Genomic DNA, 144,179 nt, shown 5'->3' with positions numbered 1-144,179 from the left:
TTTGTCCATACATATGTATAACACACATTGGAAATATAAGCTTCTAAATACTCCACCCTTGTTGTTAGCCAAATGGCCTCTGCCAGACACACTGAGAATGAGTTTCTGAACCATTGCAACATAACAGTATTTCTGTGCTTTCAATGCTTCTTAGGAAGAATCGCAGATTCTTGTACCCGGCAGGCCACAACTGCTCCTGGTTAATACTTATTTCTGAATACTACGTTGTTTCTCCTACCTGTTTGAAGTTTGGCAAAGCAATTCAGTTTGAATTGCTGAACAGTTGGAGATGCAGAGCTCTGCAGCAGTTCCAAGCATTCAGATGAGGCATTCAGCTTTGCTTTTCACATTGGAAGATAACTGCTTATTGTTCCTGCAATGTGGGTATTAGTGAGTAGAGCTTTGAGGCAATCACTCAGTTCACCCTGCTGAGTAATTTGAAGCTTGCCATATACATTGTGTTGAGAAATTGAGAACAAGACTTCCGTTTTTTGTTTTTTTTTAATTTAATTTAATTTAATTTGTGAACATACTGTACAGAGGGGTTACAATTACATGGGCAGGATAATGCGTACATTTCTTACCAAGCATTGCAGCCTCCTCCTTTGTTTACCCTTCGCCTCCCTTCCCAGCCTCCCCCCTCCCCCCCAATCCCAATCCTTCTCCTCCTCCCCCCTTCCTCCACCCCCCCCCCCCCGCACCGACGTTGTAAAGCTCGTTTTGGACATGACAACTTGTACTTCTCATTGTTGCAACAGGTCCACCTGTATCCTTAAACAACTGGTTTTTCCCCATCTCCTCCACAAGTTATACTGACATCAAATATAGTGAAAGCAGGGGTTATACTGTGGGGGAGGGACATACAAAGCAACAAAGAGATGATCTTATAAATGCATTAGAAACACATGCATGAAAGAAAAAAACATTAAAATACATACATTCATTTTCCTGACATCACATTATCTGACCTTTTCCGCTTGACTCATACATATACTAGATATTGCAAATAAGGGAAACCATGGGACCTATGTTTCTTTGGGCCTGGCTTACTTCACTTCATATAATTTTTTCCAAGTTTTTCCATTTCCTAACAAATGGGGCAATGTCATTCTTCCTGATGGAGGCAAAGACTTCCGTTTTTTTTGACAAGACCTACGTCCATACACATGTATGGATGCTGCCATGATATATCGGCTTCTAAATCATCCATCGATGTTGTTAGCCAAATGACCTCTGTCAGACACACTGAGAATGAGTTTCTGGGCCATTACAACATAACAGCATTTCTATGCTTTCAATACCTCTTAGGAAGAATTTCAGATTCTTGGACCCGGTAGGCCACAGGTTCTCCCAATTAATATCTGCTTTCGAATTCTACGTGTTTTCTCCTACATGCTTGAAGTTTTGAAAGCAACTCAGTTTGGGTTGCTGAACAATTGGAGTTGCAGAGCTCTGCAGTAGTTACAAACATTTGGATGAGGCATTCAGGTTTTCTTTTCTCATCAGACAATACATGCTTCTTGGTTCCTACAACTTGTCTATTGGTGAGTAGAGGTTTTAGGCATTCACTCATTTCAACCGGCTGAGTAATTTGAACCTGGCCTTTATTCACTGTGTTGAATATTTGAGAACAAGACTTCTGTTTTCTTTCACCAACCTATGTCCATACATATGTATGGATGTGGACTGGAAATATCAGTTTCTAAATCCTCTGCATTGTTGTTAGCCAAATGATCTCTGCTGGACACACTGAGTATCTGAGCTATCTAAACATAACAGCATCTCTCTGCTTTCAATGCTTCTAAGGAAGATTTACAGATTCTTGGACCCTATAGGCCCACAGGTGCTCCCAGTTAATATCTGTTTCTGAATTCTAGGTAGTTTCTTCTACTCGCACAAAGTTTGGCAAAGCAATTCATTTTGAATTGCTGAACAGTGGAGTTGCAGAGTTCTGCAACCGTTGCAAGTGTTCAGATGGAACATTCAGGTTTGCTCTTCACCATAGCAGGATACAAGCTTATTTGGAATATCTGCTTCTTGTTCCAACAACGTGGATGCTGGTGAGTAGAGCTATTAAAAATAAACTCATTTTGGGGCTGGGAAGGTGGCTCAGTGGTAGAGTGCTTGCCTTGCATGCATGAGGCCCTGGGTTCGATTCCTCAGCACCACATACGCAAAAAGAAAAAAGCCAGAAGTGGTACTGTGGCTCAAGTGGTAGAGTGCTAGCCTTGAGCTGAAGAGCTGAGGGACAGTGTCCAGGCCCGGAGTTCAGACCTCATGACCGGACCCAAATACAAATAAAAAAAACTCATTTCAAACTGCAGAGTAAGTTGAACCTTGACTTATTGCACTGTGTTGAGGATTTGAGAACAAGACTTCTGTTTTCTTTCACGGACCTATGTCCATATGGACTGGAAATATCAGCTTCTAAATCCTTCACCCTTCTTGTTAGCTATAACCTCTGCCGGACACACAGAATGTTTCTGAGCAATCACAACATAACAGCATTTCTCTGCTTTCAATACTTCTTAGGAAGAATTGTAGATTCTTGAACCTGGTAGGCCACAGGTGCTCATGGTTAATATCTGCTTCTGAATACTATGGCATTTCTTCTAAAAGCTTGAAGTTTGGCAAAGCAACTCAGATTGAATTGCTGAACAGTTGGAGTTTCAGAGCTCTGCAGTGGTTGCAAGTGTTCAGACAAGGCATTCAGGTTTGCTTTCCCCACTGGACAATTCATGCTTATTGGGAATATCTGCTTATGGTTCCCACAACTTGTGTATTGGTGAGTAAAGCTTTTAGGCATTCACTGAGTTCATTATAATGAGTAATTGAACCTAGTCTTATTGCACAGTGTTGAAGATTTGAGAACAAGACTTCCATTTTCTTAGATGCGAACTTTGTCCATACATATGTAAAAACACCAACTGGAAATATAAGCTTGTATATAATTCAAGGTTGGTGTTAGCCAAATGACCTCTGCCAGGCACACTGAGAATGTGTTTCTGAGCAATGGCATCATAACTACATTTCCCTGCTTTCAATGCTTCTTCAGAAGAATACCAGATTCTTGGAAAGGCCCACACATGCTCCCATTTAATATCTGCTTCTGAATTCTATGTGGTTTCTTCTACACGTTTGAAGTTTGGCAAAGCAATTCAGTTTTAATTGCTGAACACTTGGAGTTGCAGAACTCTGCAGCCATTCCTAGCGTTTGGATGAGGCATTCAATTTTGCTTTTCTCCTTATGATGCTTTCTGGAAATATCTGCTTCTCTTTCCTGGAAGGTGGGTATTCATGAGGAGAGTTTTAGGCATTCACTGAGTTCATCTTGTTGAGTAATTGAACCTCAACTCATTTCACAGTGTGGAAGATTTGAGAACAAGAGTTCCATTTTCTTTGACACAACCTATATCCATACATATGTTTGGACAAGGACTGGAAATAGCAGCTTCTAAATACTCACCGGTTGTTGTTAGCCTAATGACCTCTGCTGGCACACTGAGAATGTGTTTCTAAGCCCTGTCAACATAACATCATTTCCCCGATTACAATGCTTATTAGGAAGAAATCCAGATTCTTGGACATTGTAGGTCAACAGGTGCTCCCGCTTAATATCTGCTTCTGAATTCTTTGTGGTTTCTCCTATATGCTTAATGGTTAATATCTGCTTCTGAAAACTATGGCATTTCTTCTAAAAGTTTGAAGTTTGGCAAAGCAATTCAGTTTGAGTTGCTGAACAATTTGAGTTGCAGAGCTCTGCAGTGGTTACAAGCATTCAGACGAGGCATTCAGGTTTGCTTTTCCCCATGGGACAATACATGCTTATTGGGAATATATGCTTTTGGTTCCTAAAATTTGTCTATTGGTGAATAGAGCTTTTACGCATTCACTCATTTCACCCTGGTGAGTAATGTGAACCTTGCTTTATATCACTGTGCTTAAGAATTGAGAGTAAGAATTCAGTTTTCTTTCACTGACATATGTCCATACACATGTACGGTTATGGACTGGAAATATCAGCTTCTAAATCCTCCACCGTTGTTGTTAGATGAATGACCTCTGCTGAGCACATATGTCCATACACATGTATGGTTATGGACTGGAAATAACAGCTTCTAAATCCTCCACTGTTGTTGTTAGATGAATGACCTCTGCCGGGCACAGTGAGAATGAGCTTCTGAGCCATTGCAGCATAACAGCATTTCTCTCTTTCAATGCTTCTTAGGAATAATTGCAGATTCTTGGACCCGGTAGGCCACAGGTACTCATGGTTGATATCTACTTGTGAATAGTAAGGCATTTATTCTACAGGTTTGAAGTTCGGCAAAGCAATTCAGTTTGAATTGCTGAATAGTTGGAGTTGCAGAGCTCTGCAGACATTCCAAGCATTTAGACGAGGCATGCAGTTTTGTTTTTCCCCATAGGACAATATCTGTTTATTGAAAACATCTGCTTCTTGTTCCTGAAACATGGATATTGCTGAGTAGATTTTAGGCATTCACTCAGTTCACCTTGCAGAATAAGTTGAACTTCGCCTTATTGCAGAGGTTGAAGATTTGAAAACAATACTTCCATTATCTTTGTTGTGGCCTATGTCCATACAAATGTATGGACAAGTACTGGAAATATTAGCTTGTAAATACTCCACGGTTGGGGTTATCAAATGACCTTGCTGGGCACACTGAGAATTAGTTTCTGAACCATGGCATCATAACAGCATTTCTATGCTTTCAATGGTTCTTAGGAAGAATGGCAAATTCTTTGACACGGTTATTCCCACAAGTGCTCCCTGTTAATATCTGCTTCTGAATTCTATGTGGTTTCTCCTACATGCTTGAAGTTTGGCAAAGCAACTCAGTTTGGATTGCTGAACAATTGCAGTTGTAGAGCTCTGCAGGGGTGGCAAGCATTCAGATGAGGCATTCAGGCTTGCTTTTCCCCATAGGACAATGCATGCTTTTGGGAATATCTGCTTCTTGTTCCAACAACATGGCTATTGGTGAGTAGAGCTTTTAGGAATGAACTCAGAGTAAGTTGAACCTCAACTTATTGCACTGTGTTGAAGATTTGAGAACAAGATTTCCTTTTTTTTTTCACCGAATTTGTCCATATATAATTATGGATGTGGACAGGAAATATCAGCTTCTAAATCCTCCACCCTTGTTGTTAGCCTAATGACCTCTGCTGGACACACTGAGGATGAGCTTCAGAGCCATCACAACATAACAGCATTTCTCTGCTTTCAATACTTCTTAGGAAGAATTGCAGATTCTTGGACCCAGTAGGACACAGGTGCTCTCGATTAGTATCTACTTCTGAATACTGTGAGATTTCTTCTATACATTTGAAGTTTGGCAAAACAATTCAATTTGAATTACTGAACAGTTGGAGTTGCAGAGCTCTACAGCAGTTCCAAGCATTCAGACGAGGCATTCAGGTTTGCTTTCCCCCATAGGACAATACCTGCTTATTGGAAATATCTGCTTCTCATTCCTGCAACGTGGGTATTCGTGAGTAGTGTTTTTAGGCATTCACTCATTTCAACCTGCTGAGTAATTTGAAACTTGCCTTATTGCACTGTGTAGAAGATTTGAGAATAAGACTTCCGTTTTCTTTGACACAGCCTATAACAATACATATGTGTGTACAAGGACTGGAAATAAGAGCTTCTAAATCATCCAGCATTGTTTTTAGCCTAATGATCTCTGCCGGACACACTGAGAATGAGTTTCTTAGCCAGCCAAACATAACAGCATTTCTCTGCTTTCAATGCTTCTTAGGAAGAATTCCAGATTTTTGGGCAAGGTAAGCCCACAGATGCTCCCGGTTAATATCTGCTTCTGAATTCTACATGCTTTCTTCTACACGTTTGAAGTTTAGCCAAGCAATTCAATTTGAATTGCTGAACAATTGGAATTGCAGAACTCTGCAGCAATTGCAAGCATTCAAATGAGTTTTACTTTTCCCCATAGGATGATAACTGCTTATTAGAAACATCTGCTTTTGGTTCCTGCAACGTGGGTATTGCTGAGTAGAGTTTTTAGGCCTTCACTAAGCTCACCCTGCTGACTAAGTTGAACCTTGTCTTATTGCACAGGGTTCAAGATTTGAAAACAACACTTGCATTTTCTTTGATGTGACCTTTGTCCATACATATGTAAAGATGCCGACTGGATATATAAGCTTGTATACAATTCAAGGTTGGGGTTAGCCAAATGACCTCTACCTGGCACAATGAGAATGTGTTTCTGAGCAATGGCAACATAACAGCAATTCCCTTCTTTCAATCTTCTTGAGAAGAATTCCAGATTCTTGGACAGGGTAGGCCCACAGGTGCTCCCAGTTAATATTGGCTTCTGAATTCCATGTGGTTTGTTCTACCCACTTGAAGTTTGGCAAAGCAACTCAGTTTGAGTTGCTGAAAAATTGGAATTGCAAAGCTCTTCATTGGTTGTAAGCTTTTGGGCAAAGATATTCAAGTTTGCTTTCCCCCGTAGGACAATATATGCTTATTTGGAATATCCTCTTCTGTTTCCTACAACTTGTCTATTGGTGAGTAAAGCTTTTAGGCATTCACTCATTTTAACCTGCTGAGTAATTTGATCCTCACCTTATTACACTGTCGTGGAAATTTGAGAACAAAATTTCCATTTTCTTTGACATGACCTATGTCCATACACATGAATGGACTTGGACTTTAAATATCATCTTCTAAATATTCCCCTATTGTTGTTAGCCAAATAACCTCTGCCAGCCAAACTGAGAATGAGTTTCTGAGCCATCCCAACATAACAGCATTTCTCTGATTTCAGTGCTTCTTAGGAACACTGGCAGATTCTTCAACTGATAGTCTCAAAGTTACTCCTGCTTAATATCTACTTCTGAATACTATGGCCTTTCTTCTATACGTTAGAAGTTTGGCAAAGCAATTCAGTTTGAATTGCTGATCAGTTGGAGTTGCAGAACTCTGCAGCTGTTCCAAGCATTCAGACAAGGCATTCAATTTTGCTTTTCCCCATGGGACGATACCTGCTCATTGGAAACATCTGCTTCTCTTTCCTGCAAGGTGAGTATTTGTGAGTAGAGTTTTAGAGTTTTAGAGTTCATCTTGTTGAGTGATTGAACCTCATCTTATTGCACAGTGTGGAAGATTTGAGAACAAGACTTCCATTTTCTTTGACCTATGTCCATACACATGTTTGGACAAGGGCTGGAAATATTAGCTTCTAAATAGTCCCTGGCTGTTTTTAGCCAAATGACCTTTGCCTGGCACACTGAGAATGTGTTTGTGAGTCATGGCAACATAACATTGTTTCCCAGATTTCAATGCTTATTATGAAGAAAACCAGATTCTTGGATGCTGTAGGTCCACAGGTGCTCCCGGTTAATATCTACTTCTGAATAGTACATCATTTCTTCTACACGTTTGAAGTTTGGCAAAGCAATTCAGTTTGAATTGCTGAACAGATGGAGTAGCAGAGCTCTGCAACAGTTGAAAGCTTTCAGATGAGACATTCAGTTCTAATTTACCCCATAGGATGATACCTACTTATTGGAAACATCTGCTTCTTTCTGCAATGTGGGTATTAGTGAGTAGAGCATTTAGACATACACTGAGTTCCTCGTATTGAACCTCGTCTTATTGCACAGTGTTGAAGATTTGAGAACAAGACGTCTGTTTTCTTTGAAGTGACCTATGTCCATACATATGTATGGACACAGTCTGGAAATATCAGCTTCTAAATATTCCAAAGTTGGGTTTAGCCAAATGACCTCTGCAGGGCACACTGAGAATGTATTTCTCAACCATGGCAATATAACAGCATTTCTCTGCTTTCAGTGCTTTTTAGGAAGAATTCCAGGTTCTTGGACTCAGTAGGCCCACATGTGCTCTCGGTTAACATCTGCTTTACAATTCTACTTAGTTTTTTCTACCCACTTGAAGTTTGGCAAAGCAACTCAGTTTGGATTGCTGAACAATTGGAGTTGCCGAGCTCTGCAGTGGTTGCAAGCATTCAGACGAGGCATTCAGGCTTGCTTTTCCCCATAAGCAATACATGCTTATTGGGAATATCTGCTTTTAGTTCCTACAACATGGCTATTGGAGAGTAGAGCTTTCAGGAATTAACTCATTTTCAACCTCTGTGTAAGTTGAACCTGGACTTATTGCACTGTGTTAAAGATTTGAGAACAAAATTTCCGTTTTTTTTCATTGACCTATTGGAAATATCAGCTTCTAAATCCTCCTCCGTTGTTGTTAGCCCAATGACCTCTGCCAGACACAATAAGGATGAGATTCTGAGCCATCACAACATAGCAGCATTTCTCTGCTTTTAATACTTCTTAGGAAAATTTGCTGATTCTTGCACCTGGTAGTCCATGGGTGCTCTCGATTAATATCTATTTCTGAATACTATGATATTTCCTCTATACATTTGAAGTTTGGCAGAGCAATTCAGTTTGTATTGCTGAACAGTTGGAGTTGCAGAGCTCTACAGCAGTTGCAAGCGTTCAGAGGAGGCATTCAGTTTTGCTTTTCCCCATAGGACAATACCTGCTTATTGGAAATATTTGCTTCTCGTTCCTGCAAAGTGGGTATTCCTGAGTAGTATTTTTAGGCATTCACTCATTTCAACTTGCTGAGTAATTTGAACCTCGCCTTCTTACACTGTGTTGAAGTTTTGAGAATAAGACTTCTGTTTTCTTTGACATGAACTATATCAATCCATATGTACGTACAAGGACTGGAAATATCAGCTTCTAAATCATCCACCGTTGTTTTTAGCCTAATGACCTCTGCTGGACACACTGAGAATGAGTTTCTGGGCCATCGCAATGTAACAACTTTTCTCTGCTTTCAATGCTTCTTAGAAAAAATTGCAGATTCTTGGACACGTTACACCCATAAGTGCTACTGGTAAATATCTACTTCTGAATATTATGATGTTTCTTTTACATGTTTGAGTTTTGACAAAACAATTCAGTTTGAATTGCTGAACAATTAGAGTTGCAGAGCTCTGCAATGGTTACAAGCATTCAGACGAAGCATTCAGTTTTGCGTTTCCCCATAGATTGATACCTGCTTATTGGAAACATCTGCTTCTTGTTCCTTCATTGTGGGTATTCGTGAGTAGAGTTTTAGGCGTTCACTGAGTCCATTCTGTTGAGTAATTGAGTCTCTTCTTATTGCCCAGTATTGAAGATTTGAAAGCAAGATTTCCGTTTTCTTTGATGCAACCTATGTCCATACATCTGTATGAACATCAACTGGAAATATCAGCTTCTAAACAGTCTCTCGTTGGGGATAGCCAATTGATCTCTGCCGGGCACACTGAGAATGTGTTTCTGAGCCATGGGAACATAAGGGCATTCTCTGCTTTCAATACTTCTTAGGAAGAATTGCAGATTCCTGGACCCTATGGGCCCCATGTGCTCCTGGGTAATATCTACTTCTGAATACCATGGCGTTTCTTCTAGATGTTTCAAGTTTGGCAAATTCATTCAGTTTGAATTGCTGAACAGTTGGAGTTGCAGAGCTCTGCAGATGTTCCAAACATTCAGATGAGCATTCAGTTCTGCTTTACCCCATAGGACAATACATGCTTATTGGAAACATCTGCTTCTTATTCCTGCAACGTAGGTATTGCTGAGTAGAGCTTTTAAGCATTCACTGAGTTCCATCTTGCTGAGTAATTGAACCTCATCTTATTGCACAGTGTTGAAGATTTTAGAAAAAGACTTCCATTTTCTTTGACGGGACCTATGTCCATACATATGTATGGATGCCAACTGGAAATATAAACTTTTAAATACTCCATGTTTGGCGTTAGCTAAATGACCTCTGCCTGGCACACTGATGTCGGTTTTCTGAACCATGACTATCTAACAGCATTTCTCTGCTTTCAATTGTTCTTAGGAAAAATGGCAAATTCTTGGACATGTTAGGCTCACAGGTATTCTCAGTTAATATCTGCTTCTGAATTCTACGTGGTTTCTCATACACCCTTCAAGTTTGGCAAAGCAACTTAGTTTGAGTTGCTGAACAATTGGAGTTGCAGAGTTCTACAGCTGTTGCAAGCTTTCAGATGAGGCATTCACTTTTGTTTTTCACCATAGGAGGATACCTGCTTATTGGAAACATCTGCTTCTCCTTCTTGCAACGTGGGTATTGCTGAGTAGAGCTTTTAGGCACTCAGTTCACCCTGCTGTAAGTTGAACCTTGCCTTATTGCACAGCATTGAAGATTTGAAAACAACACTTGCATTTTCTTTGATGCGACCTATACTGGAAATATCAGCTTGTAAATACTCCTCAGTTGGGGTTAGCCAAATGACCTCTGCTGGGCACACTGAGATTGTGTTTCTGAACTATGGGAACATACAACCATTTCCCTGATTTCAATAGTTTTAGGATGAATGGCAGAGTCTTGGAAGGGGTAGGCCCACAGTGCTCTGGGATAATATCTGCTTCTGAATTCAAATGTTTTCTACTACACGCTTGAAGTTTGGCAAAGCAAACCAGTGTGAGTTGCTGAACAATTGGAGTTGCAGAGCTCTGCAGCAGTTGCAAGCGTTCAGATGAGGCATTCAGTTTTGTTTTTCCCGTAGGACCACACATGCTTAATAGGAAGATCCGCTTCTGGTTCTTTACAAGTGGTATATTGGTGAGTAGAGCTTTTAGGTATTAACTCATTTCAACATGCTGAGTCATTTCAACCTCGACTTACTACACTGTGTTGAAGATTTGAGAACAAGACTGCCATTTTTTTATAAGACCTATATCCATACATATGAATGAATACCGATTGGAAATATCAGTGTCTAAACAGTCCTCAGTTGGTGTTAGCCAAATGACCTCTACCGGGCACACTGAGAACGTGTTTTTGAACCATGGCAATATAACAGCATTTCTCTGCTTTCAATGCTTCTTAGGAAGGATGGAAGATTCTTGGAACTGGTAGACAACAGGTGGTCTGGGTTAATATCTGCTTCTGAATTCCAGGTTGTTTCTTCTACATGCTCAAAGTTTGGCAAATCAGTTCAGTTTGAATTGCAGAATGATTGGAGTTGCCGAGCTCTCCATTGTGAGTGTTCAGAGAAGACATTTGCATGTGCTCTTCACTATAGGAAGATTCATGTTTATTGGGAATACCTGCTTCTTATTCCTACAAAATTGCTGTTGGTGAGTAGAGCTTTTAGGAATTAACTCATTTCAAACTGCAGAATAAGTTGAACCTCAACCTATTGCACTGTGTTGAATATTTGAGAACAAGACTTCCATTTTCTTTCACTGACCTACGTTCATACATACGTATGGATCAGACTGGAAATATCAGCTTCTAAATCCTCCACCATTGTTGTTAGCCGAATGACCTCTGCCGGACATACTGAGAATGAGTTTCTGAGCCATTGCAACATAACACTATTTCTCTGCTTTCAATACTTCTTAGGAAGAATTGCAAATTCTTGGACCCAGTAGGCCACAGGTGCTCCAGGTTAATATGTACCTCTGAATACTAAGGCGTTTCTTCTACATGTTTGAAGTTTGGCAAAACAATTCAGATTGAATTGCTGAACAGTTGGAGTTGCAGAGCTCTGCAGTGGTTCCAAGCATTCAGAAGAGGCATTCAATTTTGCTTTTCCCCATAGGATGATACCTGTTTATTGGAAACATCTACTTCTTGTTCCTGCAACATGGATATACATGCTTTGAGGCATTCACTGAGTTCATCCTGTTGAGAAATTGAACCTTGTCTTACTGCACAGTGTTGAAGATTTGAGAACAAGGCTTCTGTTTTCTTTCACACCACTTATGTCCATACATATGTATGGATGCCAACTGGAAGTATCAGCTTCTAAATAGGCCCAGGTTGGTGTTAGGCAATTGACCTCTGCCGGGTACACTAAGAATGTGTTTCTGAACCATAGCAATATAACAGGATTTCTCTGCTTTCAATGCTTCTTAGGAAAAATTCCAGATTCTTGAAACTGGTAGGCCCACAGGTGCTCCCAGTTACTATCTACTTCTGAATTCTACATGGTTTCTCCTACCCACTTGAAGTTTGGCCAAAGCAACTCAGTTTGAGTTGCTGAACAATTGGAGTTTCAGAACTCTCCAGTGGTTGCAAGAGTTTAGACGAAGCATTCATGTGAGCTTTTCCCCTTAGAACAATACATGCTTACTATGAATATCTGCTTCTGGTTCCTACAACTTGTCTATTGGTGAGTAGAGCTTTTAGGTATTCACTCATTTCAATTTGCTGAGTAATTTGAACCTCACTTTATTACACTGTATTGAAGATTTGAGAACAAGACTTCTGTTTTCTTTGATGTGACCTATGTCCATACATATGAATGGATGCTGACTGGAAATATCAGCTTCTAAATATTCCACCTTTACTGTTAGCCAAATGACCTCTGCTGAATGAATTTCTGAGCCATCTCAACATAACAGTATTTCTCTGTGTTCGGTGTTTGTTATGAAGAATTTCAGATTCTTGGACTGGATAGGCCCACAGGTGATTCCGTTTAATGTCTACATCTTAATACTAAGGCATTTCTTCTACAAGTTTGAAGTTTGCAAAGAAATTAAGTTGAATTGCTGAGCAGTTGGAGTTGCTGAGCTCTGCAGTGATTCCAAGTATTTAGATGAGGCTTCAGTTTTGCTTTTCCCCATCAGATGATACCTGCTTATTGAGAAAATCTGCTTCTGGTTCCTGCAACGTGGGTATTCATGAGTAGAGTTTTAGGCCTTTACTGAGTTCACCCTCTTGAGTAATTTGACCTCATCTTATTGCACAGTGTTAAAGGTTTGAGAACAAGACTTTTGTTTTTTTTGATGCTACATATGTCCATACATATGTATGGACGCTGACTGGAAATAACAGCTTCTATATAGTCCCAAGTTGTTGTTAGCCAAATGACCTCTGCCATCACTCTGAGAATAAGTTTCTGAACCATGACAATATAGTAGCATTTCTGTGCTTTCAATGCTTCTTAAGAAGAATTCCAGATTCTTGGACCCGGTAGGCACACAGGTGCTCCCGGTTAATATCTGCTTCTGAATTTTACATACTTCACGTTTGGCAAAGCAAATCAGTTTGAGGTGCTGAACAGTTGGAGTTGCAGAGCTCTGAAGTGGTTCCAAGTATTCAGATGAGGCATTCAGGTTTGCTTTTCCCCATAGGACAATATATGCTTATTGGGAATAATATATGCTTATCCGATTCTTGTTCCTAGAACGTAGATTTTGGGGAGTAAAGCTTTTAGGATTTAACTCATTTCAAACTAGGAATTAAGTTGAACCTTGACTTATTGCATTGTGTTGAAAATTTGAGAACAAGATTTCCATTTTCTTTGATGTGACCTATGTCCCTACATATGTATGGATTCGGACTGGAAATACGAGCTTGTAAATCCTTCACTGATGTTGTTAGCTGAATGACCTCTGCCGGACACACTGAGGATGCCATTCTGATCCATAGCAACATAACAGCATTTCTCTGCTTTCAATGCTTCTTAGGAAGAATTGTAGATTCTTGGAACAGGTAGGCCACAGGTGCTCATGTTTAATATCTACTTCTGAATATTATGGAGTTTCTTCTACACATTTGATATTTGGCAGAGCAATTCAGTTTGAATTACTAAACAGTTGGAGTTGCAGAGCTCTGCAGTGGTTCCAAGCATTTAAACTAGGCTTCAGTTTTGCTTTTTCCCATAGGACGATACCTACTTATTGGAAATATCTGCTTTGGGTTCCTAAAACTTGTCTATTGGTGAGTAGACCTTTTAGCCCTTCATTCATTTGAACCTGCTGAGTAATTTGAACCTTGCCTTATTACACTGTGTTGAAGATTTGAGAACAAGATTTCTATTTGCTTCCATGTGACCTATGTGCTTACATACGAACAGACGCCAAATGGAAATATCAGCTTCTATATATTCCAACGTTGTTGTTTGCCAAAGGACCTCCGACAGGCACATTGAGAATGAGTTTCTGAGCCATGGCAACCTGACAGCATTTATCTGCTTTCAATGTTTCTGAGGAAGAATTGCAGATTCTTGGACCTGATAGTCCCACAGGTGCTCCCCGTTAATATCTGCTTCTGAAATACACGCTCAAAGTCTGGGAAAACAACTCAGTTTGAATTGCTGAACAGTTGGTGTTGGAGAGCTCTGCAGCCTTTGCAAGTATTCAGAGGACACATTCAGGTGTGTTCTTTGCTATAGGACAATACATGCTCATTGGGAATATCTGCTTCTTGTTCCTACAATGAGGCAGTTGGTGAGTAGAGCTTTTAAGAATTAACTCATTTCAAACTGTGAAGTTCAACCTTGGCTTATTGCATTGTGTTGAATATTTGAGAAGACTTCCATTTTCTTTTACTGACCTATGTCCATACATATGTACAGACAAGGACTGGAAATATCAGTCTCTAAATCCTCCACCATTGTTGTTAGCTGAATGACCTCTGCTGGACACACTGAGAGTATGTTTCTGAGCCATTGCAACATAACAGCATTTCTCTGCTTTCAATATTTCCTTTGAAGTATTGCAGATTCTTGGACTCTGTAGGCCACAGGTGATCCCCGTTAATATCTACTTCTGAATACTACTTCTACACATTTGAAGTTAGTCAAAGCAATTCAGCTTGAATTGCTGAGCAGTTGGAGTTACAGAGCTCTGTAGCAGTTCCAAGCATTCAGATGAGGCATTCAGTTTTCCTTTTTCCCAATGGACGATACATGCTTAATGGAAAAATCTGATTTTCGTTCCTGCAATGTGGGTATTCGTGAGTATAGCTTTTAGGCATTCACACATTTCAACATGCTGTACTCAACTCATGTTGAACCTGGTCTTATTACACTGTGTTGAAGATTTGAAAACAAAACTTCCATTTCCTTTGATGCGACCAATGTCCATACAAATGAATGCACACTGACTGGAAATATCAGCTTCTAAGTAGTCCCAGTTGGAGTTAGCCAAATTAGCTCTGCTGGGCACACTTATAATGTGTTTCTAAGCCATGGGAACATAACAGCATTTCTCTGCTTTCAATGCTTATTAGGAAGAAATCCAGATTATTGTACATGGTATGCTCACAGGTGGTCCTGGTTAATACTGCTTCTGAATTCTACTTGGTTTCTTCTACCACTTAAAGTTTAGCAAAGCAATTCAACTTGAATTGCTGAACAATTGGAGTTGCAGAACTCTGCAGAGATTGCAAGTGTTCAGCTGAGGCATTCAGTTTTGCTTTTCCCCATAGGAGGATTCCTGCTTATTGTAAATATCTGCTTCTTGTTCCTGCAAGATGGGCATTCGTGAATAGAGCTTTTAGGCCTTTACTCATTTCCCCCTGCTCAGTAAGGTGAACCTTGCCTTATTGCACAAATTTGAATATTTGAAAACAACACTTCTGTTTTCTTTGAGGCGACCTATGTCCATACATATGTATGGACAATGACTGGAAATATCAGCTTCTAAATACTCCAAGGTTGGGGTTAGCCAAATGACCTCTGCCGGATGCACTGAGAATGTGTTTCTGAACCATGGCAACATAATAGTATTTCTCTGCTTTCATTGGTTCTTAGGAAGAATGGAAGATTTTTGGACACTGTAGGTCCAAAGGTGCTCCTGGTTAATATATGCTTCTGAATTCTACACCCTTGAAGTTTGGCAAAGCCACACAGCTTAAGTAGCTGAACAATTGGCATTGCAGAGCCCTGCAGTGGTTGCAAGAGTTCAGATGAGGCATTCAGTTTTGCGTTTCCCCATAGGAGGCTAACTGCCTATTGGAAACATCTGCTTCTCGTTCCTGCAAGGTGGGTATTCATGAGTAGAGCTTTTAGGCATTCACTCATTTCACCCTGCTGAGTCATTTGAACCTCATCTTAACACTGTGTTGAAGATTTGAGAAAAAAACTTCCATTTTCTTTCACCGACCCATGTCCATACATATGAATGGACACCAACTAGAAATATCAGCTTCTAAATATTCCACTGTTGTTGTTAGCCGAATGACCGCTTCCAGACACACTGAGAATAAGTTTCTGAGCCATCTCAACAGAATAGCACCTCTCTAATTTCAAAATGCTTCTTAGGAAGATTTGCAGACACTTGGACCCAATAGGCTCACAGGTGATCCTGGATAATATCTACTTCTGAATACTACAGTGTTTCTTTTAAATGTTTGAAGTTTGGTGAAACAATTCTGCTTGAATTGCTGAACAATTGAAGTTTCAGAACTCTGCAGCGGTTCCAAGCATTCAGATGAAGCATTTAGTTTTGCTTTTCCCCAAAGGATGAAACCTGCTTATTGGAAACATCTGCTTCTCGTTCCTGAAACATGGGGTTCGTGAATAGAGCTTTGAGGCATTCACTGAGTTCACCCTGCTGAGTAAGTTGAACCTTGCCTTATTGTACAGGGTTGAAGATTTGAAAACCACACTTCTGTTTTTTTTGACTCTACCTGTATCAATACATATGTATGGTCAAGGACTGGAAATATCAGCTCCTAAATACTCCACAGTTGGGGTTAGCCAAATGACCTCTCCCGGGCACACTGAATATGTATTTCTGAACCATGGCAACATAGCAGCATTTATCTGCTTTCAATGGTTCTTAGGAAGAATGGCAGATTCTTGCAACCCTGAGGCCCATTGGTTAATATCTGCTTCTGAATTCTAACTTGTTTCTCCTACACGCTTGACATTTGGCAAAGCAATTCTGAGTTGCTGAACAATTGGAGTTGCAGCACTCTGCAGCAGTTGCAAGTATTTAGATGAGGCATTGCTTTTCCACATAGAAAGATACCTGTTTATTGGGAACATGTGCTTCTCGTTCCTACAACATGGGTGTTCATGAGTAGAGCTTATAGGCATTCATTCAGTTCACCCTCCTGAGTAAGTTTAACTTGGCCTTATTGCACAGGGTTGAAGATTTGAAAACAACACTTCTGTTTTCTTATTTTTTTGTTTATACATATGTATGGATACTGACTGGAAATATCAGCTTCTAAATATTCCAAGGTTGGGTGGGCCAAATGACTTCTGCTAGGTACACTGAGAATGTGTTTCTGAGTCATGGCAACATAAAATCATTTCCCTTCTTTCCATGCTTCTTAGGAAGAATCCCAGATTCTTGGACCCTAAAGGCCCACAGGTGTTCCCGGTTAATATCTACTTCTGAATTCTAACTTGTTTCTCCTACACTCTTGAAGTTTGGAAAAACAACTCTGTTTGGGTTGAGAACAATTGGAGCTGCAGAGCTCTGCCCCTGATGCAAGCATTCAGAAGAGGCATTCAAGTTTGCTTTTCCCTGTAGGACAAGACATGCTTATTGGGAATATCCACTTCTAGTTCTTACAAGTTGTCCATTGGTGAGGAGAGCTTTTAGGCATTCACTGACCTCAACCTGCTGAGTAATTTGAACCTTGCCTTAGTACCCTTTGTTGAGAATAAATCTTCTGTTTTCTTTGTCATGACCTATATTCCTACATATGAATGGACGCTGACTGGAAATATCAGTTTCTAAATATTCCACCGTTGTTGTTAGCTGAATGATCTCTGATGGGCACACTGAGAATGTGTTTCTGAGCCATGGCAACATAACAACATTTCCATGCTTACAATGCTCATTAGGAAAAATTCCAGATTCTTGGACCCGGTAGGCCCACAGGTGTTCCCAGTTAATATCTGCTTCTGAATTCTTCATGGTTTCTTCTACCCATTTGAAGTTTGGCAAAGGAATTGAATTTGAAATGAACAACAATTGGAGTTGCAGAGCTCTGCAGCAGATGCAAATGTTCAGATGAGACATTCAGTTTTGCTTTTTTCCATAGGAGGATACCTGCATATTGGAAACGTCTGCTTCTCGTTCCTGCAGAAGTGGATATTTGTGAGTAGAGCTTTTAGGCATTCATTCAGTTCACCCTTCTGAGTAAGTTGAACCTTGCCTTATTGCTTTATTGAAGATTTGAAAACAACACTTCCGTTTTCTTTAATGCGACCTATGTCCATATACGTATGGACAATACAGGAAATATCAGCCTCTAAATACTCCATGGTTGAGGTTAGCCAAATGACCTCTGCCAGGCACACTGAAAATGTGTTTCTGAGCCATGGCAACATAACAGCATTTCCCTGTTGACAATGCTTATTAGGAAGAAATCCAGACTCTTAGAACTGGTAGGTACACAGTGGTCCTGGTTAATATCTGCTTCTGTATTCTATGTGGTTTATTATACCCACTTGAAGTTTGGCAAGGCAATTGAAATTGAATTACTAAACAATTGGCATTGGAGAGCTCTACAGCAGTTCCAAGCATTCAGATGAGGCATTCAGTTTTGCTTTTCCCTATAGGGGGATACCTGCTTAGTGGAAACATCTGTTTCTCATTGCTGCAAAGTGGATATTCGTGAGTTCAGCTTTTAGCAATTTACTCATTTCACCCTGCTGAGTAAGTTGAACCTTGCCTATTACACAGGGTTGATTTTTTAAAAAGCATTCTGTTTTCTTTGTCACGACCAATGTCCATACATATGTATGGACAAATACTGGAAATATAGGCTTCTAAATAGTCCACAGTTGGGCTTAGCCAAATGACCTCTTCCGGGCACACTGAGAATGTGTTTCTGAACCATGGCAACATAGCAGCATTTCTCTGCTTTCAATTGTTATTAGGAAGAATGGCAGATTCTTGGACTCAGTAGGCCTACACTTGTTCCTGGTTAATATCTGCTTCTGAATTCTTCATGGTTTCTTCTACACACTTGATTTGGCAAAGCAATTCAATTTGAAATGAAGAACAATTGGAGTTGCAGAGCTCTGCAGCCATTGCAAGCATTCAGATGAGGCATTCAGTTTTGCTTTTACCCATAGGACAATACCTGCTTATTAGAATCATTTGTTTCTTATTCCTGCAATGCGGATATTTGTGAGTAGAGCTCTTAGGCATTCACTCAGTTCACCCTTCTGAGTAAGTTGAACCTCACCTTATTGCACAAGGTTACACATTTGAAAACAACACTTCAGTTTACTTTGAGGCGACCTATGTCCATACATATTTATGGACAATGACTGGAAATATCAGCTGCTAAGTACTCCACGGTTGGGGTTTACCAAATGACCTCTGATGGGCACACTGAGAATGTGTTTGTGAACCATAGCAACATAATAACATTTCTCTGCTTTCAATGGTTTTTAGGAAGAATGGCAGATTCTTGGACATGGTAGGCCCACAGTTGCTTCCGGCCAATATCTGCTTCAGAATTCTACCTGTGTTCTCCTTGAAGTTTGGAAAGCAACTCATTTTGAACTGCTGAACAATTGGAGTTGCATTGCTCTGCAGCTATTGCAAGCATTCAGATGAGGCATTCAGGTTTGCTTGTTCCATTGGAGGATACCTGCTTATTGGAAACATCTGCTTCTCATTCCTGCAACGTGGGTATTAGTGAGAAGAGCTTTTAAGCATTCACTCCATTCACCCTGCTGAGTAAGTTGAACCTCCCCTTATTGCACAGGGTTGAAGATTTGAAAACAAAACTTCCATTTACTTTGACACGAGCCATGTCCATACACATGTATGGAAGCTGATTGGAAATATCAGCTTCTAAATACTCCAAGGTTGGGGTTAGCCAAATGACCTCTGCCAGGAACACTGATAATGTGTTTTGGAGCCATGGCAACATAACAGCATTTCCCTGCTTACAATGCTTATTAGGAAGAAATCCAGTTTCTTGGGCCCAGTAGGACCACAGTTGCTCCCTGTTAATATCTGCTTCTGAATTCTATATGGTTTCTCCTACACCCTTGACGTTTTGCAAAGCAACTGAGTTTGCATTGCTGAACAATTGGAATTGCATTGCTCTGCACAGTTGCAAGCATTCAGATGAGGCATTCAGTTATGTATTTCACCATCCGAGGACACTTGCTTATTGGAAACATCTGCTTCTCAGTAATTCAACGTGGTTAATCGTGAGTAGAGCTTTTAGGCATTCACTCAGTTTACCATGCTGCATAAGCTGAATCTCACCTTATTGCACAGGGTTGAAAATTTGAAAAGAACATTTCTGTTTTCTTTGACACAACTTATGTCCATACATAGGTATGGACAAGGACTGGAAATATCATCTTCTAAATAGTCCTCAGTTGGAGTTAGCCAAATGACCTCTGCTGGCCACACTGAGAATGAGTTTCTGAGCCATGGCAACATGACAGCATTTCTCTGCTTTCAATGCTTCTTAGGAAGAATTGCAGATTCTTGGACCTGATAGGCCCACAAGTGTTCCTGGTTAGTATCTGCTTCTGAATTCCAGGTGTTTTCTTCTACACACTCAAAGGTTGTCAATGCAATTCAGTTTAAATTGCTGAACAATTGGAGTTGCAGAGCTCTGCAGCCGTTGCAAGTGTTCAGATGAGACATTCAGGTTTACGCTTTGTCATAGGACGATACATGCTTATTGGGAATATTCCCTTCGACTTCCTACAACGTGGCTGTTGTTGAGCAGAGCTTTTAGGAATTAACTCATTTCAAACTGTGCAGTAAGTTGAATCTCACTTTATTGCACTGTGTTGAAGTTTTGATAACAAGAGTACCACTTGCTTTCAATGACCTATGTTCATACCTATGTATGGACTGGAATATCAGCTTCTAAATCCTCCATCGTTGTTGTTAGCCGAATGACCTCTGCTGGACACACTGAGAATGAATTTCTTAGCCATCACAACATAACAGCATTTCTCTCCTTTCAATACTTCTTAGGAAGAATTGTAGATTCTTGGAGCCAGTATGCCACAGGTGCTCATGGTTAATATCTATTTCTGAATACTATGACATTTCTTCTACATATTTGAAGTTTGGCAAGCCAATTCAGTTTGAATTGCTGAACAGTTGGGGTTGCATTGCTCTGCAACAGTTCCAAGCATTCAGACTAGGTGTTCAGTTTTGCTTTTCCCCATAGGAAGATACATGCTTATTGGAATCATCTACTTCTCATTCCTGCAATGTGGGTATAGCTGAGTAGAGCTTTTAGGTATTCACTGAGATTGTCCTGTTGAGTAATTGAAACTCGTCTTATTGCACAGTGTTGAAGATTTTAAAACACTTCTGTTTTCTATGTGCATGGATATGTATGGACAAGCACTGGAAATATCAGCTTCTAAATAGTACCCTGTTGAGGTTAGTCAAATATCCTCTGCTGGGCACACTGACAATGAGTTTCTGAACCATGACAACATGACAGCATTTCTCTGCTTTCAATGCTTCATAGGAAGAATTGCAGATTCATCTACTGGATAGGCCCACAGGTGCTCCCTGTTAATATCTACTTCTAATTCTAGGTGGTTTTATTTTACAAGCTCAAAGATTGGCAAAGCAACTCAGTTTGAGTTGCTGAAGAAGTGAAGTTGCAGAGCTCTGCAGAGGTTATAATCATTCAGAAAAGGCATCCAGGTTTGCTTTTCCCCATAGGACAATGCATGTTTATTGGGAATACCTGCTTCTTGTTCCTACAAGGTGGCTGTTGGTGAGTAGGGCTTTCAGGAATTAACTCAGTTTAAACTGGGGAGTAAGTTGAACCTTGACTTATTGCACTGTGTTGAAGATTTGAGAACAAGACTTCAGTTTTCTTTGACTCAACCTATGTCCATACATATGTATGGACAAGGACTGGAAATGTCAGCTTCTAAATCCTCCACCGTTGTTAGCCGAATGACCTCAGCTGGACACACTGAGAATGAGTTTCTGAGCCAGCACAGTATAACAGCATTTCTTTGATTTCAGTACTTCTTATGAAGAATTCCAGATTTTTAGACCCAGAAGGCTCACATTTACTCTTGGTTAATATCTGCTTCTAAATTCTACGTGGTTTCTCCTACACTCTTGAAGTTTGGTAACTCAGTTTGAGTTGCTGAACAATTGGAGTTGTAGAGCTCTTCAGGGTTTGCATGCGTTCAGATGAGGCATTGAGTTTTGCTTTTCCCCATTGGAAACTACATATTGGAAATGTCAGCTTCTTGTTCCTTTGGTGAGTAGATCTTTTGGGAATTATGTCATTTCAAACTGTGGAGTAAGTTGAACCTTAACTTATTCCACCCTGTTGAAGATTTGAGAACAATAATTCCTTTTCTTTCACCAACCTATGTTCGTTCATACATATGTATGGATGTGGACTGGAAATACCAGCTTCTAAATCCTCCACTATTGTTATTAGCTGAATGACCTCTGCTGATTACACTGACAATGAATTTCTGAGCCATTGTAACATAACAGAATTTCTCTGCTTTCAATGGTTCTTGGAAAGAAAGGCAGATACTTAGACCCGATAGACCCTCAGGTGCTCTTGGTTAATATCTGCTTCTGAATTCTATGTGGTTTCTCCTACAAGCTTTGGCAAAGCAACTCAGTTTGAGTTGCTGAATAATTGTAGTTGCAGAGCTATGCAGCAGTTGCAAGCATTCAGAAGAGGCATTTGGTTTTGCTTTTCCCCATTGGAGGATACCTTCTAATCGGAAACATCTGCTTCTCGTTCCAGTAATGTGGGTATTTGTGAGTAGAGCTTTTAGACATTCAATCAGTTCACCCTGTTGAGTAAGTTGAAGCTTGCCTTATTGCACAGGGTTGAAGATTTAAAACAACACTTCCGTTTTCTTTGACTCCACCTATGTCCATACATATGTATGGACAAGGATTGGAAATATCAGCCTCTAAATACTCCACGGTTTGGTTTAGCCTAATGACCTCTGCCAGGCACACTGAGAATTTGTTTCTGAACAATTGCAACATAACAGGATTTCTCTGCTTTCGATGGTTCTTAGGAAGAATGGCAGATTCTTGGACACAGTAGGCCCATTCGGTGCTCCCGGTTAATATTTACTTCTGAATTATAGGTGGTTATTCCTATACCCTTGAAGTTTGACAAAGCAACTCAGTTTGAGTTGATGAACAATTTGAGTTGCAGAGCTCTGCAGCGGTTGCAAGGGCTTAGACAAAGCATTCAGGTTTGCTTTTCCCCAGAAGACAATACCTCCTTATTGGAAACATTTCACCATTGTGCATCTTGGGTATTCGTGAGTTGAGATTTTAGGTATTCACTGAGTTCATCCTGTTGAGTTATTGAACCTTGTCTTCTTGCACAGTGCTGAAGATTTCAGAACAAGACTCCCAGTTTCATTGACTCAACCTATGTCCATACATATGTATGGAAGACAAATGGAAATATCAGCTTCTAAATACTCCATGGTTTGTGTTAGCCAAATGACCTCTACCAGGCACACTGAGATTGTGATTCTGAGCCATGGCAATGTAACAGCATTTCCCTGCTTACAATGCTTATTAGGAAGGAATCCAGACTCTTAGACCCAGTAGACCTACAGATGGTCCCGGTTAATATCTGCTTCTGAATTCTAGGTGGTGTTTTCTACCCACTTGAAGTTTGGCAAAGCAATTCAATTTGAATTGCTGAACAATTGGAGTTGCAGAGCTCTGCAGTGGATGTAAGCATTCAGATTAGGCATTCAGTTTTGCTTTTCCCCATAGGAGGATACTTGTTTATTGGAAACATCTGCTTCTCCTTCCTGCAACGTGGGTATTTGTGGGTAGAGGTTTTAGGCATTCACTCAGTTCACCCTGCTGTAAGTTGAACCTTGCCTTATTGCACAGGGTTGGAGATCTAAAAACAACACTTCCGTTTTCTTTGACATGACCTATGTCCATACACATGTATGGACATAGTGCTGAAGATTTCAGAACAAGACTTCCAGTTTCATTGACTCAACCTATGTCCATACATATGTATGGAAGACAAATGGAAATATCAGCTTCTAAATACTCCATGGTTTGTGTTAGCCAAATGACACATGTATGGACATGGACTGGAAATATCAGCCTCTAAATACTCCACGGTTGTTGTTAGCCTAATTACCTCTGCCGGGCACACTGAGAATAAAATTTCTGAACCATGGCAACATAACAGCATTTCTCTGCTTTCAATGGTTGTTATGAAGAATGGAAGATTCTTGGAAGTGGTAGGCCCACAGGTACTCCCAGTTAATATCTACTTCTGAACACTATGGCGTTTCTTCTATACGTTTAAAGTTTGGCAAAGCAATTCAGTTTGAATTGCTGAACAGTTGAGGTTAAAGAGCTCTGCAGCTATTCCAAGCATTCAGATGAGAGATTTAGTTTTGCTTTTCCCCATAGGACGATACCTGCTTATTGCTGAATAGAGCTTTTAGGAATTCACTCAGTTCACCCTGCTGAGTAAGTTGAACCTTGTCTTACGGCACAGGGTGAAGATTAGAAAACAACACATCCCCTTTCTTTGACGCTACCTATACTCATTCATATGTATGGACAAGAACTGGAAATATCAGCTTCTAAATACTTACAGATGGGGTTAGCCAAATGACCTCTGCCAGGCCGACTGAGAATGTGTTTCTGAACCATGGCAACATGACAACATTTCTCTGCTTTCAATGGTTCCTAGGACGAATTTTAGATTCCACCATTGTTGTTAGCCAAATGACTTCAGCTGGGAACACTGTTTCTGAGCCATGGAAACCTAACAGCATTTCCCAGCTTACAATGCTTATTATGAAGAAATCCAGACTTTTAGACCCAGTAGGCCCACATGTGGTCCCACTTAATATCTACTTCTGAATTCTACGTGGTTTCTTCTACCCACCTGAAGTTTGGCAAAGCAATTCAATTTGAATTGCTGAACAATTGGAGTTACAGAGCTCTCCAGCGGTTACAAGCATTCAGATGTGGCATTCAGTTTTGCTTTTCCCCTTAGGAGGATACCCACTTATTGGAAACATCTGCTTCGGGTTCTTGCAACATGAGTATTCGTGAGTAGAGCTCTTAAGCATTCACTTAATTCACCCTGTTGAGAAAGTTGAACCTTGCCGTATTGCACAGGGTTGAAGATTTGAAAACAACCCTTCCGATTTCTTTGAGGTGACTAATGTACATACATTTTTATGGACAAGGACTGGAAATATCAACCTCTAAATACTCAATGTTCAAGATTAGCCTAATTACCACTGAAGAGCACATTGAGAATGAGGTTCTGAAGCATGGCAACATAACATAATCTCTCTGCCTTCAATGGTTCTTAGGAACAATGGCAGATTCATGGACACAGTAGGCACATAAGTGCTCCCGGTAAATATCTACTTCTGAATACTATGGCTTTTCTTCTAAATGTTTGAAGTTTGGCAAAGAAATTCAGTTTGAATTGCTGAACAGCTGGAGTTGCAGAACTCTGCAGCTGTTCTAAGCATTCAGATGAGGCATTCAGTGTTGTTTTTCCTCATAGGATGAAACCAGCTTATTGGAAACATCTGCTTCTCGTTCCTGCAATGTGGGTATACATGAGTAGAGCTTTTAGGCATTCACTGAGTTTATCCTGTTGAGTAAGTGAACCTTGTTTTTTTGCACAGTGTTGAATATTTGAGAACAAGACTTTCATTTCCTTTGACTGGTCCTGTATCCATACATATGTATGAACGTAGAATGGAAATATCAGCTTCTAAATACTCCAAGGTTGTGGTTAGCCAAATGACCTCTGTGGGCACACTGAGAATGTGTTTCTGAGCCAAGGCAACATAACAGCATTTCCCTGTGTACAATGCTTATTAGGAGACTATCCACACATTAAGACCAAGAAGGCCCACAGGTGCTCCCAGTTAATATCTGCTTCTGAATTCTATGTGATTTCTTCTACCCACTTGAAGTTTGCAAAGCAATTCAATTTGAATTGCTGAACAATTGGAGTTGCACAGCTCTGCAGAGGTTGCAAGAATGCAAATGAGGCATTCAGTTTTGTTTTTCCCCAAAGGAGGATATCAGCTTATTGGAAACATCTGTTTCTCATTTCCGCAATGTGGGTATCTGTGAGTAGAGGTTTTAGGCTTTCACTCCGTTCACCCTGTTTAGTAAGGTGAACCTTGCCTTATTGCACAGGGTTGAAGATTTGAAAACAACACTTGCATTTTCTTTGATGGGACCTATGTCCATACATATGTATTGAAAGGGACTGGAGAAATCAGCTTCTAAATAGTCCACAGTTGGGTTTAGCCAAATGACCTCTGCAGAGCAAACTGAAAGTGCATGTCTGAACCATGGCAACATAACATAACTGCATTTCAATGCTTTCAATGGTTCTTAGGAAGCATGACAAAATCTTGGACCTGATAGGCTCAAGATACTCCCAGTAAATATCTGCTTCAGAATTCTAGGTGGTTTCTTCTAAAGACTCAAAGTTTGACAAAGCAATTCAGTTTGAATTTCTGAACAGTTGGAGTTGCAGAGCTCTGCAGCCATTCAAGAGTTCAGACATGACATTCAGGTTTGCAGTTTGCCATAGGACAATACAGGCTGATTGGGAATATCTGCTTCTGTTTCCTACAACATGGCTGTTGGTGAGTTGAACTTTTAGGAATTAACTCATTTCAAACTGTGGACTAAGTTGAAGCTCGACTTATATTGTGTCAAAGATTTGCTTTTTTTTTGTTTTTTGTTTTTTTTGGCCGGTCGTGGGGCCTGAACTCTGGGTCTGGGCACTGTCCCTCAGTGCTTCAGCTCAAGGCTAGTAGGCTAGTACTCTAGCCACAGTGCCACTTCCGTTTTTTTTCTGTTTATGTGGTGCTGAGGAATCAAACTCACGCATGCAAGGCAAGCACTCTACCACTGAGCCACCTTCCCAGCCCCTATGTGTCAAAGATTTGCAAACAAGACTTCTGTCTTCTTTCACTGACCTATGTCCATACATATGTAAAGACACAGACTGAAAATATTAGCTTCTAAACCCTGCAACATTGTTAGCCAAATGACCTCTGCCGGGCACACTGAGAATATGTTTCTGAACCATGGCAACATAACAGTGTTTCTCTGCTTTCAATGGTTCTTAGGAAGAATTGCAGAAACTAGGACCCTATGTGCCCACAGGTGTCCCCCGTTAATAACTGCTTCTGAATTCTAGGTGGTTTCTTCTACACGCTCAAAGTTTGGCAAATCTATTCAGTTTGAATTGCTGAACAGTTTGAGTTGCACAGCTCTGCAGCAGTTGCAAGCATTTGCATTCAGGTTTGCTTTTCCCCATAGGACAATACATACTTATTGGGTATATCTGCTTCTGTATCCTACAACTTGTATATTGGTGAGTAGAGCTCATAGGCATTCTCTCATTTCAATAGGCTGAATAATTTGAACCTGGCCTTATTACACTGTGTTGAAGATTTGAGAACAAGACTTCCATGATTTGACAACCTATGTCCATGCATATGTGTGCACAAGGACAGGAAATATCAGCTTCTAAATCCTCCACCATTGTTTTTAGCCTAATGACCTGTGACGGGCACACTGAGAATGAGTGTCTGAGCCTTGACAACATAACAGCATTTCCCTGCTTACAATGCTTATTGGGAAGAATCTAGAGTCTTGGACCAGGTAAGCCCACAGGTGGCCAGGTTAATATCTGCTTCTGAATTCTACATGGTTTACTCTAACCACTTGAAGTTTGGCAAAGCAATTCAATTTGAATTGCTAAACAATTGGAGTTGCAAAGCTCTGCAGCAATTGCAAGCATTCAGATGAGGCATTCAGCTTTGCCTTTGCCCGTAAAATGGTAACTGCTTATTGGAAACATGTGCTTCTTGTGCCTGAAAGGTGAGTGTTGATGAGTAGAGTTTTTAGGCATTCACTGAGTTAATCCTGTTGAGTAAGTGAACCTCGTCTTAGTTCATGTGTTGAAGATTTGAGAACAATACTTCCCTTTGCTTTAACTGTGTATTCGTGAGTATAGCTTTAGTCATTCACTGAGTTCATTCTGTTGCGTAACTGAACTTTACCTTATCACATTGGATTGAAGATTTGAAAACAACACGTCCTTTTTTTTTTTGATGCAACCTACGTCCATACATATGTATGGACAAGGACTGGAAATATCAGCCTCGAAATATTCCATGGTTAGCCAAATAACATCTGCCGGGCACACTGAGAATGCATTTCTGAACCATGCCAACATAGTAACATTTCTCTGCTTTCAATACTTCTTAGTGAGAATTGCAGTTTCTTGTACCCTGTAGGCCACAGGTGCTCCTGGTTTATATTTACTTCTGAATACTAGGGCGTTTTTCTAGGCTTGAAGTTTGGCAAAGCAATTCATTTTGAATTGCTGAATTATTGGAGTTGCAAAGCTCTGCAGCAGTTGCAAGTGTTCAGATGAGGCATTCAGTTTTGCTTTTCCTCATAGGAGGATACCTGCTTATTGGAAACATTTGCTTCTAGTTTCTGCAACATGGATATTTTGAGTAGAGCTTTTAGGCATTCACTTAGTTCACCCTGCTGAGTAAGTTGAACCTCGCCTTATTGCATGGGGTTGAAGATTTGAAAACAAAACTTCTGTTTTCTTTGATGTGACCTATGTAAATACATACATATAGGCAAAGCCTGGAAATATCAGCTTCTAAATACTCCATGGTTGTGGTTAGCCAAATGACTTCTGCCAGGGATCTAAGAATAAGACTCTGAACCATGGCAACATCACAGCATTTCTCTGCTTTCAATGATTCTTAGGAAGAATGGCAAATTCTTGGGTGCAATTGGCCCACAGGTGCTCCTGGTCAATATCTGCTTCTGAATTCTACGTGGTTTCTCCTACAGGTTTGAAGTTTGGCAAACCAACTCAGTTTGAGTTGCTAAAAAATTGGAGTTGCAGAGCTCTGCGGTGGTAGCAAATGATCAGATGAGGCATTCAGTTTTGTTTTTCCCAATAGGAGGATAGCTGCTTATTCAGCATTTCTCTGCTTTCAATGCTTCTTAGGAAGTATTCCAGATTCTTGGAGCCGGTAGGACCACAGTTGATTCGGTTAATACCTGGTTTCTTCTACCCTCTTGAAGATTAGCAAAGCAATTCAATTTGAATTGCTGAACACTTATAGTTGTAGAGCTCTCTCTTGGTTGAAAACATTCCAATGATGCATTCAGTTTTGCTTTTCCCCATGTGAGGATACATGCATATTGGAAACATCTGCTTCTTGTTCCTGCAATGTAGGTATTAATGAGTAGAGTTTTTAGGCATTCATTCAGTTCAACCTGCTGAGTAAGTTGAACCTCGCTTTGGTACATAGCGTTAAGGATTTGAAAACAACACTTCCATTTTCTTTGGCGCGACCTTTGTCCGTACATATATGGATGTCCATTGGAAATATCACCCTCTAAATACTCCACGGTTGGGGTTAGCCTAATGACCTCTGCCGGACACCCTGAGAATGAGTTTCTGAACCATAGCAACATAATAGCGTATCTCTGCTTTCAATGGTTCATAGGAAGAATGGCAGATTCTTGGATGCAGTAGGCTGTCGCTACCGCCTCGACCAGCAAGGAAGACGCGACACCGAACTCTTCTCTCTGCAGTTTATTCAGGACCTTTGAGTAATCTTCTGACCCCAACCCCGGGGAAAATTCCCCACAGCCTTAAGTACCCGCTGGGTAGCCAACCCTGATACGCCACGTGGGATCCACCAATAGGCTCAGGTGCGCGGAAGCAAGCCAGATTCTTTGCCTTAGCCATATAAGGAGTTGTTTACCACAGAGAGCACTCGCCATCGGGAAGGCGGAGGGCGGAAGCCGGCGCCATCTTCCAGGTGCGGCCTCTCACAGCTCTCTACAGTTCCCCCTTTTTTGTTTAAAGAACACAGATGAGAACAGAGGTCTGATCCCTGTTGTGCAATGCAAGGACTGCATACAAGCCTTCTCCCAGAGGGCGCCTTCTCTAGGGATGACTCAGCCTGTCCATTGATTCGTTTTTCACAAGGACGGGAAAAGGCCAATCGAACCCGTGTGCAATCAAACATGCTCTCCTCGAGGGCAAAACTCATGCCTCTCGACTGCAGTACTTTGGCTTTGCAATCTGTGTTCATTGTTTTAGGGTGGCAAGCCACGCTTGGGGGGACTGACCTGCTCCAATGGCTGTAAAGGCTTGGATAATCATGGCTGCACTGCGATGCTGAGAACCTCTAATTTGGCAAATGCACCACAGACATACCAAGGAGGCTAATACCAGGAGGCCTGTCAGGGCTCCCAAACCCGCCCACTCCTTGAGATGATTCATAGCAGCGGAGATCCATGAAGATAACCCCTCCGCCAATCCGGCATCCACTCGGGTCGAGTTCACCATGACGATGGCAACCCTGAGCTGTTCCATCAGGCTGTCAAACTCCCCAGTTCAATTACCTAAAAGATAACTAGACAACTGTTTAGACAAATTTGCAGCGTTTTTTGAATAGGTTTTTTCCTGGGCCTGAACTCTGGTCCTGGGCGCTGTCCCTCAGCTCTTCAGCTCAAGGTGAGTGCTCTACCACTTGAGCTACAGCACCACTTCCGGCTTTTTTCTTATGTGGTGCTGAGGAATCGAACCCAGGGTCTCAGGCATGTAAGGCAAGCGCTCTGCCACTGAGCCAACTTCCCAGCCCCTTCCAAGCAGCATATCTCTGTCCCAAGCTGGGTTTCCCACAGCCTGACTGGCTGCAGCCTCTTCACTTCCAATCTAAATACTGACCTGGGCTCAAACAAGCTCGTGCGAGCCCACTCCAATCACCGGGTGTCATGCAGTGTCTGTTTAGGGCCTCCACCTGGGCCACAGTAAAGGAGGCCGTGATTCCGTATGTCCGCACAGACTCAGCTAAAGATTTTATCACCTTAAAATCTAAGGGTTCATGATACTGCTGTCCTTGTGGATCCTGAAATATTGGACAGGCTAGATGTAACTCGGTTCTGACCACTTTCCACACGCCTGGGCTGAAAGAACAGCCGGGGCTGCCACTTCTGGGGTCCTCTGCATAAAGCGGAGGGGCCGAAGGTGTGGCGCGGTGCACGGAGGGCGTGCATTCATCTTTATCTGGGTCCTCTCTCTCCTTCTCTTTCCTCCTCTTTCTTATCTTTGTTTTTTCTATTTGTTCTATGAGTGATTGTAGTTCCTCTGAGTCTGTAGACTCAGAGGTCTCTAGTTCGGCAAGATCAGGGTATAACCCCCCCCCCCTGCTCTCCTCCTTTTCGCTCTCTGCCCTTTCTGATCTTTCTTCCTGCAGCATTTCTAGGGCGGCCTGACCATTCTCTACCGCCTCACTGCAACGCTGGTCCTCGAGACAGCCTCTTATCAGTTTCCATATTGGTCTCACTCCGCTCTTAAGCGTTCCTTGTTCAGAGGCAAAATCTAGGTCCCTCCCTAGTTTCTCCCAAGAGGCCACCGTGAGGCTTCCGGAGACAGCGAACCACGGGGCAACGATGTCACATTCATTCAGAAATCTCTCTAAAGTACTCTTTTTTATTTTTAACTTTTTTGAGTGCAGTAGCTCATTGAGAGCCAAAAAAATTGGGTGTGAAGACGAAGCGCCCATGTTTTAAACATTTAAAGCTGGTAAACAAACTTTTACTTTTACTTTTGGCTACTCTATTGACTAGCTCCGGGTTCTCGCTCTCTCTTTATCTACAGAGAAGAGCAAAAATCCTCCCCCACCTTGCTCTTGTCGCGGATTCCCCTTTCACCTGGGGACTTATCCCCCGCTCTTGTCAAGGATTCCCCTTTTACCTGGGGACTTACCCCCCCCCCCCTGCTCTTGTCGCGGATTCCCCTTTTACCTGGGGACTTACCCCTGCTCTTGTCGCGGATTCCCCTTTTACCTGGGAACTTACCGGTGTACCACAGAGAGTTCTGAGTCCTCGTTGGGGTTATGGCTGAGTTCCCCGTACGGGCCACCACGTGTCGCTACCACCTCGACCAGCAAAGAAGACGCGACACCGAACTCTTCTCTCTGCAGTTTATTCAGGACCTTTGAGTAATCTTCTGACCCCAACCCCGGGGAAAATTCCCCACAGCCTTAAGTACCCGCTGGGTAGCCAACCCTGATACGCCACGTGGGATCCACCAATAGGCTCAGGTGCGCAGAAGCAAGCCAGATTCTTTGCCTTAGCCATATAAGGAGTTGTTTACCACAGAGAGCACTCGCCATCGGGAAGGCGGAGGGCGGAAGCCGGCGCCATCTTCCAGGTGCGACCTCTCACAGCTCTCTACAGTAGGCCAACAGGTGCTCCTGGTTAATATCTGTTCTGAATTCTACATTGTGTCTCCTACACCCTTGAAGTTTTGCAAAGTTGCTGAACAATTGGAGTTGGGGAGCTCTCCAGTGGTTGCAAGCTTTCAGAGGAGGAATTCAGGTTTGTTTTTCCCCAAAGGACAATAGAAGCTTGTTGGGAATACCTGCTTCTGGTTCCTACAAATGGTCTATTGGTGAGTAGAGCTTTTAGGTATTCACTCATTTCAACCTGATGAGTAATTGGAACCTCACCTTATTACACTGTGTTCAAGATTTGAGAACAAGACTTCCGTTTTCTTTGACTCAACCTATGTCCATACATATGAAAGGGTGCTGAATGGAAATATCAGCTTCTAAATATTCCACGGTTGTTGTTAGCAGAATGTCTTCTGCCAGACATACTTAGAATGTGTTTCTGAGCCATGGCAACATGACAGCATTTCTCTACTTTCAATGCTACTTAAGAAGAATTGCAGATTATTGGACCAATAGACCCAAAGATGTTCTGAGTTAACAACATCTTCTGAATTCTAGGTTGTTTCTTCTACATGCTCAAAGTTTGGCAAAGCAATTAAGTCTGAATTGCTGAACAGCTGGGGTTGCAGAGCTGTGCAGCCAATCAAGTGTTCAGAAGAGACATTCAGGATTGCTCTTTGCCATAGGATGATACATGCTTATTGGGAATATGCAGTTTTTATTCCTACAACATGGTTGTTGGTGAGTAGAGATTTTAGGAATTAACTCATTCCAAACTGTGTATTAAGTTGAACATTGCCTTATTACACTGTGTTGAAGATTTGAAAACAAGACTTCCATTTTCTTTGACAGGACATATATCCATACATATAAATGGATGCCTACTCGTTATATCAGTTTCTAAATATTCTACTGCTGTTGTTAGCTGAATGACCTCTCAGGGCACACTGAGAATGAGTTTCTGAGCCATGGCAACATGACAGCATTTATCTGCTTTCAATGCTTCTTAGGAAGAATTTTAGATACTTGGACCCGATAGGCCCAAAGGTGTCCCTGGTAAATATCTACTTGAAAATAGTTCGGCGTTTCTTCTACACATTTGAAGCTTGACAAAGCAATTCAGTTTAAATTGCTGCACAGTTGGAGTTGCAGAGCTCTGCAGCACTTCCACACATTCAGACAAGGCATTCAGTTTTGCTTTTCCCCATAGGAGGATACCTGCTTATTGGAAACATCTGCTTCTCATTCCTGCAACGTGGGTATTCGTGAGTAGTGTTTTTAGGCGTTCACTCATTTCAACCTGCTGAGTAACTTGAAACTTGCCTTATGACATTGTGTTGAAGATTTGAGAATAAGACTTCCATTTTCTTTGACGCGACCTATGTCCATACATATATATGGACAAGGACTGGAAATATCAGCTTCTAAATACTCGATGGTTGGGGTTACCAAAAGACCTCTGCCAGGGCACACTGAGAATGATTTTCTCAATTATGAAACATAACAGCATTTTTCTGCTTTCAGTGGTTCTTAGGAAGAATGGCAGATTCTTTGACGCGAGGCCCACAGGAGCTCCCAGTTAATATCTGCTTCTGAATTCTACTTGGTTTCTCCTACACTCTTGAAGTTTGGCAAAGCAACTCAGTTCAAGTTGCTGAAAAATTGGTGCTGCAGAGTTTGCAGCATTTGCAAGTGTTCAGATGAGACATTCAATTTTTCTTTTCCCCATGGGACAATACCTGCATATTGGAAACATCTGCTTCTCCTTCCTGCAATGTGGGTATTCGTGAGTAGAGCTTTTGGGAATTCACTCAGTTCACCCTGATGAGTAAGTTGAACCTCTCCTTATTCCACGGGGTGGAAGATTTGAGAACAACACGTCCGTTTTCTTTGATGCGTCCTATGTCCATATATATCTATGGACAAAGACTGGAAATATCAGCTTCTAAATATTCCAAGGTTGGGATTAGCCAAATGACCTCTTCCAAGAACACTGAAAATATGTTTCTGAACCATGACACCATGACACGATTTCCCTACTTTCAATGATTCTTAGGAAGAATTCCAGATTCTTAGACCCGATAGTCTCACAGGTGCTCCCGGTTAATATCTGCTTCTCAACTCTAAGTGGCTTCTTCTATGTGCTCAAAGGTTGGCACAGATATTCAGCTTCAATTGCTGAACAGCTGGAGTTGCAGAGCTCTGCAGCCATTGAAAGTGTTCAGACGAGACATTCAGTTTTGCTCTTTGCCATAGGACGATATATGCTTATTGGGAATGCCTACTTTTTGTTCCTACAATATGGCTGTTGGTGAGTAGAGCTTTTAGGAATTAACTCACTTCAAACTGCAGCATAAGTTGAACCTTGACTTATTGCACTGTGTTGAAGATTTAATAAGACTTCCATTTTCTTTTACTGACCTATATCCATACATATGTATGGACATCCATTGGAAATATCAGCCTGTAAATACTCCATGGTTGAGGTTAGCCAAATGTCCTCTGCCGGGCACACTGAGAATGAGTTTCTGAACCATGGCAACATAACAGCATTTCTCTGCTTTCAATGGTTCTTAGGAAGAATGGCAGATTCTTGGACTAGTTAGGCCCTCAGGTGCTCCTGGTTAATATCTGCTTCTGAATTCTAGTTGCTTCCTTCTACACGTTCAGAGTTTGGCAAAGCAGTTCAGTTGGAATTGTTAAACAGTTGGTGTTGGAGAGCTCTGCAGCCATTGCAAGTGTTCAGACGATAAATTCAGGTGTGTTTTTCGCCATAGGAAGATATGTGCTCATTGGGAATCTCTGATTCGTGTTCCTACAATGTGGCTGTTGTTAAGTAGAGCTTTTAAGAATTAACTCATTTCAAACTGCTGTTGATCCTTGACTTGTTGCACTGTGTTGAAGATTTGAGAACAAGACTTCCATTTTCTTTCACTGACATATATCCATATGTATGTATGGAAGCAGACTGGAAATATCAGCTTCTAAATCCTACACCGTTGATGTTAGCCGAATGACCTCTGCTGGACACAGTGGGAATGAGTTTCTGAGTCATGACAACATAACAGCATTTCTCTGCTTTCAATACTTCTTAGGAAGAATTGCAGATTCTTGGACCCGGTAGGCCACAGGTGCTCCTGGTTAATATCTACTTCTGAATACTACAGCATTTCTTCTACACGTTTGAACTTAGGTAATACAATTCAGTTTGAATTGCTGAACAGTTGGAGTTGCAGAGCTCTGCAGCAGTTGGAAGCATTCAGATGAGGCATTCAGTTTTGCTTTTCCCCATAGGAGGATACCTGCTTATTGGAAACATCTGCTTCTCATTCCTGCAACTTGGACATTCGTGAGTAGTGCTTTTAGAAACTAACTGAGTCCATCCTGTTGAGAAATTGTATCTCGTCTTATTGCACAGTATTGAAGATTTGAGAACAAGACTTCCATTTTCTTTGATGCGACCTATGTCCATACATATGTATGGACAAGGACTGGAAATACCAGCTTCTAAATACTCCATGGTTGGGGTTAGCCAAATGACCTCGGATGGGAACACTGAGATTGTTTTTGTAAATCATGGCAACATAACATTATTTCTCTGCTTTCAATGGTTCTTAGGAAGAATGGCAGATTTTTTTTAAATAAGTTTTTTTTACTGTGAAAATACCAGATAGAGGGGTTACAATTACATGAACAAGTTAACAAGTACATTTCTTATCAAGCATTGTTGCCTCCTTCTTTATTTTCCCCCTACAATCCCTGCCATCCCATCTTCATATCTACACACACTCCCCCTCCCCCAGCCAAAGTTGTAAAGTTAGTTTTTCAAAATAGCATTTTGTATATCTCATTGTTGCAATAGGTCCACCTGTACCTCTATTCAAACAATTTCTTTTTTTCCATTCCCCTCCCCAAATTACACCAATCTCAAATACAGTGAAAATGGGGATTATACTGTGGGGGAGGGACATACAAAGCAACAAATCAATCACCTTACAAATATGTTAGAAACAATAGAACGAAAGAAAAAACCACTTGTGTCCTTATCATGGGGTTGATTTCCATCATCTTTTCTGACCTTTTCTGCTTGTCTCAGACATATACTGGTTATTGTAAATAAGGGAAATCGTGGGACCTATGTTTCTTTGGGCCTGGCTTACTTCACTTAACATATTTTTTTTTCCAAGTCTTTCCATTCCCTAACAAATAGGGCAATGTCATTCTTTCTGATGGAGGCATGGAATTCCATTGTGTATATATACCACATTTCTTGAAAGAATGGCAGATTCTTGGATACAGTAGGCTCAGGTACTCCCGGTTTATATCAGCTTCTGAATTCTATGTGGTTTCTCCTACATTCTTGGAGTTTGGTAAAGTAACTCAGTTTGAGTTGCTGAACAATTGGAGTTGCAGAGGTCTGCAGCAGTTGCAAGCTATCAGACAAGACATTCAGGTTGCTTTTCCCCATAGGACAATACATTCTTATTGGGAATATCTGCTTCTAGTTTCTACAACTTGTCTATTGGTGAGTAAACCTTTTAGGAATTCACTCATCTATACCTACTGAGGAATTTGAACTTTGTCTTATTGTACTGTGTTGAAGATTTGAGAATAAGATTTCCATTTTCTTTGACATGACCTATGTCAATAACTATGAATGGACACCAACTGGAAATATCAGCATCTAAATATTCCACCATTGTTGTTAGCAGAATGACCTCTGCCGGGCACACTGAGAATGAATTTTTTTTTTTTTGAGAATGAATTTCTGAGCCATGGCAGCATGACAGCATTTCTCTTCTTTCAATGCTTCTTAGGAAGAATTGCAGATTATTGGACCAATAGGCCCAAAGGTGCTCCCAGTTAACAACATCTTCTGAATTCTAGGTTTTTTATTCTACATGCTAAAAGTTTGGCAAAGCAATTCAGTTTGAATTGCTGAACAGTTGGAGTTGCAGAGCTATGCAGCAGTTCCAAGCATTCAGACCAGGCATTCAGTTTTGCTTTTCCCCATAGGAGGATACCTGCTTATTGGAAATATCTGCTTCTCATTCCTGCAATGAAGGAATTCCTGAGAAGAGCTTTTAGGCATTCACTCAGTTCATCCTGGTCAGTAAGTGAACCTTGTCTTATTGCACAGTGTTGAAGATTTGAGAACAAGACTTCTGTTTTCTTTGATGAGGCCTATGTCCATACAAAAGTATAGTTGCTGACTGAAAATACCAGTTTCTAAATAGCCCCAGGTTGGGGTTAGCCAAATGAACTCTGCCAGGCACACTGAGAATGTGTTTCTGAGCCATGGCAATATAACAGCATTTCTCTGCTTTCAATGCTTCTTAGGAAGAATTCCAGATTCTTGGACTTGGTAGGCCCAGGTTAATATCTGCTCACGGTTAATATCTGCCTCTGAATTCTACATGGTTTCTTCTACCCACTTGAAGTTTGGCAAAGCAACTCAGTTTGAGTTGCTGAACAATTGGAGTTTCAGAGTTCTGCAGCGGTTGCAAGCATTTAGATGAGTCATTCAGTTTTGTTTTTCCCCATGGGAAGATACCTGCTTATTGGAAACATCTACTTCTCTGTCCTACAACTTGGGTATTCGTGAGTAAAGCTTATAGGCATTAAGCCTGCTGAGTAAGTTGAACCTTGCCTTATTGCACAGGGTTGAATATTTGAAAACAACACTTCTGTTTTCTTTGACGCGACCTATGTCCATACATATGTTTGACTGTGCATTGGAAATATCAGCTTCTAAATCCTCCACCGTTGTTGTTAGCCAAATGACCTCTGCAGGACACACTGAGAATAAGTTTCTGAGCCATTGCAACATAACAGTATTTCTTTGCTTTCAATGCTTCTTAGGAAGAATTGCAGATTCTTGGTAGCAATAGGCCCACAGGTGTTCCCGATAAATATGGACTTCTCAATACTATGATGTTTCTTCTACTTGTTTGAAATTTGACAAAGCAATTCAGTTTGAATTGCTGAACAGTTGGAGTTGCAGAGCTCTGCAGCATTTCCAAGCATTAAATCAGCATTCAGTTTTGCTTTTTGCATAAGAAGATACCTGATTATAGGAAACCTCTGCTTCTTGTTCCTGCAATATGGATATTCGTGAGTAGAGCTTTTAGCCATTCACTCAGTTCACCCTGCTGAGTAATTTGAACTTTACCTTATTACACTGTGTTGAAGAATTGAGAAGACTTCTGTTTTCTTTCATGGACCTATGTCCATTCCTATGCATGGATGTGGACTGGAAATATCAGCTTCTAAGTCCTCCACTGTTGTTGTTAGCCAAATGACCTCTGCCAGACATACTGAGAATGAGTTTGAGCCCTCACAACATAACAGCATTTTTCTGCTTTTAATACTTCTTAGGAAGAATTTCAGATTCTTGAACCCAGTAAGCCACAAATACTCCTGGTTAATATCTGCTTTTGAATTCTGCGTGGTTTCTCCAACATGCTTGAAGTTTTGCAAAATAACTCAGTTTGGGTTGCTGAACAATTGGAGTTGCCAAGCTCTGCAGCAGTTGCAAACATTCAGATGAGGCATTCAAGTTTTCTTTTCCCATAAGACAATATATGCTTATTGGCAATATCTGCTTCTTGTGTCTACAACTTGTCTATTGGTGCATAGAGCTTTTAGGCATTCACCCATTTCAACATGATGAGCAATTGGAACCTTGCTTAATTCACTGTGTTGAAGATTTGTGAACAAGCCTTCTGTTTTTTTTTCACCGACATTTGTCCATACATATGTATGGACTTGGACTGGAAATATCAGCTTCTAAACCCTCCATCCTTGTTGTTAGCTGAATGAACTCTGCAGGACAAACTAAGGATGAGTTTCTGAGCCATTGCAATATAACAGCATTTCTCTGCTTTCAATATTTCTTAGGAAGAATTGCAAGTTCTTGGACCCAGTAGTCCACAGGTGCTCTCAATTAATGTCTAGTTCTGAATACTATGATGTTTCTTCTATGTTTGAAGTTTGGCAAAGAAATTCAGTTTGAATTGCTGAACATTTGGAGTTGCAGAGCTCTGCAGTGGTTTTAAGCATTCAAAGGAGGCATTCAGTTTTGCATTTCCCCATAGGATGATACCTGCTTATTGGAAATATCTACTTCTCGTTCCTGCAACGTGGGTATTCGAGAGTAGTGTTTTCAGGCATTCATTCATTTCAACCTGCTGAGTAATGTGAACCTCACCTTATTACACTTTGCTGAAGATTTGAGAATAAGACTTTCGTTTTCTTTGATGTGACCTATATCTATTCATATGTATGGACAGGGACTGGAAATATCAGCTTCTAAATCCTCCACCATTGTTTTTAGTCTAATGACCTCTGACGAACACACTGAGAATGAGTTTCTGAGCCATCCCAACATAACAGCATTTTTCTGTTTTCAATGCTTCATATAAAGAATTGCAGATTCTTGGATTGGTTAGTCCCACAGGTGCTCCTGGTAATATCTACTTCTGAATACTATGATGTTTCTTCTACACATTTGAAATTTGGCAAAGCAAGTCATTTTGAATTGCTGAACAATTGGAGTTGGAGAGCTCTGCAACGGTTGTAAGCATTCAGAAGAGGCATTAAGTTTTACTATTCCCTCCTAGAACATTAACTGCTTATTGGAAACATCTGCTTCTCGCTCTTGCAGTGTGGATTTTCATGAGTAGAGTTTTGGCATTCACTGAGTTCATCTTGTTGTAATTGAACCTCGTCTTATTGCAGTGTTGAAGTTTTGAGAAAAAAAACTTCCATTTTCTTTGATGTGACCTATGTCCATACATAAGAATGATGCCTACTGGAAATACCAGCTTCTAAACATTCCACCCTTGTTGTTACCCGAATGACCTCTGCTGGGCCTAAGAATGCATTTCGGAGCCATGGTAACCTGACAACATTTCCCTGCTTTCAATGCTTCTTAGGAACAACTGCAGATTCTTGGACCTGATAGGCCCACAGGTGCTCCCTGTTAATATGTGCTTCTGAATTCTAGGTGGTTTCTTTTACATGTGCAAAGTTTGGCAAATCAATTCACTACGAATTGCTGAACAGTTGGGGTTGCAGAGCTCTGCATCCGATGCAAGTGTGCAGACGAGACACAGATTTGCTCTTCACCATAGGACAATACAGGCTTATTGGAAATATCCACTTCTTGTTCCTACAACATGGCTGTTGGTGAGCAGAGCTTTTAGGAATTAACTCATTTCAAACTGCAGAGAAAGTTGAATCTCGACTTATTGCATCGTGTTGACAATTTGTGAACAAGACTTCCATTTTCTTTCAAGACCTATGTCCATACCTATGTATAGACACAGACTGTAAATATCAGCTTCTAAATCCTCCATGGTTGTTGTTAGCCAAATGACCTCTGCAGGACACACTGAGAATGAGTTTCTGAGCCATGCCAACATGACAGCCTTACTTAGCTTTCAATAGTTCTTAGGAAGAATTGAAATTTCCTGGACTATATAGGCCCACAGGTGCTACTGGTGAGTAGCTGCTTCTGAATTCTATGTGTTTTCTTCTACCCACTTGAAGTTTAGCAAAACAATTCAGTTTGAATTGCTGAACAGTTGGAGTTGCACACCTTTGCAGCTGTTCCAAGCATTCACACGAGGCATTCAGTTTTGCTTTTCCTCATAGGACAATACTTGCTTATTATAAACATCTGCTTCTGGATCCTGCTACGTGGATATTGCTGAGTAGAGGTTTTAGGCATTCACTGAGCTCATCCTGTTGAGTAATTGAACCTTGTCTTATTGCAGAGTATTGAAGAATTGAGAACAAGACTTCCATTTTCTTTGACTTGATGTGTGTCCATAAATATGTATTGACAAGAACTGGAAATATCAGCTTCTAAAAACTCCACAGTTTGGATTAGCCAAATGACCTCTGCGGGGCACATGGAGAATGTGTTTCTAAACCATGGCAACATAACAGCATTTCTCTGTTTTCAATGGTTCTTAGGAAGAAAGGCAGATTCTTAACCTTATAGGCCCACGGTGCTAATGGTAAATATCTTCTAATGAACTGTATGTGGTTTCTCCTACATGCATGAAGTTTCGCCTAGCAACTCAGTTTGAGTTGCTGAAAAGTTGGAGTTGCAGAGCTCTGCGAGGTTGCAAGCGTTCAGATGAGGCATTCAGTTTTGTTTTCCCCAGTAGAGGACACATGTTTATTGGAAACATCTGCTTCACGTTCCTGCAATGTGAGTATTGGTGAGTAGAGCTTTTAGCCATTCACTCACTTCACGCTGCTGAGTAAGTTGAAACTCACCTTATTGCAAAAGGTTGAAGATTTGAAAACAACACTTCCCTTGTCTTTGATTCGATCTATGTCCATACATATGAATGGACGATGACTGGAAAGATCAGCTTCTAAATATTCCACCATTGTTAGCTGAATGTCCTCTCCTGGGCACACTGTGATTGAGTTTCTGAGCCATGGCAACCTGACAGCATTTCTGTGTTTTCAATGTTTCTTAGGAAGAATTGCAGTCTTGGACCCAATAGACCCACAGGTGCTACTGGTAAATATCTGCTTCTGAATTCTAGGTGGTTTCTTCTACATGCCCAAAGTTTGGCAAAGTAATTCAGTTTGAATTGCTGAACAGTTGGAGTTGCAGAGCTCTGAAGCTGTTTAATTGTTCAGACGAAACATTCAGATTTGCTCTTCACGGTGGGACGAATATCTGCTTCTTATTCCTACAACGTGGCTGTTGGTGAGTAGAGCTTTCAGGAATTAACTCATTTCAAACTAGGGAGTAAGTTGACCCCCATTTATTGCACTGTGTTGAAGATTTGAGAAGACTTCCATTTTCTTTCAATGACCTATATCCATACATATGTATGGACGTGGACTGGAAATATCAGCTTCTAAATCCTCCACTGTTGTTGTTAGTGGAATGACCTCTGCCAGACACACTGAGAATGCATTTCAGAGCCATCTCAACATAACAGCATTTCTCTGCTTCTTAGGAAGAATTGTAGATTCTTGGACCTGATAGGATCACAGGTGCTCCCCGTTAATATCTACTTCTGAATACTAAGACATTTCTTCTAAACATTTCAAGTTTTGCAAAGCAATTCAGTTTGAATTGATGAACAATTTGAGTTGCAGACTTCTGTAGTGGTTGCAAGCATTCAGATAAGTCATTCAGTTTGACTTTTACCCATAGGAGGATATCTGCTTATTGGAAACATCTGCTTCTCGTTCCTGCAAGGGTATATATTTTTTTAATTTAATTTTATTTTATTTGTGAACATACTGTACAGAGGGGTTACAATTACATGGGCAGGATAATTCGCACATTTCTTACCAAGCATTGCAGCCTCCTCCTTTGTTTACCCTTCACCTCCCTTCCCAGCGTCCCCCCTCCTCCCCCAATCCCAATCCTTCTCCTTCTACCCCTTCCCCCCCCCCCCACCGACGTTGTAAAGCTCGTTTTGGACATGACAACTTGTACTTCTCATTGTTGCAACAGGTCCACCTGTATCCTTAAACAACTGGTTTTTCCCCATCTCCTCCACAAGTTATACTGACATCAAATATAGTGAAAGCAAGGGTTATACTGTGGGGGAGGGACATACAAAGCAACAAAGAGATAATCTTATAAATGCGTTAGAAACACATGCATGAAAGGAAAAAACATTAAAATACATATTTAAGGGTTCATTTTCCTGACTTTCACATTATCTGACCTTTTCCGCTTGACTCATACATATACTAGATATTGCAAATAAGGGAAACCATGGGACCTATGTTTCTTTGGGCCTGGCTTACTTCACTTAATTTAATTTTTTCCAAGTTTTTCCATTTCCTAACAAATGGGGCAATGTCATTCTTTCTGATGGAGGCATAGAATTCCATTGTGTATATATACCACATTTTCTTGATCCATTCATCTACTGAGGGGCATCTGGGTTGGTTCCATATCTTAGCTATGGTAAATAATGCTGCAATAAACATAGTTGTGCTGGTAGCTTTAGTGTGGTCTTGTTTGTAAACATTTGGGTAAATGCCCAAAAGTGGGATTGCTGGGTCATAGGGGAGTTCTATGTGAAGTCTTTTGAGGAACCTCCATACTGCTTTCCAAGGTGGTTGAACAAGTTTACATTCCCACCAACAATGAAGTAAGGTTCCTTTCTGTCCACATCCCCTCCAGCATCTGTTGTTGTTAGAGTTCTTGCTTTTCCCCCAAGGACAATACATGATTATTGGGATTATCTGCTTCTCCTTCTTACAAATTGTCTATTCTTGAGTAGAGCTTTTAGGCATTCACTCACTTCAACCTACTGAGTAATTTGAACCTGGCCTTACTACACTGTGTTGAAGATTTGAGATCAAGACTTTCATTTTCTTTGACACGACCTATGTCCATATATATAAATGGACGTTGACTGGAAATATCAGCTTCTAAATATTCCACTGTCATTGTTAGCTGAATTATACCTGCCGGACACATTGAGAATGAGTTTCTGAGCCACGGCAATGTGACAGCATTTCTCTGATTGCAATGCTTCTTAGGAAGAATTGCAGGTCCTTGCACCAGATAGGCTCAAAGGTGCTCTTCCCGGTTAATATCTTCTTCTGAATTTTAGTTGGTTTATTCTACATTCTCAAAGTTTGGCAAAGCAAGTCAACTTGAATTTCTCAACAGTTGGAGTTGTGGAACTCTGCAGCCCTTGCAAGGGTTCAGAGGAGAAATTCAAGTTTTCTCTTCCCATTATGTTGATACATGCTTATTGGAAATATCTGCTTCTCCTTCCTATAACCTGTGTATTGGTGATTAGAGCTTTTACCCATTTACTCACTTCAACCTGAGGAGTAAATTGAACCTTGCCTTATTGCACTGCATTCAAGATTTGAGAACAAGAGTTCCGTTTTCTTTGAGGTGATTTTTGTCTATACATTTATAAGGACGACAACTGGATATATCAGCTTCTAAATACTCCACCCTTGTTAGCCAAATGACCTCTGCCAGGCACACTCAGAATGAGTTTCTGAGCCATCGCAACATAACAGCATTTCACTGCTTTCCTTGCTTTTTAGGAAAAGTTCCAGATTCTTTTTTACCCAGTGAATCTACACTTGCTCCGGTTTAATATCTGCTTCTGAATTTTTACGTGGTTGCTTCTGCAGGCTTGAAGTTTGAATTGCTGAATAACTGCAGTTGCAGAGCTCTCCAGCAGTTGCAAGCGTTCAGACGAGGCATTCAGGTTTGATTTTCCCATAGGGCGATACATGCTTATTGGTTATATCGCTTCTCGTTCCTACAATGTGGGTATTGGTGAGTAGAGCTTTTAGGCCTTCACTCAATGCAACCTGCAGAGTAAGTTGAGCCTTGTCTTATTGCTCTGTGTTGAAGATTTGAGAACAAGACTTCCATTTTCCTGGATGGGTCCTATGTCCATACATTTGTATGGACGCCGACTGGAAATATCAGCTTCTAAATACTCCACCGTTGTTGTTAGCCAAATTACCTCTGCCAGGCATACTCAGAATGAGTTTCTAAGCCATCACATCATGACAGCATTTCACTGCTTTCAATACTTTTTAGGGAAAGTTCCAGATTCTTGGACGTGGTAAGCTCAAAGGTGCTCCTGGTTAATATCTGCTTCTGAATTCAATGTGGTTGCTTCTGCATGGTTGAAGTCTGGCAAGGTAACTCAGTTTGAGTTGCTTAACAATTGCAGATGCAGAGCTCTCCAGTGATTGCAAGCATGCAGACGAGGCATTCAGGTTTGCTTTTCCCCATAGGACAATACATGCTTATTGGGAATATTGGCTTCTCCTTCCTCCAATCTGTGTATTGATGAGTAGAGGTATTAAGAATTCACTCAGTTCATCCTGTGGAGTAAGTTGAACCTCACTTTATTACACTGTAATGAAGATTTGAGAACAAGACTTCTGTTTTCCTGGAAGTGACCTATGTCCATACAATTGTATGGAGGCCCTCTGGAAATATCAGCTTCTAAATACTCCACAGTTGTTAGGAAATGACCTCTGCCGGGCACACTCAGAATGAGTTTCTGAGCCCTCAAAACGTAATAGCATTTCACTGCTTTGAATGCTTCTTAGGAAGACTTCCAGATTCTTGGACCTGGTAATCCCACCGGTGCTGCCTGTTAATACCTACTTCTGAATTATACATGGATGCTTCTGCAGGCTTGAAGTTTGGCAAAGCAACTCAGTTTGAATTGCTGAACAATTGCACTTGCAAAGTACTGTAGTGGTTGCAAGTGTTCAGACAAGACATTCAGTTTTGTTTTTCCCCATAGGGTGATACATACTTATTGGGAATATACCCTTCCCTTCTCAATCCAACACCCTGTGTATTGGTGAGTAGAGGTTTTACGCATTCACTTAGTTCAACCTGCTGAGTAAGTTCAACCTCCCCTTATTGCATAGGGTTGAAGATTTGAAAACAACACTTCCATTTTCGTTGATGTGACCTATGTACATACATATGTATGGAGGGCTGGAAATATCAGCTTCTAAATACTCCATGGTTGAAGTTAGCCAAATGACCTCACTGGGCACACTGAGAATGTGTTTCTGAAACATGTCTACATAACAGCTTTTCTCTGCTTTCAATGGTTATTAGAAAGAATGGCAGATTCTTGGACGTGGAAGGCCCACAAGTGTTCCGGATAACATCTGCTTCTGAATTCTATGTGTTTTTTTCTACATGTTTGTAGTTTCGCAAAGCAATTCTATTTGAATTAATGAAGAAGTGGATTTGCCCAGCCCTGCAGCAGTTGCAAGCATTCAGATGAGGCATTCAGTTTTGCTTTTCCCAATAGGAGGATACCTGCTTATTGGAAACATCTTCTTCATTCCTGCAACGTGGATATTCCTCAGTAGAGCTTTTAGGCATTCATTCAGTTCACCCTGCTGAGTAAGTTGAACCTTGCCTTATTGCACAGGGTTGAAGATTTGAGAACAACACTCCCGATTTTTTTAAGCAACCAATGCCCATACATATGTATGGACTAAGACTGGAAATTTCAGATTCTAAATACTCCACGGTTGGGATTAGCCAAATGACTTCTGGGGGATACACTGAGAATGTGTCTCTGAACTATGGCAACATAACAAGATTTCTCTGCTTTCAATGGTTCTTAGGAAGCATGACAGATCCTTTAACGCAGTAAACCCACAGGTGTTCCTGGTTAATATCTGCTTCTGCATTTTATGTGGTTTCTTCCACACACTTGAAGTTTGGCAAAGCAACTCAGTTTGATTTCCTGAACAATTGCATTTGCAGAGCTCTGCAGTGGTTGCAAGCATTCAGATGAGGCATTCACTTTTGGTTTTCCCCATAAGACAATACAAGCTTATTGGGAATATCCAATTCTGGTTCCTACATATTGTCTATAGGTGAGTAGAGCTTTTAGGCATTCATTCATTTCAACCTCTTGAATAATTTCAACCTCTTCTTATTACACTGTGTTGAAGATTTGAGAACAAGAAGTCCACTTTCTTTGATCTGGCCTCTGTCCATACATATGAATGTATGCAGACTGGAAATATCAGCTTCTAAATATTCCACCATTGTTGTTAGCCAAATGACCTCTGTTGGGCACACTGAGAATAAGTTTCTGAGCCATGGCAACATGACAGCATTTCCCTGCTTTCAATGCTTCTTAGGAAGAACTGTAGATTCTTGGAACAGGTAGGCCACAGGTGTTCCCGGTTAATATCTACTTCTGAATACTAAGGGGTTTCTTCTACACGTTTGAAGTTTGGCAAAGAAATTCAGTTTGAATTGCTGAACAGTTGGTGTTGCAAAGCTCTCTAGTGGTTACAAGCGTTCAGATGAGGCATTCAGTTTTGTTATTCCCCATAGGAGGATACCTGCTTATTGGACATCTGCTTCTCATTGCTGCAAAGTGGGTATTTGTGAGTAGAGCTTTTAGGCATTCACTCAGTTCACCCTGCTAAGTTGAACCTATTCTTATTGCACAGGGTTGAAGATTTGAAAACAGCACTAATGTTTTCTGTAATAGTTCCTATATCCATACACATGTATGGACAAAGACTGTAAATATCAGCTTCTAAATACTCCGCAGTTGGGCTTAGCCAAATGACCTCTGCTGGGCACACTGAGAATGTGCCCAAGGCAATATGACAGCATTTATCTACTTTTAATGGTTCTTAGGAAGAAGGGCAGATTCTTGGATGGGATAGGCCCACAAGTGTTCCCGGATAATATCAGTTTCTGAATTCTATGTGGTTTCTTCTACCCACTCGATGTTTGGCAAAGAAACTCAGTTTGAATGGCTGAACAATTGCATTTGCAGAGCACTGCAGTGTTTGCAAGTGTTCAGATGAGGCATTCAGGTTTGCTTTTCCCCATGGGACAATACAAGCTTATTGGGAATATCCGCTTCTGGTTCCTACATCTTGTCTATTGGTGAGTAGAGCTTTTAGGCATTCAATCATTACAACCTGCTTAGTAATTTGAACCTCACCTTATTACAAAGGGTTGAAGATTTGAAAAAAACTAACTGTTCCATGTTCTTTGACAAGACCTATGTCCATAATTATGTATGCACATGGACTGGAAATATCAGCTTCTAAATACTCCACGGTTGGCCTTAGCCAAATAACCTCTGCTGGGCACATTGAGAATGTGTTTCTAAACAATGGTAACATAACAGCATTTCTCTCCTTTTAATGGTTCTTAGAAAGAAAGGCAGATTCTTGGAAAGAGTAGGCCCACAAGTGTTCACAGATAATATCTGCTTCTGAATTCTATGTGATTTCTTCTACCCACTTGATGTTTGGCAAAGCAACTCAAATTGAATTGCTGAACAAGTGGAGTTGCAGCACTCTGCAGCGGTTGCAAGCGTTCAGATGAGGCATTCAGGTTTGCTTTTCCCCATAGTTAGGTACCTTCTTATTGGAAACATCTGCTTCTCATTCCTGCATCGTGGGTATTTGTGAGTAGAGCTTTTATGCATTCACTCAGTTCACACTGCTGAGTAAGAGGAACCTTGCCTTATTGCACAGGGTTAAAGATTTCAAAACTACACTTCTCTTTTCTTTGAAGAGACCTATGTCCATACATATATATGGACAAGAACTGCAAATATCAGCTTCTAAATACTCCACAGTTGGGCTTAGCCAAATGACCTCTGCTGGGCACACTGAGAATGTGATTCGGAACCATGTCTACATAACAGCATTTCTCTCCTTTTAATGGTTCTTAGGAAGAAGGGCAGACCGTTGGAGGCAGTAAGCCCACATGTGTTCCCAGATAATACCTGCTTCTGAATTCTACGTGGTTCCTTCTACCCACTTGAAGTTTGGCAAAGCAATTCAGTTTAAATTGCTGCACAGTGGGAGTTGCAGAGTACTGCAGCCATTACAAGTGTTCAGACGAGACTTTCAGGTTTTCTTTTTGCCTGGTTCTTATTCCTACAACGTGGCAGTTGGTGAGTAGAACTTTTAGGAGTTAACTCATGTCAGACTGCGGAGTAAGTTCAACCTCGACTTATTGCACTCTATTGAAGATCAGAGAAAAAGACTATGTCCATACATATGTATGTACAAGGACTGGAAATATCACCTTCTAAATACTCCATGGTTGGGGTTAGCCAAATGACCTCTGCCAGGCACACTGAGAATGTGTTTCTGAACCATGGCAACATAACAGCATTTCTCAGCTTTCAATGGTTCTTAGGAAGAATTGCATATTCTTGTACACAGTAGGCCCACAGGTGTTCCCGGTTAATATCTGCTTCTGAATTCTGCGTGGTTTCCCCTACACGCTTTAAGTTTGGCAAAGCAACTGAGTTGAGGTGCTGAACAATTGGAATTGCAGAGCTCTGTAGTGGTTGCAAGCATTCAGATGAGGCATTCAGGTTTGCTTTTCCCGATAGGACAATATATGCTTATTGGGAATATCAGGTTCTGTTTCCTACCACTTGCCTATTGTTGAGTAGAGCTTTTTGGCATTCATTCATTTCAAATTGCTGAATTATTTATTTATTTATTTATTATTATTATTTATTGTGAGAATACTGTACAGAGGAGTTACCTCCCATTTTTACACTGTGTTGAAGATTTGAGAACAACATTTCTGTTTTCTTTGACTTGACCTATGTCCATACATATGTATAGACAAGGACTGGAAATATCAGCCTCTAAATAATCCACAGTTGGGGTTAGCCAAATGACCTCTGCCAGGCACACTGAGAATGTGTTTCTGAACCATGGCAACATAGCAGCATTTCTCTGCTTTCAATGGTTCTTAGGAAGACTGGCACATTCTTGGACATGGTAGGCCCACAGGTGCTCCCTGTTAATATCTGCTTCTGAATTCTGTGTGGTTTCTCCTACATGCTTGAAGTTTGGCAAAGCAACTGAGTTTCAAATGCTGAACAATTGGAGTTGCAAAGCTTTGCTGTGGTTGCAAGTGTTCAGAGGAGCCATTCCATTTTGCTTTTCCCCATGGAAGGATACCTGCTTATTGGAAACATCTGCTTCTCATTCCTGCAATGTGGGTATTCGTGTGTAGAGTTTTTTGGCATTCACTCCATTCACCCTTATAAGTAAATTGAACCTTGCCTCATTGCAAAGTGTTGAAGATTTGAGAACAAGACTTCTGTTTTCCTTGACACAACCTATGTCCATACATATGTATGGATGCTGACTGGAAATATCAGCTTCTAAATAATCCATGGTTGGAGTTAGCAAAATGATCTCTGCTGGGCATACTGAGAATGTGTGTCTGAGCCATCACAACATAACAGCATTTCACCGCTTTCCAAGCTTCTTAGGAAGAATTCCAGATTCTTGCACACGGTAGCCCCACAGGGGTTCCGGGTTAATATCTGCTTCTGAATTCTACGTGGTTTCTTCTACATGCTTGAAGTTTGGCAAAGCTACTCAGTTTGAGTTGCTGCACAATTGCACTTGCAGAGCTGTGCAGCCTTTGCAAGAATTCAGAGGAGGCACTCAGGTATGCTTTTTGCCATAAAACAATACATGCTTCTTGAGAATATCCGTTTCTGGTTCCTACAATTTGTCTGGTGGTAAGTACAGCGTTTAGGAATTCACTCCTTTCAACCTGTTGAGTATTTTGAACCTCACCTTATTACACTGTGTTGAAGATTTGAAAACAAGACTTCTGTTTTCTTTGATGTAACCTATGTCCATATATATGAGTGGATGCCGAATGTAACTATCAGCTTCTAAATTTTCTATCTTTGTTGTTAACAGAATGACCTCTGCCAGGCACACTGTGAATGTGTTTCTGAGCCATGGCAACATAATAGCATTTCCCTGCTTACAATGCATATTGAGAAGAAATCCAGACTCATGAACCTGGTAGGCCCACAAGTGCTCTGTTTCTGAATTCTTCTACCCACTTCTTCTACCCACTTGAAGTTTGGCAAAACAATTCAATTTGAATTGCTGAAAAAGTGGAGTTCCCTAGCTCTGCAGCGGTTGCAAGTATTCAGATCAAGCATTCAGGTTGGCATTTTCCCATAGAAAGATACCTGCTTATTGGAAACATCTGCTTCTCATTCGTGCAACATGGGTATTCTTGAGTAAAGGTTTTAGGCATTCACTCAGTTCACCTGGCTGAGTAAGTTGAACCTTGCCTTATTGGACAGGGTTGAAGATTTGAGAACAAAACTTCCATTTTCTTTGATGCGACCTATGCCCATACATATGAATGGACAAGGACTGGAAATATCAGCTTTGAAATACTCCATGGTGGGGGTTAACCAAATGTCCTCTGCTGTGAACACTGAGATTGTGTTTCTAACCCATGGCAACATAACAGCATTTCTCTGCTTTTAATGTTCCTTAGGAAGAATGTCAGATCCTTGGACCCAATAGGCCCACAGGTGCTTCTGATTAAAATCTGCATCTAATTCTACGTGATTTCTTCTAACCACTTGAACATTGGAGAAGCAATTCAATTTGAATTGCTGAACAATTGGAGTTGTACAGCTCTGCAGCGGTTGCAAGCATTCAGATGAGACATTCAGTTTTGTTTTCCCCATGTGAGGATACCTGTTTATTGGAAACATTTGCTTCTCATTCCTGCTACGTGGGTATTCGTGAGTAGAGCTTTTAGGCATTCACTGAATTCACCATGCTGAGTAAGTTGAACCTTGCCTTATCACACAGGGTTGAAGATTTGAAAACAACACTTCCCTTTTCTTCGATGCCACCTATGTCCATACATACATATGGACAAGGACTGGAAATATCAGCTCCTATGTACTCCATGGTTCGGGTTAACAAAATGACCTCTGTTTTGCACACTGAGAATGTGTTTCTGAACCATGCCAACATAACAGCATTTCTCTGCTTTTAATGGTTCTTAAGAAGAAGGACGTTTTCTTGGACGAGGTAGGTGCACAGTGTTCCCGGATAATCTCTGCTTCTGAATTCTAGATGGTTTCTTCAACCCACTTGAAGTTTGGCAAAGCAATTCAATTTGAATTGCTGAACAAGTAGACTTAACTGCTCTGTGACAGTTGCACACATTCAGATGAGGGATTAAGGTTTGTTTTTCCCCATAGGACAATACATGCTTATTGGGAATATCTGCTTCTGGATCCTACACCTTGTCTATTGGTGAGTAGAGCTTTTAGGCATTCACTCATTTCAAACTTCTGAGTAATTTGAACTTTGCCTGTTATACTGTGTTGAAGATTTGAGCACAAGACTTCCGTTTTCTTTAATGCAAACTATGTCCATACCTATGAATGGACACCAACTGGAAATATCAGCTTCTAAATATTCCACTGTTGGTTTTAGCCAAATGACCTCTGCCGGCACACTCCAAATGAGTTTCTGAGCCATGGCAACATGACAGCATTTCTCTTCTTTCAATGCTTCCTAGGAAGAATTGCAGATTCTTGAACCCGGTAGACCACAAGTGCTCCTGGTTAATATCTACTTCTGAATATTACGGCGTTTATTTCTACATGTTTGAAGTTTGGCAAAGAAATTCAGTTTGAATTGCTGAACAGTTGGAGTTGCAGAGCTCCGCAGTGGTTGCAAGAGTTCAGATGAGGCATTCAATTTTGTTTTTCCCCATAGGAGGATACCTTCTTATTGGAAACATATGCTTCTCTTTCTTGCTCGTGGGTATTTGTGAGTAGAGCTTTTAGGCATTCACACAGTTCACCCTGTTGAGTAAGTTGAACCTCTCCATATTGCACAGAGTTGAAGATTTGAAAACCCTACTTCCATTTTCTTTGACACCATCTATTTCCATACACATAAATGGATGCCAACTGGAAATTTCAGCATCTAAATACTCCACGGTTGGGGTTAGCCTAATGACCCTTGCCGGGTACACTGAGAACGTTTCTGAACCATGGAAAAATAACAGCATTTCTATGCTTTCAAGGCTTCTTAGGAAGAATGGCAGATTATTGGACGTGGTAGGCCCACAAGTGTTCCCGGATTACATCTGCTTCTGAATTCCACGTGGTTTATTCTACCCACTTGAAGTTTGGCAAAGCAATTCAATTTGAATTACTGAAGAAGTTGAGTTGCAGAGCTCTGCAGCGGTTGCAAGCATTCAGATGAAGTATTTAGTTTTGCTTTTGCACGTAAGAAGATACCTACTCATTTGAAACATCTGCTTCTCTTTCCTGCAACTTGGGTATTTGTGAGTAGAGTTTTTAGGCATTCACTCAGTTCACCCTGCTGAGTAAGTTGAACCTTGCCTCATTTCACACGGTTGAAAATTTGAAAACAACACTTCTGTTTACTTTGATGGGACCTACGTCCATACGTATGTATGGACGAAGACTGGAAATATCAGCTTCTAAATATTCCACTGTTGGGTTCAATCAAATTACCCCTGCTGGGCAAACTGAGAATGTGTTTCTGAACCTTGCCAACATAACAGCATTTCTCTGCTTTTAATGGTTCTTAGGAAGAAGGGCATATTCTTGGAAGAGGTAGGCACACAATGTTCCCGGATAATATCTGCTTCTGTATTCTAGGTGGTTTCTTGTACCCACTTGAAGTTTGGCAAAGCAATTCAATTTGAATTGCTGAACAAGTGGACTTGCCCAGCTCTGCAGCAGTTGGCAAGTGTTCAGATGAGGGATTAATGTTTGCTTTTCCCCATAGGACAATACAGGCTTATTGGGAATATCCATTTCTGGTTCCTTCATCTTGTCTATTGGTGAGTAGAGCTTTTAGGCATTCACTCATCTAAACCTACTGAGTAATTTGATCCTCGCTTTATTACACTGTGTTGAAGATTTGAGAAAAAACTTGCATTTACTTTGATGCAAACTATGTCCATACATAAGATTGGACGCCAACTGGAAATATCAACTTCTAAATATTCCACTGTTGTTAGCTGAATGAACTCTGCAGGGCACACTCCAAATGAGTTTCTGAACCATGGAAACATGAGAGCATTTCTCTGCTTTCAATGCTTCTTAGGAAGAATTGTAGATTCTTGGACTTGGTAGCTCACAGGTGCTCCTGGTTAATATCTACTTCTGAATATTACGGCGTTTTTTTTCTACCCACTTGAAGTTTGGCAAAGCAATTCAATTTGAATTGCTGAACAATTGGAATTGCAGAGCTCTGCAGTGGCTGCAAGCATTCAGATGAGGCACTCTGTTTTGTTTTCCCCATAGGAGGATATCTGTTTATTGAAAACATCTTCTCATTCCTGGGATGTGGGTATTCATGAGTAGAGCTTTTAGACATTCACTCAGTTTACCCTGTTGAGTAAGTTAAACTTCACCTTATTTCACAGGATTGAAGATGTAAAAACAACTCCATTTTTTTTGACACGACCTGTGTCCACACATATGTAAGGACAAGGAATGGAAATATCAGTCCCTAAATACTCCACGGTTGGGGTTAGACAAATGATCTCTGCTGGGAACACTGAGAATGAGTTTCTGAATCAAACCAACATAACAGCATTTCTCTGCTTTCTATGACTCTTAGGAAGAAGGGCACAATCTCGGACACAGTATGCCCACAGGTGCTCCCAATTAATATCTGCTTCTAATTTCTACATGGTTTACTTTATCCACATGAATTTTGGCAAAGCAATTCAATTTCAATTGATGAACAAATTGGGTTGCAGAGCTCTACAGGGGTTGCAAGCATTCAGATGAGGCATTCATTTTTGCTTTTCCCCAGTAGAGGACACCTGCTTATTGGAAACATCTGCTTCTCGTTCCTGCAACATGGATATTCGTGAGTAGAGCTTTTAGGCGTTCACTCAGTTCACCCTGCTAAGTAGGTTGAACCTTGCCTTATTGCACAGGGTTCAAGATTTGAAAACAACAATTCTGTTTTCTTTGACATGACCTATGTCCATACATATGTATGGACAAGGACTGAAAATATCAGCCTCTAAATACTCCACAGTTGGGGTTAGCCTAATAACTTCTGCTGGGCACACTGAGAACGTTTCTGAACCATGGAAAAATAACAGCATTTCTATGCTTTTAATGCTTCTTAGGAAGAATGGCAGATTCTTGGACCCGATAGGCCCACAGGTGTTTCCAGGTAATATCTGCTTCTGAATTCTACCTGATTGCTTCTGCAACCCTGAAGTTTGGCAAAGTAACTCAGTTTGAATTACTTAATAATTGCAATTGCATAGCTCCCCAGTGATCGCAAGCATTCAGATGAGGCATTCAGGTTTGCTTATCCCCTTAGGACAATACATGCTTATTGGGAATATCCTCTTCTAATTACTACAACCTGTGTATTGGTGAGTAGAGGTTTTGGGTATTCACTCAGTTCAACCTGCAGAGTAAGTTGAACCTGGCTGTATTGCACTGTGATGAATATTAGAACATGACTTCCATTTTCCTGGACATTACCTATGTCCATACATTTTTATAGAAGCCGACCAGAAATATCAGACTCTAAATACTCCACCATTGTTGTTAGCTGAATGACCTCTGCCCAGCACACTCAGAATGACTTTCTGAGCCATCACAACATATCAGCATTTCATTGATTTCAATGCTTCTTAGGAAGAATTCCAGATTCTTGCACTGGATAGGCCCACAGATGTTTCAAATTAATATCTGCTTCTGAATTCTACATGGTTTCTTCTACATGCTTGAAATTTGGCAAAGCTACTCAGTTTGAATTGCTGCACAATTTCACTTGCAGAGCTCTGCAGCCGTTTCGAGCATTCAGATGAGGCATTCAGTTTAGCTTTTCACCATAGGACCATACGTGCTTCTTAGGAATACTGGCTTCTCGTTCCTACAACCTGTATATTTGTGATTGGAGCTTTTACTCATTCATATACTTCAACCTAAGGAGTAAGTTGAACCTCGACCTTATTGCACTGCATTGAAGATTTGATAACAACACTTCCATTTTCTTGGCCATGACCTATGTCCATTTACTTGTATGGACGGCGACTGGAAATATCAGCCTCTAAATACTCCACTATTGTTATTAGCCGAATGACCTCTGCCTGGCACACTCCGAACAAGTTTCTGAGCCATCGCTACATAGCAACATTTCACTGCTTTCAATGCTTCTTAGGAAGAATTCCAGATTCTTGTACCCAGTAGGCCCACAGGTTGATTCTGCTTCTGAATTCTATGTGGTTTCTTCTACACACTTGATATTTGGCAAAGCTACTCAGTTTGAATTGCTGCACAATTGCACTTGCAGAGATCTGCAGCCATTGCAAGCATTCAGATGAGGCATTCACTTTACTTTTCCTGATAAGACCATACATGCTTCTTGGGAATATCTGCTTCTCGTCCTTACAACCTTTGTATTGGTGGTTAGAGCTTTTACCCACTCCAACCTGAGGAGCACGTTGAACCCTGCCTTACTGCACTGTGTTGAAGATTTGAGAATAACATTTCTGTTTACTTTGACTCCACCTAAGTCCACTCATTTGTATGGACAGCAATTGGAAATATCAGCCTCTAAATACTCCAACGTTGTTGTTAGCTGAATGACCTCTGCTGGGCACACTCCAAATGAGGTTCTGAAGCAACACAACATAACAACATTTCACTGTTTTCAAAGCTTCTTGGGAAGAATTCCAGATTCTTGAACCCAGTAGCCTCACAGATGTTCCGGGGTAATATCTGCTTCTGAATTCTATTTGGCAAAGCTACTCAGTTTGAATTGCTACACAATTGCACTTGCACACCTCTGCAGCCATTTCAAGCATTCACAAGAGGCTTTAGTTTAGATTTTCCCCATAGGAACATACATGCTTCTTGGGAATATTCCCTTCTCCTTCCTACAACCTGTTTATTTGTGGTTAGAGCTTTTACCCATTCACTCACTTCAACCTGAAGAAAAAGTTGAACCTCACCTTATTGCACTGCGTTGAAGATTTGATAACAAGACTTCCATTTCCTTGGATGTGACCTATGTCCATTCATTTGTATGGACGATGACTGGAAATAGCACCCTCTAAATACTTCAGCGTTGCCGTTAGCCAAATGACCTCTGCTGAGGGCACTCCAAGTGAGTTTCTGAATCATCCCAACATAACAGCATTTCACTGCTTTCAAAGCTTCTTAGGAAGAATTCCAGATTCTTCCACACGGCAGTCCCACAGGTGTTCCAGGTTAATATCTGCTTCTGTATTCTACATGGTTTCTTCTACACACTTGAAGTTTGGCAAAGATACTCAGTTTGAATTGCTGCACAATTGCACTTGGAGAGCTCTGCAGCCATTACATGCATCGAGATGATCCGTTCTGTTTTGCTTTTCTCCATAGGACCATACATGCTTCTTGGGAATATTTCCTTCTCATTCTTACAACAAGTGTATTGGTGATTAGAGCTTTTACCCATTCATTCACTTCAACCTGAGGAGCAAGATGAACCTTGCCTCATTGTACTTTGTTGAAGATTTGAGTATAAGACTTCCGTTTTCTTGGACGCGACCTATATCCATTCATTTGTATAGACAGCGACTGGAAATATCAGCCTCAAAATACTCCACGGTTGTTGTTAGCTGAATGACCTCTGCCAGGCAGACTCAGAATGAGTTTCTGAGCCATTGCAACATAACAACATTTCACTAGTTTTATTGCTTCTTCAGAAGAATTCCAGATTATTGCACCCGGTAGGCCCACAGGTGTTCCAGGTTAATATCTACTTCTGAATTCTGTGTGGTTTCTTCTACATACTTGAAGTTTGGCAAAGCTACTCAGTTTAAATTGATGCACAATTGCACTTGCAGAGCTCTGCAGCCATTGCAAAAACTCAGATGAGGCATTCAGTTTAGATTTTCCCCATTGGACCAGACATGCTTCTTAGGTATATCTGTCTCTCTTTCCTACAACCTATGTATTGGTGATTAGAGCTTTCACCCATTCACTCACTTCAGTCTGAGGAGAAAGTTGAAGCTTGCCTTATTGCACTTTGTTGAAGAATTGAGAATAAGACTTCCGTTTTCTTGGATGCGACCTATTTCTATTCATTTGTATGGACAGTGACTGGAATTATGAGCCTGTAAATACTGCACCTTGTTGTTAGCTGAATGACCTCTGCTGGGAAAACTCTGAATGAGTTTCTAAAACATGGCAACATACCAGCACTTGTTAGGAAGAATTCCAGATTATTGCACTCGGTAAGCTCACAGGTATTTTGGGTTAATATCTGCTTCTGAATTCTAAGTGGTTTCTTCTACACGCTTGAAGTTTGGCAAAGCTACTCAGTTTGAATTGCTCTACAATTGCAGTTCCAGAGATCTGCAGCCATTACAAGCATTCAGACAAGGCATTCAGTTGAGCTTTTCCCCATAGGTTGATACATGCTTCTCCTTCCTACAACCTGTGTATTTGTGATTAGAGCTTTTACCCCTTCACTCACTTCAACCTGAAGAATAAGTTGAACCTCGCATTATTGCACTGTGTTGAACTTTTGAGCACAAGACTTCTGTTTTCTTGGACACGACCTATGTAGATTCATATGTATGGATGGAGACTGGAAATATCTGCCTCTAAATACTCCACCTTTTTGGTTAGCCGAATGACATCTGCTGGGCACCTTCTGAAAGAGTTTCAGAGCCATCGCAACATAACAGCATTCAATTGCTTTCAAAGCCTTTTAGGAAGAATTCCAGATTCTTGCAACTGGTAGTCCCTCATGTGTTCTGAGTTAATATCTGCCTCTGAATTCTGCGAGATTTCTTCTACACACTTGAAGTTTGGCAAAGCTACTCAGTTTGAATTGCTCCACAATTGCACTTGCAGAGCGCTGCAGCCATTGCATGCATACAGAAGAGGAATTCAGGTATTCTTTTCCCAAGAGGATGATACATGCTTCTTGGGAATATTTTCTTCTCCTTCTTACAACCGGAGTATCGGTGATTAGACCTTTTACCCATTCACTCACTCCAACTTGAGAAGCAAGATGAACCTTGCCTTATTGCACTGTGTTCAGGATTTGACAACCATACTTCCGTTTACTTGGACACAACCTGTGTCCATTCATTTGTATGGACGGCGACTGGAAATATCTGCCTCTAAATACTCCACCGTGGTTGTTAGCTGAATGACTTCTGCCAGGCACACTCTGAATGAGTTTCTGAGACATTGCAACATATCACCATTTCAGTGCTTTCAATGCTTCTTAGGAAAGGTTCCGTATTCTTGCACCCAGTATGCGCACAGGTGTTCTGGGCAAATGTCTGCTTCTGAATTCTACGTGGTTTCTTCTACATGCTTGAAGTTTGGCAAAACTACTCAGTTTGAATTGCTGCACAATTGCACTTGCAGAGCTCTGCAGCTGTTGCAAGCATTCAGACAAGGCATTCAGTTTAGATTTTCCCAATAGGAGCATAAATGCTTCTTGGGAATACCTGCTTCTCGTTGCTATAACCTGTGTATTTGTGATTAGAGCTTTTACCCATTCACTTACTTCAACCTGAGGAGCAAGTTGAACCTTGTCTTATTGGACTGTGTTGAAGATTTGTGAACAAGACTTCTGTTTTCTTGGAAGTGACCTATGGCCCTTCATTTGTATGGACAGCGACTGGAATTATCAGCCTCTAAATACTCCACCATTTTTGTTGGTTGAATGACCTCAGCCGGGCACACTCTGAGTGAGTTCCTGAGCCATCCCAACATAAAAGCATTTCACTGCTTTCAATGCTTCGTAGGAAGAATTCCAGATACTTGCACCCAGTAGGCCCACAGGTGTTCCAGGTTTATATCTACTTCTGAATTCTAAGTGATTTCTTCTGCACGCTTGAAGTTTGGCAAAGCTACTCAGTTTGAATTGCTACACAATTGCACTTGCAGAACTCTGTAGCCATTGCATGCACTGAGATGAGGCATTCAGGTTGTCTTTTCCCCAGAGGACGATACATGCTTCTTGGGAATATCTGCTTCTCGTTCTTATAACCTGTGTATTGGTGATTAGAGCTTTTACCCATTCACTCATTTCAACCTGAGAGCAAGTTGAACCTCACCTTATTGCACTGTGTTGAAAATTTGGGAATAAGACTTGCCTTATTGCACTGTGTGAGAACCATACTTCCGTTGTCCTGTACCCTACCTATGTCCTTTCATTTGTATGGACCACAACTGGAAATATCAGCCTCTAAATACTCCACGGTTGTGGTAATTCGAATCACCTCTGTCATAAACACTTGGAATGAGTTTCAAAACCATCGTAACATAACAGCATTTCACTGTTTTCAATGCTTTTTAGGAAGAATTCCAGATACTAGCACCCGGTAGCCTCACAGGTGTTCCGGGTTAATATCTGTTTATGAATTCTATGTGGTTTCTTACACACACTTGAAGTTTGGCAGAGCTACTCAGTTTGAATTGCTGCCCATTTCCACTTGCAGAGCTCTGCAGCCGTCTGCATTCTGATGAGGCATTCAGTTGAGCTTTATCCCATAGGACCATACATGCTTCTTTGGAATATCCACTTCTCGTTCCTACAACCTGTATATTTGTGATTAGAGCCTTTACCCATTCACTCACTTCAAGCTGAGGAGGAAGTTGAACCTCTCCATACTGCACTGTGTTGAAGATTTGAAAACAAGACTTCCGTTCTATTGGTCATGACCTATGTCCCTTCATTAGTATGGATGACGACTGGAAATATCTGCCTCTAAACAGTCCATCAGCATTGTTAGCAGAATGACCTTGGCCGGGCACACTCTGAGTGAGTTTCTGAGCCATCCCAACAAAACAGAATTTCACTGCTTTCAATGCTTATTAGGAAGAATTGCAGATTCTTGCACCCAGTAGGCTCAGAAGTGTTCCAGATTATTATCTGCTTCTGAATTCTACATGGTTTGTTATACACACTTGAAGTTTGGCAAAGGTACTCAGTTTGAATTGCTACACAATTGCACTTGCAGAGCTCTGCAGCCATTGCAAGCATTCAGACAAAGCATTCAGTTTAGTTTTTCCCCATAGGAGCATACATGCTTCTTGGGAATAGCTGCTTCTCATTCCTACAACCTGTGTATTTGTAATTACAGCTTTTACCCATTCACTCATTTCATCCTGAGGAGTAAGTTGAACCTTGCCTTATTGTACTGTGTTGAGGATTTGAGAACAATACTTCTATTTTCTTGGAAGTAACCTATGTCCATTCATTTGTATGGATGGCGACTGGAAATATCAGCCTCTAAATACTCCACCATTGTTTTTAGCCGAATGACCTCTGCCGGACACAGTTCGAATGAGTTTCTGAGCCATCGCAACATAACAGCATTTCATTGCTTTCAATGCTTCTTAGGAAGATTCCAGATTCTTGCACTGGTGGTCCCACAGGTGTTCCAGGTTAATATCTTCTTCTGAATTCTCCGTAGTTTCTTCTACATGCTTGAAGTTTTGCAGAGCTACTAAGTTTGAATTGCTGCACAATTACACTTGCATAGCTCTGCAGACGTTGCAAGCATTCACACCAGACATTCAGTTTAACTTTTCCCCATAGGACCATACATGCTTCTTGGGAATATTCACTTCTCATTTCTACAACCTGTGTATTTGTGATTAGAACTTCTTCCCATCCACTCACTTCAACCAGAGGAGTAAGTTGAACCTCGCCTTATTGCACTGTGTTGAAGATTTGAGAACAAGACTTCCATTTTCTTTGACGCAACCTATATCTATTCATTTTTATGGACTGTGCCTGGAAATATCAGCCTCTAAATACCCCACCCTTGTTGTTAGCCGAATGACCTCTGCTGGGCACACTCTGAATGAGTTCCTGAGCCATCAAAACATAACAGCATTTCACTGATTTCAATGCTGTTTAGGAAGAATTCCAGATTTTTGCACCTGGTAGGCTCATAGGTGTTCCGGGTTAATACCTGCTGAATTCTACCTGTTTTCTTCTTCATGCTTGAAATTTGGCAGGGCTAAATCAGTTTGAATAGCTGCACAATTATGCTTGCAGAACTCTGTAGCCATTGCAAGCATTCAGACGAGGCATTCAGTTTAGCTTTTCCCCATAGGACCATACATGCTTTTTGGGAATATCTGCTTCTCATTCCTACAACTTGAGTATTTGTGATTAGAACTTTTACACATTCACGCACTTCAACCTGAGGAGTAAGTTGAACCTTGCCTTATTGCACTGTGTTGAAGATTTGAGAAAAATGCTTCCCTTTTCTTGGACGCGACCTAAGTCTATTCATTTGTATGCACGGCAACTGGAAATATCAGCCTCTAAATACTCCATCCTTGTTGTTAGCTGAATGATCTCTGCTGGACACACTCCTAATGAGTTTCTGAGCAATCATAACATAACAGCAGTTCAATGCTTTCAATTCTTCTTAGGAAGAATTCCAGAAACTTGCACCTAGTGGGCTCATAGATGTTCCGTGTTAATATCTGCTTCTGAATTCTGCCTGTCTTGTTATACACGCTTGAAGTTTGGCAAAGCTACTCAGTTTGAATCGCTGCACATTTGCACTTGCAGAGCTCTGCAGCCATTGCAAGCATTCAGAGGAGGCATTCAGTTAGGCTTTTCCCCATAGGAGCACACAGGCTTCTTGGGGATATCCATTTCTCGTCCCTACAACTTGATTATTTCTGATTAGAGCATTTACCCATTCACTCACTTCAACCTGAGGAGTAAGTTGAACCTCGCCTTATTGTACTGTATTGAAGACTTGAGAACAAGACTTTCATTTTATTGGAAGCGGCCTATTGCCATTCATTTGTATGGACTGCAACTGGAAATATCAGCCTCTAAATACTCCACCTTTGTTGTTAGCCGAATGACCTCTGCCTGGCACACTCCGAATGAGTTTCTGTGCTAAGGCAACACAACAGGCAATGCTTCTTAGGAAGAAGTCCAGATTCTTGAACCGGGTGGGCCTACAGGTGTTCTGGGTTAATATCTGCTTCTGAATTCTCCGTAGTTTCTTCTACACACTTGAAGTTTGGCAGTGCTACTCAGTTTTAATTGCTGCACAATTGCACTTTCAGAGCTCTTCAGCAGTTGTAAGCATTCAGAGTAGGCTTTCATTTTAACTTTTCCCCATAGGAGGATACGTGCTACTTGGGAATATCTGCTTCTGGTCCCTACAACCTGTGCATTTGTGATTAGAGCTTTTACCCATTCACTCACTTCAACCTGAGGAGTAAGTTGAACCTTGCCTTATTGTATTGTATTGAAGATTTGAGAACAGCACTTCTATTTTCTTGGATGCAATCTATGTCTATTCATTTGTATGGACAGCGACTGGAAATATCAGCCACAAAATACTCCACGGTTGTTGTTAGCCAAATGACCGCTGCCGGGCACACTCGGAATGAGCCATTTCTGAGCCATTGCAACATAACAACATTTCATTAGTTTCATTGCTTCTTTGGAAGAATTCCAGATTTTTCCACCTGGTAGGCCCACAGGGTTAATATCTGCTTCTGAATTCTATGTGGTTTCTTCTACATGCTTGAAATTTGGCAGAGCTACTCAGTTTGAATAGCTGCACAATTGCACTTGCAGAGCTCTGCAGCTAATGCAAGCATTCAGACAAGGCATTCACTTTAGCTTTTCCCCATTTGACCATATATGCTTCTTGGGAATATCTGCTTCTTGTTCCTACAACCTGTGTATTTGTGATTAGAGCTTTTACACATTCACTCTCTTCAACCTGAAGATTAAGTTGAACCATGTCTTATTGTACTGTGTTGAAGATATGAGAATAAGACCTTTGTTTTCTTGGATGTGGCCTATTTCTATTCATTTGTATGGACGGTGACTGGAATTATGAGCCTGTAAATACTGCACCTTGTTGTTAGCTGAATGACCTCGGTGGGCACACTCTGAATGGGTTTCTAAGCCATAGCAACACAACTGGATTTCACTGCTTCCAATGCTTCTTAGGAAGAATTCCAGATTCTTGCACCCAGTGGGACCAGAGGTGTTCTGGGTTAATATCTGCTTCTGCATGGTTTCTTCTACATGCTTGAAATTTGGCAGAACAACTCAGTTTGAATAGTTGCACAAATGCACTTGCAGAACTCTGCAGCTCTTGAAAGCATACAGAGGAGGCATTCAATGTAGCTTTTCCCCATAGGAGGACACATGCTTTTTGGGAATATCAGATTATCATTCCTACAACTTGTGTATTTGTGATTAGAGCTTTTACCCATTCACTCACTTCAAACTGAGAAGTTGGACCTTGCCTTATTGTACTCTGTTGAAGATTTGAGAACAAGACTTCTGTTTTCCTGGATGCAACCTATGTCCATTCATTTGTATGGACAGCAACTGGAAATATCAGCCTCTAAAGACTCCACCGTTGTTGTTAGCCAAATGAACTCTGAAGGAACACTCCAAATGAATTTCCGAACCATAGCAACACAACAGGACTTCACTGCTTTCAATGTTTCTAAGGAAGATTTCCAGATTCTTGCACCCTGTATGCTCACAGGTGTTCCGGGTTAATATCTGCTTCTGAATTCTACCTGGTTTGTTATAAACTCTTGAAGTTTGGCCAAGCTACTCAGTTTGAATTGCTGCACAATTGCACTTGCAGAACTCTGCAGCTGTTGCAAGCATTCAGACGAGACATTCACTTTAGTTTTTCCCCATAGGAGCACACATGTTTCTTGCGAATATCTGAATCTCATACCTACAACTTGTGTATTAGTGATTAGAGCTTTTACCCACTCACTTCAACCTGAGGAGTAAGTTGAACCTTGATTTGTTGTACTGTGTTGAAGATTTGAGAACAAGACATTCATTTTATTGGAAGCGACCTGTGTCCATTCCTTTGTATGGATGGCGACTGGAAATATCAGCCTCTAAATACTCCACTTTTGTTGGCTGAATGACCTCAGCCGGGCACACTCCGAATGAGTTTCTGAGCCACACTTCAAATGAGTTTCTGAGTCATCACAACATAAAAGCATTTCACTCCTTTCAATGCTTCTTAGGAAGAACTCCAGATTCTTGTATCCATTGGGACCACAGGTGTTCCTGGTTAATATCTGCTTCTGAATTCTATGTGGTTTCTTCCACACGCTTGAAATTTGTCAGAGCAACTCAGTTTGAATAGACGCATAATTACACTTGCAGAGCTCTGCAGGCATTTAAGCATTCAGATGAGGCATTCAGTATAGCTTTGCCCCATAAGACCATACATGCTTCTTGGGATTATCCGCTTCTCGTTCCTACAACTTGTGTATTTGTGATTAGAGCTTTTACCCATTCATGCACTTCATCCTGAGGAGTAAGTTGAACCTCGACTTCTTATACTGTGTTGAAGATTTGAGAACAAGATTTTGTTTTCTTGGAAATGAACTACGTCCATTCACTTGTATGGTCAGTGACTGGAAATAAGTCTCTGAATACTCCACTGCTGTGAGCCAAATGACCTCTGCCCGGCACACACCAAATGAGTTTCTGAGCCATGGCAACACAACAGGATTTCACTGCTTTTAATGCTTCTTAGGAAGAATTCCAGACTCTTGAAACAGATGGGCCCAAAGGATTCTGGGTTAATATCTCCTTCTGAATTTTCCATAGTTTCTTCTACACACTTGAAGTTTGGCAGAGCCACTCAGGTTGAATTGCTGCACAATTGCACTTGCAGAACTCTGCAGCCATTGCTAGCATTCAGAAGCGGCATTCACTTCAGCTTTCTCCCAAAGGAGCATACATGCTTCTTGGGACTACCCACTTCTCGTTCCTACAAACTGTGTATTTGTGATTAGAGCTTTTACTCATTCACACTTCAACCTGAAGAGAAAGTTGAACATCGCCTTATTGCACTGTGTTGAAGAATTGATAACAAGTCTTCCGTTTTCTTGAACACGACCTATGTCCATTCATTTGTATGGACAGCGCCTGGAAATATCAGCCTCAAAATACTCCATGGTTGTTGTTAGCCAAATGACCTCTGGAGAGCACAATCCAAATGAAATTATGAGCAACTGCAACACAATGGCATTTCACTGCTTTCAATGCTTCTAAGAAAGATTTCCAGATTCTTGCATCCAGTATGCTCACAGGTATTCCGGGTTAATATCTGCTTCTGAATTCTACCTGGTTTGTTAAAAACACTTGAAGTTTGGCCAAGCTACTCAGTTTGAATTGCTGCACAATTGCACCTGCAGACCTCTGGAGCGGTTGCAATCATTCAGAGGTGGCATTCAGTTTTGATTATCCCCACAGGATGATACCAGCTGACTTGGAATATCTGCTTCTCGTTCCTACAACCTGTCTGCTGGTGATTAGCGCTTTTACCCCTTCACTCACTTCAACCTGAGGAGTTAGTTGAAACTAGCTTTATTGCACTGTGTTGAAGATTTTAGAATCAGACTTCTGTTTTCATGGAGGCGACCTATGGCCATACATATGGACGCCGACTGGAAATATCATCCTCTTAATACTCCACCGTTGTTAGCTGAATGATCTCTGCTGGGAACACTCAGAATGAAGTTCTCAGCCATGGCTACATTCACTGCTTTCAAGGCTTCTTAGGAAGAATTCCATATTTTTGCAGCTGGTAGGCCAACAGTTGATCTGGGTTAATATTTGTTACTAAATCCCAGGTGATTTCTTCTACACACCTAAAGTTAGACAAATTACTCAGTTTGAATTGCAGAACAACTGCACCTGCAGAGCTCTGCAGTGGTTGCAAGCATTCAGATGTGGCATTCAGTTTTTCTTCCCGTAGTACGATACCAGCTGACTGGGAATATCCGCTTCTCGCTCCTACAACCTGTGCGTTAGTGGTTAGAGCTTTTACCCCTTCACTCACTTCAAACTGAGGAGTAAGTTGAACCTTGCCTTATTGCACTGTGTTGAAGCTTTGAGACCCAGACTTCCCTTTTCATGGATGCGACCTATGACCATACATTCCTAGGTACTGTGATTAGAAATATCAGCCTCTAAACACTCCACTGTTGTTGTTAGCTGAATGACGTCTACCAGGCACACTGAGAATGAGGTTCAGAGCCATGGGAACATAACAGCATTTCACTGCTTTCAAGGCTTCTTAGGAAGAATTCCAGATTTTTGCACCCGACAGGATGACAGGTGTTCTGGGTTAATATCTGCTTCTAAATCCTACGTGGTTTCTTCTACACACCTGAAGTTTGGCAAAGTTACTCAGTTTGCATTTCTGAACGAGTGGACCTGCAGAGCTCTGCAGTGGTTTCATGCATTCAGATGTAGTATTCAGTTTTGCTTGTCCCCAAAGGACGATAGCAGCTGACTGGGAATCTCTGCGTCTTGTTCCTCCCCCCTGAGTACTGGTGATTAGAGCTTTTACCACTTCACTCATGTCAACCTGAGGAGTAATTGAACCTCTACTTATGGCACTGTGTTGAAGGTTTGAGAACCAGACTTCCGTTTTTTTGGACACGACCTATGGCCATACATTCCTATGGATGGCGACGGGAAATATTAGTCTCTAAATACTCCATCGTTGTTGTTAGCCGAATTACTTCTGCCAGGCACAATCAGAATGAGGTTCTGAGCCAAGGCAACATAACAGCATTTCACTGCTTTTAAGGCTTCTAGGAAGATTTCCAGATTCTTGCAGCCAGTAGCCCACAGATGTTCCTGGTTAATATCTGCTTCTAAATCCTATGTGGTTTCTTCTACACACCTAAATGTTGGCAAAATTAATCAGTTTGAATTGCTGAAGAATTGCACCTGCAGAGCTCTGCAGCACTTGCAAGTGTTCAGACGTGGCATTCAGTTTTGCTTGTCCCCGTAGGACGATATGAGCTGATGGGAATGTCTGCTTCTCATTCCTCCCATCTGAGTACTGGTGATTAGATCTTTAACACCTCAACTCATGTCAACCTGAGGAGTCAGTTGAATCTCTACTTATGGCACTTTGTTGAAGGTTTGAGAACCAGACTTCCATTTTCCTGGAAGCGACCTATGGTCATCCATTGCTATGGATGGTGACTGGAAATATCAGGTATTAAATACTCCACCGTTGTTGTTAGCGCAATGATCTCTGCCACCTACACTCAGAATGAGGTTCTGAGCCATGGCAACATAAAAGCCTTTCACTCTTTTCAAGGTTTTTTTTACTAAGAATTCCAGATTCTTGCAGCCGGTAGTCCCACAGTTGTTCCGTGTAAATATCTGCTTCTAATCCTATGTGGTTTCTTCTACACCCCTGAGGTTTGGCAAAGTTACTCAGTCAGCATTGGTGAACAATTTCACCTGCAGAGCTCTGCAGCAGTTGCAAGCATTCAGATGAGACATTCAGTTTTGCTTGTCCCTGTTGGACAATACCAGCTTACTGGGAATATCCGCTTCTCATCCTTCCCAACTGAGGATTGGTGATTAGTGCTTTTACCCCTTCACTCACATCAACCTGAGGAGTAACCTCTACTTATGGCAGTGTGTTGAAGATTTCAGAAACAAACTAGTGTTTTCTTGGAAGTTACCTATGGCCATCCATTGCTATGGACAGCAACTGGAAATATCTGCCTCTAAATATTCCACCGTTGATTTTAGCAGAATGACATCTGCCCCACACACTCAGAATGAGGTTCTGAGCCATGGAAACATAAGACCATTTCCTGCTTTCAAGGCTTCTTAGCATAATTCCAGATTCTTTTTTTTTTTAATTTTATTTTATTTTATTTGAGAACATAATGTACAGAGGGGTTACAATTACATGGGCAGGATAATGCATACATTTCTTACCAAGCATTGCAGCCTCCTCCTTTGTTTACCCTTCACCTCCCTTCCCAGCATCCTCCCTCTCCCCCACCCAATCCTTCGCCCTCCCCCCCACACCGACATTATAAAGCTCGTTTTTGACATGACATTTTGTACTTCTCATTGTTGCAACAGGTCCACCTGAATCCTTAAACGACTGGTTTCTCCCCATCTCTTCCACAAGTTATACTGACATCAAATATAGTGAAAGCGGGGGTTACACTGTGGGGGAGGGACATACAAAGCAACAAAGAAATAATCTTATAAATGCGTTAGAAACACATGCATGAAAGAAAAAAAACATTAAAACACATATTTAAGGGTTCGTTTTCCTAACATCACATTATCTGACCTTTTCCGCTTGACTCATACATATACTAGATATTGCAAATAAGAGAAACCATGGGACCTATGTTTCTTTGGGCCTGGCTTACTTCACTTAATATGATTTTTTTCCAAGCCTTTCCATTTCCTAACAAATGGGGAAATGTCATTCTTTCTGATGGAAGCATAGAATTCCATTGTGTATATATACCACATTTTCTTGATCAATTCATCTACTGAGGGGCATCTGGGTTGGTTCCATATCTTAGTTATGGTAAATAATGCTGCAATAAACATAGTTGTGCTGGTAGCTTTAGTGTGGTCTTGTTTGTAAACACTTGGGTAAATGCCCGCCATACTGCTTTCCAAAGTGGTTGAACAAGTTTACATTCCCACCAACAATGAAGTAAGGTTCCTTTCTGTCCACATCCCCTCCAGCATCTGTTGTTGTTAGAGTTCTTGATTTTTGCCATTCTAACTGGAGTGAGGTGATATCTCAATGTTGTTTTGATTTGCATTTCTTTTATGGCTAGGGATGTTGAACATTTTTTCATGTGTCTATTGGCCATCCTTCTTTCTTCTTCAGAGAAGTTACTCTTTAAGTCTTTCGCCCACTTATTTATTGGGCAGTTGTTTCTTTGAGGATTTGTTGTTGGGGGGTTTAATTTTCTGAGTTCCAAGTATATTTTAGATATGAGACCCTTGTCCGTTGTATGGCTAGTAAAGATCTTCTCCCAATCCGTGGGCTTTCTATTGATCTTGCTAGCTATGTCATTTGCCCTGCAGAAGCTCTGCAACTTTATGCAATCCCATTTGTCCAACCTTTCTTTGATTTGTTTTGTTTCCAGGTCTCTATTCAGAAAATTTCGGCCTGAGCCAAGGAGACCCAGGGTTTCTCCTATTCCATCCTGTAATGTTTTCAGACTGTCTGCTTTGACTTCAAGGTCTTTGATCCATTTGGAGTTGATTCTGGTGCAGGGTGAAATATAAGGATCTAGCTTTAGTTTTCTACATGTAGTTAACCAGTTTTGCCAGCACTATTTACTGAAGAGGCTGTCTTTCTTCCATTGTATTGTTTTAGCTCCCTTATCGAAGATTAGATGGCTATAGGTCTGTAGGTTCATTTCTGGGTTTTCAATTCTATTCCATTGGTCCTGAGGTCTGTTCTTATGCCAATACCAAGCTGTTTTGATTACTATGGCTTTATAGTAGAGTTTGAAATTTGGTATTGACATTCCTCCACCAGTGTTCTTTCCGTTGAGGAGCGTTTTTGCTATTCGGGGTCTTTTATTGTTTCATATGAATTTTTGGATTGCCTCTTCTATTTCCTTGAAGAATGAGGGTGGAATTTTGATAGGTATTGTGTTGAATTTGTAGATAGCCTTGGGAAGTATTGCCATTTTCACGATGTTAATCTTTCCAATCCAGGAGCATGGGAGGTTTTTAAGTTCTGTGTTGATTTCCTTTTTCAAGATTTTAAAGTTTTCATCATAGAGGTCCTTCACTTCTTTAGTTAAGTTAATTCCTAGGTATTTTATTTTTTGTGGGGCTATTACAAATGGAGTTGCTTTCCTAATTTCAGCCACACTTTTCTCATTGTTGGCATACAGAAAAGCCATTGATTTTTGGGGGTTAATTTTATAACCTGCTATTTTGCCGAAGTTTTGAATCAGCTTGAGTAATTTGGGAGTGGAGTCTATGGGATTCTTTAAATACAAGATCATGTCATCTGCAAAGAGGGAGAGTTTTATTTCTTCTTTCCCTATTTGGATCCCCTTTATGTCTGCATCTTGTCTTATTGCTGTAGCTAGGCATTCTAATACTAGGTTGAAGAGAAGTGGAGAGAGTGGGCATCCTTGTCTTGTTCCTGAGTTAAGAGGAAATGGATTTAGTTTTTCACCATTGAGTATAATGCTGGCTGTAGGTTTGCCATATACAGCCTTTATCGTATTGAGTAATGTTCCATGGATTCCGAATTTTTCCAAAACCTTCATCATAAAGGGGTGTTGGATCTTGTCGAATGCTTTTTCTGCATCTATTGAGATAACCATGTGATTCTTATTCTTGCTCCTGTTGATGTGATGAATAATATTAATTGATTTGCGTATATTGAACCAGCTTTGCATCCCTGAAATGAATCCTGTTTGATCGTGGTGTATGATTTTTTGGATGAATTGTTGAAGTCGATTGGCCAAGATTTTGTTGAGAAGTTTTGCATCAATGTTCATCAAAGAAATGGGTCTATAGTTCTCTTTCTTTGATGAGTCCCTGCCTGGTTTTGGGATGAGGGTTATGATGGCTTCATAGAATGAGTTCGGTAGTGAGCTTTCTCTTTCAATTTCATTGAAGAGTTGGAGGAGTATTGGAGTGAGCTCTGCTTTGAAAGCCTTGTAAAATTCCGCTGTAAAACCATCTGGTCCTGGACTTTTCTTAGCTGGGTGGTCTCTTATTGCTGTTTCTATTTCAGTGCTTGATATGGGCCTGTTAAGATAGTTTAACTCATCTTGGTTTAGTTTTGGTATGTCAATATTTGCTAGGAAAAGGTCCATTTCTGTCAAGTTCTCAAACTTATTAGCATAAAGTTTTGAGAAGTATTCCCTTATAATGTTCTGAATCTTGGTTGTTTCCGTGGTGATGTTTCCATTCTCATCTCTGAGTTTATTAATTTGGGTGTGTTCTCTTCTTTTTCTGATAAGATTTGCTAAGGGTCTGTCAATTTTGTTAAGTTTTTTGAAGAAACAACTCTTTGTTTTGTTGATTCTTTCTATAGTTTTTTTGGATTCTAATTCATTTACTTCTGATTTAATTTTGGTTATTTCTTTCTGTCTATTGGATTGGGGTTTATTTTGCTGCTCTTTTCAAGGAGGTTTAGATGTGTCATTAACTTGTTAGTTTCAGATCTCTCCAATTTGTTGATGTAGGAGCTCAGAGCTATAAACTTGCCTCTGAGTACTGCCTTTGCTGTGTCCCAGAGGAGCTGGTAATTTGTGTGTTCATTTTTGTTGAATAGCATGAACATTTGAATTTCCTTTCTAATCTCTTCCATGACCCACTCATGATTCAGCAGTGTGTTGTTCAGCCTCCATGTGATACCGGACTTTCTTTGGTGGCTTTTGGTGTTGAGTTCTAATTTTATTCCCTTGTGGTCAGAGAGAATGCAAGGTATAACTTCAATGTTTCTGAATTTAGACAAGTTTGCTTTGTTGCCTAAAATGTGGTCTATTTTAGAAAACGTTCCATGTGCTGCTGAGAAAAACGTGTATTCTGATGCTGCTGGGTGAAATGTTCGGTAGATGTCTGTTAAGTCTAGTTGATCTATGCAGCTGTTTAGATCTGCGGTTTCTCTGTTGAGTTTTTGCCGAGTTGATCTATCTAGTGGGGAGAGTGGTGTGTTAAAATCCCCAACAGTTAATGTCTTTGGATCTATATGGGTTTTGATGGAAAGTAGTGTTTCTTTGATAAATTTGGGTGCTCCATTGTTTGGCGAATAGATATTTAGAATTGTAATATCCTCCTGAAGGAGAGATCCTTTAATTAGTATGTAGCGATCTTCTTTATCTCTTCTCACGAATTTTAATTTGAAGTCTATTTTATCTGATATTAGGATTGCAACTCCTGCCTGTTTATGTGGGCCGTTTGCTTGGTAGATTTTGTTCCAGCCTTTAACATTGAAAATGTGTTTGTTTTTGTGGGCAAGATGTGACTCCTGCAGGCAGCAGATAGAAGGGTCTTGTTTTTTAATGGAACTAGACAGTCTATGTCGCTTAATTGGAGAGTTCAGTCCATTAACGTTAAGAGATAGGACTGAGAGGTATTTGGGAGTTCCTGCCATGTTATCCACCTTCTTGGCGGCTGTGAAAACTGGGTTCTTCCTATGGTTCTTGGATTCTCAGTTTGCGTGCAGTTTCTTGGCCTTTATTGCGGTCTTGTTGGTTTTCTATGTATAGGACATCTTTAAGAATCTTTTGTAGGGCTGGTTTGGTGGAGATGTATTGTTTCAATTTTTCTTTGCTATGGAAGGTTTTTATTTGGCCTTCAGTTATGAAGGAGAGTTTAGCTGGGTACAGTATTCTTGGTTGATAGTTGTTTGTTTTTAGGGCATGGCATACATCATCCCAGGCTCTTCTTGCTTTGATTGTCTCTGCTGAGAAATCTGAGGTGATTCTAATTGTTTTCCCTTTATAGGTGATTAGCCTTTTCTCCTTGACAGCTTTAAGGATCTTTTCCTTGTTCTGAGTTGATCCTGTGTGGATTATAATGTGGCCGTGGGATGTCCTATTCTGGTCTGGTCTATTTGGGGTTCTAAAGACTTCTTGTATCTGAATAGGCCTATCTTTTTGCTTGTTTGGGAAGTTCTCTGCTAGGATCCTGTTAAACAAATTTCCTAGACCATTAACTTCTGTTTCTAGGTGCTCCTCTACACCCATTATCCTTAGATTAGGCCTTCTGATGGTGTCTTCCAGGTGTTGGATAGATCTATCATATTTCTTGGACTTGTCTTGGATGGTTGTATGTTCTTTCTCTATAATATCTAGGCTGTCTTCAATCCCTGAGATTCGATCTTCTGCATGGTCTAACCTGCTGTCAAGACTCTCTACTTTGTTTTTTATCTCTTTTCCTTCTAGTTGGTCAACTTTGATGGCTTCAAGTTCTTTGTTGAAGCTCTGTTTTAGGTCTTGTATGAATTTCTTTACTTCCTTAATTTGGTGTTCAGTGTTTGTCCTCAAATCACTTAGTTGATTGGTTATGGTTTCTTTGGGCTCCCATTCCTTCTGTTGGGTTCCATTCAGCATTCCATTTGTGGTCTCCCTGACTTCCTTCAGCTCTTTGTTAATGGATTCCATGAATGCCTTTAGTGATCTTTGTGTGTTCTCTATCTGGTCTCTCAATTCCTGTATTATTCTAAATTGTTTTTACAAAACAATTTCTGAGTGCTCTACACCTTCCCAAAAGGACAGAGAAGCCCCAAGGTGAAACAGCATCTTTCTGTCCACTGCAGCTCCTGTGTGCATCCTAGAATGACTGAAAGCCCTTTTTGTTTTCCACAGCCAGGGGTCAAAATTTTTGCACGCAATTCTGATGAGTGTTCGGGTGATCAGCATGCAAATGACAAGCTAGAGCATTCAGAATTCAGAGGCCTTAAAAAAATTTCTGTCCACAGCAGCTCCTTTGTGTATCCTAGCAGGGCCAAAATTCCCTCTCGTTGTTCAGAGCCACTGTTTGAAATTTTTTACTCACTATTCTACAAGAGCTGAGGAGGGTTTGGGATCTCAGTATGCAAATGTCAAGATAGAGTACTCAGAACTTGGGGACTTTAAAATTAAATTATTTTAAGGCCTCCAAGTTCTGAGTTCTCTACACATTCCCCAAAGGACAGACATGAGAAATAGACAAATGAGAAATAGACAATGAGAAATAGACAAAATGTTTCTGTCCCCATCAGTGGATGTTTGCATCCTACCAGGGCCTGAAAGCCCCTCTCACTGTCCACAGCCACATGTTGAAATTTTTTCCTCACAATCCTGGGAGAGCTAATGACTGTTTGGGAGATCAGAATGCAAACAACAATATAGGGCACTCAGAATTTTCTTAAGGCCCCACAAATTCTGAATTCTCTAAACCTTCCACAAAGGACAGACAAGCTACCCAAGAGAAGTAGACAACATGTTTCTTTCCGCTGCTGCTGCTCTGTGCATCCAGCAGGGCTGAAAACTCCTCTTGCTGTCCACAACCACATGTCGAAATTTTTCATCCCAAATCTGGGAGAGCTAATGAGCGTTTGGAACCTCAGAATGCAAACAAGATAGAGCACTCATTACCTGGGGCCTTAAAATGTTTTAAGTTCCCCAAGTCCTGAGTGCTTTACACATTCACCAAATGGAAGACAATCCACCAAATAGAAACAGACACCATCTTTCTGTCCCCGGCAGCTCCTGTGTGTATCCTAGCACAGCTGAAAACCCCTTTCATTGTTCACAGTCACAAGTCCAAATTTTTTACTCTTAATTCTCAGAGACCTGATGAATATATGGGAGCTGAGGATTCAAATGACAACATAGAACACTCAGATTATGGGGACCTTAAAACAATGTTATTCACTATTTTGGGAGAGCTGAGGAGGGGTTGGAAACTCAGGACCCAAATAATAATTTTGTCTTAGGGTCCCTAAGTTCTTAATTCTCTACACCTTGCCCAAAGGAGAGACAAGCCACCAAAAAGAAGTAGACAGCATATTTCTGTACACAGTAACTCCTGTGTGCATCCTAGCAGGGCCCAAAACAGTTTTGATTTGCTAAGCAGACTTATGCTTCCTTGGACACATCCTATGGCCATACATTCCTATGGAGAGGGACTACAAGTATCAGCCTCTAAATACTCCACCGTTGTTGTTAGCTGAATGACCTCTGCCGGGCACACTCAGATGAGGTTCTGAGCCATTGAAAGATGACAGTTTTTCACTGTTTTCAATGCTTCTCATGAAGAATTCCAGGTTCTTGTAACCAGTAGGCCCACAGGTGTTCCGGGTTAATATCTGCTTTTGGATCCTACCTTGTTTCTTCTATAGGCTTGAAGGTTGGCAAAGCTACTCAGTTTGAATTGCTGAACAATTGCACCTGGAGATCTGTAGAGCGGTTGGAAGGATAAAGATGAGGCATTCACTTATGCTTGTACCCATAGGACCTTACCTGCTTATTGGAAATGTCTGCTTCTTGTTCCTAAAACCTGTGTACTCCAGATTAGAGCTTTTACCCATATACACATTTCAGTCTGAGGAGTAAGTTAAACCTGGCGTTATTGCACTTTGTTGAAGATTTGGGAACCAGACTTCAGATTTCTTCAAGGCAATCCTTTTGACATCAACTGAAAATATCAGCCTCTAAATACTCCACTTTTGTTAGCCATATGACCTCTAATGGGCGCACTCAGAATGAGGCTCTGAGCCATCAATCAGCATTTCACTGATTTCAGTGCTTCCTAAGAAGAATTCCATTGCAACAATGAAATGTACAAGTCGCTATGTCGAAAAACAAACTTTAACAATTTGGTGAGGAGGAGACGAAGGGAGGGCGGGGAGGGGAGACAGGAAGTGATGGAAATGGGAAAAAAAGGAGGAGGAACAATGCTTGATAAGAAATGTACTCATTATCTTGCCCATGTAATTGTAACCCTTCTGTACAGTATTTTTACAATAAAAATGCAAAATAATAATAATTCCAGATACCTACAGCTGGGAGGCCCACAGGTGTTCTGGGTTAATATCTGCTTCTGAACCGTAGACGGCTCCTTCTACACGATTGAAGTTTGGCATAGCTACTCAATTTGAAATGCTAGACTTTTGCACCTGCAGAGCTCTGCAGCAGTTGCAAGCACTCAGACGAGGCATTCAGTTTTACTTGTCCCCATAAAAGGATTGCTGCTTACTGGGAATATCCCCTTCATGTCCTACAACCTCTCTACTTGTGATAAGAGCTTTTACTCCTTCACTCACGTCAATCTGAGGAGTAAGTTGAACCTCTACTTATGCCACTGTGTTGAAGATTTGAGAACTGGAAATATCAGCCTCTAAATACTGCACGGTTGTTGTTAGCAGAATGACCTCTGCTGGGCACACTCAAAATGAGATTCTGAGCCATTGTAAGATATCAGCTTTTCACTGTGTTCAATGTTTCTTAGGAAGAATTCCAGATTCTTGCAGCTGGAAGGCCCACAGGTGTTCCCAGATATACCTGATCCTGAATCATATGTGGTTTCTTTTACACGATTGAAGGTTGGCAAAGCTACTCAGTTTGAATTGCTGAACAACTGCACCTGCAGAGCTCTGGAGCAGTTGGAAGAATTCAGACGAGGCATTCAGTTATGCTTGTCCCTGTAGGAACATACCTGCTTACTGGGAATATCCTCTTCTTGTTCCTAAAACTTGTGTACTGTTGAATAGATTATTTACCCATATACATATGTCAACCTGAGGAGTAAGTTAAACCTGGCCTTGTTGCACTGTGTTGCAAGTTTGAGAACCAGACTTCAGTTTACTTTGACATGAACTACGTCCATACATTCCTATGGACGTCAATGGGAAATATCAGCCTCTAAATACTCCACCGTTCTTAGCCAAATAACCTCTTCTGGGCACACTCAGAAGGAGGTTCTGAGCCATTGCAACATAACAGCATTTCACTGCTCTCAAAGCTGTTTAGAAAGAATTCCAGAGATTTGCAGCAGGGAGCCCCACAGTTATTCCGGGTTAATATCTGCTTCTGAATTGTACATGGTTCCTTCTACACGATTGATGATAGGCATAGCTACTCAATTTGAACTGCTAAACAATTGCACCTGCAGAGCTCTGCAGCAGTTGCAAGCATTCAGACGAGGCATTAAATGTTGCTTGTCCCCATAATAGGATACCTGCTTACTGGGAATATCACCTTCTCGTTAATACAACTCTCTACTTGTGGTTAGAGCTTTTACCCATTCACTCCCTTCAACCTGAGGAGTAAGTTGAACCTCTACTTATTGCACTGTGTTGAAGATTTGAGAATCAGACTTCTGTTTTCTTGGACCAACCTAGGTCCATACATTCCTATGGACAGCAATGGAAATATCAGCCTCTAAATATTACACCTTGGTGGTTAGCCGAATGATCTCTGCTGGGCACACTGATAATGAGGTTCTTAGCCATGCCAAGATAACAGCATTTCACTGCTTTCAAGGATTCTTAGGAAGAATTCCAAATTCTTGCAGCCGGTAGGCCCACATGTGTTCCGGGTTAATATCTGCTTCTAAATCCTACATCGTTTCTTCTACACACCTGAAGTTTGGAACACTTACTCAGTTTGCATTGCTGAACAATTGCAACTGCAGAGCAGCAGCAGTTGCAAGCATTCAGAAGTGGCATTAATTTTTGCTATTCCCTGTAGTTCAATAACAGCTGACTGGGAATGCCCAGTTCTCGTTCATACAAAAATTTTGCTGGTGACTACAACTTTTATTTATTCACTCACATCAACCTGATGAGTAAGTTGAACCTCTCCTTATGGCACTGTGTTGAAGATTTGAAAACCAGACTTCCGTTTTCTTTCAATAGCGATTGGAAATATCAGCCTCTAAATACTGTACCATTGTTTTAGCCAAATGACCTCTGCCGGGCACACTCAGAACGAGGTTCTGAGCCATGGCAACATAACAGCATTTCACTCCTTTCAAAGCTTTTTAGGAAGAATTACAGATTTTTGCAGCAGGTAGAACCTCAGGTGTTCTGCATTAATATCTGCCTCTAAATCCTAGTTGGTTTCTTCTACACACCTGAAGTTTGGCAGGCTTACTCATTTTGAATTGCTGAACGATTGAACCTGCAGAGCTCTGCAGAGGTTACAAGCATTCAGACGTGGCATTCAGTTTTGCTTGTCCCCATAGGACCTTACCAGCTGACTGGAATATCTGTTCTTCTTCCTACAACCTTTGTGCTGGTGATTAGACCTTTTATCCTTCACTCACCTCAACCTGAGGAGTAAGTTCAACCTCTATTTATGGCACTGTGTTGAAGAATTGAGAACCAGACATCCGTTTTTTTGTACATGAACTATTGCCATTCATTCCTATGGTTGCCTACTGCAAATATCAGCCTCTAAATACTCCACTGTTGTTGTTAGCCAAATGACCTCTGCTGGGCACACTCAGAGTGAGGTTCTCAGCCATGGCATTATGACAGCATTTCACTGCTTTCAAGATTTCTTAGGAAGAATTCAGGATTCTGGCAGCCAGTATGCCCACAGGTTTTAGGGCTTAATATCTGCTTCTTAATAATATGTGGTTTCTTCTACACACCTGAAGTATGGCAAAGTTACTCAGTTGGAATTGCTGAACAATTGCACTTGCAAGATCTGCATCGGTGGCCTGCATTGAGACGTGGCATTCAGTTTTCCTTGTCCCTGGTAGGACGATAGTAGCTGACTGGGAATATCCTATTCTCCTTCCTTCAACATTTGTGCTGGTGATTAGATCTTTTTCCCCTTCACCCACCTCAACCTGAGGAGTACATTGAACCTCTACTTATAGAATTGTGTTTAAGATTTGAGATCCAGACCTCCGTTTTCTTAGTCATGACTTATGGCCATACATTCCTATGCAGGACGTCTGGAAATATAAGCCTCTAGATACTCTACCATTGTGGTTAGCCGACTGACCTCTGCCTGGCACACTCAGAATGGGGTTCTGAGCCATTGCAACATAACATTTCACTGATTTCAAAGCTCATTAGGAACCTTTCCAGATTCTTGCAGACAGTAGGCCCACAGGAGTTCCAAGTTAATATCTGCTTCTAAATCTTAAGTGGTTCCTTCTACACACCTGAGGTTTGCCAAAATTACTCAGTTTGAATTGATTAACAATTTCACCTTCAGGCTCTTCAGAGGATGCAAGCATTCAAACGTGACATTGAGTTTTGCTTATCAGCATAGGTCCTTACCATCTGACTGGGAATATCCACTCTAGTTCCTCCCACCTGAGTACTGGTGATTAGAGCTTACATACCTTCACTCACATCAACCTGAGGAGTAAGTCGAACCTCTACTATGGCACTGTGTTGAAGATTTGGGAACCAGACTTCTGTTTTGTTAGTCACGCCCTATGGCCATCCATTGCTATGGACAGCAACTGGAAATATCAGCCTCTAAATACTCTACCATTGTGGTTTGTAGACTGACCTCTGCCGGGCACACTCAGAATTGGGTTCTGTGACATTGCAACATAATAATTTTTCATTGATATTAAAGCTCCTTAGGAACAATTCCAGATTTTTGCAGCTGGTAGGCCAAAGAAGTTCCGGATTAATAAATGCTTATAAATCCACATGTTTCCTTCTACACACATGAAGTTTGGCAAAGTTACTCAGTTTACATTGATGAACAATTGCACCTGCGGGCTCTGCAGCAGTTGCAAGCATTCATTGACTTTTGCTTTTCTGCATATGTCCATACCAGCTGACTCCCAATCCGTTTCTCATTCCCCCCACCTGAGTACTAGTGATTAGAGATTTTATGCCTTCACTCGCATAAACCTGAGGAGTAAGTTGAAACTCTACTTATGACATTGTCCGTTTTCTTGGACCAGACCTATGTCCATACATTCCTTTGCACGGCAACTGGTAATATCAGACTCTAAATACTCCCTGTTTGTTGTTAGCTGAATGATTTCTGCTGGGCATACTCAGAATGAGGTCCTGAGCCATGGCAACATAACAGCATTTCAGTGCTTTCAAGGTTTCTTAGGAAAAATTCCAGATTTTTGCAGCCAATAGGCTCCGAGTTGTTCCAGGTTAATATCTTCTCCAAATTCCTACGTGGTTTCTTCTACACACCTGAAGTTTGGCAAACTTACTAAGTTTGAATTGTTGAAAAATTGCACCTGCAAAGGTCTACAGTGGTGGCAAGCATTCAGACCTTGCATTCAGTTTTGCTTGTCCCTGTAGGGTGATACCAGCTGATGGGAATATTCTCTTCTCTTTCCTACAACCTGTGTACTGGTGATTAGAGCTTTTACCCCTTCTCTCACTTCACTGTGGAATAAGTTGGACCATACTTATGGCACTGTGTTGAAGATTTGAGAACCGGACTTCCATTTTCTTAGGCGTGAGAAATGTCCATACATTCCTGTGGACAGCTACCGGAAATATCAGCCTCTAAATACTCCACTGTTGTTGTTAGCCGAATGCCCTCTGCCAAGCACACACAGAATGAGTTTCTGAGCCATCGAAACGTAACAAAATTTCACTGATTTCAAAGCTCAGTGAGAAAAATTCCAGATTCTAGCAGCCGATAAGCCCACAGGTGTTCCGGGTTAATATCTGCTTATATATAATATGTGGCTTCTACTACACACCTGAAGTTTGGCAAAGTTACTCAGTTTGCATTGCTGAACAATTGCAACTGAGGGGCTCTGCAGCAGTTGCAATCATTCAGACGTGGCATTCAGTTTTCCTTGTCCCCGTAGGACAATACCAGCTGATTGGGAATATCAGCTTCTCATTCCTCCCACGTGAGTAAAGAGTGATTAGAGTTTTTACCCCTTCACTCATGTCAACCTGAGGAGTAATTTGAACCTCTACTTATGGCACTGTGTTGAAGATTTGAGAACAAGACACCTGTTTTCTTAGTCACACCCTATGGCCATCCATTGCTATGGAAGGCAACTGGAAATATCAGCCTCTAAATACTTCACCATTGTGGTTTGCCGACTGACCTCTGCCAGGCACAGTCAGAATGGGGCTCTGAGACATTGCAATATAATAATATTTCATTGATTTCAAAGCTCCTTAGGAACAATTCCAGATTCTTGCAGCTCATAGACTCACAGGGGTTCCGGCTTAATATCTGCTTATAAATCCACGTACTTCCTTCTACACACATAAAGTTTGACAAAGTTGCTCAGTTTGAATATATATTGCACATGTGGGCTCTGTGGCGGTTGGAAGCATTCAAACATGGCCTTGAGTTTTGCTTATCAGCATAGGTCCATACCAGCTGACTGGTAATCATTCAGACATGGCATTCAGTTTTGCTTGTGCCCGTAGGACAATGCCAGCTGACTGGGAATATCTGCTTCTCATTCCTCCCACTTGAGTCCTGCTGATTAGAGATTTTCCCCCTTCATTCATGTCAAGCTGAGGAGTAAGTTGAACCTCTACTTCTGGCACTGTGTTGAAGATTTGAGAACCAGACATCTGTTTTCTTGGACATGACCTATGTCCATCCATTGCCATGGACGGCGACTGGAAATATCAGCCTCTAAATACCCCACCGTTGTGCTTAGCCAAATGACGTCTGCCGGGCAAACTCAGAATGAGGTTCTGAGTCATGGCAACATAACAGCATTTCATTACTTTCTAGGCTTCTTAGGGTGAATTCCAGACTTGTGCAGCCAGTAGGCCCATAGGTGTTCCGGGATAATATCTGCTTCTAAATTCTGGGCTGAGAAGTTAGCTCAATGGTAGAGTGCTTGCTTTGTATGCATGAGGCCCTGGGTTCGATTCCTCAGCACCACATAAGCAGAAAAAGCCGGAAGTGGCACTATGGCTCAACTGGTAGAGTGCTAGCCTTGAGCTGAAGAGCTGAGGGACAGCGCCCAGGCCCAGAGTTCGGTTCCATGACAAGCAAAAACAAAAACATACAGATTGCTTGGGTTGAGAAGGTGGCTCAGTGGTAAACCGCTTGCCTTGCATGCATGAGGCCCTGGGTTCGATTCCTCAGCACCACATAAGCAGAAAAGAAAAACCCGGAAGTGGCGCTGTGGCTCAAGTGGTAGAGCACTAGCCTTGAGCTGAAGAGCTGAGGGACAGTGCCCAGGCCCAGAGTTCAGGCCCCACGACCGGATCCCCCCCCCAAATTGTTTAAATTCCATGTGGTTTGTTCTACATACCTGAAGTTTGGCAAAGTTACTCAGTTTCCATTGCTGAACAATTGCACCTGCAGAGTTCTGCAGCAGTTGCAAGCATCAGATGTAGCATTCAGTTTTGCTTGTCCCCATAGAAGGATACAACCTGACTGAGAATATTGGCTTCTCATTCCTCCAACTTGAATTCTCCTGATTAGAGCTTTTACTCCTTCACTCACGTCCACCTGAGGAGTAAGTTGAATCTGTACTTATGGCACTGTGTTGAAGATTGGAGAACCAGACTTCTGTTTTCTTGGATGCAATGTATGGCCATCCATTTCTATCGACATCCAGAGGAAATATCAGCCTCTAAATACTCCATCGTTGTGCTTAGCTGAATGACTTCTGCCAGGCACACTCAAAATTAGGTTCTGAGCCATGCCAACATAACAGCATTTCACTGCTTTCAAGGCTTCTTTAGAAGAATTCCAGATTCCTGCAGCCTGTAGGCCCACAGGTGTTCCAGAATAATATCTACTTCTAAATCCTATGTGGTTTCTTCTACACACCTAAAGTCTGGCGAAGTTACTCAGTTTGAATTGATGAACAATTGCACCTGCAGAGCTCTGCAGCGTTTGCAAGCATTCAGAAGTGGCATTCAGTTTTGCTTGTTCCAGTATGATGAGGCTAGCTGACTGGGAATATAGGCTTCTCGTTCTTCCCACCTGAGTACTGCTGATTAGAGCTTCTACCGCTTCACTTACATCAACATGAGGAGTATGTTGAACCTCTACTTATGGCACTGTGTTGAAGATTTGAGAAGCAGACTTCCGTTTTCTTGGACAGTACCTATGTCCATCCATTGCTATGGAAGGTGACTGGAAATAAAAGCTTCTAAATACTTCACCGTTGCTGTTAGTCAAATGACCTCTGCCAGGCAAAATCAGAATCAGGTTCTGAGCCATGGAAACATAAGAGCATTTCACTGAATTCAAGGCTTCTTAGGATGAATTCCAGAATCTTGCAGCTGGTAGGCCCACAGGTGTTCCCAGGTAATATCTGCTTCTAAATCCTAAATGGTTCCTTGTAAACAACTGAAGTTTGGCAAAGTTACTCAGTTTGCATTGCTGCGCAATTGCAACTGCAGAACTCTGCAGTGTTTCCAAGCATTCATATGTGGCATTCAGTTTTGCTTGTCCCCTTAGGATGATACCAGCTGACTGGGAATATCCCCTTCTCATTGTCACACCTGAGTCCTGCTGATTAGATCTTTTTTGCCTTTACTCAAGTCAACTGGAAGAGCAAGTTAAACCTCTACTTATGCCACTGTGTAAAAGATTTGATATCCAGGCTTCCATTTTGGCCCTCCATTATTATGGATGGTGACTGGAAATATCAGCATCTCAAAACTCCACAGTTATGGTTAGCCAAATAACCTCTTCCGGGAACTCTAAGAATGAGGTCTGAGCCATGGAAACATAAGAGCATTTCACTGAATTCAAGGCTTCTTAGGAAGAATTCTAGATTCTTGCAGCCGATATGCCCACAGGTATTCCGGGTTAATATCTGGTTCTAAATCCTAAATGGTTCCTTGTACATAACTGAAGTTTGGCAAAGTTACTCAGTTTGCATTGCTGCACAATTGCACCTGCAGAACTCTGCAGCAGTTCCAAGCAGTCAGACGTGGCATTCAGTTTTGCTTGTTTCCTAAGGACGGTACCAGCTGACAGGGAATATCCACTTCTCGTTGTCCCACTTGAGTCCTGATGAATAGAGATTTTCGCCCTTCAATCACATCAACCTGAGGAGGAATTGAACCTCTATTATGGCACTGTGTTGAAGATTTGAGAACCAGACTTCCGTTTTGTTGGACAAGACCTATGGCCACCTATTGCTATGGATGGAAACTGGAAATACCAGTCTGTAAATACTCCACCTTTATGCTTAGCCAAATGTCCTCTATCAGGCACACTCAGGATGAGGTTCTGAGTCATGGCAACATAACAGCATTTTACTGCTTTGAAGGCTTTTTGGAAAAATTCCAGTTTCTTGTAGCCGGTAACTCCACAGGTGTTCCCAATTAATTTCTGCTTCTATATCCTATGTGGTTTCTTCTACACACCTGGAGTCTGGAAAAGTTACTCACTTTTAATTGCTGAACAAGTGCACCTGAAGAGCTCTGCAGTGTTTGCAAGCATTCAGACTTGGCATTCAGTGTTGCTTGTCCCCTTAGGACGATACTAGCTGACTAGGAATATCTGCTTCTCGTTCCTCCAACCGAAGTACTGGTGATTAGAGCTTTTACCTCTTCATTCACTTCAACTGCCAGAGTAAGTTGACCCTCTACTTATGGCATTGTGTTGAAGATTTGAGAACCAGGCATCAGTTTTCTTAAAAATGACCTATGGCCATCCATTGCTATGGTTGGCTTCTGTAAATATCAGCCTCTAAGTACTCCACTGTTGTGGTTAGCCAAATGGTCTCTGCCGGGCACACCCAGAATGAGGTTCTGAGACATGGCGATTTAACAGCATTTCACTTCTTTCAAGGCTTCTTAGGAAGAATTCCAGATTCTTGCGAACTCTAGGCCCACAGGTGTTTCGGGTTAATATCTGTTTCTAAATCCTACATGGTTTTTCTACACACCTAGAGTCTGGCAAAGGCACTCAGTTTGCATTTCTGAACAAATGCACCTGCAGAGCTCTGCTGTAGTTTCTACACATAGAAAACCAACAAGACTACAATAAAGGCCAAGAAACTGCACCCAAACTGAGAATCTAAGAACCATAGGAAGAACCCAGTTGCAACAGCCCCCAGGAAGGTGGATAATGTGGCAGGAACTCCCAAATACCTCTCGGTCTGATATCTCAACATCAATGGACTTAACTCTCCAATTAAGTGACATAGACTGTCTAGTTTTATTAAAAAGCAAGATCCTTCTATCTGCTGCCTTCAGGAGTCACATTTGCCCATAAGAACAAACACATTTTCTTTTTTTTTGGGGGGGGTCTGGTCTTAGGGCCTGAACTCTGGGCCTGGGCACTGTCCCTCAGCTCTTCAGCTCAAGGCTAGCGCTCTACCACTTGAGCCACAGCACCACTTCCTGCTTTTTTTTCTTTTTGCTTATGTGGTACTGAGGAATCGAACCAGGGTCTCATGCATGCAAGGCAAGTGCTCTAACACTGAGCCACCTACCCAGCCAACAAATACATTTTCAATGTGAAAGGCTGGAACAAAATCTACCAATTAAACAGCTCCCATAAACAGGCAGGAGTTGCAATCCTAATATCAGATAAAATAGACTTCAAATTAAAATTAGTGAGAAGAGATAAAGAAGGTTGCTACATATTAATTAAGGAATCTTTCCTTCAGGAGAATATTACAATCCTAAATCTCTATTCGCCAAACAACGTAGCATCCAAAATCATCCAAGAAACACTACTTTCCCTCAAATTCCACATAGATCCAAAGACATTAATTGTTGGGGACTTTAACACACCACTTTCCCCACTAGATAGATCAACTCAGCAAAAACACAACAGAGAAACCGCAGACCTAAACAACTGCATGGATCAACTAGATTTAACAGACATCTACCAAATATTTCACCCAGCAGCATCAGAATACATGTTTTTCTCAGCAGCACATGGAACATTTCCAAAATAGACCACATTTTAGGCCACAAAGCAAACTTGTCCAGATTCAGAAACATTGAAGTTATACCTTGCATTCTCTCAGACCACAAGGGGATAAAATTAGAACACAACACCAAAAGCCACCAAAGAAAATCCTAGAACACATGGAAGCTGAACAACACACTGCTGAATCACGAGTGGGTCATGGAAGAGATTAGAAAGGAAATTCAAATGTTCATGATATTCAACAAAAATAAACACACAAATTACCAGCTCCTCTGGGACACAGCAAAGGCAGTACTCATAGGCAAGTTTATAGCTCTCAGTTCCTACATCAACAAATTGGAGAGACCTGAAACCAAAAATTTAATGAGACATCTGAGCTTCCTTGAAAAAGAGCAGCAAGATAACCCTTAATCCAGTAGACAGAAAGAAATAATTAAAATTAAATCAGAATTAAATGAATTAGACTCTAAAAAGCAATAGAAAGAATCAACAAAACAAAGAATTGGTTCTTCGAAAAAATTAACAAATTTGACAGACCCTTAGCAAATCTTATCAGAAAAAGAAGAGAACACCCCCCAAAAAACTCAGAGATGAGAATGGACACATCACCACAGAAGAAACCAAGATTCAGAACATTATAAGGGAATACTTCTCAAACCTTTATGCTAGTAAGTTTGAGAACTTGGCAGAAATGGACCTTTTCCTAGCAAATATCAATATGCTGAAACTAAACCAAGATGAGTTACACCATCTTAACAGGCCCATTTCAAGCATTGAAATACAAACAGCAATATGAGACCTCCCATCTAAGAAAAGCCCAGGACCAGATGGTTTACAGTGGAATTCTACAAGGCCTTCAAAGCAGAGTTCGCACCAATACTCCTCCAACTCTTCAATGAAATTGAAAGAGAAAGTTCACTACCGAACTCATTCTATGAAACCATCATAACCCTCATCCCCAAACCAGGCAGGGACTCATCAAAGAAAGAGAACTATAAACCCATTTCTTTGATGAACATCCATGCAAAACTTCTCAACAAAATTTTGGCCAATCGACTTCAACAATTCATCCAAAAATCATACACCACGATTAAACAGGGTTCATTTCAGGGATGCAAAGCTGGTTCAAAATATGCAAATCAATTAATATAATTCATCACATCAACAGGAGCAAGGAGAAGAGCCACATGGTTATCTCAATAGATGCAGAAAAAGCATTTGACAAGATCCAACACCCCTTTATGATGAAGGTTCTGGGAAAATTCGGAATCCATGGAACATTCCTCAATACAATAAAGCCTGTGTATGACAAACCTACAGCCAGCATTATACTTAATGGTGAAAAACTAAAGCCATTTCCTCTTAACTCAGGAAAGAGACAAGGATGTCCACTCTCTCCATTTCTCTTCAATTTAGTATTAGAATGCCTAACTATAGCAATAAGACAAGATGTAAACATAAAGGGTATTCAAATAGGGAAAGAATAATAAAACTCTCCCTCTTTGCAGATGACATGATTTTGTATTTAAACAATCAAACAGATTCCACTCCCAAATTATTCAAGCTGATTCAAAACTTTGGCAAAGTATCAGGGTATAAAATTAACCCTCAAAAATCAATGGCTTTTCTGTATGCCAACAATGAGAAAAATGTGGCTGAAATTAGGAAAGCAACTCCATTTGTAATAGCCTCACAAAAAATAAAATACCTAGGAATTAACTTAACCAAAGTCGTGAAGTACCTCTATGATGAAAACTTTAAAAACTTGAAAAAGGAAATCAAAACAGAACTTAGAAAGTGACAAAAACTCCCATGCTCCTGGATTGGAAAGATCAACCTCGTGAAAATGGCAATACTTCCCAAGGCTATCCACAAATTCAATGCGATACCTATCAATATTCCATCCTCATTCTTTTTTTTTTTTTTTTGGCGGTTGTGGGGCTTGACCTCTGGGCCTGGGTGCTGTCCCTCAGCTCTTCAGCACATGGCGAGTGCTCTACCAATTGAGCTACAGCTCCACTTCCGGTTTTCTGGTGGTTTATTGGAGATAGGAGTCTCACGGTCTCTCCTGCCCGGGCTGGCTTTGAACCACGATCCTCAGATCTCAGCCTCCTGAGTAGCTAGGATTACAGGCGTGAGCCACCAGCGCCCGGCACCATCCTCATTCTTCAAGGAAATAGAAGAGGCAATCCAAAAATTCATATGGAACAATAAAAGACCCCAAATAGCTAAAATGATCCTAAACTGAAAGAACAATGCTGGAGGAATATCAATACCAGATTTCAAACTCTACTACAAAGCCATAATAATCAAAACAGCTTGGTTCTGGCACAAGATCAGACCTCAGGACCAATGGAATAGAATTGAAAACCCAGAAATTAACCTACAGACTTATAGCCATCTAATTTTCGATAAGGGAGCTAAAAAACAGAATGGAAGAAAGACATCCTCTTCAGTAAATGGTGCTGGAAAAATTGGTTAACCACTTGAAGAAAACTAAAGCTAGATCCTTCTATATCACCCTGCACCAGAATCAAGTCCAAATGGATCAAGACCTGGGAATCAAAGTAGACACCCTGAAAACTTTACAGGATGGAATAGGAGAAACCCTAGGACTCCTTGGCACAGGCCGAAATTTTCTTAATAGAGACCCAGAAACACAACCAATCAAAAAAGGTTGGACAAATGGGATTGCATGAAATTTCAGAGCTTCTGCATGGCAAAGGACATAGCTAGCAAGATCAATAGAAAGCCCACGGAATGGGAGAAGATCTTCACTAGCCATACAACGGACAAGGGTCTCATATCTAAAATATACTTTGAACTCAAAAATTAAATCCCCCAACAACAAATCCTCAAAGAAACAACTGCCCAATAAATAAATGGGCTAAAGATTTAAAGAGAAACTTCTCTGAAGAAGAAAGAAGGATGGCCAATAGACACATGAAGAAATGCTCAACCTCCCTAGCCATAAAAGAAATTCAAATCCAAACGACATTGAGATACCATCTCACCTCTGTTAGAATGGCTAGAATCAAGAACTCTAATAACAACAGATGCTGGAGTGGATGTGGACAGAAGGGAATCGTACGGCATTGTTGATGGGAGTGTAAACTCGTTCAACCACTTTGGACAGCAGTATGGAGGTTCCTCAAAAGACTCCACATAGAACTCCCTTATGACCCAGCAATTCCACTTTGGAGCATTTACCCAAACGATCACAAACAAGGCCACACTGAAGCTACCAACATTATTTATCATAGCTAAAATATGGAACCAACCCAGATGCCCTTCAGTAGATGAATGGATCAAGAAAATGTGGTATATCTACACAATGGAATTGTATGCCTCCATCAGAAAGAATGACATTGCCCCATTTGTTAGGAAATGGAAAGACTTGGACAAAATTATATTAAGTGAAGTAAGCCAGGCCCAAAGAAACAGGTCACATGGTTTCCCTTATTTACAATAACTAGTGTATGTCTGAGTTAAGCAGAAAATGTCAGATAAGTTGATGCTAGGGAAATGAACCCTAATGATGTATTCAAAAGTTTTTTTTTCTTTCAGGTGATTGTTTCTAACACATTTATTAAATTATGTCTTTAATGCTTTGTATGTCCTTCCCCCATGGTTTAACCCCTGCTTTCACGGTATTTGAGGTGGGTATAATTTGCGCAGCAGAAGAGCAAAAATAAATCGTTTAAATAGGGATACAGATGGATCCATTGCAACAATGAGATGTACAAGTCGTTATATGGAAAAATGAACTTTACAAATTTGGTGGGGGGGTCGAGGATTGGGTGGGGGGTGGGGGGAGGATGGGAAGGGATGGGAAGGGGAAGCAAAGGTGGAGGCTACTATGCTTGATAAGAAATGTACTCATTATCTTGCCCATGTAATTGTAACCCATCTGGAGACTATTTTCACAATAAAAATAAAATAAAAATAAAAAAGAGAAATAGACAGCATCCTTCTATCCCAGGCAACTGTGGTCTGCATCCAACAGGGCTTAAACCCCCTTACACTGTTCACATTAATCAGTCCCAATTTTTTCCTTGCAATTCTGGGAGAGCTGACCAGAGTTAGGGAGCTCAGCATGCAAATGACAAGATAGAGTACTCAGTTCTGAGGGCTCTCCTCCTTCCACAAAGGAGAGATAAGCCTCCAAGAAGAAATTGACAGCACAGTTCTTTCCCAAGCAGCTCTGCTCTGCATCCTAGCAAGACTGAAAGTGCCTCATACTGTCTACAGTAACAGGCCCCTTTTTTTATCCTTGCAATGCTGGGAGAGCTGACAAATGTTTGGGAGCTCAGGATGCAAACGACAAGATAGAGCACTCAGAACTTGGGGGTATTGAAACAGAATTGTTTTATGGCACTCAATTCTGAATGCTCTACACCTTCCCCAAAGGAAAGACAAGCCACCAAAGAGAAATAGATAACATCTTTTGTTCTCCAGTAGTTCCTGTGTGGATCCTGGCAGGGCTCATAGCCCCTCTCGTTTTTAACAGCCACAGGACTAAACTTTTTCCTCGCAATTTTGGGAGAGTTGAGGAGGGTTTGGGAGCTCAGGATGCAAACAACAAGATAGATAACTCAGAACTTGGGGACCTTAAAACAATTCTGAGTGCTCTACACCTTCCCCAGAGGAGAGACAAGCCTCCAAAGAGAAATAGAAAGAATCCTTCTACCTCAGGCAACTCCAGTCTGCATTCTAGTAGGGCTTAAAGCTCCTTACACTGTCCACAGTAACCATAACAGTTTTTTCCTTGCAATTCTGGGATAGCTGATCAGTGTTAGGAGGCTCAGGATGCAAACAACAAGATAGAGCACTCAGAACTTGGGGGCCTTTAAACAATATTGTTTTAAGGCCCCCATGTGCTGACTGCTCTACACTTTCCCCAAAGGAGATACCAACCTCCAAAGTGAAATTGATACCATCTTTTTGTCCCCAGCAGCTCCTATGTGCATTGCAGTTGTACAGAACCCCCCTAAAATTCTCCACTGTAATATGTCCAATTATTTTCCTTGCAATTCAGGGAGAGGTGACAAATATTTGGACCCCAGGATGTAAACGACAAGATAGAACACTCAGAACTTGTGGGCCTGGAAACAAGTTCTGAGTGGTCTACACCTTCCCCAAAGGAGACACAAGCAGCCAAAGAGAAATAGACAACATATTTCTCACCCCAGCATGACCTGTGTGCATCCTAGCAGTGCGGAAAGCCCCTTACACTGTCCAACTTCTCAGGTCCCACTTTTTTTCTTGCAATTCTGGGAGACCTGACCAGTGTTAGGTAGCTCAGAGTGCTAACGATTAGATTTTGTAAGGCCCCCAAGTTCTGAGTGCTCTACTCCTTCCCCAAAGGAGAGACAAGCCTCCAAAAAGAAATTGACAGCATCATTCTTTCCCAAACAGCTCAAGTCTGCATCCTAGCAGGATTGAAAGAGCCTCATATCCTCTACAGTAACAGATCCAAAGTTTTAACTTGCAATTCTGGAAGAGCAGACGAATGTTTGGGAGCTCAGGATGTAAACGACAAGGTAGAGCACTCAGAACTTGGATGTCTTAATTCAAAATTGTTTTAAGGCCCCCAAGTTCTGAGTCCTCTACTCCTTCCCCAAAGGAGAGACAAGCCTCCAATACATATTGACACCATCTTTCTGTCCCCAGCAGCTCCTGTGTGCATTGTTGTAATACAGAAAGCCCCTCACACTATCTACAGTAACAAGTCCAAATATTTTATTCACAATACGGGAAGAGATGATGAAGTTTTGGGAGCTCAGGAAACAAATGACAAATAGAGCACTCAGAACTTGGGGGCCTTAAAATAAAATACTTTTAAGGCCCTCAAGTTCAGAGTGCTCTACCTCTTCTCCAAAGGAGACACAAACCACCCAAGAGAAATAGATAGCATCTTTCTATCCCCAGCAGCTCCAGTTTTCATCCTAGGAGGCCCGAATCCCAATCACTCTGTCTACAGTAACAGGTTCAAATTTTTTTCCCTGCAATACTAGGAGAGCTGACATGTGTTTGGGAGCTCAGGATGCAATTCACAAGATAGAGCTCTTAGAACTTTGGTGTCTTAAAACAAAAATTTTTAAGGCCCTCAAGTTCTCAGTGCTTTAAACCTTGCCCAAAGGAGACACAAGACACCAATCAGAAATACACAGCCTCATTCTGTCCCCAGTTGCACCTGTTTGCATCCTAGCAGGGATCAAAGCACACCTCACTGTCCACACCCACATATCGAAATTTATTCCTCCTAATTTTGGGAGAGTTGAAGGGTATTTGGGAACTCAGGATGCAAATGACAAGACAGAGCACTCAGAACCTGGGGGCCTTAAAACAAGTTCTGAATGCTGTACACATTCCCCAAAAGAGAAGAAACCAAAGAGAAATAGACAGCATCTGTCTGTCCTCAGCAGCCCCTGTGTGCCCTGTAGCTGGGTCAAACACCCTCTCGCTGTCTACAGCCACAGGATGAATTTTTTTCCTTGCAATTGTGGGAGACCTGAGGAATGTTTGGGAACTCAGGATGCAAAGGACAAGATAGAGTACTTAGAACTTGGGGGCCTTAAAACAATTCTGCTTTAGGGCCCCCAAGTCCCAAGTGCTCTACTCCTTCCCCAAAGAAGAGACTAGCCACTAAAGGGAAGTAGACAACATGTTTCTATTCCCAGCAGCTCCTGTGTGCATTGTAGCAAGGTTCAAAGCCCCTCTTATTGTCTATAGGCTTATGCCAATATTTTTTCCTCACAATTTTTTTAGACCTGACTAATGTCTGGGAGCTCAGGATGCAAACTACAAGATAGAGCACTCAGAACTGGGGGCCTTAAAACAATTCTGATTTAAGGCCCCAAGTCCTGAGTGCTCTATACCTTCCCCAAAGAAGAGACAAGCTTCCAAAGCAAAATTGATACCATCTTTCTCTGCCCAGCAGCTTCTATGTGCATTGTATTAGTATGAAAAGCCCGTAACCCTCTCCACTTTAATATGTCCAATTATTTTTCTCACAATTTAGGGAGAGCTTAAGAATGTTTGGACTTGTGCTGGGAAGGTGGTTCGGTGATAGAGCACTTGCCTTGCATGCATGAGCCCCTGGGTTCGATTCCTCAGCACCACATACACAAAAAGAAAAAAGCCAGAAGTGCTGTGGTTCAAGTGGTAGAGTGCTAGTCTTGAGCTGAAGAGCTGAGGGACAGTGCCCAGGCCCAGATTTCAGGCCTCACGACTGGACCCATCCCTCCCAAAAGAGAATGTTTGTACCTCGGTTTGTAAGCAATAAGTTAGAGCACTTAGAATTTTGGGGCCTTCAAACAAGTTCTAGGTGCTCTACACCTTCCCCAAAGGAGACACAAGCAACCAAAGAGAAACATATAGGACCTTTCTGAACCCCGCAGCTCCTGTGTGCATTCTCGTAGTACAGAAAGCCCCTAACACTGTAATACGTCCAATTATTTTCCTTGCAATTCAGGGAGAGCTGATGAATGTTTGGACCTCAAGATGTAAATGAAAAGTTAGAGCACTCAGAACGTGGGGGCCTTAAAACAAGTTCTGAGTGCTCTACACGTTCCCCAAAGGAGAGACAAGCCATCAAAGAGAAATAGACAGTATCCTTCTATCCCAGCAGCTCCCATCTGCATCCTAGCAGGGATGAAAGACTCTCACACTGTCCACAACAACAGGTCCCAATTTTCTCCTTGCAATTCTGCGAGAGATGCGCAATTTAGGGGAGCTCAGGATGCAAAAGACAAGATAGAGCACTCAGAACTTCGGTGCCATAAAAGAGAATTGTTTTACGGAGCCCAAGCTCTGATTGCTCTACACCTTCCCCAAAGAACAGGCAAGCCACCAAAGAGAAATAGACAGTATCTTTTTGTCTCCCTCAGCTCCTGTGTGCATCCTAGCAGGGCTCAAAGTCCCTTTGGCTGTCCACAGTCATACGTTGAAATTCTTCCTTCTCAATTTTGGGAGAGCTGATGAGTGTTTGGGACCTCAGGATGCAAACGACAAGAGAAACCATTCAGAACTGAGTGCTTTATTTCTTCCCCAAGGGACAGTCAAGCCAACAAAGAGAAATAGCATCTTTCTGTCCCCACTAGCTTCTGTGTGCATCCAAGCAAGGCTGAAAGCCTTTCTACCTGTGCACAGCCCCAGGATGAAATATTTTTCCTCCCAATTCTGGGACAGCTTAAGAGTGTTTGGTAGCTCTGGATGCAAATGACAAGATAGAGAACAAACAACTTGGGAGCCTACAAAGATTGTTTTACAGCTCCAAATTTCTGAGTGCTCTACTCCTTCCCTAAAAGACAGACAAGCCACAAAAGAGAAATAGACATCTTTCCATCCCAAATATCTCCTGTGTGCATCATAGCATACACGAAAGCCCTTCTCACTGTCCACAGCCACAGGTCCAATTTTATTTCTGCCCAATTCTGGGAGAGCTGACCAGTGTTTGAGATCTCTGGATGCAAACAATAAGCTAGAGCACTAGTTACTTGAGAGCCTTAAAAAATTTTGTTTGAAGGCCCTCAAGTTCTGAGTGCTCCTGCCCCTTAGGACAGAGAAGCCACCAAAAAGAAATAGACAGCATCTTTCTGTTACAATCAGCTCCTGTGTGCATCTTAGCCCCCACGAATGGTGCTTTCGCACAGGTGAAAGCATGGTAGTGATGAGGATGAAGGCCTAAGTTTGGCCTCAGTGTGCCAAAGTACACATTAGGCTGTAGACCCAGATTCTACATGCATAATCCTGAAACTGGTACATTTTCTCCTCAAAGGGTTTACAGGCAGAGGCAGGCAATAAGGCAACACATGGTAGGTATACAGGAGCCTAGCCGTTGATAAGATGGACCTGATACATCTGACAGGGAAAGAAAAGGTTAGGTATTGCTTTCTTCTTCCCTCTAAAGATCCGTATGAGAATGTTGACAGGATTCCAGTCTACAGGAACTGATTGGCTTCTGAGGTATAAAATGGAGGCTTAGTGTTGAGGTGCTATCCTAGCCTGTGGAGAGCTCTGAACATAATACCACCAGAATTCACCAAAGCAATCTGAAATATATTGGAATGCCTGATAAAATGTCTGCAAAGTGTATATAATGAAAACATAAACATGTGTCACACATCCCCTCACCCCCTAACCACCACATCCTATGCAGAACATAACTGAAGGCTCAGTAAAGACTCAGTGCTGAGGATAAAGGCTTGGGATGGGCCTCGTGTTGCCAAGATTGTGTTGACAAATACCAAGTTACCCAGCAGGAATGCATAGGGTGCTCTTCCTCACACATGTTCATTCCCCTCTCCAGACTCTGGGATGAACATGACTGAAAGCACAGATACAAACTTGGTACAGCCAGACGCTGGTGGTTCACACCTGTAATACTAGAATTTCATGAGGTTGAGACTTGAGGATCACAGTTCAAAGCCAGCCTAGGCAGGAAAGTCTGTGAGACTCTTATCTCCAATTAATCACCAGAAAACCGGAAGTGGTACTGTGGATCAAGAGGTACTTGAACTGAAGGGCTCAGGGACAATGCCTAGACCCAGAGTTCAAGCCCCATGACTAACCAAAAAACAACCACAAAATAACTTGGTACAGAATTATAGATGAAGCTGGAGATGTAAGTTGGATATGAGTCCATGAATACAAGTTCGGGGGAGGGAGTGTCAGTCAAGCCACTTCTATATTGGGCCATACACCCACATGCACCACTCACAATTCCAAGTGTATGGACTCTACAGGTTATCATCTGATACTCTGCACATTTTGCCCTCTAAGTCAGAGGAAATCAACACACAACAAAGGGCAGGCATGCTGGAGCTACTCCACAGGTGTGGGATCCTGTATAGCTGACAGGCAAAGGACAAAACACAAAGTCACGCTGAAGCTCCATTCTAGAAAACTGACATAATGCCAATCTAAAGGAACTGATTGGATTAAGAGACTTACATAAAGGGGTGAGGCTCAGTGTTGAGGTGATTGCCTAGGTTGTAGGAAACCCTGAAACACAATAGACTTTCACATGTCTAAAAAAATAATTTAAACACAAACATAACTGCTGGGCACAAGTGGCTCACACCTGTAATCGTAGCTAATCAGGAGGCCAAGATCAGAGGATCATGGTTCAAAGCCAGCCCAAGCAGGAAGGTCGGTGACATTCTTATCTCCAATGAACTACCAGAATACTAGAAGTCTCACTATAGAGTGCTAGTACTGAGTGAAAGAGCTTTGAGACAGCGCCCAAGCCCTGAGTTCAAGCCCCAGGACTGACAAATTAATTACCAACTTTTCCACACATCCCTCAGCCCCCAACCCCAAAGGCACTGAAAAGCACATGACCAAAAGTGGAGTGGAAAGTGCAGTGAAGACTCAGAGGCCAGGGTAGGGGCCTAGGGTCACTAAAGTTGTTCTGCCAGGCACCAAATTACCACGCAGGAAGGGGTAGGCTGTCCTCATCACATGCCTTCACCCTCTTCTCCAGGCCCCAGGACTGACATGACAGTACAGCTAAAAACTTGATGCAGACATGGAGAAAGACCAGCGGCCTGGGAAAGGTATGAGTTCATGAGAGCAAGTTCTGATGTGGTCCATCCCAAATGGGTCCATACACCATGAAACTATATTCACAATTCCAGGCTCTCCACATTTTATCCTGACACTGTGTGTTTTCTTCTCCAAATACCCATAGTATGAAGAAAACAACATGCTTCAAAGTCTGGATTAACAGGGCTAGAGCAAAGAGTTGACATGCTAGCCTATCTTGTGGGTGGCCATGGGACACAAGACCACTAGCATTCACCAAAAAGAAATAGAATACTTTTGTATGCCTAATAAAATGCGTATCAAATCTGTATGATGAAAACAAAACTCTTTTTGTGCTGGACCTGGGGCTTGGACTCAGGGCCTATTATTAAAGATTATGAGTCTCAAGGACATTTCAATCTGGCCTGGGTTCAAACTGCAATCCTCAGATCCTCCTGAGTAGCTAGGAAATCAGGCAGGAACCACTGGGACCTGGCAAACACATTTTCCATAGACCCCTCACACCCTAATCCTCTGTGTTCTCCAAAGCAAGATTTGTTGAGGTCCACCCAGCCCATCCTACACCCAGATCCGACAACTCACCATTCCAAGCTTCTGAACTCTTCCCATTTTCTCATTACAGCACCTGAAGTCAAGGGAAAACTCTGTAGAATAAAGGATCAGCATCCTGTATCCTCTCTGCTGCTGAGTGGGATTAGGAATATGGCTGAGAAGAAAAGAAAAAGCCATATAGACCACGCTGTCTGCTCCCACCTTCTGCTACCCACCCCACCCCCAGCTCCTAATGAGACAGCTCTCACGCCAGGCCTGAGGCAGTGGTGGTTTACTTGTAATAACACTGTGAGAGATTCCTCCAGGCACAAAGAAAGATAACAAAGGAGTTTTATTAGTGGATCTGCAACTGCCCTGTCCTGAGCTCTGTCGGAACTAGGAGCAGCTGCAACCTACAAGGAGCAGACTTTCATTTTTTTCTTTTCCCCTCTTTCTCACGGGTGTCAGCTCTCTGCAGGCCCCTCAGCTCCCCACCACCCTCTTCAGCTGTTTGCCAGCGTCTCTCCTCAATTGCCAAGCTGGTCTCAGAAGCCCCTTCCCTGGCCCCTCAGCTGATCCCCTCAGGCCTCAGAAGCCCCGCTGCCACCTGGTCCTCAGCTGAGTCCTGCCAGCCTCTGAGCTGGCCCCCCAAGAAGACATTCCTCTCTTGAAGTTCTGTCTTCTGGGTCTAAGTCTCCCTGCAGGCCCTCTCCCTGCCATTTTCCTTCTCTCTACACCCAGAACTCGGCCCTGCTATACAGTGGCCCAACCCCCTCTTCGACAGCCCCACATCTTACCAGGTGACCATCCCCCTATCCACCTGAGGTACATTTTTCCAGGGGCCCGCCCCCTATCCAGTTGCCAGCCACTCTATCCGCAGCCACAGCCCCACCTCCTATCCGGCAGCCCGCCCTTCTAACCTGTGATATGTCCCATATCTGGCAGCTCTGCTGACCTATTTGGTGACCTGCCCCCCTGTGCAGTTGAACAACCCCCTATCTGGCAGCCCCTCCCCCATCTAGCGCCCCCCCTATCCCGTGGCCTGTCCCAAAGCTACCCACTGCTTCACCCTTCTGACCTGCCCTGCTCACAGGGTGGTGAAGTGGGGCATGGCAGTGACATAAGCCTAGTGGGCTCTGTGGTTCTCACCGACTGTGACCTACATTGGGCATGGCTCAGTGTAAAGATGCCTACCCAGCTTGAGGGAGGCCCAGGGATGCACCACCCCATCATGTCCTCACTCCAGACAGAATTCCTTCTGGATAAGACCTAGAGGCCAGACAATGAACGTCCCACAGTTCCCCACACCAGGCCTCCCTGAGGACATGGCAGAGGACACTGAACACTGAACAGTCTGCAAGCAGATGCAGATCCTGAGCCAGCCAGGACCGGGAACTTGAGACCCAGCCCTAGACTCGAATCCCGAGTCTGCCTGGACTGGGAATCAGCCCTGACATGAAGCAAGCCTGGATAGTGAGCACAGTCCAACACAAAGCAGAGCCCGAGCAGGCCCAGAGAAGGCATGGGCCTCAAAGGGGACTCAGACTCAAAGGAGCCCCAGGAACGGGTCTGGACCTGGAGGAGTTGCAGACTTGGAGCAGGCTCAACTGGAAGCAGGCCCAAACCGGTCTGTGGATGCTGGTCCGTGGAGGGCAAACCCAGGGAAGGCCAGTCAGGGAAGGTCAGTCCGGGGAGGCCGGTCCCAGGGGAGGGAATTCAGGAGAGCCGGTCCCAAGGAGGCTGGTCTCGGGAGGCCGGTTGGGGAGGCCAGGCAGGGACTGGAACTGGAGCTAAGCTGAGACTCAGGACCATCACCGACAGAAGCCCATCACAGAATGGAGGTGAAGCAGTTGGGGCAGTTGGCCTTGCCAAGCTCTGCCCTGGGAGGGAAGAGGGAGATGGGCCAAAAGTGGCCTGGGAGGAGTTGGAGCTGGGCCAGAAGTGGACAGGGAGGTGTGTCTGGGGCTGCAGCTCTTTAAGGGGGGCAGATCAGTGCAATGTAGACCTTGGGGGTTATAGGGCTCTGCAGGACACAGGTCCATCCCAGATTGCATGCACCACCAGACAAAATGCAGCAGCCTAGACCCCAGGAAAATAGACTACTGGTGCCCCCGCCCCGCTCCCACCCCATTCCTGCCCTCCCTTCTCTCACCTCTCCTCACCCCTCCTCTGCTCCTGCCTCTGCCCCTCTCTGCAGTACTCTTCTCCTCCTCTTAGCCTGTAGCTGCAACTACTTCCTTCTGCCCAGGACACAGGAAAACTTGAAGCCCTGAGGAAGTGTCCCAATAGCTCAGTACCCTGAGACAGAATGGCCTCTGTGTGATCCTACTCCAAACTTCAATGTCCTGAACCCCAGAGCAGTCTCATCCCAGCTCTCACTGAATTCTCACAGTGTCAGCTCAAGCCAGCAGACAGGGCCAACAGCGATTTGCTGGGTGCCAGGAAGAAGATGGGGCCTTAGATGAGCCATGAGGTCAATGAGGAGGTAGAGGCTGCTGCCAGAGGCAGGAACATTGTAATGGGTTGTGTTCCCAAAGTTCATATATGGATGCTCTCATCACCTGGTACCTATGAATGTGGAAATGAGCTCTTGGCAGGAGATCAACTCCATTTCCTGTTGTTACTGTGCCCATAAAAGGGGGTAATTGGGTCCCAGAAATGCACCCAGGGATGACCCTCTGTAGAGACTTCATTCTGCTCTCACAGGTTCAGAAGCTGAGAGAAGACCTAGAACACACGGTGCCTTGTACCTCCTGAGGGAATGTGGCCCAGAAGACTCTGATTCCATACTGCTGGACTGCAGAGCTGTGAACACAGATCTCTACACCACAAACTCTGCAGTGGTGTATCAGAGCCACACTAGGGAAATAACACACAATTGTTCTGCTCTTTTCCCAGATAGATAGATAGATAGATAGATAGATAGATAGATAGATAGATAGATAGATAGATAGATAGATAGATAGATAGATATTTTTTTTTGTCTGTCGTGGGGCCTGAACTCTGGGCCTGGCCACTGTCCCTCAGCTCAGCATCAGCATCTCAAGGCTAGCGCTCTATCATGTGAGCCACAGCATCACTTCCAGCTTTTGCTGCTTATGTGGTGCTGAGGAATTGAACCCAGGGCCTCATGCATGCAAGGCAAGCACTCTACCACTAAGCTACCTTCCCTGCCCTCAAACTCACTCTTAACATAAAACCATCATATCTAAACAATTAATAGTGTAAAAAATAAACATAAAAAGAGTTGGATCACAAGGATCATACATACTTTCCTCTATCAGCTCCAGTATTTAATATATAATGAGTATCATGACAAAACCACCAGAATTTAGATACTCTGTATGTGCAAGATTGTTATATACTCTGAAGATCAAGCCTCTATTACCATTTTGCTAAAAAAGAAATTTGTGTTTTCAGACCTTGATGAAAAAAGTAAAGCAGACCTAATTCATCTCTAGAAGTCTCCCTTAGGATATAAAATGTTTTTGTTTAGAATAGTAAAAATGGAAAAAGAAAATAAATCACCATGAGAAAACAGATGCAGAAAAATTCACTGGACTTTTCTGACCACTTTAACCAACATGAACTGTTGAAAACACATGGACACCTCATTCGTACCGGTACTCAAAGTCTCTGGTTATGCAATTCTGATGAAGGCGAGGAACAAGATCAAAAAAGCGAAGAGTGGTATCAAATGCAAAAAAATGGAGAAGGATCCAAGCAAATTGCTTCTTTGGGCTGCTGAAAATAATCAGGTACATTTTTTTGTTTTAAGAAGGCAAGGACCATTACATAGTAGGAGAGCCATCGGTTTTTATAGCTAGAAGATCTTTTCCCCAACCCATCCTCAACCCCCATTTGAACCATGTATTTAGGCTTACACAATTTTGAACCTCTAGTTTCTTGTCCTTGAAGTTGCCATCACAATATTTGCCTGTTTATTCAGGTTAATGAGAATCAAATGAAGCAAAGTACAAAAAGAGTACATATTAAGGAATCTTAATATTATTTAAGGTGACAATGAGTATATGTCTCTTCATCAGGAATTCTACAGTAGACACTTAGACATTATTAGTGAGTTGTTGGCTCTAGAGGTAGATATTCATACAATAACTATGGATGGCTGGACGGCCCTGCACAGTGCTTGTAAGTGGAATAACACCAGAGTGGCTTCTTTCTTACTTCATCATGATGTAGATATCAATGCCCAAACAAAAGGCCTCTTGACCCCCTTGCATCTTGATGCTGGAATAAAGTTAGCAGAGATACTCTGGATCTCCTTCTGATGAACCATTATATCAAACCAGGTCTGAAGAACAACTTGGAAGAAACTGCATTTAATATTGCCAGAAGGACAATCATATATCACTATCTCTTTGAAGTTGTGGAAAGCTGTACAAATTCTTCTCTGAAGTCTTAATGGTTCGGTTAATTTTCTTAAATTTTGAAAATGCTAGTTCATCCTTTGTGTCAGATACAAAATATTTTCACAATACAAAGTAAACATCAGTGTCTTACTGTAAAGTTCATGGGTTCTCATGGTATTCTTCCGAGTGAATTGGCTGTCTTTGATGTCAAAATGTATTCAAGAGTTGTTTGGAAACATCTTCAATGATTTCTGTAGAGTTTGTGATTTTTTTATTAGAAATAAATTTAACATGTCTGTTGAAATGAATATTACAGAAACTAAAGATATTTCTGGTGCTGGTCTGAAAAAAGTGTATTTTAAAATAATATTCTATATCTTGGGTCTTTATTAAATATTTGGTGCATTGGCATATACATTTATCAGTCAAGATAATTCAGAATTTAAAACTGTTTTTAAATGTAGTGGTACACTTATCTATCTTCTTTATGTTGCTTTCATTTTATACCAGAAAACTAAATGTTATTATTGACTTGATGTTTACAAGTTTAAAATAATTAACTTTGGTTTTAGAATTTCAGGAAAGTAGTTAGCTAAGTGTTTAATCCATGATTGTGATATAGAGTTTTCCCTACTAAAATCCATTCATTATTGTGAACAATCTCTGTCAACCTACACAGTCCTTATTTTTACAGTAAGTTAATATGACCTTTAGGCATGTAAACAACTATACCTTGGTCTAGGAGGTATAGTTTTCCAGCTGGTTTTAACTACCAGTTCATGCTAGGTTGAGCACTGCTCATACAGACTTGAGTTTCAAGAAAGGCTGGTTTTCTAAAGTTCTCATTTTCTACAACACTCGGAAAGGCAAAATGGCAAGGCATAAGGAATTCTAAGTGAGAGAATGGTTGTTATGTGGGGACTAAACCACGTAGCTTAAGCTTTCTTGGGTAGTAACCAAATGCATATATATATATATATATATATATATATATATATATATATATATTCAAGAAAAATAACGGTTTTTACACACACAAAAGACATGAATTCTTTTCTGTAATTGTATAACTTTGTTGAGTCTATAGCACATTTACTCAAACCACATGTGTTTATTCAATACCTACTCCTTCTGGCTTGTAAATGCAGTTTCCCATTGTTTCTATGTCTACTCACACTGTGTCTCTGCTTAACCTCTCAACACTAGAACTGACACCACAGGAAAGGTAAACAAACCTTTCTTCAATATACATTTTAAATGTCTACTTCAGTTTTTCTCGTGAGCCAATCCATATGAGTCAAGCATCGCAGACTAAATCATAGTGATATTTAAGTAATATTTAAGGGGGTTTCTTTTAGTTAGAACAAGCTGTTATTTCAAAACCAACAGCTAAATGGTAATGAAAGAACTGAATCATTGTGACAAACAATCTCAAGAAGTTAGGAGAACTTCATTTATCTTGTGATCTGCTGTTAGGACATTTCTCAGTTTCAGAGAATTAACATCTCTGATACAAAGATTTTGTCAGAATATGAAGGACTGCTTTCTGTCTAACTTGACACAAAGAAGGGATACTAAATGACAGAGACAGCTGGCAAACAAGTGAGGGTAGAATAGGCCCCATCTAGCCAATGACATTGCTGAACAAGGTTGCCTTGTGTACTACATCCATGGTTTTGAGTAAACTTTGCATTTAACTTGAGATCCAAAGGAGCCTCCTTATTTCTGATAAAGAAATGACAGTTGACTCCTCCTGTTTTTTGAGCCTTAGCACTCAAAAATGCTGAGGAACAAAATTCATATATGAAAAATTCCTTCTCTTGGAGGGGGAATTTGTATTGTTTGCTCTCTTTATGCTTTCTTTAGTATTTACTAGATTAGTCAATTCTCAGAAGATATTCACTAATGATACTTTTGTCTTTATAATATACCATGCAGACCATTTTCATCATTTTTTTTAATGTGTACCATTACAAAGCTTGAACTCAGGGTCTCAAGCTCTTGCTTACCATTTTCACTCAAAGCTTTTGCTGTACTCGAGCTGTACCTCTGTTGTCTGTTTTCATATACTTTAATCATAGGAAAGTTTTAGTAATGGAAAAAAAGAAAGTTTTAGTGCTATCACTAAAAGAAAATTAGGAGCCTATCCCAGGTTTTTCCAAAAGAATTTAATAACTCGTGGAGATTTGTAAACTGATGGAAGAGACGTATTCTGGAAAAGAGATAATGGCTCTACAGTGGGAATCATATAAATACCTGTATAAGAATCTGAGTGATCTACACCTTCACCCAAGGATAGAAAATTCAACAAAGAGAAATAGACAGCATCATTCTGTCCCTGTGTGCATCCTAGCAGGGATCAAAGCCCCTCTCACTGTCCACAGCCATATGTGGAAATTTTTGCCTCACAATTTTGGGAGAGCTGAAGAGTGTTTAGATGATCAGGATACAAATGACAAGATAGAGCATTCAGAACATGGGGGCCTTAATACAAAATTCTTTTAAGGCCCCCAAGTTCTGAGTGCTCTAAACCTTCCCCAAAAGAGAAACAAGCCACCATAGAGAAATAGACAGCATCTTTCTGTCCCCATCAGCTCCTGTATACATTTTAGCAGGAAGAAAAGCTCCTCACACTATCCACAGAAATACGTCCAAATATTTTCCTCCCAATTTTGGGTGAGCTGGCTTAGGTTTGGGAGTATGGATGCAAATGAGAAGATAGAGCACTGAGTATTTGGGGGCTTAAAACAAAATAGTTTTTTTGGGGGGGTCCGGTATTGGGGCCTGAACTCTTTGCCTGGGCACTATCCCTCAGCTCTTCAGCTCAAGGCTAGCACTCTACCACTTGAGCCACAGCACCACTTCTGGCTTTTTTCTTTTTGCTTATGTGATGCTGAGGAATCAAACCCAGGGCCTTGAGCATGCAAGACAAGCGCTCTACCACTGAGCTACCTTCCCAGCCCAAAACAAAATAGTTTTAAGGCTCCCAAGTTCTGTGTGCTTTACACATTCCTCAACGGACAGACAATCCTCCAAAGAGAAAGTGACAGCATCTTTCTATACCCAGCAGGTCTGGTCTGCATCCTAGCAGGGCTGAAAGACCCTCACACTGTCTCAAGTAACACGTCCAAATTTTTTTTTTCATTTTTGGGAGAGATGACGAGTGTTTGGGAGCAAAGGATGCAAAAGAAAAGACAGAGCATTCTGAAAAAAATTGTTTTAAGGACCCCAAGTTCTGAATGCTCTACTCATTCCACAAAGAACAGCATGCCTCCAAACAGAAATTGAGAGCATCTTTCTGTCACCAGGTGCTCCTGTGCACAACCTATCAGGGCCAAAATCCCCTCTCCTTGTGCACAGCCACGTCTCAAAATTTGTTACTAACAATTGGGGGAGAGCTGGGGAGCTCAGGAGGCAAATGACAAGAAAGAGCACACAGAACTTGGGGCCTTAAAAAAATTTTAAGGCCCCAAGTTCTGAGTGATCTACAACTTCCCTAAAGGAATGACAAGCCACCAAAGAGAAATAGACAGCATCTTTGTGTCCCCAGCAGCTCCTGTGTGCATCCTAGCAGGGCTCAAAGACCCTCTCGCTGTCCACAGACAGAGGCCAAAATTTTTTCCTTACAATTTTGAGAGAGCTGACCAGTGTTTGGAAGCTCAGGATTCAAAGACAAAATAGAGCACTCAGAACATGGAGCCTTAAAACAAAATTGGTTTAAGGCCCCAAAGTTCTGAGTGCTCTACTCCTTCACCAAAGAGGAGGAAAGCCACCAAAGAGAAAGGGACAGAAAATTCCGGTCCCCAGCAGCTACTGTCTGCATCACAGCAGGGTGAATGCTCCTCTCTCTGTCCACAGCAACATGTTGAAAATTTTCCCTGGCAATTTTGAGAGAGCTGAAGAGTGTTTGGGAGGTCAGGTTAGAAATGACAAGATAGAACATTCTGAACTTGGGGGATTTAAAACCCAATTATTTTAAGGCCCCCAAAGACTGAGTACAATACACCTTCCCCAAAGGAGAGAAAAGCCACCAAAGAGAAATAGAAAGAAGCTTCCTGTCCACAGCAGCTCCTGTGTGCCTTTTAGCAGGGGTGAAAGCCCCTCAAAATGTCCACAGTAACAGGTCGCAATTTTTTCCTTGCAATTCTGGGAGAGTTGAGGAGTGTTTGGGAGCTCAGGATGCAAACGACAAAATAGAGCACTGAGAATATGGGGGCCTTCCAACAAATTTATTTAAGGCCCCCAAGTTTTGAGTGCTCTACACCTTCCCAAAAGGACAGACAAACCCCCAAAGAGAAATAGAGAGCATCTTTCTTTTTTTTTTTTTAATTTAATTTTATTTTATTTGAGAACATACTGTACAGAGGGGTTACAATTACATGGGCAGGATAATGCATACATTTCTTACCAAGCATTGCAGCCTCCTCCTTTGTTTACCCTTCACCTCCCTTCCCACCCTCCCCCCTCACCCCCACCCAATCAAACCCCCCTACTCCCCCCCCCAACTCCGACATTGTAAAGCTGGTTTTGACATGACATTTTGTACTTCTCATTGTTGCAACAGGTCCACCTGAATCCTTAAACGACTTGTTTGTCCCCGTCTCCTCCACATGTTATACTGACATCAAATATAGTGAAAGCGGGGGTTACACTGTGGGGGAGGGACATACAAAGCAACAAAGAAATAATCTTATAAATTCGTTAGAAACACATGCATGAAAGAAACAAAACCATTAAAATACATATTTGAGGGTTCGTTTTCCTAACATCACATTCTCTGACTTTTTCCGCTTGACTCATACCTATACTAGATATTGCAAATAAGGGAAACCATGGGACCTATGTTTCTTTGGGCCTGGCTTACTTCACTTAATATAATTTTTTCCAAGCCTTTCCATTTCCTAACAAATGGGGCAATGTCATTCTTTCTGATGGAGGCATAGAATTCCATTGTGTATATATACCACATTTTCTTGATCCATTAATCTACTGAGGGGCATCTGGGTTGGTTCCATATCTTAGCTATGGTAAATAATGCTGCAATAAACATAGTTGTGCTGGTAGCTTTAGTGTGGTCTTGTTTGTAAACATTTGAGTAAATGCCCAAAAGTGGGATTGCTGGGTCATAGGGGAGTTCTATGTGAAGTCTTTTGAGGAACCTCCATACTGCTTTCCAAAGTGGTTGAACAAGTTTACATTCCCACCAACAATGAAGTAAGGTTCCTTTCTGTCCACATCCCCTCCAGCATGTGTTGTTGTTAGAGTTCTTGATTTTTGCTGTTCTAACTGGAGTGAGGTGATATCTCAATGTTGTTTTGATTTGCATTTCTTTTATGGCTAGGGATGTTGAACATTTCTTCATGTGTCTATTGGCCATCCTTCTTTCTTCTTCAGAGAAGCTTCTCTTTAAGTCTTTCGCCCACTTATTGGGCAGTTGTTTCTTTGAGGATTTGTTGTTGGGTGGTTTAATTTTTTGAGTTCCAGGTATATTTTAGATATGAGACCCTTGTCCGTTGTATGGCTAGTAAAGATCTTCTCCCAGTCCGTGGGCTTTCTATTGATCTTGCTAGCTATGTCATTTGCCCTGCAGAAGCTCTGCAACCTTATGCAATCCCATTTGTCCAACCTTTCTTTGATTTGTTGTGTTTCCGGGTCTCTATTCAGAAAATTTCGGCCTGAGCCAAGGAGACCCAGGGTTTCTCCTATTCCATCCTGTAATGTTTTCAGAATGTCTGCTTTGAGTTCAAGGTCTTTGATCCATTTGGAGTTGATTCTGGTGCAGGGTGATATATAAGGATCTAGCTTTAGTTTTCTACATGTAGTTAACCAATTTTGCCAGCACCATTTACTGAAGAGGCTGTCTGTCTTCCATTCTATTATTTTAGCTCCCTTATCGAAGATTAGATGGCTATAGGTCTGTAGGTTCATTTCTGGGTTTTCAATTTAGAGAGCATCTTTCTGTCCTGAGCAGCACCTGTGTGCATCATAGTATGGCAGACAGCCCCTCTCGCTGTCCACAGCTATAGGTCAAAATTTTTTTTCCAAGCAGTTTTGTGAAAGCTGAAGAGGGTGTGGGACCTCAGGTTGCAAATGACAATTCAGACCACTCAGAACCTGGAGGCCATATAACAAAATTGTTTAAGGCCCCCAAGTTCTTAGTGCTCTACACCTTCCCCAAAGGAGGGACAAGCCACCAGAGAGAAATAGATTGCATCTTTCTGTCCCCAGCAGCTCCTGTGTGCATCCTAGAGGGTTCAAAGTCCCTCTCATTGTCCACAGCCATAGGTCGATATTTTTGACTCACAGTTCTGAGAGAGCCAAGGAGGGCTGGGAGCTCAGGACACAAATGACATGAGAGAGCAGTAAGAACTCAATTTTGTTTAAAGGTCTCAGAGTTCTGAGTCTTCTAAACCTTCCCAAAAGGAGAGACAAGCTACCAAAGAGAAATAGCCAGCATTTTCTATCTGAAGCAGCTCCAGTCTGAATCCTAGAATGGCTAAATGCCCCTTACTCTGTCCACAGTAACAGGTCCAATTTTTTTTTTGCAATTCTGGGAGAGCTGACAAGTGTTTGGGAGCTCAGGATGCAAACCACAAGATAGAGCACTGAGAAATGGAAGTCTTAAAACAATTTTTAAGGCCCCCAAATTCTGAATGGTCTATTCCATCTCCAAAGGAGAACCAAGCCACCAAAGAGAATTAGACAGCATCTTTCTGTCCCCAGCAACTCTTTGTGCATCCTAGCAGGGCCGAAAGCCCCTTTTGCTGTCCACAGCCACATATAGAATTTTTTCCCTCGAATTCTGGGAGAGCTATCGAGTGTTTGGGACCTCAGGATGCAAACGACAAGATAGAGAACCCAGAAGTTGAGGGCCTGAAAACAAAATTGTTCTAACACACCCAAGTTCTGAGTGCTCTACACATTCCCCAAAGGGAAGAAAAGCCACCAAAAAGACACAGACAGTGTCTTTCTGTCCACACAAACTGCTGTGTGCATCATAGCAGGGCAGAAAGCCTCTCTGGCTCTTCATAGCCTCAAGTCCAATTTTTTTGGGGAGGTCTGGTTGTGGAGCCTGAACTCTGGGTGTGGGCACTGTCTCTCAGCTCTTCAGCTCAAGGCTAGCGCTCTACCACTTGAGCCACAGAGCCACTTCTGGCTTTTTCCTTTTTGCTTATGTGGTGCTGAGGCATCGAACCCAGGGCCTCATGCATGCAAGGCAAGCGCTCTACGACTGAGCCACACTCCCAACCCCAGGTCCAATTTTTTTACTCGCAATTCTGGGAGAGCTGACGAGTATTTGGAAGCTCAGGATGCAAACCACAATATAGGACACTCAGAATTGACTTAAGGCCCCCAAGTTCTGAATTCTCTACACCTTCCACAAAAGACAGACAAGACACTCAAGAGAAGTAGACAACATGTTTCTTTCCGCTGCTGCTTCTCTGTGCATCCAGCAGGGCTGAAAACTCCTCTTGCTGTCCACAGGCACATGTCGAAATTTTTCATCCCAATTCTGGGAGAGCTAACGAGTGTTCATGTCAAAATTTTTCATCCTAATTCTGGGAGAGCTAATGAGTGTTTGGAAACTCAGGATGCAAACAACAAGATAGAGCACTCATTACTTGGGGCCTTAAAATGTTTTAAGGCCCCCAAGTCCTGAGTGCTCTACACATTCCTCAAATGAAAGACAATTCTCCAAATAGAAACAGACACCATCTTTCTGTCCCCAGCAGCTACTGTGTGTATCCTAGCACAGCCGAAAGCCCCTTTCGTTGTTCACAGCCCTATTCAAATGACATGATGGAGCACTCAGAATATGGGGGCCTTAAAACAATGTTACTCACTATTCTTGGAGAGCTGAGGAGGGGTTGGAAACTCAGGACCCACATAATAATTTTGTTTTAGGGTCCCTAGGTTCTGAGTGCTCTACACCTTGACCAAAGGAGAGACAAGCCACCAAAAAGAAGTAGACAGCATATTTCTGTACACAGTAACTCCTGTGTGCCTCCTAGCAGGGCTCAAAACAATTTAGATTTGAGAAGTAGACTTATGTTTTCTTGGACACATCCTATGGCCATACATTCCTATGGACAGGGACTACAAGTATCAGCCTCTAAATACTCCAGCATTGTTGTTAGCTGAATGACCTCTGCCGGGCACACTCAGATGAGGTTCTGAGCCATTGCAAGATAACAGTTTTTCACTGTTTCCAATGTTTCTTATGAAGAATTCCAGATTCTTGTAGCTGGTAGGCCCACAGGTGTTCCGGGTTAATATCTGCTTCTGAATCCTACCTTGTTTCTTCTACAAGCTTGAAGGTTGGTAAAGATACTCAGTTTGAATTGCTGAACAATTGCACCTGGAGAGCTGTAGAGTAGTTGGATGGATGAAGATGAGACATTCAGTTATGCTTGTCCCCATAAGACCTTACCTGCTTATTGGGAATGTCTGCTTCTTGTTCCTAAAACCTGTGTACTGTAGATTAGAGCTTTTACCCATATACACATTTCAGTCTGAGGAGTAAGTTAAACCTGGCCTTATTGCACTGTGTTGAAGATTTGGGAACCAGACTTCAGATTTCTTCAACATAATCTAAGTCCATAGATTCCTATGGACATCACTGTTGTTAGCCGAATGACCTCTGAGGGGCACACTCAGAATGAGGTTCTGAGCCATAGAAACATAGCAGCATTTCACTGATTTCAGTGCTTTTTAAGAAGAATTCTATTGCAACAATGAGATGTACAAGTCATTATGTCGATAAACGAACTTTACAAATTTGGTAGGGTGGGGGGGAGATGGGAAGTGATGGAAAAGGGAAACAAAGGAGGAGGCAAAAATGCTTGATAAGAAATGTACTCATTATCTTGCCCATGTAATTATAAACCTTCTGTATGGAATTTTCACAATAAAAATGCAAAAACAATAATTATTCCAGATACTTACAGCTGGGAGGCCCACAGGTGTTCTGGGTTAATATCCGCTTCCTAACTGTAGGTGGTTCCTTCTACACGATTGAAGTTTGGCATAGCTACACAGTTTGAACTGCTAGACTATTGCACCTGCAGAGCTCTGCAGCAGTTGCAAGCATTCAGACGAGGCATTCAGTTTTGCTTGTCCCCATAAAAGGATCGCTGCTTACTGGGAATACCCCCTTCTTGTTCCTACATCCTCTCTACTTATGATAAGAGCTCTTACTCATTCACTCACATCAATCTGAGGAGTAAGTTGAACCTCTACTCTGTGTTGAAGATTTGAGAACTGGAAATATCAGCCTCTAAATACTGTACAGTTGTTGTTAGCTGAATGACCTCTGCTGGGCACACTCAGAATGAGATTCTGAGCCATTGCAAGGTATCAGCTTTTCACAGTATTCAATGCTTCTTCGGAAGAATTCCAAATAATTGCAGCTGGAAGGCCCCCAGGTGTTCAGAGATATACCTGATTCTGAATCATATGTGGTTTCTTCTACACAAATAAAGGTTGGCAAATCTACTCAGTTTAAATTGCTGAACAACTGCACCTGCAGAGCTCTGGTGTAGTTGGAAGAATTCAGACGAGGCATGCAGTTATGCTTGTCCCCGTAGGAACATGCCTGCTTCCTGGGAATATCTGCTTCTTGTTCCTAAAATCTGTGTACTGTTGAATAGATTATTTACCCATATACATATGTCAACCTGAGGAGTATGTTGAACCTGGCCTTGTTGCACTGTGTTGCAAGTTTCAGAACCAGACTTCAGTTTACTTCGTTGGGAACTACGTCCATACATTCCCTAAATAGCCCCTAAATACTAAATAACCTCTTCTGGGCACACTCAGAAGGAGGTTCTGAGCCATTGCAACATAACAGCATTTCACTGCTCTCAATGCTGTTTAGAAAGAATTCCAGAGATTTGCAGCAGGGAGGTCCACAGTTATTCCAGGTTAATATCTGCTTCTGAACTGAAAGTGGTTAATTGTATATGATGGAATTTTATTATAGCTACTCAGTTTGAGCTGTAAAACAATGCCACCTGCACAGCTCTGCAGTGGTTGTAAGCGGTTGTAAGCATTCAGACATGGCGTTCAGTTTTGCTTGTCCCCATAATACAATAAAAGTAGACTGGGAATATCAGCTTCTCATTCCTGCAAACTGTGTGCTGGTGATTAGAGCTTTTACCCCTTCACTCTCTTCAAAGTGAGGAGTAAGTTGAACCTCGCCTTATGGTACTGTGTTGAAAATTAGAGAACCAGACTTCCGTTTTCTTGGACACAACCTATGGCCATACATTCCTATGGACCGTGACTGGAAAAATCAGCCTCTAAATACTGCATGGTTGTTGTTAGCCAAATGACCTCTGCTGGGCAAATTCAGAATGAGGTTCAGAGCCATTGCAAGACATCAGCATTTCATTGTTTCCATCCGGCCGGTAGGCCCACAGGTGTTCCTAGTTAATAACTGATTCTGAATCCCATGTGGTTTCTTCTACACGCTTGAAGGTTGGCATAGCTACTCTGTTTTAATTGCTGAACAACTACATCTACAGAGCTCTGGATCAGTTGGAAGACTTCAGACCAGGCATTCAATTATGCTTGACACTGTAGGACCATACCGGCTTACTGGGAAAATCCACTTCTTCTTCCTAAAACTTTGTACTGTTGATTAGATTTTTTTATCCATATACATATGTCAACCTGATGAGTAAGTTGAATCTGGCCTTGTTGAACTCTGTTGTAAGTTTGAGAATCAGACTTCAGTTTTCTTCAATGTGATCTATGTCTGTACATTTCTATGGATGGCGAGGGGAAATATCAGCCTCTAAATACTCCACCATTGTTGTTAGCTGAGTGACCTCTGCTGGGCACACTCAGAAGGAAGTTCTGAGCAATTGCAACATAACAATATTTCACTGGGCTCAATGTTTTCTGAAAGAATTCCACATACTTGCAGCCGGGAGACCCACAAGAGTTCCAGGTTAATATCTGCTTCTGAACTGTACACGGTTCCTTCTACACAATTGAAGTTTGGCATAGCTACTCAGTTTTAACTGCTAAACAATTGAACCTGCAGAGCTATGCAGCAGTTGCAAGCATTCAGACAAGGCATTAAGTTTTGGTTGTTCCCATAAGATGAAAACTGCTGTTTGGGAATATCCCCTTCTCGTTCCTAAAGCTCTCTAATTGTGATTAGAACTTTTTCCCATTTTCTCATTTCAACCTCACCTCATTGCACTGAGTTGAAGATTTGAGAATCAGACTTCCATTTTCTTGGAAGCGACCTATGGCCATACATTCCTATGGACGGAGACTGGAAATTCCAGCCTCTAAATACTCCCCCATTGTGGTTAGCAGAATGATCTCTGCCAGGCATAGTCAGAATGCGGTTCTGTGCCATCGCAAGAAAATAGCATTACTGCTTACAATGCTTCTTAGGAGGAATTCCAGATTCTTGCAACTGGTGGGTCCAAAGGTGTTCCGGGTTAATATCTGCTTCTAATTCCTACATGGTTCCTGTTTTTGTTTTTGTTTTTTGATTGGCTGTGGGTCATGAACTCTGGGCCTGGACGCTGTCCCTAAGTTCTTACAGCTCAAGGTGAGCACTCCACCGCTTGAGCCACAGCACCACATCCAGTTTTCTAGTGGTTTACTGGAGATAAGAGACTCACAGCATTTCCTGCCCGGGCTGGCTTTGAACCACAATCCTCAGATCTCAGCCTCCTGAGTAGCTAGGATTACAGGCCTGAACCACCAGCGCCCGGCTCTATGTCGTTTCTTTTACACACCTAAAGTTTGGCAAAGTTACTTAGTTTGAATTGCTGAACAATTGCACATGCAGAGCTCTGCAGTGGTTGCAAGTATTCAGACGTGGTATTCAGTATTGCTTGTCTCCGTAGGATGATACAAGCTGACTGGGAATAACTATTTCTTGTTCCTCCCACCTGAGTACTGCTCATTAGTCCTTTTACCCCTTCACTCACGTGAACATGAGAAGTAAGTGGAACCTCTTCTTATGGCACTGTGTTGAATATTTGAGAACCAGACTTCCATATTCTTGGACATGACCTATGGCCATCCCTTGGTATGTACGGTGACTGGAAAAATCAACCTCTAAATACTCCACCGTTGTGGTTTGCTGAAGGCTGGGCAAACTCACAATGAGGTTCTGAGTCATGGCAACATAACATCATTTCACTACTTTCTAGGTTTTTTAGGATGAATTCCAGATTCTTGCAGCTGGTAGGCCCACTGGTGTTCTGGGTAAATATCTGCTTCTAAATTCTACGTGCTTTCTTATACACACCTGAAGTTTGGCAAAGTTACTCAGCTGGCATTGGTAAACAATTACACCTGCAAAGCTCTGCAGTGGGTGCAATCATTCAGACTTGGCATTCAGTTTTGCTTGTCCCCGTATGACCCTACCAGCTGACTGGGAATATCTGCTTCCCGTTCCTCCCACCTGAGTACGGCTGATTAGAGCTTTTATCCCTTCACTTACGTCTACCTGAGGAGTAAGTTGAACCTCTACTTATGGCACTGTGTTGAAGATTTGAGAACCAGACTTCCGTTTTCTTGGATGCGCCCTATGGCCATCCATTTCAATGGACAGTGACTGCAAATATCAGCATCTAAATACTCCACCATTGTTGTTACCCCACTGACCTCTGCCGAAACACTCAGAATTGGGTTCTGAGACAGTGCAACATAACAATATTTCATTGATTTTAAAGCTCCTTAGGAACAATTCCAGATTCTTGCAGCCTTTCTGCCCACAGGAGTTCCGGGTTAATAAATGGTTGTAAATCCAAGTGGTTCCTTCTACACCCATGAAGTTTGGCAAATTTGCTCAGTTTGAATTTTTTTTAATATTTTATTTTATTTGTGAACATACTGTACAGAGGGGTTACAATTACATGAGCAGGATAATGCATACATTTCTTACCAAGTATTGTAGCCTCCTCCTTTGTGAACATTGCACCTGCGGGCTCTGCAGCATTTGCAAGCATTGAAAGGTGGCATTGAGTTTTGCTTTTCAGCATAGGTCTCTACCAGCTGACTGGGAATATCCGCTCTAGTCCCTCACAGTGGAATCCTGTTGATTAGAGCTTTTACCCCTTCACTCACGTCAACCTGAGGAGTACTTTGAACCCCTACTTATGGCACTGTGTTAAAGATTTGAGAACCAGACATCCGTTTTCTTGTAAACTCCCTATGGCCATGCATTGCAATGGATGGGGACTGGATATATCAGCAGCTAAATACTCCACCGTTCTTGTTAGCCAAATGACATCTGCTGGGCACACTCAGAATGAGCTTCTGAGCCATGGCAACATAACATTATTTCAATGCTTTCAAAGTTTCTTAGGAGGAGTGCCAGAATCTTGCAGGTGGTAGGCCCACAGGTGTTCCCGGTTAATATCTACTTCTAAATCCTATGTGGTTTATTCTACACACCTGAAGTCTTGCAAAATTACTCAGTTTCCGTTGCTGAAAAATTACACCTGGAGAATTCTGCAACAGTATCAAGCATTCAGACGTGGCAATCAGTTTTCCTTGTCCCCCTAGGACCATACCAGCTAACTGGGAATGTGGGCTTCTTGTTCCTCCCACCTGAGTCCTGCTGATTAGTCTTTTATCCCTTCACTCACGTCAACCAGAGGACTAAGTTGAACCTCTACTTATGGCACTGTGTTGAAGATGTGAGAACCAGACTTCTGTCCTCTTAGACTTGATCTATGGCCATGCATTGCTGTGGACGGCAACTGGAAATATCAGCCTCTAAATACTCCATCATTGTGGTTAGATGAATTAACTGTGCTGGGCACACTAAGAATGAGGTTCTGAACCATGGCAATATAACAGCATTTCACTGCTTTCAAGGCTTCCTAGGAAGAATTCTAGATTCTTGCAGACGATAGGTCCACAGGAGTTCCAGATTAATATCTGCTTCTAAATCCTATGTGGCTTAATCTACACACCTGAAGTCTTTGCATTGCTGAACAAATGCATTTGCATCCCTCTGCAGCATTTGCAAACATTCAGACATAGCATTCAGTTTTGCTTGTCCACAAACCACGATACCAGCTGACTGGGAATATGGGCTTCATGTTCTTCCCACCTCACTCCTATTGATTAGAGATTTTATCCTTTCACTAACTTCAACCTGAGAAGTAAGTTGAACCTCTACTTATGGCACTCTGTTGAAGATTTGAGAATCAGACTTCAATTTCCTTAGACACTACCTAAGACTGTCTATTGCTATGGTCGGCGACTGGAAATATCAGCTCTAAATACTGCACCATTGTGGGTAGCCGAATGACCTCTGCCGGGCACACTCAGAATGAGGTTCTCAACCATGGCAACATAACAGCATTTTACAACTTTCAAGACTTCTTAGGAAGAATTCCAGATTCTTGCAGGTTATAGGCCCACAGGTTTTCTGGGTTAATATCTCCTTCTAAATCCCACGTGGTTTCTTCTACACACCTAAAGTTTGGCAAAGTTACTCAGTTTTCATTCCTGAACGATTCCACCTGCAGAGCTCTGAAGCAGGTGCAAGTATTTGGACGTGGAATTCAGTTTTGCTTTTTCCAGTGGATGATACTAGCTGACTCAGAATATTGGCTTTTCTTTCGTTGCACCGGGGTCCTGCTGATTAGAGCTTTTACCCCTTCACTCACGTCCACCTGAGGAGTAATTTGAACCTCTACTGCACTATGTTGAAGATTTGAGAAACAGACTTCTGCTTTGTTGGACTCGACCTATGGCCATCCATTGCTATGGATGGCAACTGGAATATCAGCCTCTAAATACTCCACCATTGTGCTTAGCCGAATGACCTCTGTCGAGCACACTCAGAATGAGGTTCTGTGCCATGGCAACATAACAGCATTTCACTGCTTTCAAGGCTTCTTAGGAAGAATTCCAGATTTTTGCAGCCAGAAGGCCCACAATTGTTCCCCGCTAATATCTGCTTCTAAATTCTAAGTAATTTCTTCTACACATCTGAAGTTTGGCAAAATTACTCAGTTTTCACTGCTGAACAATTACACCTACAGAGCTCTGCAGCAATCGCAACCATAAGAAGTGGCATTCAATTTTGCTTGTCCACATAAGAGGATACCAGCTGACTGGGAATATAGACTTCTCCTTCTTCCCACCTGGGTCCTCCTGCTTAGACCTTTTACCCCTTCACTAAAGTCAACCAGAGGAGTAACTTGAACTTCTGATTATTGCACTGTGTTGAAGATTTGAGAACCAGGCTTCATTTACTTGGAGGCGTCCTATGTCCATCCATTGTTACAGATGGTGACTGGAAATATCAGCATATAAATACTCCACAGTTGTGGTTAGCCAAATGACCTCTGCTGTGCACACTCAGAATGAGGTTCTGCCCCATGGCAACATAACAGCATTTCACTGCTTTCAAGGATTCTTAGGAAGAATTCCAGATTATTCCAGCTGGTAGACCCACAGGTATTCCTGGTTAATATCTGTTTCTAAATCCTACGTGGTTTCTTCAACACACTTGTAGTCTGGCAAAGTTACACAGTTTCAATTTCTGAACAATTGCACCTGCAGAGCTCTGCAGCTGCTGCAAGCATTCAAATGGGGCATTCAGTTTTGCTTTTCCCCATATGACACTTCTAGCATACTGGGAATATCCACTTCTAGTTCCTCCCACCTGAATCCTGCTGATTAGAGCTTTACCCCTCCACTCACGACCACCAGAGGAATAAGTTGAACTTCGGCTTATTGCACTGTGTTGAAGATTTGAGAACCCGATTACCATTTTATTGGAAGCCCCCTAAGGCATTCCATTGCAATGGACAGTGACTAGAAATATCAGTGTGTAAATACTCCACTGTTGTTGTTAGCCGAATGACCTCTGCCGGGAACACTCAGAATGAGGTTCTGAGCCATGGCAACATAACAGCATTTCACTGCTTTCAAGGCTTCTTAGGAAGAATTCCAGATTCTTACAGCCAGTAGGCCCACTGGTGTTCCATATTAACATCCACTTCTAAATCCTACGTGTTTTCTTCTACACACCTGAAGTTTGGCAAACTTACTCAGTTAGCATTGATGAACAATTGCACCTTAACAGCTCTGCAGCCAGTGCAAGCATTCCAACGAGGAATTCAGTTTAACTTGTCCTCATACGATGATACCAGCTGACTGGAAATATCCAATTCTCATTCCTCTTACCTGAGTACTGCTAATTAGCGCTTTTACACCTTCCCTTATGTCAACCTGAGGAGGAAGTTGAACCTCTGCTTATGGGATTGTGCTTCAGTTTTGAGAACTAGACTTCTGTTTTCTTTGAAGCGACCTCGGGCCATCCATTGCTATGGACGGCGATTGGAAATATCTAAATACTCTAACGTTATTAGCCGAATGACCTCTGCCGGGCACACTCTGAATGAAGTTCTGAACCATGACAACATACCAGCATTTCACAGTTTTCAATGCTTCTTAGGAAGAATTCCAGATTCTTGGAGCTGGTAGACCCACAGGTATTCCTGGTTAATATCTGCTTCTAAATCCTACATTGTGATTTCTTCTACACACCTGAAGTTTGGCAAAGTTACTCAGATTGCATTGATGAGCATTTACACCTGCAGAGCTCTGCAGCTGGTTCAAACATTCAGATGTGGCTTTCAGTTTTCCTTGTCCCCGTAGGATGATACCAGCTGACTGGGAATATCCACTTCTCGTTCCTCCCACATGAGTACTGCTGATTAGAGTTTTTACCCCGTCACTCATGTCAACCTGAGCAGTAAGTTGAACTCTACTTATGGCACTGTGTTGAAGATTTGAGAAGCAGACATTTGTTTTCTTAGATGCATCCTAAGGCCATCCATTGCTTTGAATGGTGAATGGAAATATCAGCCTCTAAATACTCAACGTTGTTAGCCCAATGATCCCTGACAGCACATTCAGAATGAGTATCTGAGCCATGGCAAAATAACTAACTGCATTTCAGTGCTTTCAAAGCTTGTTAGGAAGAATTCCAGATTTTTGGAGCCAGTAGACCCACAGGTGTTCCGGGTTAATATCTGCTTCTAAATCTTATGTGGTTTCTTCTACACACCTGAAGTTTGGCAAAGTTACTCACATTGCATTGCTGAGCAATTACACCTAAAGAACTCTACAGCAGGTTCAAGCATTCAGACGTGGCATTCAGTTTTGCTTGTCCCTGTATGACCCTACCAGCTGACTGGGAATATCTGCTTCCCATTCCTCCCAGCTGAGTCCTGATGATTAGGGGTTTTACTGCTTTACTCATGTCAACAGGAGGAGTAAGTTGGACCTCTACTTAAGGCACTGTGTTGAAGATTTGAGAACCAGACTTCTGTTTTCTTGGACATGACTTATGGCCATCCACTGCTATGGACGGTGATTGGAAATATCAGCCTCTAAATACCCCACATTTATGGTTAGCCAAATGACCTCTGTCAGTCGAACTCAGAATGAGGTTCTGAGCCATGGCAACAATTGCACCTCCAGAGCTCTGCACTGGTTGCAAGTTCAATTTCTGGATTTCTGGTGTGCTTGTCCCCGTAGGACTATACCAGCTGACGAGGAATATCCACTTCTCCTTCCTTCCACCTGAGTATTGCTGATTAGGGCTTTTACTCCTCACTCACATCAGCCTGAGGAGTAAGTTGAACCTCTACTTATGGCACTATGTGGAAGATTTGAGAACCAGACTTGTTTCCTTAGACGAGACCTATGGCCATCCATTGCTTTCCATGGCGACTGGAAATACCAGCCTTTAAAGACTCCTCCGTTTTTCTTAGTCAAATGACTTCTGCCGGGCACACTCAGAATGAGGTTCTGAGCCATGGCAACAGAACAGCATTTCACTGCTTTCAAGGCTTCTTAGGAAGAATTCCAGATTCTTGCAGCCTGTAGGCCCATAGGTGTTCCCGGTTACTATCTGCTTCTAAATCCTACGTGGTTTCTTCTACACACGTGAAGTTGGCCAAGTTACTCAGTTTGCATTTCTGAACAATTGCACTTGCAAAGCTCTACAGCAGTTGCAAGCATTCAGACATGGCATTCAGTTTTGCTTGGCCCCTTAGGATTATTCCAGTTGAATGGGAATATTCGCTTCTCGTTCCTCCCACCTGAGTACTGCTTATTAGATGTTTTACCCCTTCACTCATGACAACCTGATGAGTAAGTTGAACCTCTTCTGATGGTACTGTGTTTAAGATTTGAGAAGAAGACTTCCGTTTTCTTGGCCATGACCTATAGCCACCCATTGCTATGGACGGCGATGGAAATATCAACTTCTAAATACTCCACCGTTCTTGTTAGCCAAATGACCTCTACCGGGCACACTCAGGATGAGGTTCTGAGCCATGGCAACAAAATAGCATTACACTGCTCTTAAGAAGAATTAAAGATTCTTGCAGCCAGTAGGCCCAGAGGTTTTCCCGGTTAATATGTGACTCTGATTCCTACGTGGTTCTTCTACACAACAATTTTCAGCCAAGTTACTCAGTTTTCATTGCTGAACAATTGCAACTGCAGAACTCTGCAGCAGTTGCAAGCATTCAGATGTGGTATTCACTTTTGCTTGGCCCCATAGGACAATACCAACTGACTGGGAATATCCTCTTCTTGTTCCTTCCACCTGAGTACTGCTGATTAGAGCTTTTACCCCTTCACTCATGTCAACCTGAGGAGTAAGTTGAACCTATTAGAGCTTTTACCCCTTCACTCATGTCAACCTGAGGAGTAAGTTGAGCCTCTACTTATGGCACTATGTGGAAGATTTGAGAACCAGACTTCTGTTTCCTTGGAAGAGACCTATGGCCATCCATTGCTATGGATTGCGACTGGAAATATCAGCCTCAAAATACTCCACCGTCGTTGTTAGCCAAATTACCTCTGCCGGGCTTACTCAGAATGAGGTGCTGAGCCATGGCAACAGAATAGCATTTCACTGCTTTCAAAGCTTCCTAAGAAGTATTCCAGATTCTTGCTGCCTGTAAGCCCACAGGTGTTCTGGGTTAATATCTGCTTCTAAATCCTACGTGGTTTCTTCTACACATCTGAAGTTTGGCAAAGTTACTCAGTTTGCATTGCTGAACAATTGCACGTGCAGAGCTTTGCAGCAGTTGCAAGCATTCAAACGTGACATTCAGTTATGCCTGTCCCTGAAGGACGATACCAGCTGACTGGAAATATCTGCTTCTCATTCTTCCCACTTGAGTCCTGCTGATTAGAGGTTTTACCCCTTCACTCATGTCAACCTGAGGAGTACGTTGAACCTCTATTTATGGCACTATGTTGAAGATTTGATAACCAGCTTCCGTTTTCTTGGACAAGACCTATGGCCATCCATTCTTATGGCCTGTGACTGGAAATATCAGCCTCTAAATATTCCACTGTTGTTGCTAGCCTAATGACATCTGTGTGGCACACTCAGAATGAGCTTCTGAGCCATGGCAAAAAACAGCATTTCACTGCTTTCAAGGATTCATAGGAAGAATTGTAGAATACTTCAGCCAGAAGGCCAACATCTAATCAGGGTTAATATCTGCTTCTAAACCCTAAGTGGGTTCTTCTACACACCTGAAATTTGGCGAAGTCACTCAGTTTGCATTGCTGAAAAATTGCTCCTGCAGAGCTTTGCAACATTTGCAGTGTTTCAGACGTAGCATTCTATTTGGCTTGGCCCCCTAATAAGATACCAGATACCTGGGAATATCCGCTTCTTTTTCCTCCCACCAGAGTAGTGCTGATTAGAGCTCTTTCTCCTTCACTGATGTCAACTTGAGGAGTAAGTTGAACCTCTACTTATGGCAATGTGTTGAAGATTTGACAACCAGACTTCCATTTTCTTGAACTCAACCTATGGCCATCCATTGGTATAGACTGTGACTGGAAATATCAGCCTCTAAATAGTCCACCATTGTTGTTTGCCCAATGACCTCTGCAGGGCCCACTCAGAATGAGGCTCTGAGCCATGGCAACATAACAGCACTTCCCTGCTGTCAAGGCTTCATAGGAAGAATTCCAGATTCATGCACCGGGTAGGCCCACAGGTGTTCCGGGTTAATATCTGCTTCTAAATCCTTCCTGGTTTCTTCTTCACACCGGAAGTTTGGCAAAGTTACTCAAATATCAGCCTCTAAATACTCCACCTTGTGGTTAGCCGAATGACCTCTGCCGGGAACACTCAGAATGAGGCTCTTAGCCATGGCAATATAACAGAATTTCACTGCTTTCAAGAATTCATAGGAAGAATTTTATATTGTTTCAGCCAGTAGGCCAACAGGTGTTCCGGGTTAATATTTGCTTTAAAATCCTACATAGTTTTTTCTACACACCTGAAGTTTGGTAAAGTTACTCAGTTTGCATTGGTGAACAATTGCACCTGCAGAGCTCTGCAGCAGTCACAAGGATTCAAACGTGACATTCAGTTTTGCTTGGCCCCTTAGGAGCATTACAGATGATTGGGAATATCTGATTCTTGTTCCTCCCACCTGAGTATTGCTGATTAGAGCTTTTACCCCTTCATTCATTTCAACCTGAGGAACAAGTTGAACGTCAGCTTACGGCGTTTTCTTGAAGATTTGAGAACCATACTTCCGTTTTCTTGGCCATGAACTAAGGACATGCATTGCTATGGATGGCGACTGGAAATATCTGCCTCTAAATACTCCACCATTGTTGTTAGCCCAATGACATCTGCCAAGTCCACTCAGAATGAGGTTCTGAGCCATGGCAACATAACAGCATTTCACTGCTTTCAAGGAAGAATTTCACATACTTGGAACCGATAGGCCCATAGTTGTTCTCAGTAAATTTCTGCCTCTAAATCCTACATGGTTTCTTCTACATACCTGAAGCTTGTCAAAGGTACTCAGTTTGCATTGGTGAACAATTGCATCAGCAGAGCTCTGCAGCAGTTGCAAGAATTCAGACGTACCATTCAGTTTTGCTTGTTCCCGTAGGACGATACCAGCTGACTGGGAATATCCACTTCTGGTTCCTCCCACCTGGGTACTACTGATTACAGGTTTTTCTCATTCACTCACATCTACCTGATGAGTAAGCTGAACCTCTACTTATGGCACTTTGTTGAAGATTTGAGGATCAGACTTCCATTTTCTTGGACAAGACCTATGGTTGTTCATTGCTATGGACAGCGATGGAAATATCAACCTCTGAATACTCCACCATTGTTGTTAGCCAAATGACTTTTGTTGGGCACACCCAGAATGAGGTTCTGAGCCATGACAACATAACAGCATTTCCCTGTTGTCAAGGCTTCATAGGAAGAATTCCAGATCCTTCCAGCTGGCAGGCTCACAGGTGTTTCCGGTTATTACCTGCTCCTAAATCCTATGTGGTTTCTTCTACACACCTGAAGTTTCGTAAAGTTACTCAGTTTGCATTGCTGAACAATTGCACCTGCATACCTCTGCAGTGGTTGCTAGCATTCAGTCCTGGCATTTATTTTTGCTTGTCTCTGTAAGACGATTCCAGCTGACTGTGAATATTGGCTTCTCGTTCTTCCCACCTGAGTCCTGCTGATGAGAGCTTTTACCCTTTCACTGACATCATCCTGAGGAGTAAGTTGAACATCTACTTATGGCACTGTGTTGAAGATTTGAGAATCAGAATTCAGGTTCCTTGGACGCGACCAAGGCCCATCAATTGCTTTGTATGGGGGCTGGATATATCATCCTCTAAATACTCTACCATTGTGCTTAGCCAAATGACCTCTGCCAGGCACACTCAGAATGAGGTTCTGAGCCATGGCACACAACCGCACTTCACGGCTTTTTTTATTGGGAAATTACTGTACAGAGGGGAAACAATTACATGGGCAAGATAATGAGTACATTTCTTTTTTTTTTTAATTTAATTTAATTTTATTTGTGAACATACTGTACAGAGGGGTTACAATTACATGGGCAGGATAATGCGTACATTTCTTACCAAGCATTGCAGCCTCCTCCTTTGGTTTACACTTCACATCCCTTCCCAGCCTCCCCCCTCCCCCCAAATCCCAATCCTTCTCCTTCCCCCCCTCCCCCCCCCCTCCCGCACCGATGTTGTAAAGCTCGTTTTGGACATGACAACTTGTACTTCTCATTGTTGCAACAGGTCCACCTGTATCCTTAAACAACTGGTTTTTTCCCATCTCCTCCACAAGTTATACTGACATCAAATATAGTGAAAGCAGGGGTTATACTGTGGGGGAGGGACATACAAAGCAACAAAGAGATGATCTTATAAATGCATTAGAAACACATGCATGAAAGAAAAAAACATTAAAATACATATGTAAGGGTTCATTTTCCTGACATCACATTATCTGACCTTTTCTGCTTGACTCATACATATACTAGATATTGCAAATAAGTGAAACCATGGGACCTATGTTTCTTTGGGCCTGGCTTACTTCACTTAATATAATCTTTTCCAAGTTTTTCCATTACCTAACAAATGGGGCAATGTCATTCTTTCTGATGGAGGCATAGAATTCCATTGTGTATATATACCACATTTTCTTGATCCATTCATCTGCTGAGGGGCATCTGGGTTGGTTCCATATCTTAGATATGGTAAATAATGCTGCAATAAACATAGTAAGGCTGGAACAAAATCTACCAAGCAAACGGCCCCCATAAACAGGCAGGAGTTGCAATCTTAATATCAGATAAAATAGACTTCAAATTAAAATTCGTGAGAAGAGATAAAGAGGGTCGCTACATACTAATTAAAGGATCTCTCCTTCAGGAGGATATTACAATTCTAAATATCTATTCGCCAAACAATGCAGCACCCAAATTTGTCAAAGAAACACTACTTTCCATCAAATCCCATATAGACCCAAAGACATTAATTGTTGGGGATTTTAACACACCACCCTCCCCACTAGATAGATCAACTCGGCAAAAACTCAACAGAGAAACCGCAGATCTAAACAGCTGCATAGATCAACTAGACTTAACAGACATCTACCGAACATTTCACCCAGCAGCATCAGAATACACGTTTTTCTCAGCAGCACATGGAACGTTTTCTAAAATAGACCACATTTTAGGCCACAAAGTAAACTTGTCTAAATTCAGAAACATTGAAGTTATATCTTGCATTCTCTCTGACCACAAAGGAATAAAGTTAGAACTCAACACCAAAAGCCACCAAAGAAAGTCCGGCATCACATGGAGGCTGAACAACACACTGTTGAAGCATGAGTGGGTCATGGAAGAGATTAGAAAGGAAATTCAAATGTTCATGCTATTTAACAAAAATGAACACACAAATTACCAGCTCCTCTGGGACACAGCAAAGGCAGTACTCAGAGGCAAGTTTATAGCTCTGAGCTCCTACATCAACCAATTGGAGAGATCTGAAACTAGCAATTTAATGACACATCTAAACCTCCTTGAAAAAGAGCAGCAAGATAAACCCCAATCCAGTAGATGGAAAGAAATAATCAAAATTAAATCAGAATTAAATGAATTAGAATCCAAAAAAACTATAGAAAGAATCAACAAAACAAAGAGTTGGTTCTTCGAAAAACTTAACAAAATTGACAGACCGTTAGCAAATCTTACCAGTAAAAAAAGAGAACAGACCCAAATTAATAAACTCAGAGATGAGAATGGAAACATCAACACGGAAACAACCAAGATTCAGAACATTATAAGGGAATACTTCTCAAAACTTTATGCTAATAAGTTTGAGAACTTGACAGAAATGGACCTCTTCCTAGCAAATATTGACATGCCAAAACTAAACCAAGATGAGGTAAACTATCTTAACAGGCCCATATCAAGCACTGAAATAGAAACAGCAATAAGAGACCACCCAGCTAAGAAAAGTCCAGGACCAGATGGTTTTACAGCGGAATTTTACAAGGCTTTCAAAGCAGAGCTCACTCCAATACTCCTCCAACTCTTCAATGAAATTGAAAGAGAAAGCTCACTACCGAACACATTCTATGAAGCCATCATAACCCTCATCCCAAAACCAGGCAGGGACTCATCAAAGAAAGAGAACTATAGACCCATTTCTTTGATGAACATTGATGCAAAACTTCTCAACAAAATTTTGGCCAACCGACTTCAACAATTCATCCAAAAAATCATACACCACGATCAAACAGGATTCATTTCAGGGATGCAAAGCTGGTTCAATATACGCAAATCAATTAATATTATTCATCACATCAACAGGAGCAAGAATAAGAACCACATGGTTATCTCAATAGATGCAGAAAAAGCATTCGACAAGATCCAACACCCCTTTATGATGAAGGTTTTGGAAAAATTAGGAATCCATGGAACATTCCTCAATACAATAAAGGCTGTATATGACAAACCTACAGCCAGCATTATACTCAATGGTGAAAAACTAAAGCCATTTCCTCTTAACTCAGGGACAAGACAAGGATGCCCACTCTCTCCACTTCTCTTCAATCTAGTATTAGAATGCCTAGCTACAGCAATAAGACAAGATGCAGACATAAAGGGGATCCAAATAGGGAAAGAAGAAATAAAACTCTCCCTCTTTGCAGATGACATGATCTTGTATTTAAAGAATCCCATAGACTCCACTCCCAAATTACTCAAGCTGATTCAAAACTTTGGCAAAGTAGCAGGTTATAAAATTAACCCCCAAAAATCAATGGCTTTTCTGTATGCCAACAATGAGAAAAGTGTGGCTGAAGTTAGGAAAGCAACTCCATTTGTAATAGCCCCACAAAAAATAAAATACCTAGGAATTAACTTAACTAAAGAAGTGAAGGACCTCTATGATGAAAACTTTAAAATCTTGAAAAAGGAAATCAACACAGAACTTAAAAAATGGCAAAACCTCCCATGCTCCTGGATTGGAAAGATTAACATCGTGAAAATGGCAATACTTCCCAAGGCTATCTACAAATTCAACGCAATACCTATCAAAATTCCATCCTCATTCTTCAAGGAAATAGAAGAGGCAATCCAAAAATTCATATGGAACAATAAAAGACCCCGAATAGCAAAAACGCTCCTCAACGGAAAGAACACTGCTGGAGGAATATCAATACCAAATTTCAAACTCTACTATAAAGCCATAGTAATCAAAACAGCTTGGTATTGGCATAAGAACAGACCTCAGGACCAATGGAATAGAATTGAAAACCCAGAAATGAACCTACAGACCTATAGCCATCTAATCTTCGATAAGGGAGCTAAAACAATAGAATGGAAGACAGACAGCCTCTTCAGTAAATGGTGCTGGCAAAACTGGTTAACTACATGTAGAAAACTAAAGCTAGATCCTTATATATCACCCTGCACCAGAATCAACTCCAAATGGATCAAAGACCTTGAACTCAAAGCAGACACTCTGAAAACATTACAGGATGGAATAGGAGAAACCCTGGGTCTCCTTGGCTCAGGCCGAAATTTTCTGAATAGAGACCCGGAAACACAACAAATCAAAGAAAGGCTGGACAAATGGGATTGTATAAGGTTGCAGAGCTTCTGCAGGGCAAATGACATAGCTAGCAAGATCAATAGAAAGCCCACGGACTGGGAGAAGATCTTTACTAGCCATACAACGGACAAGGGTCTCATATCTAAAATATACTTGGAACTCAAAAAATTAAACCACCCAACAACAAATCCTCAAAGAAACAACTGCCCAATAAGTAAGTGGGCGAAAGACTTAAAGAGAAGCTTCTCTGAAGAAGAAAGAAGGATGGCCAATAGACACATGAAGAAATGTTCAATATCCCTAGCCATAAAAGAAATGCAAATCAAAACAACATTGAGATATCACCTCACTCCAGTTAGATCAGCAAAAATCAAGAACTCTAACAACAACAGATGCTGGAGGGGATGTGGACAGAAAGGAACCTTACTTCATTGTTGGTGGGAATGTAAACTTTTTCAACCACTTTGGAAAGCAGTATGGAGGTTCCTCAAAAGACTCCACATAGAGCTCCCCAATGACCCAGCAATCCCACTTTTGGGCATTTACCCAAATGATCACAAACAAGGCCACACTAAAGCTACCAGCACAACTATGTTTATTGCAGCATTATTTACCATAGCTAAGACATGGAACCAACCCAGATGCCCCTTAGTAGAGGAATGCATCAAGAAGATGTGGTATATATACACAATGGAATTCTATGCCTCCATCAGAAAGAATGACATTTCCCCATTTGTTAGGAAATGGAAAGGCTTGGAAAAAATTATATTAAGTGAAGTAAGCCAGGCCCAAAGAAACATAGGTCCCATGGTTTCCCTTATTTGCAATATCTAGTATAGGTATGAGTCAAGCGGAAAAAGTCAGATAATGTGATGTTAGGAAATCGAAACCTCAAATATGTATTTTAATGTTTTTGTTTCTTTCATGCATGTGTTTCTAACGCATTTATAAGATTATTTCTTTGTTGCTTTGTATGTCCCTCCCCCACAGTGTAACCCCCGCTTTCACTATATTTGATGTCAGTATAACATGTGGAGGAGATGGGGACAAACAAGTCGTTTAAGGATTCAGGTGGACCTGTTGCAACAATGAGAAGTACAAAATGTCATGTCAAAACCAGCTTTACAATGTCGGTGGGGGGGTTGGGGGGGTATGATTGGGTGGGAGGGAGGGGGGAGGCTGGGAAGGGAGGTGAAGGGTAAACAAAGGAGGAGGCTGCAATGCTTGGTAAGAAATGTATGCATTATCCTGCCCATGTAATTGTAACCCCTCTGTACAGTATGTTCTCAAATAAAATAAAATAAAATTAAAAAAAAAAAAAAGAATCTCCAGTCTGAATCTGAGCATGGCAGAAAGCTCCTCACATTGTCCACAGTAACAGGGACAAAATTTTTCCTTGCAATTCTGGGAAAGCTGAGGAGTGTTTGGGAGCTCAAGATGCAATCAACAAGATAGAGCACTCAGAACTTGGGGCCCTTAAAACAATTGTGTTTTAAGGGCCCCAAGTTCTGAGTGCTGTAAACCTTCCCCAAATAGACAGCATATTTAGGTCTCCAGCAACTCCTGCGTGCATCTCAGCAGGTTTCAATGTCCCTCTGTTGTCACCAGCCACAGGCCAAAATATTTCCTTGCAATTTTGGGAGAGCTGAGAAGGGTTTGTGTGCTCATGATGTAAACAAGATAGAACACTCAGAACTGGTGGGGGGGGGACTTAAAACAAAATTGTTTTCAGGCCCCCACGTTCTGAGTACTCTACACCTTTTCCAAAGGAGAGACAAGCCACCAAAGGAAAATAGTCATCATCTTTCTGTCCCAGGCAGCTCTGGTCTGCATCCTAGCAGGGTTGAAAGACCCTCACACTGTTCACAGTAACAGATTCCTATTTTTCCTTGCAATTCTGGGAGACCTGACCAGTGTTAGGGAGCTCAGGATGGAAATTAGAAGTTTGAGTGCTCAGAACATGCAGGCCTTAAAACAAATTTGTTTTAAAGCCTGCAATTTCTGAGTGCTGTACTCCTTCCCCAAAGGAGAGACAAGTTTCCAATAGAAATTGACTGCATCTTTCTGTCCCCAGCAGCTCCTATGTGTATTGTAGTAGTAGAGAATGCCCCTCACACTATCCACAGTAACACGTCCAAATATTTTCCTCTCAATTCAGGGAGAATTCAGGAGGTGCTGGTAGCTCAGGAAGCAAATGACAAGATAGCGCACTCACAATTTGGGGCCTTAAAACAAAATTCTGTTTAGGCCCCAAAGTTCTAAGTGCTCTACACCTCCCCCAAATTAGACACAAGTAACCCAAGAGAAATAGACAGCATCTTTCTATCACCAGCAGCTCCTTTGTGCATCCTAACAGAGTTCAAATCCCCTTACATAGTCCACAGTAAAAGGTCCAAATTTTTCTCTTGCAATTCTGGGAGAGCTGACAAGTGTTTGGGAGCTCAGGATGCAAGCGACAAGATAAGTACTCAGAACTTAGGGGCCTTAAAACTCTTCCATTTTATGTCCCCCAAGTTCTGAGTGTTCTAAACCTTCCCCAAAGGACAGACAAGCCACCAAAGAGAAACAGACAAAATATTTTTGTCTCCAGCAGCTCCTTTTTGCATGCTGGCAGGGCTCAAAGTCCCTCTTGTTGTCACCAGCCACTGGTAGAAAGTTTTTCCTAGCAATTTTGGGAGAGCTGAGGAGTGTTTGGGAGCTCAGGATGCAAATGACAAGATAGACCCCTCAGAACTTTGGTGTCTTAAAAAAATTGTTTTAAGACCCCCAAGTTCTGAGTGCTATACACCTTCCCCAAAAGAGACAAAAGCTACCAATTAGAAATAGACAACATCATTCTATCCCCAGGTTCTCCTGTTTGCATCCTAGCAGGGATCAAAGTGCCTCACGCTTTCCACACCCACATGTCAAAATTTATTCCTCGCAATTTTGGGAGAGCTGAAGGGTAATTGGGAACTCAGGATGCAAACGACAAGATAGAGCATTCAGAACTTGGAGGCCTTAAAACAGTTCTGAATGCTCTACACATTCTGCAAAGGAGACAGAAGAAACCAAAGAGAAATAGACTGCATCTGATTGTCCTCAGCAGCTCCTGTGTGCATCCTAGCAGGGCTCAATCATCCTCTCATTGTCCACAGTCACTGGTCAAATTTTTTTCTATGCAATTCTGCGAGAGCTGATCAGGGTTTGGAAGGTGAGGATGCAAACGACAAGATAGAGCACTCAGAACTAGGGGAACTTAAAACAAAATTGTTTTAAGGTCCCCAAGTTCTGAATGCTCTACACCTTCCACAAAGGAGAGACAAGCCTCCAAAGAGCAATAGATAACATCTTTCTATCTCCAGCAGCTTCCGTGTCCATACAAGCAGGGTTGAAATCCCCTCTCGCAGTTACCAGCCCAAGGTTGAAATTTTTCTCGCAATTTTGGGAGAGCTGAGGAGGGTTTGGGAGCTCAGGATACAAACAACAAGATAGAGAACTTAGAACTTGGGGACCTGAAATTTTTTCAGTTCTGAGTGATCTACAGCTTCCTCAAAGGAAAGACAGCCACCAAAGAGAAATAGACAAGATCCTTCTGTCCCAGGCCGCTCCAGTCAGTGTCCAAGGAGAGCTGAAAGCCCCTCACACTGTTCACAGTAATAGGATGCATTTTTTTCCTTGAGATTCTGGGAGACCTGATCAGTGTTAGGGAGCTCAGGATGCAAACAACAAGATAGAGCTGAGTGCTCTACACCTTCCCCAAAGGAAAGACAAGCCACTAAAGAGAAACAGACATCATCTATCTATCCCAAGAAACTCCGGTCTGCATCCTAACAAGGCTGAAAGTCCCTTACACTCTCCACAGTAACAGGTCTGAATTTTTTCCTTGCAATTCTGGGAGAGCTAAAGAGTGTTTGGGAGCTCAAGATGCAAAGCACAAGATAGAGCACTGTGAACATGGGTTCCTCAAAATAAAATTGTTCAAAGGATAAGAATCCTGAGTGCTCTACTCCTTCCTCAAAGGAGAGACAAGCTTCAAAAGAGAAATTGACACTGGCTTTCTGTCCCCAGCAGTTCCTGTGTGCATTGAAGCAGGACCGAAATCCCCAAAGGACAGACCAGCCACTAAAGAGATATAGACAGCATCTTTCTGTCCCCCGCAGCTCCTGTGCACATCCTGGCAGGGCTCAAAGTTCCTTTGGCTGTCCACAGCCATACATCAAAATTCTTCCTTCTCAATTTTGGGAGAACTGACGAGTGTTTGGGACCTCAGGATGGAAACAACAAGATAAACCTTCAGAACTGAATGCTCTCTTATTTCCCCAAAGGACAAACAAGCCACCAAAGAGCAATAGACAGCATCTTTCTGTCCCCACTAGCTTCTGTGTGCATCCAAGCAGGGCTGAAAGCTTCTCTAACTGTGCACAGCCCCAGGCCGAAATTCTTTTCCCTCCCAATTCTAGGAGAGCTAAAGAGTGTTTGGTAGATCTGGATGCGAATGACAAGATAGAGAAAACACAATTTGGGTGCCTACAAAGATTGTCTTACGGCCCCCAATTTCTGAGTGCTCTACTCCTTCCCTAAAGGACAGAAAAGCCACCAAAGAGAAATAGACAACATCTTTCCATCCCACCCATCTCCTGTGTGCATCGTAGCACTGATGAAAGCCCTTCTCACTGTCCACAGCCACAGGTCCAATTTCATTTCTGCCCAATTCTGGGAGAGCTGACCAGTGTTTGCAACCTCAGGATGCAAATGATAAGGTAGAGCACTAGTTACTTGGAAGCCATAAAAATTTGTTTGAAGGCCCCCAAGTTCTGAGTACTCTACATCTTCCCCTTAGGACAGAGAAGCCACCAAAAAGAAATAGACAGCATTTTTCTGTCACAATCAACTCCTGCGTGCATCCTAGCACCCACAAAAGGCACTTGCACACAGGTGAAAGCATGGTAGTGATGAGGATGGAGGACTAGTTGGGCCTCAGTGTGCCCAAGTACACATTAGGCTATAGACCCAGATTCTACATGCATAACCCTGAAACTGGTACATTTTCTCCTCAAAGTGTTTACAGGCAGAGGCAGGCAATAAGGCAACAAATGCTAGGTATCCAGGAGCCTAGTCATTGACAAGTTGGACCTAATATGTCTGATAGGGAAAGAAAAGGTTAGGTATTGCTTTCTTCTTCCCTCTAAAGATCCTTATGAGAATGTTGACAGGACTCCAGTCTACAGGAACTGATTGGCTTCTGAGGTATAAAATGGAGGCTTAGTGTTGAGGTGTTGCAAGCCTGTGGAGAGCTCTGAACATAATACCACTGAAATTCACCAAAGCAATCTGAAATATATTGGAATGCCTGATAAAATGTCTGCAAGGTGTATAAAATGAAAACATATACATGTGTCACACATGTGTCACCCCCTAACCAGCACATCCTATGCAGGACATAACTGAAGGCTCAGTAAAGATTCAGTGCTGAGGATACAGGCCTGCGATGGGCCTAGTGTTCCCAAGGTTGTGCTGACAGGTACCAAGGTACACAGAAAAAATGCATAGGCTGCTCTTCCTCACACATGTTCATTCCCCTCTCCAGGCTCTGGGATGAACATGACTGAAAGCACAGATACAAACTTGGTACGTGACTCTGGTGGTTCACACTTGTAATACTAGAATTTCATGGGGCTGAGACCTGAGGATCACAGTTCAAAGCCAGCCTAGGCAGGAAAGTCTGTGAGACTCTTATCTCCAATTAACCACCAGAAAACCAGAAGTGGTGCTGTGGATCAAGAGGTACTTGAACTGAAGAGCTCAGGGACAATGCCCAGACCCAGAGTTCAAGCCCCATGACTGACCAAAAGACAACCACAAAATAACTTGGTACAGATTTATAGATGAAGCTGGAGATGTAAGTTGGATATGAGTCCATGAAAGCAAGTTTCGGGGAGGGAGTGACAGTCAAGCCACTTCTATATTTGGCCATACACCCACATGCACCACTCACAATTCCAAGTGTATGGACTCTACAGGTTATCATCGGATACTCTGCACATTTTGCCCTCAAAGTCAGAGGAAATCAACACACAACAAAGGGCAGGCATGTTGGAACTGCTCCACAGGTATGGGATCCTGTATAGCTGACAGGCAAAGGACAAAACACAAAGTCACACTGAAGCTCCTTTCTAGAAAACTGACATAATGACAGTCTAAAGGAACTGATTGGATTAAGAGAGATGAAGGAGTGAGGCTCAGTGTTGAGGTGCTTGCCTAGGTTATGGGAAACCCTGAAATACAATAGACGTTCACGTGACCAAAAAATAATTTAAGTTCAAACATAACTGCTGGGCACAAGTGGTTCACACCTGTAATCCTAGCTAACCAGGAGGCCGAGATCAGAGGATCATGGTTCAAAGCCAGCCCAAGCAGGAAAGTTTGTGACATTCTTATCTCCAATGAACCACCAGAATACTAGAAGTGGCACTGTAGAGTGCTAGTACTGAGTTAAAGAACTCCAAGAGAGCACCCAAGTCCTGAGTTCAAGCCCCAGGACTGACAAATTAATTACCAACATGTTCCACACATTCCTCATCCCCCAACCCCACAGGCACTGAAAAGAACATAACCCAAAGTGGAGCTGAAAGTGCAGTGAAGACTCAGAGGCCGGGGTAGGGGCCTAGGGTCATTAAAGTTGTTCTGACAGGCACCAACTGACCAAGCTGGAAGGCATAGGCTGCCTTTCCTCACATGCTTTCACCCCCTTCTCTAGATCCCAGGACTGACATGACAGTATAGTTAAAACTTGATGCAGACTTGGAGAAAGACCAGCAGCCTGGACAAGGTATGAGTTCATGAGAGCAAGCTCTGATGAGGTCCATCCCACATGGGTCCATACACCATGAACCTATATTCACAATACCAGGCTCTCCACATTTTATCCTGACACTGTGTTTTCTCCTCAAAGTATCCACAGTGAGAGGAAAACAACATGCATCAATGTCTGGATAAAAAGGGCCAGGGCTAAGAGTTGAAATGCTTGCCTAGCTTGTGGGAGGCCATGGGACACAAGACCACTGGAGTTCACCAAATAGAAATAGAATACTTTTGTATGCCTAATAAAATGTGTATCAAACTTGTATGATGAAAACAAAACTCTTTTTGTGCTGGTCTTGGGCTTGGACTGAGGGCCTATTATTAGAGATAAAGAGCCTCAAGGACGTTTCAATCTGTCTGGGTTCAAACTGCAATCCTCAGATCCTCACCTCCTGAGTAGCTAGGAAATCAGGCAGGAACCACTGCGACCTCGCAAACACATTTTCCACAGACCCCTCACACCCAAATCCTCTATGTTATCTAAAGCAAGATTTGTTGAGCTACACCCAGCCCATCCTACACCCAGATCCAACACTCACCATTCCAAGCTTCAGAATTCTTCTCATTTTCTCATTACAGAACCTGAAGTCAAGTGAAGTCTCTGTAGAACAAAGGATCAGCATCCTGCATCCTCTCCGCTGCTGAGTGAGATTTGGAGTATGGCTTTGAAGAAAAGAAAAAGCTATCCAGACAACACTGTCTGCTCTCACCTTCTGCTAACCACTCTCCTCCCAGCTTCTAATGAGACAGCTCTCAGGCCAGGCCTGAGGCAGTGATGGTTTACTTGTAATAATGCTGTGAGTGAGAGGTTTCTCCATGTACAAAGAAAGATAACAAAGGAATTTTGTTAGTGGGTCTGCAACTGCCCTCTCTTTTTTTTTTTTAAATTTTATTTTATTTTATTTGAGAACATACTGTACAGAGGGGTTACAATTACATGGTCTTGAGTTCTGTCAGAACTAGGGGCAGCTGCAACCTACAAGGAGCAGACTTTCAATTTTTTTCTTCCCCCCTCTTTCCCACAGGTGTCAGATCTCTGCAGGCCTCTCAGCTCCCCACCAGCCTCTTCAGCTGTCTGCCGGCCTCTCTGCCTCTCAGTTGCCATGCTGGTCTCAGAAGCCCCTTCCCCGGCCCTTCAGCCAAGCCCCTCAGGCCTCAGAAACCCCTCCGCCACCCGGTCATCAGCCAAGGCTTGCCAGCCTCTGTGCTGGCCCCCCAGCAAGACATACCACTCTCGGAGTTCTGTCTTCTGGGTCTAAGTCTCCCTTCAGGCGCCTCTCCCTGCGATTTTTCTTCTCTCTACACCGGGAACTAGGCCCTCCTATACAGTGGCCCAACCCCCTATCCAGCAGCCCCGCCCCTTATCCGGTAACCATCCCCTATCCACAGGGTGTACCACTTTTCAGGCAGCCCACCGCCCTATCCAGTTGCCAGCCACTCATTCCACAGCCACAGCCTCACCTCCTATCCCGCAGCCCATACCTCTACCCTGTGGTATGTCTCCTTATCCAGCAGCCCTGCTGGCCTATTCGGTGACCCACCCCCCTTTGCAGTGGCACCACCCCCTATCTGGCAGTCCAGCCCCCATCTAGAGCCCCCCCACCCTGTTACTTGCCCCAAAGCTACCAATGCCTCACCCCTCTCACCTGCCCTGCCCTCAGGGTGGAGAGGTGGGGTGTGGCAGTGACATCAGCCCTGTGGGTCCTGTGGTTCTCACTGACTGTGACCCGCATTGGGCATGGCTCAGTGTAAAGATGCCTGCCCAGACTGAGGGAGGCCCAGGGATGCACCACCTCTTCATGTCCTCACTCCAGACAGAATTCCTTCTGGATAAGACCTAGAGGCCAGACAATGAACGTCCCACAGTTCCCCACCCCAGGCCTCCCTGAGGACATGACAGAGCACACTAAACACTAAACAGACTGCTAGCAGACACAGATTCTGAGCCAGCCGGGACCCGGGAACCTGAGACCCGGCCCTAGACTCGGATCCCGAGTCTGCCTGTACTGGGAACTGGCCTGGACATGAAACAGGCCTGGATAGTGAGAAAGGTCCCACTGGAAGCAGAGCCCCAGCAGGCCCAGAAAAGGCATGAGCCTCAAAGGTGACTCAGACTCAAAGGGGGCCCAGGAAAAGGTCTGGACCTAGAGGAAGTGCAGACTTGGAGCAGGCCCAACTCAAAGCAGGCCCAAAGCGGTCCATGGATGCTGGTCTGTGGAGGCTGGTCCCAGGGAAGGATGGTCAGGGAAGGCCAGTGTGGGGAGGCCGGTCCCAGGGGAGGCCATTCGGGAGAGGCCCATCCCAGGGAGGCTGGTCCGGGGAGGTCTGTCTGGGAGGCCAGGCAGGGACTGGAACTGGAGCCCAGTTAAGATGCAGGGCCATCAGCGACAGAGGCTCATCACAGAATGGAGGTAAGGCAGTTGGGGAAGTTGGCCTTGCCAGGCTCTGCCCTGGGAGGGAGGTGGGAGATGGGCCAGAAGTGGCATAAAAGGAGCTGGAGCTAGGCAAGAAGTGGCCAGGTAGGTGTGCCTGGTGCTGCAGCCCTTTAAGGAGGCAAGTCATCAGCGTAGACCTTGGGGGTTATGGGCCCTGTAGGACTCAGGACCATCTCAGATTGTACCCATCACCTAATACTGCAGCAGCTTAGACCCCAGGAACATGGGCTGCTGGTGCCCCCCCATCCCGCTCCAGTCCCCCATACCTGCCCCTCCCATCTCCCACCTCTCCCCACCCCTCCCGTGCTCCCGCCCCCGCTCCTCCCTGCAGTGTTCCTCTCCTCCTCCTAGCCTGTAGCTGCAACTACTTCCTTCTGCCCAGGACACAGGAAAACTTGATGCCCTGAGGAAGTGTCCCAATGCCTCAGTACCCTGACACAGAATGGCCTCTGTGTGGTCCTGCTCCAAACTTCAGTGCCCTGAACCCCAGAGCAGTCCCATCCCAGCTCTGACTGAATTCTCATAGTGTCAGCTCAAGCCAACAGTCAGGGTCAGCATTGATCTGCTGGCTTCCAGGAAGGAGATAGGGTCTCTGATAATCATTTATGGAGGGGGGGTGGGTTTGGTTGTTTTTACTTGAGTCTAAAGCTATAAGTAGAGATAGAAAAGTAGCTCAGTGGTAAAGTGCTTGCCTTGCATGCACCACAGAAGCAGAAAAAGCTGGAAGTGGCACTGTGGCTCAAGTGGTAGAGCACTAGGCCTTCAGCTGAAAAGCTGAGGACATCACCCAGGCCCATAGTTCAAGCCCCACGACCAGAAAAAAAAGCCACAGGTCAGTTTAATTTTATTTTTTGCTTTGATTTGAATTATATACATGCATATATGTGTGTGTACGTATATATGTATATATGTATATGTATACATATATACATATATACGTATATATATGTATAAATATATATATATATCTTTCTCAGCTTACTGTAGTGCAGAGACTACTTTCTGAAAAGGCCGCTCATGTGAATACTAGGGATGATGATGAGTATATCCCTCTTCATCAGGAAGCCTACAGTAGACACTTAGACATTATTGGTGAGTTGGTGGCTCTAGCGGCAGATATTCATACAATATCTTTGGATGGCTGGATGGCCCTGGACAGTGCTTGTAAGTGGAATAACACCAGAGTGGCTTCTTTCTTACTTCATCATGATGCAGATATCAATGGTCAAACAAAAGGCCTCTTGACCCCCTTGCATCTTGCTGCTGGGAATAAAGATAGCAGAGATACTCTGGATATCCTTCTGATGAACCATTATATCAAACCAGATCTGAAGTATAACTTGGAAGAAACTGCATTTAATATTGCCAGAAGGACAATCATGTATCACTACCTCTTTGAAGTTGTGGAAAGCTGTACAAATTCTTCCCTGAAGTCTTAATGGTTCGGTTAATTTTCTTAAATTTCAAAAGTGATAGACCATCCTTTGTGTCAGATACAAAATATTTTCACAATACAAAGTAAACATCAGTGTCTTACCGTAAAAATTCATGGGTTCTCATGGTATTCTTCCAAGTGAATTGGCTGTCTTTGATGTCAAAATGTATTCAAGAGTTGTTTGAAAACATCTTCAATGATTTCTGTAGAGTTTGTGATTTTTTTAATTAGAAATAATTTTAACTTGTCTGTTGAAATGAGTATTACAGAAACTAAAGATATTTCTGGTGCTGGTCTGAAAAAAGTGTATTTTAAAATAATATTCTACATCTTGGGTCTTTATTGAATATTTAGTGCATAGGTATATATTTTTATCAGTCAAGATAATTCAGAATTTAAAACTCTTTTTAAATGCAGTGATGGACTTATTTATCTTCTTTATGTTGCTTTCATTTTATACCAGAAAACTAAATGTTATTATTGACTTGAATGTTTACAAGTTTAAAATAATTATCTTTGGGTTTTAGAACATAAAAAGATTTCAGGAAAGTAGTTAGCTAGGTGTTTAATCCATGATTGTGATATAGTGTTTTCCCTAATGCAATCCATTCAGTCTTGTGAACAATCTCTGTCAACCTACATGGTCCCTATTCTTACAGTAATTTAATATGACATTTTAGACATGTAAACAACTATACCTTGGTCTAGGAGGTATAGTTTTCTAGCTGGTTTTAACTACCAGTTCATGCTAGGTTGAACACTGCTCATACAGACTTGAGTTTCAAGAAAGGCTGGTTTTCTAAAGTTCTCATTTTCTACAACACTCGGAAAGGCAAAATGACAAGGCATAAGGAATTCTAAGTGAGAGAGTGGTGGTTATGTCAGGACTAAATCAAGTAGCTTAAGCTTTCTGGGGTGGTAACCCAAAGCATGTATATATATATATATATATATATATATATATATATATATATATATATATGTATACGTATATATATATATGTATACGTATATATATATGTATACGTATATATATACATATACATACGTATACATATATATATATATATATACATTCAAGAAAAAGGTTTTTACATATGCAAAAAAGACATGAATTCTTTCCTGTAACTGTATAACTTTGTTATGTCTATAACACATTTACTCAAACCACATGTGTTTATTCAATATCTACTCCTTCTGGCTTGTAAATGCAGTTTCTCATTGTTTATATGGCCCCTCACACTATTCCCAAAAGGTCTCTGCTTAACCTCTCAACAGTAGAACTGACACCACAGAAAAGGTAAGCAAACCTTTCTTCAATATACATTTTAAATGTCTACTTCAGTTTTTTCTCTTGAGCCAATCCATATGAGTCAATCATTGTAGATTAAATCATAGTGAGATTTAAGCAATATTTGAGGTAGTTTCTTTTAGTTAGAACAAGCTGTTATTTCAAAACCAACAGCTAAATGGTAATGAAAGAACTGAATCATTGTGACAAACAATCTCAAGAAGTTAGGAGAACTTCATTTATCTTGTGATCTGCTGTAAGACATTTCTCAATTTCAGAGAATCAATATCTCTGATACAAATATTTTGTCAGAATATGAAAGATTGCTTTCTGTCTAACTTGACACAAAGAAGGGATACTAAATGACAGAGACAGCTGGCAAACAAGTGAGGTTAGAATAGGCCCCATCTGGCCAATGACATTGCTGAACAAAGTTGCCTTGTGGACTGCATCCATGGTTTTGAGTAAGCTTTGTATTTAACTTGAGATCCAAAGGAGCCTCCTTATTTCTGATAAAGAATTGACAGTTGACTCCTCTTATTTTTTGAGCTTTAGCCCTCAAAAATGTTGAAGAACAAAATTCATATATGAAAAATTCCTTCTCCTGGAAGGGGAATTTGTATTGTTTACTCTCTTTATGCTTTCTTTAGTACTTACTAGATTAGTCTATTCACAGAAGATATTCACTAATGATACTTTTGTCTTTATACTATACCATGCTGATCATTTTCATCCCTGTTTTTTAATGTGTACCATTACAAAGCTTGAACTCAGGGTCTCAAGCTCTTGCTTACCTTTTTCACTCAAAGCTTTTGCTGTACTCGAGCTGTACCTCTGTTGTCTGTTTTCATATACTTTAATCATAGGAAAGTTTTAGTAATGGAAAAAAGAGAAAGTTTTAGTGCTATCACTAAAAGAAAATTAGGAGCCTATCCCAGGTTTGTCCAAAAGAACTTAATAACTAGTGGAGATTTGTAAACTGATGGCAGAGACCTATTCTGGGAAAGAGATAATGGCTCTACAGTGGGAATCATATAAATACCTCTATAAGAATCTGAATGATCTACACCTTCACCAAAGGAGAGACAATCTACCAAAGAGAAATAGAAAGCATCATTCTGCCCCTGTGTGCATCCTAGCTGTGATCAAAGCCCCTCTCGCTGTCCACAGCCATATGTGGAAATTTTTTCCTTGCAATTTTGGGAGACCTGAAGAGTGTTTGGATGCTCTGGATGCAAATCACAAAATAGAGTATTCAGAACTTGTTGGCCTTTAGACAAAATTCTTTTAAGGCCCCCAGATTCTGAGTGCTCCACATCTTCCCCAAAGGAGACACAAGCCACCATAGAGAAATAGACAGCATCTTTCTGTTTCCAGCAGCTCCTGTGTGCATTCTAGCAGGAGGGAAAGCCCCTTCCACTATCCATAGAAATATTTCCAAATATTTTCCTCCCAATTTTGGAAGAGCTGGCTTATGTTTGGGAGCTATAGATGCAAATGACAAGATAGAACAATGATAATTTTGGGGCTTAAGACAAAAATGTTTTAAGGTTCCCAAGCTCTGTGTGCTCTACAGCTTCCATCAAAGGGAACTAGACAGAATATTTGTATACTGAACAGCTCTGGTGTGCATCCTAGAAGGGCTTAAAGCCCCTCACACTGTCCACAGTAATAGTTCCAAATATTTCTCTCACATTTTGGGGAGAGCTGACTAGTGTTTGGGAACTCAGGATGCAAACAACAACATAGAGCACTCTGACATTGGGGGCCTTAAAAAGTCTTTGAGTTAAGATCCTAATTTCTGAATGCTCGACACCTTCCCAAAAGGACAGACAAGCCACCAAAGAGAAATAGATAGCATCTTTCTGTCCCCAGCAGCTCCAGTATGCATTCTAGCAGGGCCAAAAGCCCCTTATCCTGTCCACAGTAAGAGTTCAAATCTTTTTCCTTGCAATGCTGGGAGAGCTGATGAGTGTTTAGGATGTCAGATTAGAAATAACTAGATAGAGCTTTCTGAACTAACAATTCTGGGAGAGCTGGGAGCTCAGGGAACAAATGACAAGAGAGACCACACAGATCTTGGGGGCATTAAAACAAAAATTTTAAGGCCCCAAGTTCTGAGTGATCTACAACTTCCCTAAAGGAGTGACAAGCCACCCAAGAGAAATAGACAGCGTCTTTCTGTCCCCAGCAGCTCTTGTGTGCATCCTAGCAGGGTTCAAAAACCCTCTAGCTGTCCACAGACAGAGGTCAAAATGTTTTCCTCACAATTTTGAGGGAGCTGACCAGTGTTTGAAAGCTCAGGATTCAAAGAAAAGACAGAGCACTCAGAACATGGAGGCCTTAAAACAAAATTGGTTTAAGGCCCCAAAGTTCTCAGTGCTCTACTCCTTCACCAAAGAGGAGGAAAGCCTCCAAAGATTAAGGGACGGCAAATTCCTTTCCCCAACAGCTCCTGTCTGCATCAAAGCAGGGTGAAAGCTCCTCTCTCTGTCCATAGCAACATGTTGAAATTTTTCCCTGGGAATTTTGAGAGAGCTGACAAGTGTTTGGGATGTCAGGTTAGAAATAACTAGAGAGCCTTCTGAACTTGGGGGATTTAAAACCCAATTGTTTTAAGGCCCCCAAAGACTGAGAACTCTACACCTTCCCCAAAGGAGAGACAAGCCACCAAAGAGAAATAGAAAGCATCTTTCTGTCCACAGCAGCTCCTGTGTGCATTCAAGCAGGACTGAAATCCCCTCAAAATGTCCACAGTAACAGGTCCAAATTTTTTCCTTGCAATTCTGGGAGAGCTGAGGAATGTTTGGGAGCTCAGGATGCAAACGACAAAATGGAGCACTGAGAATATGGGGACCTTCCAACAAAATTATTTAAGGCCCCCAAGTTTTGAGTGCTCTACATCTTCCCAAAAGGACAGACAAGCCACCAAAGAGAAATAGCATCTTTCTGTCCCAAGCAATACCTGTATGCATCATAGCATGGCTGACAGCCCCTCTTGCTGTCCACAGCTACAGGTCGAATTTTTTCCAAGCAATTTTGTGAAAGTTGAAGAGGGTGTGGGACCTCAGGTTGCAAATGACAATTTACAGCACTCAGAACTTGGGGGCCTTATTACAAAATTGTTTAAGGCCCCCAAGTTCTGAGTGCTCTACACCTTCATCAAAGGAGGGACAAGTCACCAGAGAGAAATAGATTGCATCTTTCTGTCCCCAGCAGGGTTCAAAGTCCCTCTCATTGTTCACAGCCATGGGTCGATATTTTTGACTCACGGTTCTGAGAGAACCAAGGAGGGCTGGGAGCTCAGGACGCAAATGACACGAGAGAGCACTAAGGTCTCAATTTTGTTTTAAGGCCCCGGAATTCTGAGTCACCTAAACCTTCCCAAAAGGAGAGATAAGCCGCCAAAGAGAAACAGACAGCATTTTCTATCTGAAGCAGCTCTGGTCTGCATCCTAGAATGGCTAATGCCTCTCACTCTGTCCACAGTAACAAGTCCAATTTTTTTTGCAATTCTGAGAAAGCTGACAAATGTTTGGGAGCTCAGGATGCAAAACACAAGATAGAGCACTCAGAAATGGAAGCCTTAAAACAATTTTTTAAAGCCCCCAAATTCTGAATGGTCTATTCCTTCCACCAAGGAGAACAAAGCCACCAAAGATAAATAGACAGCATCTTTCTATCCCCAGCAACTCCTGTATGCATCCTAGGAGGGCCAAAAGCCCCTCTTGCTGTCCACAGCCACATGTCAAATTTGTTTCCCTTGAATTCTGGGAGAGCTATGGAGTGTTTGGGACCTCAGGATGCAAACGAGAAGATAGAGAACAAAGAAGTTGAGGGCCTGAAAACAAAAATGTTCTAACACCCACAAGTTCTGAGTGCTCTACACATTCCTCAAAGGGAAGAAAGGACATAAAAAGAAACAGACGTCTTTTTGTCCACACCAACTGCTGTGTGCATCCTAGCAGGGCCAAAAGCCCCTCTGGCAGTTCACAGCCTCAGGTCCAAATTTTTTACTCACAATTCTGGGAAAGCTGATGAGTATTTGGGAGCTCAGGATGCAAACAAGATAGAGCACTCCCCAAAGGAGAGACAAGCCTCCAAAGAAGAATAGGCCCTGTGTTTTTGTCCCCAGCAGATCCTCTGTGCATCCTAGCAGAGCTCAAAGACCTTCTCGCTGTCCACAGCTACAGGTAGAATTTTTTTTCCTGCCAAGTTTGGGATAGCTCACAAGTATTTGGGAGCTCAGGATTCAAATCACAAGATAGAGCATTCAGAACTTGGGGGCTTTAAAACAAAATTGATTTTATGCACCAATTTCTGAGTGCTCTACATCTTCCTCAAAGGACATACAAGCCCCAAAGTGAAATAGCATCTTTCTGTCCACTGCAGCTCCTGTGTGTATTCTAGAATGCCTGAAAGCCCCTATCGTTTTCCACAGCCATGGGTCAAATTGTTTTACACACAATTCTGGGAGAGCTGCCAATTGTTTGGGTGATCAGCATGCAAATGACAAGCTAGAGCACTCAGAAATCAGGGGCGTTAAAACAATTTCTGTCCCCATCAGCTCCTGTGTGCTTCCTAGAAGGGCCAAAATTCCCTCTCATTCTGTAGAACCATGGGTCGAAAGTTTTTACTCACTATTCTAGAAGAACTGAGGAGGGTTTGGGATCTCAGTATGCAAATGTCAAGATAGAGTACTCAGAACTTGGGGGCCTTAAAATAAAATAATTTTATTTTAAGGCCCCCAAGTTCTGAATTCTCTACACATTCCCCAAAGGACAAACAAGCCGCCAATGAGAAATAGACAAAATGTTTCTGTCCCCATCAGTGGGTGTTTGCATCCTAGCAGGGCCTGAAAGTCCCTCTCACTGTCCACAGCCACATGTCGAAATTTTTTCTTCACAATCCTGGGAGAGCTAATGACTGTTTGGGAGATCAGAATGCAAACAACAAGATAGAGCTCTCAGAACTTGAGGGCCTTAAAGCAAAATTGGTCTAAGGCCCTCAAGTTCTGAGTATTCTATACCATCCCCCAAAGAGAGACAAGCCACCAAAGCGAAAAAGACAGCATTTTCTGACCCCAGCAAGTCCTGTGTGCATCCAAGCAGGTCTGAAAGTCCCTCTCGTTGTTCCCAGGCATGGGTCAAATTTTTTTATTCAGTATTCTGAAGGAGTTGAGGAGGATTTGGGAACTCAGGACACACATGACAAGAAAGAGAGCACTCAGAACTTGTGAGCCTTAAAACAAAAGTGTTTTAAGGCCCGCAAGTTCTGAGTTCTCTACACCTTCTCCCAAAGGCAGACATGCCACCAAAGAGAAATAGACAGCATGTTTCTGTCTCCAGCAGCTCCTCTGTGCACTTTAGCAGGGCTGAAAGACCCTTTTGCATTCCACAAGTACAGGGCCAAATTTTGTCCTTGCAATTCTGGGAGAGCTGACAAGTCTTTGGGAGCTCAGGATGCAAATGACAATATAGGGCACTCAGAATTGTCTTAAGGCCCCCAAGTTCTGAGTTCTTTACACCTTCCACAAAGGACAGACGAGCCACCCAAGAGAAGTAGACAACATGTTTCTTTCCGCTGCTGCTGCTCTGTGCATCCAGCAGGGCTGAAAACTCCTCTTGCTGTCCACAGCCACATGTCGAAAATTTTCATCCCAATTCTGGGAGGGCTAATGAGCGTTTGGAACATCAGGATGCAAACAAGATATAGCACTCATTAC

The 144,179-nt window shown here is 42.0% G+C and overlaps 1 pseudogene; it reads left to right on the top strand.

Annotated features, from left to right (window-relative positions):
* The first annotated feature begins 100,130 nt into the window (after positions 1-100,130).
* LOC122095374 lies at positions 100,131-101,066 on the top strand (annotated as a pseudogene).
* The last annotated feature ends 43,113 nt before the right edge of the window (positions 101,067-144,179 follow it).

This window comes from Dipodomys spectabilis, unplaced genomic scaffold (assembly GCF_019054845.1).
Source record: "Dipodomys spectabilis isolate Male_0828 unplaced genomic scaffold, ASM1905484v1 ptg000345l, whole genome shotgun sequence".
Lineage (NCBI taxonomy): Eukaryota > Metazoa > Chordata > Mammalia > Rodentia > Heteromyidae > Dipodomys > Dipodomys spectabilis.
The sequence above is the reverse complement of the archived record's forward strand: the minus strand, read 5'-3'. Positions and strand labels throughout refer to the sequence as shown.